Below are 144179 nucleotides of genomic sequence, written 5' to 3' on the forward strand. Positions count from 1 at the left end.
TCTCATGTCTCATGTCTCATGTCTTATGTCTTATGTCTTATGTCTCATGTCTCATGTCTCACTTCTCATGTCTCATGTCTCATGTCTCACGTCTCATGTCTCATTTCTCATGTCTCATGTCTCATGTCTCATGTCTCATGTCTCGTCCTCAGAGCAACAACGTGCAACTTTTCACAAAAAGACTCAGAAGTTATTAAAAACTGAGAGTTTATCTCCAATAATCAGGAGGAAACTTTTAAAATATGAAGATTTGTTACAGCTCTTCTGGTTCAGGAAGCAGGGGATTATGGGTAATATCCACTGATCAGTCTGTCAACACATTGATAGACTTTGTTATTTCTCTTCATGAAAACAACAGCAAAACAGAATGAATCCCCGCGTGTAGGGGGCGCTGTTGCTAAATAAAAGTTACACATTGTTGCTTTAAGGATTTCCCCATAAATGTTATTATTATTGTTTAAAATACTCATCTACTGTTTTTTGTCCAGTTTCATAAAATCTTTCTTTAAGAAGAGTTTTATTACACAACAGTCATATTATTATATTTGATGTTTTAAAGAATTGACCCAACTTTAATTAAAACAGTTCCTCAGCTTTATCTTTAATATGAATTTGAGCGAGTTGAATAGAAATCATTACTGAAGCTTGATTTATATGAAACCACAGCCAGGCTGATCCTCTCCCGTCGGGGGGGATTCACTGGTTCAAGTTAAATCACATTCACCAACAAAGCAAAGACTCACGTGACCGAAGCTTCTTTACAAAGCTTCATAATTCTCCTGATTAGAGTTTTAAGAGAAGTGACTCATTCAGAGACGTGTGGTGTGATGTAAGTTTTTAAATATAATGTTTTTAGAAAGTTTGGAATAAAACTCTTCCTGTAAAAACATGATCAGAACGATAACGCTGATGTTTTGTCTCATGAGTCTGTTGCACTGTGAGATCCATGTCCCCATTTCAACTCATTTCCTTCCATGTCCACCTCCGTCCATTCATCCCTCCGTCCATCCATCCCTCCATCCGTCCTGCAGCTGGGACAGTGCGGCCCCCTGCCCTTCCCCTTGCTCCCCCCCGCTGAGGGTGGTCTTCCTCTGTGTGGAGGAGCGGTGATGGACAGAGGTAAGACAACACCAGCCGTCCACATTCAAGATTCAAGATTCAATATTTTTTATTGTCAAATGAACAGAGATAACATGAAGTAGTCACTGTCAATGAAATGCTTGGGTCACACACTCTCTTTAAGCAATGCTCAAGTATAAAATAGAATAAAAAAGAATAAAATAGAATAACAATGAAATAGAATATCAAAAATTTAAAATAGAAAATAAAATATATACATCTAAATATATATCCTTACAGGTGAATGTTCAATTTGTGCAGTAGTGCAAATATTTAAATATGCTTGTTATGGTGCTGGTGCAAATATGCAAATATTCCAGGGTGCTGGTTTGGTGGAGTTATTGCAGTTCAGGAGTTTAAAAGTCTTATGGCCTGGGGGATGTTGTCTCACACGTCTCACACTCTCACTGTCTCTGCTGCAGGGATTCGTTTCGGTAAAGTTTTATGTTTTTCACCTGCGTTTGTTTGTTAGTTTGCAGGATTTTGCAAAAACTATTCTTTTGAAAGTTGGTGGACAGATGCTTGGATGATTATGTGTTTGCAATCTTTGTGCAGATCCAAATAAACATCTGGATCTAGTGAATTTAATTGTTGGTTTTACAAGGAGACTGTTGGGTGGAAATGACAACTACTGAATTTACAATCACAACTTTATTTAGTTTTTCATCCACTTTTGCTCTTTTGGAATCAGAGACAATCACTTTCTCCATAATTTTCAGGCTCCCTGAGATTAGTCACATTTAAACATTCATATCTTCTACAAATGAATTTATTTCCAAATGAAAAAAGACGTGAAGGACTGGAAATGATTCAAGTTTAGAATATTCACCCGTAACTTGTAGAATATCTCTCGTTCTCGGAATGAATAGAGTGAGTCATCTCTAGTATAAAAACTGTCAAAATTGAGATTCATTATTTAGATTTATTTATTTTGATCTTAATAATTCAGTACAATTGTACTGTTATAAATAAAATCAAACAGAAGCAACAAAAAGGGAAGTCAGGATCACATGGTTTTCCTGTGCAGAAAGAGAGCTATTGTCTCTGTTATCTTTTATTGTTGTTATTACTCTATCATCAATAAATTAAATAATGTATATATATTTAAAATTTAAATAGCACATATATGTAATTTATTTCATCCTGCCTTGTTATAAGATCTAAATGTCAGTTTTCACTTTGTCTTGAATAGTTTTAAACTCAATTTAAGATGCATTCGTTGCTTCAGATTGTTATTTTAGATATAATTTATGAATATTGATAACTGTATATATGTAAGTGACTCTAAATCATCGTCTAACACCATGAAGAAACTTGACTTGACAGTTTGTGGCTGATGTGACTCTCTCTCTGTTTCCATGGCAGCGGCCCCCCCTCCCGTGCCTCACCCCTTCCTGCTCCCATGTTGCCTCCCTAAGCCCATCCCGCCCCCCCGGGCCCTTCACGGCCCCTTCCCCTTCCTCTCTGCCCCCCCACGTCCGGGGGTCCACCTGAGGGAGCTGAGGGCCGCCCCGGGTCTGACCTCCACCCGCCACACGGGCTGGCAGCAGCACAAGGCCCCCCCCCCGAGCTGGGATCTGAGCAGCATCAGCCGGAGTCTGCTCGCCGCAGCGAGGGTGGGGGGGCGACGCCCGGGGGGAGGAGAGGAGGACGAGGAGTGAGAGAGAGTGAAGGAGAGGAAACAAGGGACAGATGGAGAGTGTGCCCTCCTCAAACACACACACACACACACACACACACACACACACACACACACACACACACTCTCTTCTTTGTGTTGTTTTGAGTAGTTGCTTCATCACTTCCTGTGGTTGAATGTACACAAACTTTGTATTTATTGAGTTGGACAATGTTGTGTTTTTTTTAATGGACATGTGGAGACACCCTGCTGCTCCGGGTCTCGAGCCATGGGGGGGCCGGGGGGGCCGGGGGGTCTCACTGGTAAACAATTAACAACGTGGCACTTGTGTTTGAGTAAATAAAGCAGAGCACTCAACGTACATTATTCAGCTGTTTGTCTCGCAACTGCCATCCCCCAACACAAACATACACACACACACAAACACACACACACACACACACACACACACACACACACACACACACACACACACACACACACTCAGAGCTGAATAAATGATGCATCAAACCTCCAGTCTTCTTCTCTGCAGCATCAGGACCAGTCAGTTCCACCCCGAGCCTGCAGGGGGCAGCAGCTGTGACTTCACACAAGGTTTTTTCATAGCTCACTTTCCCGGGAAAGAGTTCTGCGCAGAGATATGGAAAACAATACAGACATACCACTCTGATCGATTTGGTGTTCGATGATCCTGGGACAGTTGGAAAACTTAAATATGGGTTTTAAATATCACAATTTTTGGTTTCTAAGACATTTTTAAAAAAGCGAAGAGGCAGATGTTTTTCAGATGTTGGGGTCAGATTGAGGAGGAAAGTAAATCTTCAGAATGTGTTACTCCATTTCTGTTTTGAGTCGACTGTGAGTTTAGGAACCTGAATAATTTGTGTGTTTGTGTTTATTTTAAATCTGGAGGATTAATTAAATGGACAGAAACGTAGGACAAACATAAACAAGCATCTGTGTCTAATCAGTCACTTTATACATAGATGTGTGTATTGTGAATAATGTAAATAGAATAAAAATCTACTACTACTATACACCTTATTACTTGTTATTTCAATTAATTTTTCTTGCATATGTATGTACTTATGCTGTTACACAACAGCAATATAATAATGTTTTATCAATTGTATCGCTGTTATTATTATGATTAAAACTAGTATGATTATTATTACGATTGTTATGATCATGATTATTATTATCATTATATGATATCTGCTATTTCTACCTTTATGTTTTGTTTTCCATAGATTCTAAGTCTGAGCACGTTCACATATTTGATAATTGAATCTACAGGAAGACAAACTTCTCAGATTTTACCTCCCAAGTGTCTCATCCTCCTTTTCTACGATCTTTGTCCGAGTTGTCATTTTGGCGCCGAATATTCCAACAGTGTATTGCCTGAGCAGCGCGGGACTTTGTGTGTGTGTCCTTGTGTGGGTCCGTGTGTGTTGTGTTGTTATTTCACGTTAAACTCCTGGTTTGCAGCTGAAGTCCGAAGACAACATGCAGCGGAGCATAGCGTGAGTAGCTAACAGGCTAGCAGCTAGCGTTAGCTCTGTGACGTCTGTCTGTGTGTGTGTGTGTCTGTGTGTTGTGTTGTTAGCATGAAGTGAGACACAAGTTGTGTTCGAGGCCTTTTAAACCTCCTACACGGGGTGTTAGCATGCGACGTGTAGCCTGACAGTGAGCTAGCTTTAGCATGAATGGTTGTGTTGATGTTTTGTGAACTCTGGTGAGAGTTAGCTTCCTCCTGTGTAAAGTGATGGGTTCGTTAGCATAGCTTCATTTTAAGCTAACTTCTCATTGAACTGGTTCCACTGGTTTGTGCTTCACTCACTGGTTCTGTTTCATAAGAGTGGAACTGGTTTGTGTGACTGTGCAGACGAGTTAATGTCCATCAGACCCTGAACTGTCATTTAACTTCCGGTTCTCCTCCTCTTCCTCATCTTCCTCCTCCTCTTCTTCCTCTTCCTCCTCCAGATCCTTCTTCCAGCCCAAGGGCAAAGACAAAGATGTTCAGAAGAAGAAATCCGCAGAGAAACCGGTGAAGAAGTGAGACTCATTTACTCTCATTGTTCTCGTCACACATCATCATTTAAACTTATTGTTCTTCAAAAGAGTTTTATTATTACATCATCATGATCTGCAGAGTCAGCTGTTTTTATAACTGATAAACTTTAGGATTAGTTATTTAACACTGTTTGTGGCTGTTGTCATTTCCAAGTTTGATAAAACAAAAAATTATTTGAAACAAAAATCCACCTGTTAGAGTCAGAATGAGATTATCACAGAGTATAAATGATTGAACTCTTAATAAACCATTTGTATTTTAACATAACAACAATTGAGCTTTGCAGATATGGTCGAGATCGTGTTTATTCATATTACCAACATCTAGAGAATCATATCAGTGTATTAGCTAATGTCCGATGACCCTTTTGTCCTGGAATCCTACTGATATTTTGATTTTATTCTTGAATCTCTATTGCTTTGTATAAAAACATTAAGTCCAGTCGTTCTTATGAAAAGATGAAAGGAGATAAATCCACTTTCTCATCTGATGAAATCCTCCTCATCATCTCTCCAAGCTTTTATTTTGAAAGTGTCTCCCAGAACTGGCTTTTCAATAGATCCACTTCACATAATGATCGTTTCATAATTTCCTTGTTGTCATTTTTCCAAATTTCTCGTTCTGTTGTAAAACCTTTTTTTATAAATGAAAGTCTTGTTTTATTATTTGAATTGCACGATGTCTGATATCCCATTGGCTCCTCTCCAGGCCGGTGAAGACCCCCCTCAAGGTGCAGAACGGATCGCCAAAGGACGATTCACCCGTCAAGAAGGTCACCAAGCGCAGCCGTCGGATCCTGGACAGTGACGAAGACGAGGCGGCGCCGGTCGTTAAAGAGCAAGTTGCCGACGAAGGACAAGGAGAAAAGGAAACCCCCAAGAAAACAGAAAAGGTAAAAAAACAAAACAAAGCACCTGAGACTTAATATTCAAAACGCATCAGAGGGAATTCCTCAGATTTCAGCTGCGGCCAAAAAGGAGGAAGTGACATTTTTTATGCTTTTGTGATGCACATTGTGTGAAAGAAACACAGCAGCCGTACTAATATCAAAACTTCATGTCTTAAAACATAATACGCCAGCTTGCAGTAGTTGACCGAAGAGAGGTCAAGCTCCTGATCATTTAAAATAGACAAATCTTTTCATTGTAATTCATAAATTCCAGCACCCAAAGATTCACATATATTAAATATAGTTAAAATTACACTGTACAGACAATAAACATCTAAACTTGATTAGACGTTTATGATAAGTACTTAATGTTGAGTTGTTAAGGCACAAAAACTATTGAAACGATGGAATTGAAAGTTGAAGAAAAGGTGGGGAAGGGTTCCAAGGAAGAACCCAATAAATATTGGTCTCTTTGATATCGAATATGCTAAAATGTTTAAAAATTCTTTAAGACAGAATATTTCTAAAAAAATGGAGTTGTTGAAACCCATATTAAAGTATGATATAGTGTCTTTAAACTCAACAGGTAAATGTGGCACTTGTGTTTAGGGTTGCAAAATTCCGGGAATTTTCAAAGTTGGAAACTTTCCATGGGAATTAACGGGAATTAACAGGAATTAATGGGAATTAACGAGAATAAACTGGAAATGTTGTGGGTAATTTATACTAACTGAATTTACCTTGTCATATACAGACATAAATATAAACATTTTGTTGTGTCATAGGCTGATTTGAGCCCTGAGGAAACTTTGGGCACTTGACTATATGCTTCTGCATCGTTGTGTCATTCTTAACATAGGTCATTGCACAGTATTTGCAAATGTACACAGCCTTTCCTTCTACATTGGATGGGGTGAAATGTCTCCACACATGAGATAGTGCACGTGACATTGTTCTGTAGAATAAGATGAGAAAAAGTTTGTAAAAACACACTGATGCAGTGCCAGAGATATAAATAGTTAGCCAACCAATTGGAATCGTCTGTAAACTTATTTTACAATTGATGGATAAATGGATGGAAATAGTCTAGATGAACAGATGAACAATCCTTAATCATCATGCTAATATATTTTCCCAGTAATATCATTGAAACTTACCTGACTAGTCCTGCAAACTACAGCAGGCTTCAATAGCCCTGCTGTAGAGTGAAGCATGCTGGGAGTTATCTGTGCATGTGATGGAAGAATGCACAGTGGAGGGTTGAAACTCAACGTTCCATACATCTTTAAAATAGAGTTTTGAATGATGTTTTTATTGCTCAGCGTTTAATCTGCGTAGTTTTTTTTTTCTTCAAAATTCCCCAAATTCCCAAGCTAAACTTCCCATGGAAACTTTCCGCCCATTTGCAAACCTAGATGAAACCCATATTAAAGTATGATAAAGTGTCTTTAAACTCAACAGATAAATGTGGCTCTTGTGTTTCATGATATTATGTGAAAGTTAATGAAACATTCTGATGTTCAACAAATGTTCCACAGCCTCTTTGTAAACCTGCACAAGCCGAAGCTAATGAGCAGCTCCAGCTCCTGTAGGCGTCTCGCTGCCTTTTCTTCAACTCACTTCAGGGAAAAACCACCGTGACACAAAGGAATCTGTGAATTCATTCATCAATAAGCTGCATAATGCACAAAGTCCCGATAATCAGCGTCGCCTGTCTCTCACTCACCTGCTGTTTGATAAACACTTCTCTTAACTGCGCCGTTAATTCTGTTTGTAGAACGTCGGCCGTGATTCATTACGTGATAATTGAGGGAAGAGATGCTGACGGATTCATTATGTTTGTCAGCAGGAAACATCCGGCATCGTTTTCACATGGTTTGCGACGATCCAATTATTTTTCATGAGCAGCCTAATATCACTTCACTTGTGCTGCTGCTGCCCGAAGAGCAGCTAATGGTTAAATGGGTAATTAGTCCTTTTGTTGTTTAGAAAGATCCTGACTTGTCTCTGTTATTTTGTAAACTGAGGCAGATCACAGTCAAAGAGGATGTTTAGCATTTGCTTGATAAGTAACTTGATTATCAATTTGCAACTATCACAGTTGTTGGATAATTCTCTGCTGATTATTAATCTTTGGATCAATCATTTTGTCCATAAACCGACAGACAATCGCAGTCAGACACGTTTACAACACATTTCTGGAATATTGAGGCGAGCATATAAACACAGGCATCACATCTTATCATTAAAAGTTCTTAAATCTTGTCTTTGCAAGTTGATATCTTTGTTTGACAGCAAATCCTCATGTAAACATTATATATTTTCATTTTTTCTCCATCAAGAATGACCAATACCTCATTTTTCATAACAATTGCCAATTAGTCTCTTTGGAATTGACAAATCACTGCGGCTGAAGTTATATCTGCAGGTGGTCCTAAGATGTTTGGTGCCTGAGTGTAGATTATATTATATTTGCTATTAAAATGATGAATAAACTAAATAATATCATCGATTAAACCATTTCTAATCATATTTCTGTTAATTTTCCTCCCAAACACAAATATTAGGACGTTATCCCAACTTTAACGAATCCAAATTCCAGTAATGTTCAAATTAATGGAGCTTTGAATGAACCCGATGGAAACCTTGAGACCAGTATATTCATCAACAGCGGCGTTGGGATGAAATAAAAAGTTATTAACAGTTTGTTAATGAGATTGTGTGAAAGTTTACAACGTTGTTTAATTGGATGTTTTCAGAAATGTAATGTCGTGGCCTCGGTTCTCGTGTGTTGGCGTCGTCGGCTTCTCGCCTCTCGTAATGTTCTCCTCACCCGGCCTCACTGAGCGACTCGCTCCATTGAGCAGCTTGTTTCTCCACTGATGGAGGTGTGTGTCATTGTGTGGTGCAGTGTCGTTTCCCCCCCACCACCACACAAACACTTTGCAAACTGCTGAGACATTTTTTCCCCTCACAGGCTTTGTTGAGGTTTCAGTTTTTCCTCCATTTGCTCCCTGACATCCCGTGAGAAAGGTCGTTGTTTTCGCCATAAACCAGAGAATTCTCCTTTTGTTTGTGATTCCCGACAAACTGAATGTTGTTGTGTGAAGACTTCACGTTCAGGATGTGTAACACTAACAGAACACTAGGTCCAAATCGTCCTGTTTCTTCACCTCCAATAAAACCTGATGGGTGATAACTCCAGACGCTAAAGTGTTTCTTCACGCCGCCTCTTTCTTTACAAGGATCATTAACACATCTGCTTTTCCTTAGTTTGATCAATTGTATCGCTGTTATTATTATGATTGTTATGATTATTATTGTATGATATATGCTATTTCTACTTATATATTTTGTTATCCATATATTTTAAGTCTTGCAGCACGTGTACATATTTGATAGTTCAATCTACAGGAAGACAAACGGCTCAGATTTTACCTCCCAAGTGTCTCATCTTCCTTTTCTACGATCTTTCTCCGAGTTGTAATTTGTTGAGGTTTCTGTTTTTCCTCCATTTGCTCCTTGACATTCCGTGAGAAAGGTCGTTGTTTTCGCCATAAACCAAAGAATTCTCCTTTTGTTTGTTATTCCCGACAAACTGAATGTTGTCATTGGCTTTGTGTGAAGACTTCACGTTCAGGATGTGTAACACTAACCGTGCACTAGGTCCAAATCGTCCTGTTTCTTCACCTCCAATATAACCTGATGGGTGATAACTCCAGCTGCTAAAGTGTTTCTTCACGCCGCCTCTTTCTTTACAAGGATCATTAACACATCTGCTTTTCCTTAGTTTGATCAATTGTATCGCTGTTATTATTATGATTGTTAAGATTATTGTATGATATATGCTATTTCTACTTATATATTTTGTTATCCATATATTTTAAGTCTGAGCACGTGTACATATTTGATAGTTGAATCTACAGGGAGACAAACGGCTCAGATTTTACCTCCCAAGTGTCTCATCTTCCTTTTCTACGATCTTTGTCCGAGTTGTCATTTGTTGAGGTTTCTGTTTTTCCTCCATTTGCTCCCTGACATCCCGTGAGAAAGGTCGTTGTTTTCGCCATAAACCAAAGAATTCTCCTTTTGTTTGTGATTCCAGACAAACTGAATGTTGTCATTTGCTTTGTGTGAAGACTTCACGTTCAGGATGTGTAACACTAACCGTGCACTAGGTCCAAATCGTCCTGTTTCTTCACCTCCATTAAAACCTGATGGGTGATAACTCCAGCTGCTTAAGTGTTTCTCTTTCTTTACAAGGATCATTAACACATCTGCTTTTCCTTTTTTTCCCAGAAGGACGATGTGTTCAAGGCAGTCCCCACCCCTCTGTCTCCACCTCCGGCCCCCACCCCTCTGTCTCCGCCTCCAGCGCCGACCACCCCGGCCACCCCTGCCCCCCCGGGCACCCCCGCCTCATCAGCGACCCCGGGGACCCCCCGCACGCCGAACTCCACCTCCCCGTCTGAGATCGTTAAACGCAAGACAGGTCAGTAGCTGATCATATTCATTTTTCCTCCAGAGCTGCAGCGTTTTGAACTTTGACCCCAGCTGAGGATTGATGCTTTTCTCTCCTCCAGCAATTTTACTTGATTGCATCTTAGCAGGAGACTAATGGCTGCAGATACTCATTATTTCCTCCGAGAGGAAATACAAGACATTCATCACAAGCTGAGAGCAAGAGATGCAAAATAGACACTTTCCACTCTCGGCGGGGGGGGTCTGGTCTCAACCTTTTTAGATTGACAACCACTCGACTAGATGATGCTTCTATTATAGCTCTTCCTGATTGTCTGTTTATTTGTCTCAGTTCTTGGTTTGCAGGTTCCGGTAACTGCCTGTTAAAGAAGCAGGAAATATATGTGATGTTTTATTATTTTATATATAAACATCGGCCTCCCTTAAGTGAGAGGAGAGTGAAGGAGAGCTGCTGCTGCTGCTTTGTTTGTGCCGTGCATGTTCATCCATCTATCGTCTCCCGCTGGTCTGAGATCAGGTCAGTGAGGCTGCAGGCGGCGTGAGCGCCTGGTCCATCGGAGGCTCCTCCTCCTCTCCTGCATCAGTCTGGTCAAACGCCCACACATCCGATCTGCCCGTCCGTCTCTCGCTCTCGCTCCATCGTCTTCTTACTCATGAACAACCCCAGAGACACTTAAACTCCTTCACTCCCACTTGGTAGAGAGAGCGATTCCACTGATTTCTGCCGGAGAAACTCAGCAGTTTATTCACATTCTCATTCCAGTCGCCTCTCACTCGGCTGCAAAGTGCCCTCGTGCGCCCGGGAGGTCACGGTCACATGGCGCCAACGGATCGTCCACAAAACACAGGGAGGCAATTCTGAGGTTTCCAAATCAGACGTACCATACATTGAATATGAAATGTGTATCAGAATCAGAATCAGAATCCTTTTTTATTGGCAAGTATATTTGCACATACAGGAAATTGCCTTGGTGTGGTTGGTGCACATAAATAACAATCAGACATGAAACAACAATATATATATATATAAATATATATAAAACAATGTAAAACGAAAAAATATATACAGTGAGAGAGTTATGGGCACGTACAGTGCTAAGGTGCAGAGATTTTCTGGAATAGGCGGTGACTATTAATATTCATTTACAAAGAAATAAGCTGTGTGTGTTGTGTGTAAAAGTAACTCTGGTGACTTGTCAACTGACGTTAAACTAAGTTAACCTCTTAGTAAACTGAACAGTTGCATATATTGGAAATGTTTGAAATTGCCACTGTTCATAAAAACAAAACAACAATATATACAGTAATAACAACAATATATACAGTGTGTCTAACTGCATATAATCCATATGGAATAGAACGGCCACCTGATTAAAAGTTGAGCTTTTCACTTGCTGGATCTTTCACATCACAAATGCAGGGTTTAGAGAATCGAAGCTCAGTTTCCTTGTTCTGCAGAATTGTTTTCATTTGGGATTCACCTCCTTTCTCACTCTGTTTCCTTCCTCCTGCTTTTTTGCAGTGAAGCAAGTAGCTCATTGTCTTTTCATCATCATCCCGTTCTCTTTGTGTTTGCTTTCAGCAGTGGTGCGTTATCACAATCGGATCCCTGGGTCCATCACATTAAAGTAACGCCCTAATTTGGCCAGCAATTGCATTCTTAATGTCCCGGGTTAATTCTTTCATTATGATATCTGAAGGAGAACATCCCCAGTACCTGAGCTGGAACCGTAACGAGCACAAACACACGAGTGGATGTGGAACTGAAACCGAATTACACAGGACATTTCACTGGAGCTCTAAGCTGCTGTGCTGCGTCATGTCTTTGAGGATGGAATTAGTCTTTTCATTAGTAAAGTGTGTATCTGTGATTCTCTTTCTTGCGCTGCCCTACATCTGCAGAGAGCGAGCGAGCTCGGCCTGTTTTCATCTCCACATTCTCTCTCTGTTTGATCATGATTTCAGTCGGGATGCCTCTCACTTCTCTCCCCTTCTAATTTAATGTCTGTTCTGACGTGTGCAGCGAGAAAGATGTTCCCCAAGAGGAAGCTGGATGAGAGCAGGAGCGGCAGCGAGAGCCAGAAAGAGGAGGCGGAGCCAAAGGAGGAGCAGGGTCAGCAGAACAAACGACCTCGCATGGAGCCCGGCGCCGACGCTGCAGGTACGGCTTCACCTCAGGAGTCTGATTGCAGATCACAGCTCTCAGGGGGGGATGCGAAATGTCAAAAAATATTTTGATTTTGCACAAACACATTGGAAACGTGGTCATAAGGGAACAGCTCAAGTATCTGTTCAAATCATGATGATTATACTGTGAATTTTAATTTCTTTCTCGTGCTTTTGTATCCACATTGAAATAAGAACAATATAAAACAATATGTTTACAACTGGACATATTTAGTGGGTTGTATAGTTGTATAGTGGATGAGTCACTTTCCTTTAGTTGAAGCTAACAATGTTTACAGCGCCTGTCTGGTTCAGACGCTCCACAGGGAAAAGTCCATAAGAGTAAAACTAGCAGATTTAACCACCATGAAATAAAGCAGTTGTACAACAGTTTGTCAGACGTTTGACATTTAATCTCACAGAAAAGTTCTCTTCTAAATGCTCATTAGACTTAATTGGAATGTATAACCCTGCGGTCACAATTTAATTAATCAAGATTCATAATTCTGGAGGCAGAAATAAATACTTAAAACCTATTTTTCAGAGCGTATGATGGAACATATGAAGTGTCACTTGTTTCCCAATTAGTTGCATTGAAGGGCAACACAAACTATTGGTGTTTCTTTTATTGACTCGACAGAAAAGCAGCTGCTGAGATATAATGATGAGTCAACGTATTGATCGGGAGAAAATTGGTCTGCGACACTTTGGAGGATTTGTTAAACCTTTACGCTGCTTATTAACTGAAATGCCAAATATCCTTTTGTTCCAGCTTCTTAAACATGAGGATTTGCAGCTTTTCTCTTCGTTAAATTGGTTAAACCGTATATTTGTTCTAGGGCATCTTCTCTCCTAAATGATTATTGTATTTATAGAAAAGAAATAATGATTTGAAGTTGCAGCCCTGATGGGAAATCCTGATGTGTGTTTGTTTGTGTGTGTTTTAATGCGACTTTATGTTGAAATTACAGAATGACTGCAGCAGCATTTCCCCCAGAGTTTTCTCACAGTCTGCATTTCAAAAGTTCATTTTTAAACAACACAGGCTTGTACATAAACACAGCAGACAGGCACAATTGGACCTTTTCTCTTTTCTAAAATTGTTTGGCAAAATACCAGAAGTGTCTGCTGGACTCACCTATCCAGGCTACAAGTCAACGTAATGTGTGGATAAGGAAAATTAAAGTTTCATGTCTTTGTCTCCTGGGACTCCAAGCTTGTCAATAGTAATTTCTCTTTCCTGACTCGTTGAAAGGGAAACCTCTAAAATATAACCTGCGGCATTTATTGAAGAAAACTCTTGCTAAAAACCATCTTCAAAGATTGGTTAACAAAAAACAAAATCTGGGTCACCCTCAGAAAAAACTTGCTGGCATTTATCACTTCAATAACCCCCCCACTCCCCTTTCTGGTTCTCCCTGTGCAGGGGACGCCGATGACCCCATGGAGGAGGGCGCAAAGGAAGAGGACGCCGAGAAGCCAGTGACCGCAGCTAACAGCCGGGATGAAGAGGTGGAGAACAAGAAGAAGAAGAAGAAAGAGGACGGAGAGAAGGCCAAAGAGGAGAGGCGGGCGGACGGGGAGAGCTCGGATGAGAGAGAAAAGAAAGCTGAGGGGGCGGAAAAGAAAAATAAAGCAAAGGAGAAGAGCGATGATGAGAAAGGTCCTGCCACTGCCAAGAAGAAGGAGGTTGAAAAGGACACGAGAGAGGAAGAAGAGAACCCAACAAGTCCAACAGCGAAAGAGCAGAGAGATAAGGAGCCGGCCAAGAAACCCCCCATCAGCAGTTTCTTTGGTGAGGAACGAATTTGCATAGCTCGGCGCTTTGCAGAAAAAAATAGAAAACATGTCTTTTCTTTTATCAATTGGGAAGGATGGCAAATTAGTGCTCCACCCTCACCTTTCTTTCTTCTTTTATTTATCTGTTTTTTTTTTAAATAGCTCCCAGGAAAGTTGTAGTGAAGACGGAGAAAGTGGAGAAGAGTGACGGGGAGAAAAAGACGAGTGCGGAGAGGAAGAGTTCAGCCGAGGAGAGTAAAGACACAAAGAGGTAAAAGAGGGACACAACAATAGAAGTTGCAAACAGTTTGTTCTTTGTTCTGATCCTCGATCCTAAAGTCCGACCTTCAGCACACGTTCAGACTCACTGATTTATTGTGTGTGTTCCCTGGAAAGAGCTGAGAGCTAAGAGCTGTTCATTTAATCAAATCCACAACAGCTCTCTTCAGCTTCAGCCACACTCTCTGTTTAACACTTTTTATTGGTTTTCTTTGGGTACTCAATACAATTATACAATTATAAGCACAAATCTGATGGATATACCCCTACCCACAATACTACCCACAAACCCCCCGGCCAGCCTACCCCATGCAGTAGAAGTACGTAGAATGTATATATATTAGGGCTGGGCAAGTTAACTCGTTTCAATGGAGTTAACTCGAGTTAACTCAAGTGATGAGTTAACTCGATTAATTATTTTATCTCGCATTCACTCAGGTTTGATTATTTATTGTTTTATTGTGAAAGTCAGGCTTTTAATTTGTGAAAGTCTGTTGCTGACTGCTGCAGAACAGGAAAAAAGAAAATAATTGGCGGATAAACAATCGAGTTAACTCATCACTTGAGTTAACTCGATTAAAACGAGTTAACTTGCCCAGCCCTAATATATATATATATAAATATGTATATAGGAATATTAGATTATTACAATACAATTGCATACATCACTGCTGCAAGCAAAGCAGAGAAAAGAAAGAAAGAGGAAAATTAAATTAAAGAGGAAAAAATAAATAAAATAATATAAATCAGTAAATAGGTAAATAAAATTTTAAAAGAAATAAAAATAAAAGAGGGGGAGGGGGGGTTGCCATCTAATCTTCCTCTTGTAGTGGGCTTTGTATGCTCTCATAGTACGACAAGAAGGGGGTCCAGGTTAGCTTCATCCACACTAATATGTTTTTGTTTTAAAACTAAAACGATCCACACAAGAGTGACCATCCGTGTACAGTGTAAACAGGAAGCTGATTGTCTAATGTGCAGCTGTACAGGAAATACCACAAAGAGAGAAAAGCAATGGTGAAAACTAAGATTTCTTTATTCTAGGGACCAAAACTAGACTGATAACCTGCTGGTGAAATGTCTCCATTTTTAGTTTCTCCCAGTATGGATCATTAAAATGTGGTAATGTGGATGAAGACTTCCTGTGGATTTCCAAAGTCACTTGTTGCCTCAGTTAAATTCAGTACTTAATTTTGCATCTGCAGAATATGAATAAATGTTCTGATTTATTCTTCACAACTAGATGGAATAAAGTTCTTTGCTCTCCTTAGTGTGAGGGTCTTCGGTTTCAACCTGCTACTGTGTAAAGCAGCAGACCTGCACACCCTGCGTTATTTGCCAGCATCGATATCATTAAGAACTGTAACAGGGTCAAGGATTTCAGTTTATCTCCATGGAAACACATGAGGTTCTGTCTCGGAGCAGATCTCCTCCCCTCGTGGTCCAGCCCCCCCCCGCTCGGAGACTCGAGATTGTTTGAGTTCAGAGGGCGAACGTTTGGATCCAGATGTTGTTTTCATGTCTGTTCACCCGATGGTTCACGGGTCTTCAGCAGGTTGGAGGTTCATGCTCCACAGCGTCCGATCAGATCCACTGAATAATAGATTCGTCCTCATGGTGCACGTGAGCAGACCCTGACCTTCGACCCCTCTGGAGGACCATGCACTGCTTGTCATGGAGTTAAATGATTAAGTAGGGCTCCTCCAAAGGACTATCTCCTTATTATTATTTAATCACTTTTGATTATTTATCTCCATTGTACTTTGAAGTTAGTCACGAATCATAAATTCTAGCTGTTAGTTGATGAGGAGACAGCAATGATCACTCGGAGCTGGGACTTTATGGTTCCAGTCAACATCAACAATAGATATTCAATAATTTAGTTGTTGGAGTCAGATCCACATGTAGATATTTTTCTTTTAACCCATTTAAACCAGTGCCTGCTGATGTACATCTTCTTAAAGTGCATGTATCTATTATTCGTATTACATCATGCTTTTTAATACACATTCTTCTTTTATTACATGTGAGTAAAGCAGCAGCAGCCGCAGCGTATTACTGCTTTGTCATTTTTTTAGGTCATGTGAACCATTCCATACACAAACTATTTATAGCTCCAGCAGAGAGGGAATGCATTTTTCATCGCTCTAACTATTTATTATTTCATCAGAGCCTCTTGTGTGACAGTGTGGGAGTGATAGACATGGAAGGAGAAAAGGAAAGTTCACTGCTCCTCAATTCAGACGATAATATTTAGGAAAATAACCTCAGTTTGCATGTTGCCTCAGCACAATGCTGCTTCATCTGTGAGTTTCATGCAGGCATAAATGATCATAACATTTCTAACGCTGGAATTCCACTTCTATTTAATTTAAATTGTTTCTCTTCTGTGATGAACTTTGCTGTAGTTCAGCCTCGTCCTCATGTACCCCAGGGCCCTGGAGCCCACAACCACAGCCAACTACTTCAGGCATACAGTAGTCGTACTATGAGCACTTCAAGCTCCCTACCTCACTACTACCAGGCCTTTCAGCAGTAAGCAGCTCTGTCCCCACAAACGTTTCCTTTGTCATGCTCATGGAATTTTCATGAAAAGGGTAAAACATGAGATCAGCATCTTTATTTTAAGATTTTGATTTTGAAGCCACCAGTGAAACTTTTAGCCTCCAAAAGTCTCGGCGCATTTCTACAGTGTCTCATTGTTATGATAATGGTGTGCGTGACTTCCTGTCAACAAAGACGCTCCGAGTCGGCCTCAGCGACTGGAACAGCTGTCACCAGCGCTCAGTTTGACGCTAATTTGCTCTGTCTCCCTTTTGACGTTTCTCCACAGCGAGTCGACTTCGGAACAAACAGACTACGATCCGTCCCGGCCCGGATATCATCCCGTGGACCACGCCTGTTGGAAGCAGGGCCAGAGGTGAGTCCGATTAGCGCTGATTGAATTCCCTCGTTTGTTGATTCCCTGTGGTTGTGGAATTTTGGGAATATCATGGAATTCAATCTGTTCTTCATTCTGTCAGAATATGTGAGGGTGTCAGAAGCTGCAGAATCTTTCAAATCTATTTTTTATTTTCTTGAAATCAAAAATAGATGAGGGAGTGATTCTTGGATCTGACAAGTGTGTGACACAAAACAGTTCATAAAAAAGACTCAAAAGAAACAAATCCTTTATTTTAGAGGCTACATGATCAAAAAAGACCAACTTCTTCCACAGGGAAACGTAAACAAAAGGGCGGTGCACTGGGTAACACGTGTAGAAGGTCCTGTGTTCAAACCATATACTGTTTATAAAGGTAGATCACCTGACTGCTTCTGATCACTTCCTTGTGACTGATGGGTCAGAAACTCCACCTCCTCCAGGTTGGTGGAAGTGACTCAAACAAAGTAAAAACAAAAGCACACATGAAATTTGGTTTGGTTTAATTCTTTATCTGATGCTATTAAAACAGAGGTGAAACGTCTTGATTAACAACTGAGGCTGACTCCTGATTGGTTGATTGCACGTCTTGGCACGATATGGATCCGTGGCTCTACTCAGATTCCAAATGGTGCTAACAGTCCAAGATGGCTGCACCTGTTTACATGATACTTAAAGGGACTCTTACCTTTGTTGCATTTGAGAATTACAGCACATTCAAATCATCCCGCCTTCCTCCAATGCCCCACCCCCTCGTTCCCATCCACGGTGTTTTTTTGAAGAAACTTTATTTACAAGCAGACTTACAATCTACTGCCTCCGCGCACGCACGTGAGTTTTTGTTTACCAAAGCAATGGATTTGGTAAGTTATATACATTTACATTCACATGCCTTGATGACGCGGGCCCGAATGCGCCACAAGAAGCAGACGGAAAACCTGCATGTCCATGCAGCAAACAGACAGGTCTGTCGGCCAATAAGGTCCTTCGGTCCGAAGAATTTTATTGGTTGAAGTTTTCACTAAATATTATGAGAGTGAAATAATTGTTTGTTTTTACTCCTGGTGGGTCTGTCTTGCATTTTAGAGTGTCATTACCTTATTAATACCAATTTAACCTTATCCAAAAAAAGTGTAAAAATGCAACAAAGGTAAGAGTCCCTTTTAAGCTTAATTTTTGTACAGACGCATCATCCATCTTTATTTACAGTCTATTATTCAAACCTGTCAGCCGACCAGGACCTTGTGCTGCAGCTTCCTGCAGTTTAAGTTCATTGGAAACTGTAAATTGGCCACAGGTGTAAATGTTGGCGTGGATCTGTTGTTTCTCTCTGTATGTTTTGCTCTGTGACCTCCAGGCAGCCGGTCCAGGTTGTCCTGCCGCCTCTCGCCCAATGTCAGCAAGGCTATTAAACACATCTGTCAAAATGTCCTCTATTTTACAGAGACAGTCACATTGACAAAAAGCTTTCACACAAACTCATCTGCCCTCCCACCAAACTCATCTCCTGAACAGGAAACATGGAGAACAGAGGAAACGAAATAGAGGCTAGAAAACAATATCTGATTTGCTCCAGAAGAGGCCAGATTGTGTAAATGTTTTTCTAGGGCCCTCAGTATTGTGTGTAATATTCTCACACTGCAGGTCAGTGCCCACTTGATCGAGCCCTCACGTTAAAACATGTTTTCATCCCAGACTAATAAAACGCCCAGGCAGACAGGCAGTGAACGCCAAGACTATTTGTTATGTGACAGACATGCTCCCGTCTCAGGAAGCACAAATAAATTACTCTAAGTGGATTGCGAGTATTTAATAACCTTATTTATTGGCATGAATTTAAGTGTTTTTGTTCTTCCTGTAGAGGAGAATATGATCCTGAGGTAAATGCATCAATCACAGCCCGTCCGTCTGTTTGCCACAGACTTGTTATTTCAACAAGATGTCGCCTGATTGATTATCATGGATTCTGACATTTCTGGTAATTACAAAGCTGGAGGGGGTATCAGTGGGGACGGACTAAATCCAGTCTTTTTCTTTGTCAATATTCATTTTAATATCCCACTTCTGACTGTCAAATAAAGATTAAAAGGCCCAAAGCTGATCCACCCACCGAAGATTTGAGACAGTGACAGGCATCATTAAATTAGTGGCGCGTTTTTTTTTGTGTGTGTCTCTCCCACTTGTGTGTAAAACCAGCCGAAAGAAACTCTGAATAAACTCTGAGCAACTCGGAAGGAATAAAAATTGCATGGCTGCCAAGTGGAGGAAAAAAAAAAAAGTGGAATTTTACATCAAGGCCACAGTGCAAATCAAGCTGCTTATACCAAGTTCAGTCTGGAGTCAACTACTGTACTGTGTCATGGGCTCGGCTTGTTTGGACCTGCTCTGAATACCAGATGGAGATTTCTGCTTCCACACACACTGAGGCATCGTGTCACTCACAGAGAAGTCACCGAATTGACTTTCAAATGTTTAGTTTTTCTATAATTAAATCAATTCCGGCTTCTAGACTTTGCAAACCGACCACGTCTACAAAAACAAACGTCTAAAGCCATTAGATGTTTATTCCAGTGGAGACTCTCCACCCAGTAACGTCTACACTGAGGCTTCTGCAGAAAAGGGATGTCACAGATTACAGTTTTACAGATTACAGCGGACGTTTAACAAGAAAAGTCGTGGGCAGGCTCCGTGTCTGTGCAGCTTTTACTGAGTGAGACCTTTTAACATCAGATTTCACTGCAGACGGCCTCACGCTCCTGCTGCACTGGGAGTTGTGTGTTAAATAACCCAGACTGTGGCGTTTTAATTTATCACAATCTCATTAAAGATCTCCTCATCATGTGATAAGACTGTGTAACTCTGTGAGGTGACTGCTGCAGAGCGTGAATATCAAACCAAGCTTACAAGTCGAGCCATGTTCGGACAGAAAAATCAGAAAATGCAACTGGTCGGAATCTGCCACATACAAAATGTGGCCTGAATCAATACGTCCTTGAATACTGTAAAGCGGAAATCTGGACAAATCCCACAAGTGCTGCTTTTATACAGATACAAGATAACTTATGTCGACCTTATGTTATAGAGATCTACTTTTATTATCGAGCAGGGGCCTGAGAATAGGGCCCAGGCGTCAAGAGGTTAAGTATTCAGAATATTTCAATGCATTTAAATCTTTATCTGAATGTGGCTCTACAGAAAATGTAATTTTTCTGGCTTTTGCTCTAAAGATATCACCCATCAGAAGTCAGTGTGAGGACACAGGTTTCCCACCTCAGCCGCTCTGACCTTTGCCCTCCCTTTTAACATCAGATTTCACTGCAGACGGCCTCACACTCCTGCTGCACTGGGAGTTGTGTGTTAAATAACCCAGACTGTGGCGTTTTAATTTATCACAATCTCATTAAAGATCTCCTCATCATGTGATAAGACTCTGTTAGTCTGTGAGGTGACTGCTGCAGAGCGTGAATATCAAACCAGGCTTACAAGTCCGGCCGTGTTTAGATAGAAAATCAGAAAAAACAACTGGTCAGAATCTTCCACATACAAAATATGGCCTGAGTCGATATGACCTTGAATACTGTAACGCGGAAACCAGGACAAATCCCACAAGTGCTGCTTTTATACAGATACAAGATAACTTATGTCGACCTTATGTTATAGAGATCTACTTTTATTATCGAGCAGGGGCCTGAGAATAGGGCCCAGGCGTCAAGAGGTTAAGTATTCAGAATATTTAAAAGCATTTAAATCTTTATCTGAACGTGGCTCTACAGAAAATGTCATTTTTCTGGCTTTTGTTCTAAAGATATCACACATCAGAAGTCAGTGTGAGGACACAGGTTTCCCACCTCAGCCGCTCTGACCTTTGCCCTCGGTTTTAACATCAGATTTCATTGCAGACGGCCTCACGCTCCTGCTGCACTGGGAGTTGTGTGTTAAATAACCCAGACTGTGGCGTTTTAATTTATCGCAATCTCATTAAAGATCTCCTCATCATGTGATAAGACTGTGTTAGTCTGTGAGGTGACTGCTGCAGAGCGTGAATATCAAACCAGGCTTACAAGTCTGGCCGTGTTCGGATAGAAAATCAGAAAAGGCAACTGGTCGGAATCTGCCTCATACAAAATGTGGCCTGAATCAATATGTCCTTGAATACTGTAAAGCGGAAATCTGGACAAATCCCACAAGTGTGACTATTATACAGATACAAGATAACTTATGTAGACCATATGTTATAGAGATATACTTTTATTATCGAGCAGGTGCCTGAGAATAGGGCCCAGGTGTCAAGAGGTTAAGTATTCAGAATATTTAAAAGCATTTAAATCTTTATCTGAACGTGGCTCTACAGAAAATGTCATTTTTCTGGCTTTTGCTCTAAAGATATCACACATCAGAAGTCAGTGCGAGGACACAGGTTTCCCACCTCAGCCGCTCTGACCTTTGCCCTCCCTTTTAACATCAGATTTCACTGCAGACGGCCTCACGCTCCTGCTGCACTGGGAGTTGTGTGTTAAATAACCCAGACTGTGGCGTTTTAATTTATCACAATCTCATTAAAGATCTCCTCATCATGTGATAAGACTCTGTTACTCTGTGAGGTGACTGCTGCAGAGCGTGAATAACAAACCAGGCTTACAAGTCGAGCCATGTTCGGATAGAAAAATCAGAAAAGGCGACTGGTCGGACTCTGCCACATACAAAATATGGCCTGAATCAATATGTCCTTGAATACTGTAAAGCGGAAATCCGGACAAATCCCACAAGTGTGACTATTATACAGATACAAGATAACTTATGTAGACCTTATGTTATAGAGATATGCTTTTATTATCGAGCAGGGGCCTGAGAATAGGGCCCAGGCGTCAAGAGGTTAAGTATTCAGAATATTTCAATGCATTTAAATCTTTACCTGATAAAATGTCACTTTTCTGGCTTTTGTTCTAAAGATCTCACACATCAGAAGTCAGTGTGAGGACACAGGTTTCCCACCTCAGCCGCTCTGACCTTTGCCCTCCCTGTGGTGGCTCTCGTTGAGTTTTTTAAAAACCCAGAATCAAAGCTCAATCCGCCGTTGCACTAATTGTCGGTGGCTCTGAACAGCCGAGTCAGCTAAACGTTGTGAATGTAAAAACGTGTGTGTGCGATTGCATCGGCTGCTAACTCCATGCTCATCTCTCTCCAGAGTCCCGTACTTGGCTGTGGCTCGAACCTTTGAGAAGATTGAAGAGGACTCTGGCAGGTAAGCGCTCCATATGGAGGAAGAGACGGCTTCTATCCCCACATTGAGGCGAACGCCATTTGGGAGAAAACGATCGCTGAATATTCAAAGCGTCCACATTAACCAAAAGCGGTTTTACAGAAATTACCACTCAGGCTTTCTGCTGGGATTTTACTGGAGTGTGATTAGAGAAATGTCTCTCAGCCAGGAAAAGTGAGGGAGCTGGATTCATTTCCGAGCACGGCCGGGGGGAGATGAAGGAAATTTACAAATTGATCAGTTTCTAGGAATGTTTTAAAAAAATCTTTCGTAACACGTTTTCTCATTTAATTTTAGATTGTTTTTTTTAAATTCACTTATTTTACAACCTTGGACTAAAACTAAATGAAGGGAACCAATACTTAAAATAATTTTTGGATGAATGACATATTGTCAGACCCTTTTTAATAGACCTGGTTAAAAAAAATCTTAAATGGACAGAGTTAAGTTCTTGTGAATGACGATTTTAAATCGATATGCTGCCTCCCAAATTGATTTAAAAAAAAACCAAAAACATATTTATTGGCTTATACCGGGGGGGGTTATATTGGGGGAGCAACATCACCCCAGAGCTGGTTGACCAGCTCTTGTTTTTGCACAAGAATCTAAACATACCCAAGCACTAGCTTTGTATCGCCTACATGCAAACAACAATAGCCTTATTTGTTTATTTCAAAGTTTATATTTTAAGTAAACTTTTATTCTACTATTTAATTTACCTTTTATTTATTGTTAAAAAGTAGCCTAAGTGGCTTACATTTCTTAATCTGTCAGTTTGTGTGGAGTTGACAGGGGCTATACAATAATAGGGCACATTTTTATTTATTTTCTCTATTGGCTGCCCGGCAGTCATTAAGTTAATGTTAATATTTGAAATAAAACTGGTAAAGCTCTAAGTGAATTTGACTGTGTTGTGTTTGAAGGAATGATTCAACATTTTTCCATGGTCCAGTATTTAAAAAAAAAAAGAACCAAAAGAAATCCCAGGAAATCGTAATATCGAATCGCAATACTTACAGAATCGCAATACCCACAGAAATCACAATACATATCGTATCGCCACCTAAGTATCGTGATAGTATCGTATCGGGAGGTCCCTGCTGATTCCCGTCCCTAGGTAGACCTGGTCCTGAACTTCATGGATCGTCTTCTTCACTGACGTCTCTGACTCAGACTCTTCCCAGAGCACGGACGTGAGATCCAGTCCCAAGCGCTCACAGGAGACACATTCAGGACGCGTTTTAATACCTTGTATAAAAGACTGAATTTAGTGCTCTCAGGTTGATATTATTAACATGTCTGAACCGAGCCTTCGCCGCAGGAACCTCGATCATTTCCGATAAAGGATGATTTGAAACCAAAGCCTCTTACGAAAGAATTGAAAACACATTTCTTTTATTTAATCTTTTTCCGGATATTAAATGACAAACCTCTCCCGTTAATGACTGACTGACTGAATTCCTTCCCACCTTCTGCAGGTGATGTATAGAGCTCATCCGCCTCCCGACCCGAGCCTCCGTTTCTGATTAAAACCTCCAGACAAATCTCATTTCCCGCCTCCCAGTATTTACAGAAAGGCTTTAAAATTCATTTAACCCGTCTTCCTTTTTTCTCACCGAATCCCTGTGTCTGCTCCCAGGCTGAGAAACATCGAGACTCTGTCCAACCTGCTCCGCTCGGTGCTGCTGCTCTCTCCAGGTAAATGGTGTTTTATCTTTCCCATAATGCATTCTGATGTAGCTACACGGGCAGCTGGCCGCCAGCCACTCTATCAAGGAGACGCTGATGAAGCCAGGTCGCACATAAAAGTGGGAGAATGAGTCACTTCATTGATGTGTGTTTGTTTGTTGCTGTGTGTGAGTGTGTGTGTGTGTGTGTGTGTGTGTGTACGTACCTGTGAGATTCCAATAGTGTGTTTTTGATTGTGTGTGTCTGAGCTTCAGTCTGGTGCTATTTGTGAATGCATGGGGCCATGTGCTCTACTTGTGTGTTCTTTTTGCTGTGTGTGAGTGTGTGTATTTATGTTTGATGGTGTGTTTCTTTCTGTGCTGGGTGTCCTTAGAGTGTATTTCTTTCACTGTATCTGTGTGTGTGAGTGTGTTTCTGTGTCTGTGCGTCCAGGTTTGTGTTTATGAGTTTGTCTGAGTTTCTGTGGGTGTGTGAGCGAGCAGGCAGGTGGTTTGATGGAGTCTTCAGAGTGTGTGTCTGTACGTCCATGTTTGTGTGTCACAACTGAGCCTGTGTTCCTCCATGAATCCTTTAGTATGTTTGTGTGTCGCTAGTGTGTGTTGTGTCCCGGGTTCTGTCTGTTTTTATGTGTGTGTCTTCTCTTTGTAGGTATGTATTTTTGTGTCGATGTTTTTCAGTTATAATCTGTGCATGCTTATGTGTTGTCTCATAGAGTGTGTGTCTGTACGTCCATGTTTGTGTGTCACAACTGAGCCTGTGTTTCTCCATGAATCCTTTAGTATGTTTGTGTGTCGCTAGTGTGTGTTGTGTCCCGGGTTCTGTCTGTTTTTATGTGTGAGTCTGTGTTTTCCTCTTTGTAGGTTTGTATTTTTGTGTTGATGCTTTTCAGTTATAATCTGTGCATGCGTATGTGTTGTCTCATAGAGTGTGTCTCTGTACGTCCATGTTTGTGTGTCACAACTGAGCCTGTGTTTCTCCATGAATCCTTCAGTATGTTTGTGTGTCGCTAGTGTGTGTTGTGTGTCCCGGGTTCTGTCTGTTTTTATGTGTGAGTCTGTGTTTTCCTCTTTGTAGGTTTGTATTTTTGTGTTGATGCTTTTCAGTTATAATCTGTGCATGCGTATGTGTTGTCTCATAGAGTGTGTGTCTGTATGTCCATGTTTGTGTCACAACTAAGCCTGTGATCCTCCATGAATCCTTTAGTATGTTTGTGTGTCGCTAGTGTGTGTTGTGTCCCGAGTTCTGTCTGTTTTTATGTGTGAGTCTGTGTCTTCCTATTTGTAGGTTTGTATTTTTGTGTTGATGCTTTTCAGTTATAATCTGTGCATGTGTATGTGTTGTCTCATAGAGTGTGTGTCTGTACGTCCATGTTTGTGTGTCACAACTGAGCCTGTGTTTCTCCTTGAATCCTTTAGTATGTTTGTGTGTCGCTAGTGTGTGTTGTGTCCCGGGTTCTGTCTGTTTTTATGTGTGTGTCTGTGTCTTCTCTTTGTAGGTTTGTATTTTTGTGTTGATGTTTTTCAGTTATAATCTGTGCATGCTTATGTGTTGTCTCATAGAGTGTGTGTCTGTACGTCCATGTTTGTGTGTCACAACTGAGCCTGTGTTCCTCCATGAATCCTTTAGTATGTTTGTGTGTCGCTAGTGTGTGTTGTGTCCCGGGTTCTGTCTGTTTTTATGTGTGCGTCTGTGTTTTCCTCTTTGTAGGTTTGTATATTTGTATCGATGTTTTTCAGTTATAATCTGTGCATGCGTATGTGTTGTCTCATAGAGTGTGTGTGTGTTTGTGTGTTAACCTTCTTATTTATGTTGTGTCCCTAGACGACCTGCTGTGCTGTGTGTACCTGTGTTTGAACCAGCTGGGTCCTGCCTACCTGGGAATGGAGCTTGGCATCGGGGAGACAATCCTGATGAAAGCTGTTGCTCAAGCAACCGGTAAAGGGCACACACACACACAACCACACACAACACACACAACCACAAAACAGGCACACAATCATAAGCATGCTGTTGCACCCAAACACTTGCCTAAATACCGCGGCCACCCTCCTCTGCTCATCAGGCAGCCGCTGCTATTTACCGTCTCTCCCTCTCGTTTCCAGGGCGACAATTGGACAAAATTAAAGCCGAGGCGCAGGAGAAGGGAGACTTGGGCCTAGTGGCCGAGAGTTCCCGTAGCAACCAGCGCATGATGTTCCAACCGGCCAGTCTGACAGCAGGGGGCGTGTTCAGGAAATTGAAGGAGATTGCCAGCATGAGCGGGAACTCGGTGAGCCACGGAAAACAACAATTTCATTAGAGGGAAAGCAGGCTTGAGAAAATATTGTTTTCACTCTGTTTGCGTCTCGCTATCGAGGTGAGGGAGGGATAACAAAGAACATGTTAATGTGATTGTGTATTGATCGAGGGATTGTTAGTGTATTTGTCGACATCTGAGGACGGAGGTAATTCCTCAGCCTTTCGAATAAGTCGTCGCCTGACTAGAAAACTTTGAAGCAATTAGTTATTCCTCCCCGCTGCTACTGGGTGTGTGTGTTGTTTTTGTGTTTTTAATACTGCGGGTGGAACATGGGGTTTGTACTCGCTGGTGACCTCAAGTCTTTTTTTGCATTCCGTCTCTTTTCGCTCTTCTTCTGTGAATCTCAATTTCCCACTGGCTGCCTCAGGCCATGAATAAGAAAATCGACATCATCAAAGGCCTCTTTGTGGCGTGCCGCTTCGCCGAGGCCCGCTACATAGTCAGGTAGAATAACACTCACACAACACACACACACACACATATACAGACATACAGACAGGCTCGAGTGTGTGTGTGATCACAGGCACGTATACACATCTGCAAGGAAAGATGCACATACATGTACATGTTGAATGGTCAGGCAGGTTTCCACACTGACCGCTGCTGGTGTTGTGGATTTGATCGACAGGTCCCTGGGTGGGAAGCTGAGGATCGGCCTGGCGGAGCAGAGCGTCCTATCAGCACTCACTCTGGCTGTGTGCTTGACCCCACCTGGACAAGGTAGCCTGGAATTTTTTTAAAAGGATGTGTTTAAAAAGGCATTTCATCTTTAAAAACAGTCAGTCAGTCGCCCGGCGTGTCCGCGGAGCCGGGGTCTGCTTGCTGTTATCGCTCCTCCTGTTCACCCCGGCCATGAAAAGGCTCCTTCCTGAAGTCGTTCAAATGCAAAGCGACAAAGTCCCCGGTTCTTGTTTTCATGAAACACTTCTTTCAGGAGCTTATCTGAATTTAATTTGAGGCTTCCGCTGTCTGAGCTGAACAGTTGTGGAAGTTACCGTAGTGTTTATTACTTTAGGCACAGCCCAGGCAGGAGAACACAAAGGCAAAATGCTCTTTTTAAAAAAAACTGCTTTGGACTTTTCTACCTTCGCCTGCCGAAGCCTCAAATTGGCTTTGTGAATATCTTTTTGTCCCCAGTAGAAACGCTGACATTTAATCAGTTTCCTTGTTAGGAGTGTGCAGACTTCCATGTGTTTAAGGTTCGTCTGTACATGTGGTATGTCTCATTAAAGGAGAGCAAGGTGGGGCGTTAAGTCAAGAGACGGTACGTTTTATTTATAGAAAGGTGTTAAATATTCTTTGGCATTCATTACAACAGCTAACGATGAAATTTCATATAGAGTGAGTCCATCAAACCCAGTTATCCCTCCCATGAGATTGTTGACTGCAAAAGACAAACACAAAGCGGTTTCCTCTGTGTGTGATCGACACGTCTTCTCACCTCCGTGTTGCTGAATTCATCACTCGCAGGACGGAGAGTTTAGACCTTATCTCTCAGCAGCTGCTCTCAGCACGGAGCCGGCCTCCTCTCACCAGCTCCACACACACACCAGAGGGAATAGATTCAGCCCCGACTTATTAGTATTCGCACCTTATTCCCGACTAGAGGTATGCTTTAATAAGAGTCAATTAGACCACAGGCTGGGTGGCGAGATCTGCATTGATCTGTGTGGTCTGGTCTGGAAATGTTGTTCTTAGCTTTTTTTTTTTTTTTAAATCTATTTAATTTGCCATTATCTTTATCAGGCAGGTCAATTTGGAGTAGATTTCTTTGTGGAGCTCAAGTGGATCATTGCAATTAATAATTTAGGGGTCTGTCGTATTTAAATACATCATGATTATTCATGTGAAGCTGCCTTCAAGGTCTTATCTGCAACATTTCACCCACGCTGGATCTGGAGTATAAAGTGTTTATTTCTAGAAAACACCGAGCTGCAGGTAAACACGAGTAATTGAGCCGCTCCAAGTCTCGTATTTCCCCGGCCTTTTGAAGTGCCTCTGAAGTTTTTGTGCAACAACTATCCGCTCGTGCAGATGTTCAGAAAGTAACACGGATCTGTTTGAAATGCATTTTTTTTTTTCTTCCCCTCCTCCCTTGGCAGATTTCCCTCCCGCTGTGATCGATGCCGGGAAGGGGATGAGCGCCGAGAGCAAGAAGGCCTGGATCGAAGAGAAGAGTCTCATCCTCAAACAGACTTATTGGTAACTGAAGCCTAAACAAACTCCTCTGGTTTGACTTTGCAGTGTCTCCCCGGTGTCTCGGCGACGCCTTATCCCCTTTAAGCCGCGTCCCTCATTCTCCCGCACTCATTCTGCTCACTTTCATATTGGACGATATTGATTTCTTTCTTTTCCTCCATCTCTCTCTCTCTTGTTTTTCTCCTCAAACACCCGTCTTTTGTCTCTGACTCACCCGCTGTTCAGCGAGATGCCCAATTACGACATCCTCCTCCCGGTGCTCCTGAAGGAGGGCATAGACCAGCTGCCCAATCACTGCAAGCTCACTCCAGGTAAGCAACCAATCGAGGGGCGGGAAGGGTTATTTAATTCCAAAAAATGGTGACTGCGGTGTGTTTATCGATCCGCTCAGTGGAGGTGAGTCCGTTATTTTATTTCAGTCATTTATCACTGAAAGATAAAAGATACCACTCTGAGGATTAGCTCCCAATTACACTGTTGTCAAGCCATTTGTGATAAGGAGCCCTGGCACCGAGGTGGGAAATTATTACCGGCCGCCATCCGAGCGGCACTAAATTGGGAAACTAAATTGGACGCTGTGGGTCAGTTAGACGGATCTAGCTGCTCTTCTGGCAGCTAAACAGTTGTCGTTCAGGGAGCTTTGTCGCTTCTATAGTGCGTTTGTAGTTAAAGGAGCCGTTGAATTATGTTGGAAAGCACCGGCCGGTTTGGACAGAACACGACTGTCCTGTCAATTCTGGCTTGCTGCTCTGTGAGCTACTGTTTAACCACTTTTGGGGGCGGGTGAGTATTTTTCATTATTTCACTCCCCTGCTGCCGTTGTAGCTTAACTTTGGCGGCGCAGCCCAGGGGGATGTGAGTCAGATTCCTTTCATTTCGGGTCCAAATGAGAATGCAAACAAAACTTAATTTCATCTGTGATTTAGTCGCAGGGAAAAAGAAAGTTGTGGGTGTGATGTTGTGATGTGTCATGTGGGAATGTGTCACTGGAGCTAATTTCACAGCTCCTGGGTTTCTTCCCGAGATCTGCCTCACTCTCGTAACCTGCAGGCCCGTTAAGCGCGAATCCCCCCCCTCCTCTTCCTCCTCTTCCTCCTCTTCACACTCAAGTAGAAAATAAAGAAAACTTCTCCTCGTTCGCTCTCCATTTGTTTTCTCAACTGTTTATAATTCATGAAAAATGCATAACCGCTTCTTTTCATCCTGATTGGTTGGAGTCCCGCTGTTTAAAGCTGTTTTGCTTCACGCCGTCTCGCCACCTTTTCTTCTCTCAGGTGTGCCGCTGAGGCCCATGCTGGCGTGCCCCACAAAGGGCGTTGGCGAGGTGCTGAAGAGGTTTGACGAGGCGGCGTTCACCTGCGAGTACAAGTACGACGGCGAGCGTGCACAGGTGTGTTTTGTGTGTGTGTCTGTCTGTGTGCAATGTGACAGAGTGCAACTGTTTCGGCAGCGAACATATGCCGGCTGAATTTTGTATGCGTATACCTTACGGCTGTGTTCTCTGAGTGTGAGATATTGCTGTTGTGTGACTTTCGCTGTGTGTTCACTTGACTGTGTGCATGCATGCATGGTGTTTCTGCAGTGTGTGAATGTGTGAGTGTGTGTCTGTGTGTGTGTGTGTGTACCTATTCTTTTAAGATAAACAGTAGTGCTGCTTTGCCCTGGGCTTGTAGGCAGAGCAGGCTCCCTCCACCATTGTGAGAGGAGGAAGAGGAGGAGGAGGGGGGGTTGGAGATGTTGAGCAGTGAGGTAAGAGGCTGGAGACGGTGGAGTCGAGACACATTAAGAGACAGAGCGAGATGAAGACACAACGGTGAAACAGTGGAAGTGAGGAAATTGAGAGAGAAACATGTGAAGAGACTGTAATGTAAACTCCCTCCAGCTGTATTGTTAATTTTGGACAGTCATGCCAATAAAGTGTCTTTGAACTGAGCTGAATTGGGAAAGAGAGAGATGAGCAGGAAGAGAGACGGAGAGAGAGAGAGAGAGAGAGAGAGAGAGAGTCAACGTTATGACGTCCTCCTCTTCTCTCTCTCAATTTTCTCCTCTCTCTCTCTCTTTCTCTCTCTCTCTGTCTCTCTCTGGTCTCACTGCAGTGGACTTTACCTCCAACAGCCAGCAGAGGGACTCACGGTACACCACTCACTAAGACCCTCACAATGTGTGTGTCCATGTGCGTGTGTGTAGCAGTGTTTGTCACTGTGTGTGTATCTGCGTCTGTGGCTCAAAATGAATCAAAATATCTGTGTGTATTCATGCAGTGTGCCCTGTCTAATCAATCAAGGAACTTACTGTCTGTGTGTGTATGTATTTAAGTTTACTACTATTATTTATCAGCGATGACACCTATTGATCAGGCTGAAAAAAAAGAACTGGAATCGAGCCAGAGTCGTTAAAAAGGTACAACTTAAAATACAATGAGGCTATTTAGGGCCCTAATGAGAAAATGTGTGTTTAAGACTGGACACTATATTACAGAAAAGCCTTTAAATACAGATGTTAAATACATATTGTTACTACCCTGGTGTCAAGTCCTCTGATGGAGATGTGTAGAGGCAGAGAAGACATGATCTGGAGGTCTGGAGGTCTACAGGTCTGGAGGTCTGCAGGATCAGTGTGTTTTCTGTTCAGTACTGGGAGTTGCCTTGTCCCTGGCTGTGGGATAAGACGCCTTGAATCGGCCTCCATTCTCAAGGATATAATAATAATCCTGCCATGACTCCTTCTAGTCACCTGGACTTGTTATCTGAGGAGGCTGTAGGTTAGGAGGCAGAGAGGGTCGTCCACTGAACAGAATAAGTGACCCTTCACTCTGAAGGGTCACTGGGTCAGATACTGAACCTCTGCCTGTGCTGATGGTGTGTGAATGACTCAGTGGTCCATAAGACTGGAAACGCACCCGTTCACTGTAGATACAGTTCTGCCACAGACTGAAATGATCCTGTTGTACAAGAAATAATGAAGTCGATGAGCTTCAGTTGTTGAACAACTGAAGCTCATCGACTTCATTATTTCATTCACCACAGATCAATTAGAAGCTCAGTCATCTTTTATTAAACATCTCTGCAGAGGATTCAATATTGAGATTCATATATTTCAGCTCAACTGGATTTTTTTTTACTAGGTTTTACCAGACCTTACAGTATATCACTTTAGACCTTCGATTCGGATATGGAGAAATAGTAGATAAGCCCGAGGAACATCCACAAAGGAGGAATCCCTGCAGCACAGACAGACATGCAACAGATACAGATTCAAACTGTATCTCCTGGAAGCATCTGCGGGTTCATTTCCAATCCTCGGCATCACAGCGTTCAGGACACGATGCCGGGAGAGGTCTTGTGGAGTCTGTGCCTTCGGCTGCACCAGGATGAGCTGTATCATTTTAATCAGGTGGTTTTGAAAGGTGGCTGACGATGATGGAAACTGGCACTCAAGACCACATCAGTTCCCCAGTCTGATGTCAGCATATTCCAATGAATTCCACAGGCGTATAATCATTTCCTCAAACCTCCATCGACCAGATAAACACTGACCCGTTTTAAATCTTTGTTCTTCTTTTATTTATCATCTTGCATTATTTATTTCTCTCCCCACAGATTCACATTCTGGAGAGCGGCGAGGTGCGAGTGTTCAGCCGCAACCAGGAAGACAACACCAGCAAATACCCTGATATCATCTCTCGCATTCCCAAGGTAAGAGCAGCTGAACACACAGCTCAGCCCCCGGGAGGCAGGCGAGTCGATGTGAGACCCTGATTGTCACCCGACGGCTTCTACAGTGCGCGAGTAACAACTGCACACGTTTATCTCGCTCACTCAGTCTCTTTTCATTCTCTCTTAACCCACCTCTCATCTGTCTGCTCTCCGTGTGCCCGCTCCTGCTCTCTGCCTCCCATTTGAAAGCCATTTGCTTTTCTCCTCTTGTCCCCTCTTCAGCCGTCAGGGACCCACCGGGAGTCATTCAGTGGTTTCTTTTCCTAGGTTCACTCAGGATGGACATTTTGAATCAACAAGTTGTTTAATTTAAAGCTGCGGGTGAGCAGAGGATCTGCTAGGAGCTGATCACCGGCACCTGAAGCACCTGGCACTTGGCCCGGAGTCATCCAAGCACGCTCGCTGCCTCTCCACCCGCTGAGTGTTTCTCTGCTTTAGTGCAGAGCAGCAGTCACTAATAAAGCTGTATCAGTTCGCTCTCTCCTCTCTCGCCTCTCTCGCCTCCCTCGTTCACGGTGGCTGTTTACAAAGACTCTGTCCAATACACATCCGTCAACGATCAATTATATTAAAGGGAAATTCCCGCCTGGTTTGTACTAATCAGGACAAGTTAGTGAATTAAATAAACACTCAGATCAGTCAAGCAACGTTAGTAATGAGTCCCTTAGCTGGAATTCGTAAAAGACGTGATTTATTGTTTGTAAAAGGAAAACCGAGTCGGCTTCTCCTGCACGGAGGTTTTTTTAGGCCTATTTCAAACACAAGAAAATGAATTTGTTTCTCCAAACAACACCTGACATCTGGCATTTTATTTGGAGGTAAAAGATTGACAAAATGGCTACAACAGAGTTTTTGAGAAACCTGCCTCTTATGATTTTAAAAGTAAAATTTTGAAGAATGCATTTGTGAGTGGGCGCGTTGAAGAAGTTTCAAACATGCGATGAATGCAAATCTGGAAGATAGAAAACCCTCAAAGAGAATGCAAATGTTTTTTATTTGGAGGTAAAAGATTGACAAAATGGCTACAACAGAGTTTTTAAGAAACCTCTTAAAATGATTTAAAAGTTCAATTTTGAAGAATGCATTTATTTTCTGGGGGATCAAATTTTAACATATAAATATTTGATACATCCCATTATGGCATGTGGATATTTCCTGATTTAAGTGGCATTGCAAATATCAACAATCAAATATTGAATTAATAATATAATATATAAATATATATCATATTCCTCTGAGTAGAGCTGCTTCTAGACATCCACTGAAGTCTGGATATTCTCCTGAAATGTTGATCCAGACAGTCTTCAGAGTTTTGGAGCCCTTGTGAGAATACAGCAAGAAAAAAATAATTCACAGCAAGTGAGTGGGCGCGTTGAAGAAGTTTCAAACATGCGATGAATGCAAATCTAGAAGATGAAAAACCCTCAAAGACAATGCAAATGTTTTTTATTTGGAGGTAAAAGATTGACAAAATGGCTACAGCAGAGTTTTTAAGAAACCTGCCTCTTGTGATTTTAAAAATTCAATTTTGTAGAATGCATTTATATTTTGGGGGATCAAACCTTTCACATATAAATATTTGATACATCCATTACTGCATGTGGGTATTTCCTGATTTAAGTGGCATTGCAAATATCAACAATCAAATATTGAATTAAGAATATAATATATATTTAAATATGATATTGTTCTGATTAGAGCTGCATCTAGACATCCACTGAAGTCTGGATATTCTCCTGAAGTGTTGATCCAGACATTCTTCAGAGTTTTGGAGCCCATGTGAGAATACAGCAAGAAAAAATTAATTCACAGCAAGTGAGTGGGCGCGTTGATGAAGTTTCAAACATGCGACGGATGCAAAACTGGAAGATGAAAAAACCCACAAAGGGAATGCAAATATCTCAGCATGACAAAGAGGAACCATGCATACATACATACATACATAGAGATGGTAGAGATCTAGGTACCGACTACAAAACACGGGATTTCCAGAGTGGAATTTATATTTCATGTGCGTCCTCCTGAGTGATCTCCCCCGACGCCGCCATGTGCCTGAACGTTCCGGACATTTCCCTGTTGTTGTTGTGAAGTCTGGTCTTACATGGCTGTGGGCAGCAGGGATCCAATCTCCTCTCAAACCAAAGTCGTGTCTCGGGTTAAACCGGCGAAAACATTAGAGTAGTTGTGACTAAAGAGATGTTTCTGTTTGTAAAAGTCTCTGAGTACTTGTGTGACTCTTGGGTTCAGCTGAACTTCTTTGTTCCTGTTCTTTCTCTCAGAGATCAGGCTTATTTTTAGTGTTTACTCATCACTTGCACAGCTCTGTTGGTTTTTACTGCTGCTGCTGCTGCTGCTGCTACACATTAAAAACTTTCCACAGAAGACGCGCTCCGGTGGCCTTGGCACTGAGCATGAACTGCAATACACCTTTGGCTGTGCCTTCATTTCCTGTCATCTCTCCGCTGTTAACTCAGCAGTAAAAGCACTGAAATGACTCAAATATCATTTTAGAGGCAACAACAGCCAAACAGCAGGATCATTTCGAAAGGGAGTGGGCACCATTGTGTGGAAAACATGTGGAATTATGTGGCACCATTTTCGCCAGATGGGAGGGAAAGTAAAAGGAGCAGCAGACATAAGCTGCAACTTCTGAAACTATTCTTGCCAGACGCCGTGTAAAATATCCAAGTGAGCCTCTGTGAGAAAACATCAAGAGTTTATCTGGAATAGATGTAGAAGATGCTGACGAAGATTTGAGAGTAGAATTTAAACGTGATGTCCTGCGTCCTTCACGTTCTACCTGGACGTCAGCTCTCACCTGAGCATTTTTGTATAGCCCATATTCACAAATCACAATTCGTCTCATAGGGCTTTAACATGGTGAGACATCCTCTGTCCTTAACCCTCAACAAGAGTCAGGACAAACTACTAAAAACCCTTTTAACAGGTGAAAATACGTAGAAACCTCAGAGAGACACATGTAAGGATCTGTCTCTCAGGACGGACACAAGTGCAATAGACAGGGTTCCCGCGGGGTCTTAAAAAGTCTTAAAAGGTCTTACATTTAATAATTGAAATTTTAGGCCTTAAAAAGTCCTAAAAAGGTCTTAAATTTGATTCGGCCAGAGCTGAGAAGTTAGAGGTTTTGTAGTGTAAGATGGGATGTTTAATTTCCTTCTCTGGACATGTTTTATAGAACATCCTTTTATTTCAATTTATTTCAGCATGTTTAATGCATGTTTAAAGCTTGTGTATTGTTATTGTTATGTTGAGTGGGTATAAATTTACTTTGTAAGTAATACTGTGACTCATTTCTTCTTTCATTGTAATTTTCCTTCATACTTTTTGCCAGTATAGATGGAAATAGGTCTTAAATTCTATTCAAAGTGGTCTTAAAAAGGTCTTAAAAAGTCTTAAATGTATCTTGTTAAAACCTGTAGGAACCCTGAATAGATGTCAAGTGTAGGAAAACATCATCAAGATTAAAGTTTTTTAGCAGCATTGATCTGCCATTCCCTCTACGATCAGCCCGCACGATATAGAATCCGGCATACTGGATCCAGCATTGCGACCTCTGACGCGCGATCCACAAATCGTAATCCATGGTGCGGCCACAGAGGCCCTGGATCTGCGGGAGATAAAGCAAAGGGATTCCTGGGAAGGGGGATAGGGATGGAGAAGAGGAAGGAGAAGCTCCCTGTGTCATGTGTAGGGTTGCAAAATTCCGGGAATATTCAAAGTTGGAAACTTTCCATGGGAATATACGGGAATTAACGGGAATTAACTGGAAATGTTGTGGGTAATTTATACTAACTGTATTTACCTTGTCATATACAGACATAAATATAAACATTTTGTTGTGTCATAGGCTGATTTGAGCCCTGAGGAAACTTTGGGCACTTGACTATATGCTTCTGCATCGTTGTGTCATTCTTAACATAGGTCTTTGCACAGTATTTGCAAATGTACACAGCCTTTCCTTCTACATTGGATGGGGTGAAATGTCTCCACACATGAGATAGTGCACGTGGCATTGTTCTCTAAAATAAGATGAGAAAAAAGTTTAAAAAAAACACTAATGCAATGCCAGAGATATAAATAGTTAGCCAAACAATTGGAATCGTCTGTAAACATATTTTACAATTGATGGATAAATGAATGGAAATAGTCTAGATGAACAGATGAACAATCCTCAATCAGCACGCTAATATATTTTCCACAGTAATATCATGGAAACTGACCTGACTAGTCCTGCACACTACAGCAGGCCTCAATAGCCCTGCTGTAGAGTGAAGGATGCTGGGAGTTATCTGTGCATGTGATGGAAGAATGCACAGTGGAGGGTTGAAATTCAACGTGTAGCGTGTGCTGCATTCCATACATCTTTAAAATAGAGTTTTGAATGATGTTTTATTGCTCAGCGTTTAATTTGCGTATTTTTATTTTTTTTTTCAAAATTCCCCAAATTCCCGAGCTTAACTTCCCATGGAAAGTTTCCAGAAAGTTTCCGGAAATTTACCGGAAACTCTCCGCCCCTTTGCAACCCTAGTCATGTGTCATAAATTCCCTCTGCGTCTTAGCGTCATCAGGGGTTTTTGCCTTGTAATCATACAATGATACAGGCCGAACTTGAGGGTACACTGAAGCTCAAGGTCAATTTTCCTCTCGTGAAAGCGTCCGACTCGGACAATCTCCTCCTGAGTTCTTCACATGTGAAAGACGAGCTCTAGAAAATGCACAGACCACATTTTCTAGATGTTTTTCCAGAGTTCACGTTCATTAAACCATGTGTACAGATGGAGTTTCCGATGTGAACTAGCTCCGCCTCCATCACACAATCAAGCTTGAGTAAACTTCCTTTCCCATCACTCTTCCTGTCCAGTGGAAAACCAGCAGCTCCGTCCCAGCAGGACTTGAACGGGTGGTGTTTTTCTCGGAGATTCTCCACCATCTCCGCCTTTAGTTTCTCATCATTTCTCACAACCCTCTCGTTTCTCCCTCACACTGACTCTCATCTGGCTCCCTTTTCTTTTCATATCTATAACAGCTGCATGGTTCTTTTGTCCCTCGCTCTCACCTCATTGCTTCATCTGTCCACTTGTCTCTTTCTCTCATGTCGCCGCGTCTAATCATCCCTCTTTTCTTCTTCATTACATCTTGATGATACCTGGTCGTTCCTTCACTGCTCGCTGCCAGTGTCTCACCTGGACTTCTCTTCTCACTCTTTTACTCATTCTTCTCTCTCTCTCTCTCTCTCTCTCTCTCTCTCTCTCTCTCTCTCTCTCTCTCTCTCTCTCTCTCTCTCTCTCTCTCTCTCTCTCTCTCTCTCTCTCTCTCTCTCTCTCTCTCTCTCCTCTCTCTCCCCCTCCCTCTCTCCCTCTCATCTTTTTCCAGCGCTGTGATTCAGCCTGTCTGCAGTTTCACCTTCTCTTCTGTCTCTGTGCCTCTCGTACTCTTCCCCTCTCACTCCCGACTCTCCCACACTCCCTACATATTCAGTCTTTTTTGTTTTTGCTTTCATTTCCTCTTCATCCCCGTCTCCCTTCTCACTATTTGTCTTTCGCTTCCATCCACATGTCTCTCGCTCTTCTCCCTTTCTCGTCTTTCCCTCGACGCCCGTAACCTGTTTTTCTTGTCTGTCATTTTTCATCTCTCTCCTTGGCTGTCTCTTACCTTTCTCTCCTCCATTATCTCGGCCTTAACTCTGAGCTTTTGGATGGATAAAAACAAACAGAGAGAGAAGTTTGTGCCTAAATTGCTTGTTGTTATAAAGATGAAGCATTTTTCCTGTCTTTATGTAATTCACAATTCTCAATTTAGTAGATTTAATTTACCTGTGCTGTGAAAGTAGCCGGCGTCAGCTGTTTAAATCTCAGATATTGATTTATGACATTAATGTGGCAGAGCATCTATAAGAGATATTGCTTAAAATTAAAATATGCATCCAGTGTCCGACATCATGTTGTCATGGCAGTGCCTGAATGTCCACACACATTCTTATAAACACAATAAACGCACAATGGCAGTGAAACGCCAATGGCAGTGTGAGTTTCACTTCACACTAACACACACTGGCTCCACAGAGGAGATGGTCTGATTAGATTTTACAGCACCTTGCTGCATTATTTTGCATTTTAATGAAGGAAAACTAATTTTCCTGAAGCTATCATAGTCCCGTATTGCTTTAAATTATGAATTAATAGTAATATATTAACACATTAATATTAATTCCGTTGCGTTAATTTGTAAATAATGCATTACTTAGCCTAATGACCTGATGAGGATAACTGGTAATGTTTTATATATCAGGACCATTTCCAAACAACCTCTTCCCTCTAATGTGTTTCCTCCTCTGAGCTCTGATTGGATTTGTCTGATCAGATTTCAGATTTCACTCTGTGGTCGTGTCTCAGTCTGGATCAGCTGGTGAATTCACACATTTAAAGAATCCTCGTTGCTCCCGAATGTCCAGGAAATAAGAGATTAAGACCCACACTCAGGATTTGGTGGCTTAAATAATTAGCAGCCACTCTTGGTCAATGTAATCTGCCCATGAGCTGGATGTGTGTGTTATTTTATCCTGCTCAGGGAAACATCAGCTGCCAAAGCATTTTCCTTAAAGCAGAATTAAGAAAGAAACACAAACTGCAGAACACATCTAGGAATGGATTTGGCTTTTGGCAGAGTGGTGGGCATTCGACCAAGCGGGGGGGGGGGTGTGTTTCACAGTTTGGCAACTGGTCGAGCGGGAGAGACGGCTGCAAACAGACACGGCTACTCGGGAGTAGGGATGAATTTAAGGGAGATGATAGTGTGTTGACTTCCAAAGCTTTTAATTGAGGCTCAGCTGCAGGTCCTGAAACAGCCTGAACACATCGATACGCCTTTTCTTTTTAAAACATCCAAGTTTATCCTCGTACTGAGTTTGAATCTAAGCTTGTCGGACATTTTCATTTAAGTAAATCCAACCATCTTCTCTTTTCTGTTTGCTAGAGCAGGTGTTGCTTATACGCAGATGGGTAAATAACATCATCTGGCTTTTTTCAATCATGAGACGCCCTCGGTCTCTCTCATCTATCGCCGAGTTTAATCCGTTTTTGTAATTCCTCTTCCCTGTCTCCTGACGATTTCCTCTGCAGATGAAGAAGGACTCGGTGGTGTCCTGCGTCCTGGACTCCGAGGCCGTGGCCTGGGACCGGGAGAAGAAGCAGATCCAGCCCTTCCAGGTCCTCACCACTCGGAAAAGAAAGGTATGATGTGGAGAAAGGAATGAAATGTTCATGAAGCTGCAGCAGACAGAGGAGATTGGTTAGGATTAGGGTTGCAAAGGGGCGGAAAGTTTACGGTAAATTTCCGGAAACTTTCCATGGGAAGTTAACCTCTGGTATTTTGGGAATTTTGAAAATAATATCAATGATATTACTGGGGAAAAACATACTAGCATGCTGACTGAGGATTGTTCATCTGTTCATCTAGCCTATTTCCATTCATTTATCCATCAATTCTAAAATATTTTTTACAGACGATTCCAATTGTTTGGCTAACTATTTATATCTCTGGCATTGCATTAGTGTTTTTTTACAAACTTTTTTCTCATCTTATTCTATAGAACAATGCCACGTGCACTCTCTCATGTGTGGAGACATTTCACCCCATCCAATGTAGAAGGAAAAGCTGTGTACAATTGCAAATACTGTGCAAAGACCTATGTTAAGAATGACACAACGATGCAGAAGCATATAGTCAAGTGCCCAAAGTTTCCTCAGGGCTCAAATCAGCCTATGACACAACAAAATGATTAAATTTATGTCTGTATATTACAAGGTAAATAGAGTTGGTATAAATTACCCACAACATTTCCAGTTTATTCCCGTTAATTCCCGTTAATTCCCGTTAATTCCCGTTAATACCCGTATATTCCCGTTAATTCCAGTTAATTCCCATGGAAAGTTTCCAACTTTGAAATTTCCCGGAATTTTGCAACCCTAGTTAGGATGAGACGGGAACAGTCTTAGAGGGGAGGGGAGTGTGTGATTGCAAATGTCAGTGATGTCAGGTGTTGTTTTTTGGAGTTTTGATCAGAATAACGACCTCTTCCCTCCGCACCAATCACATCGGGGGGGGGGGGGGGGGAACCGCCTCATTTACCCGTCTCCTGCATGCACCATGACACCCGAGCAAATTAGGACGGAAGAAACGAGAGTGCAAAATACGGAGCCGATGCTGAGGAGAGTGGGAGAAACTGATTATCCTGAAGATTTCTATTTTGCTGGATACTGTTACAGCCCCTATGAAATCATGATTAGTTATAATGACAGTTTGATGCACAAACTGATTGTGTTGCCCTGCCGGCTATTTGTGTAACAGCATCTCCACCGTTTCCTCCACCACGAGCGTTCCTGTTGAAATGAAACATTTTCAGTTGAGGAGATGGAACCAGATACGGACTAATTAAACACTGTTAATGAGCGGAGGGGAAGTAATGAGGAGGCCAGCGATAAATCAAGGGACAAATCGCTCAAAATTGGAGACTGCTGTGGTTTTTATTGTAATTGCTGCCGGATCGGTTTCCTTCCCCACTGGTCACAGACGTTTTGTAATGTTGTTAGATTGCGATTCCCTTTGTGACGTCAAACCGAGTCTAACTATAACTCGAGAGGAGGTTCATGCATCAAAATGTGTTTCACCACATATAAGTAGTGCTTGTATAGGAAGGTTGGTGTTCCAGCGTTTCCTGGTGTGTTGTTGTTTATTGTTAAAGTGTAAAGAGAGCTCAGGTCAGCAGGAGAGTGGACGAGGAAACTCAGACAGAGAATCTGACACGATACAAACCAGCCGCTGCTTCTGCTTCTGATCCTGAAGCAGCAGCACTAATAATTTATCAATGTCGACCCGTTGTGAAAACACTGAATTCACACAGTTTGTTGTTCACGTTACAGAGTTCTCTTCTCTTATCTCTGCTTCACTATCAGTTTGAGTTAGTGTTAGCCGTCTTCTACCCGGCCCTTAAGTTGTGTTACCACCATGTTTAGATCAGGATAACTTCAAGTTGTAATGACGCCATTTGATTTAGGAGGAAGAGGTTGACCAACAAACGGTAATTTGACCAACAAATAGTCGACACAACTTGCATTTCAATATGACTTCAGTGCAGAAATCATGAAATCTAGAATTGTAGAAAAGGAGAGGAACGAAGAGGAGCAGAATAAACAGGATCAGGTGTTGGAGGGGTGAGAGAAGGAGATGGAGAAAGTAGAAGAGGAGCAGGAAGTTATATTGTGTATGTGTGAGACAACGTGGCGATGCAATGTGTTCAGCAGGCAGAGGGAAGGCGGGGGGGGGGGGCAGACTGACTTTCAAAAACGACCGGGAGGGAAATCAAAGAGCTCTTTGTAACAAGTACCAAGGTTAGACGTAGCGATTTGTGAATAAGATGCGTCAATTTGCATATTTTTGTCGAGGGAGATGGAAACATTAAAATGCATATGTGTGTTGATGTGTGTGTTGATGTGTGTTGATGCTTCCCTGCAGGACGTGGATGCCTCTGAGATCAATGTGCAGGTGTGCGTGTACGCCTTCGACCTCCTCTATCTCAACGGCGAGGTGAGACCCGGTGACGACGAGGAAATGATTACCCAGAGATCTCTGCCTGCACTTCTGTTGTCATTTAAAACTGTTGTGTGTGTGTGTGCGTGCGTGCGTGTTTATTGTTTGTGAGTGCGCTTGCATACTCATCGCCCCGTCGAGATGCCAACAACTTCCCTGAATGCCAATGATGGTGCTACTGGAGGCCCTAATGAGATAATGATTGTAACGCTCATTGTAATTCCAGCAGAGTGTGTCTGAGTGTGTGTCTGAGTGTGTGTGTGTGTGTGTGTGTGTGTGCGTCTGTCTGAGACCGTCTCCGAGTCTGTGTCTGACAGAGAAAGCGCTGCATTTCTTTAAGTGTGTGTGTGTGTTTGTCGGTCTTGGGTGGTAATTGTGCGAGATTGAGTCTTTATGTTTACGTCCAAATAATGCAGCATTTTTAAGCAAACGCTGAACAGCGGGAAAAAAATGTGAATAAGCCGACGTCTCCATCAGTTTGTTCGATTTTCCCAAGTGGGCGACAACAAAATTATGTAATTAAAAGAGCAGCAGTGACTGTTAAGCTCCGCCGTTTATTGCTGCGTCCCACCGTAATATGGCGATTATGTAAAGTCTATGAATTAATTTGTCTCTGTAAGAAAAGATGCTCTGAGTCTTACTCTTTTTATTTATTAGCTCGTGTCCTTCGTTTGTTTACTTCTTTTGCCCACAAACTGGGAATGTTCAGTTCCCAGTGCACTGCGGCTCCTGTCACTGGGAGTTACTTCATGCGATCTCCTCTAAATCCCTCCTGCTGAGGCTCCAACCAACCAGCAGGGGCAGCAGAGGCACCACGTAGGACCCCAAGGTCATGTGCTTGGACGTTTTATGACATGAGAAGAGATTTTACTGCTAAAATTACATTAAAATAACGGCGTCTTATAGCAACATGGTAATTAAGGCAGCTGTATGACATGATGATATGGCTCGGGAGGTAAAGCGGGTTGTCTACTTATCAGAGGTTATCAAAAGGTTGGTGGTTCGATCCCTGGCTCCTCCAGTCCTTTGGTAAAACTCTGAACTTAATCAAGACCTAAAGCCTTAAAATCTCCTTCTTTACTCTGAGAATCGTCACCTTTCAACTTAACTTAAAGGGACTCTCACCTTTGTTGCATTTGAGAATTACAGCACATTCAAATCATCCCGCCTTCCTCCCGGTGTTTTTATTTTTTTGAAGAAACTTTATTTACAAGCAGACTTACAACCTACTGCCTCCGCGCACGCACGTGAGTTTTTGTTTACCAAAGCAATGGATTCGGATTCAGAAGCACCGGTAAGTTATATACATTTACATTCACAAAACAAACCCTCTAGTTGAGGACGCGCCTTGATGACGCCGGCCCGAATGCGCCACAAGAAGCAGACGGAAAACCTGCATGTCCATGCAGCAAACAGACAGGTCTGTCGGCCAATAAGGTCCTTCGGTCCGAAGAATTTTATTGGTTGAAGTTTTCACTAAATATTATGAGAGTGAAATAATTGTTTGTTTTTACTCCTGGTGGGTCTGTCTTGCATTTTAGAGTGTCATTACCTTATTAATACCAATTTAACCTTATCCACAAAAAGTGTAAAAATGCAACAAAGGTAAGAGTCCCTTTAACTTAATAAGTGCTTCCCAGATTTATCATTTCTCTGTTCAGGTGCTTTTCTACCACAACTTAGTGTTGAAAGATTTATAGTTGGTGGTTTTGTGCCAGTTTAATTCATATATTATTTTGGATTAATGCCCCAAGAACAATAGTAGGTAGGAACAGGCTCATAGTGAGCAACTGAGGCCGTGTGTGTGTGTGTGTGTGTGTGTGTGTGTGTGTGTGTGTGTGTGTGTGTGTGTGTGTGTGTGTGTGTGTGTGTGTGTGTGTGTGTGTGTGTGTGTGTGTGTGTGTGTGTGTGTGTGTGTGTGTGTGTGTGTGTGTGTGTGTGTGTGTGTGTGTTGCAGGTCTTGAGACTGTATACATGTGTGTGTACGTGTGGGTGTTTGCATGTGTGTCCAAAGCCGTCATGACTGCATCTGAGTTTATGTTTGTGTGGGTAGCTAGTGGAGATGGTATTTCATCCTTGTCATTGAAACGCTTCAAGCTACGAAGAGGAAATGGTTGTAATAATACAGTTTTTTTTCCATTTGTAATAATGCATGTGTACTTCATGTGTGTGTGTCTGTGTGTGTGTGTCTGTGTGTGTGTGTGCAGTCCCTGGTGCGACAGCCGTTGTGTCGGCGTCGGGCTCTGCTGAAAGAAAGCTTCTCGGAGGTGGAGGGAGAGTTTGTGTTCGCCCGATCCATCGACTCCGACAACACCGACGCCATCGCAGAGTTCCTGGAGCAGTCTGTTCGAGGTGTGTGTCCCTGTGTGTGTTCCCGTGTGCGAGTCGGTGACAGACTCGCACTTGTTTTCCTTCTCGCTGTCTTTTTGTGTCTTGAACTTTGTGTAGCCGTACTAACTGTGCTCTTGTTTCCTCTCCTGCTGTCCCTGTGCAACTTGAAGGTTTTTGTGTGTGGGTGTGTTGCTGCAGTTTCATTTCATTTGTGCCTCCACGTGTAAATTGTGCGAGGGTCGTGTGTGTGTGTGTGTGTGTTGGTTGTGTACTCGTGCTGCTGCCTCTTTGTCAAGCCAGGATGTTGGTTTGAATTTGTGTTTGCGTGAGTGTGTATGTGTCTGCAACAGAGATGGAGCCTGTGAGTTGTGTAATTGAGTTTTCTTGCTTTGTGTTTCCAACTCTGTGTATGAGAGAGAACACAGAAATGCGAATCCCAGTGTGTAGTGTGTGTATGTGAGTCATACGGTTGTGTGCTGCCCTTCTTTGTGTGTAACAGAAGCACACAAAGACCTTTTCGAGTATCTGAGAGATAATCTGTTCATTTCCTTTCTGCACGAGTCACATGGTGTTTTGTGTTTATTAATGTGTGTGTGTGTGTGTGTCTGTGTGTGTGTAGATTCCTGTGAGGGCCTCATGGTGAAGACTCTGGAGAAGGATGCCACCTATGAAATTGCCAAGCGCTCTCATAACTGGCTCAAGGTGTGTGTGTGTTTGTGTGTTAGTTGTGGGACTCAGCACTGTAAAAACAGTTGTTACCCTCATACACTTAATGCACAAATGTGGCAACACAGTTTTATGTATTACACAATTCAAAACACTTTGTTTAGGACACAAAAACATTAAAGTGTAAAGTGACTATAAAGTTCTTTATTTATTTAAGCTTTCCAGGTCATGTTTATTGGAAAAATACAAACAACAGATTCTTTTATTTATTTTTTTAAAGGCCAAAATAAAGTGGCACATTTTAGCAGAAGAAATTAATCTTCATCCAAATTGAACAGAATAAAAAACTGAAAGAACGAGTCCTTGTTAAAGACGAAAAACTTTTTTTTAAGAGAGACATTTTTCACATTGATTAAAAATCTCCGCTTGGGACATTTTCAGCCGACCTGTCTTCAGATTTCTGGAGGACAAGAACATTTTAAAATCTATTAGCTGTTTAGAACTCTGACATGTCCTCCACATTATTAATAAATGACGGATAATTGTGCCCTCGAGCTTTTGATTCATGCAAAGAAAACTGATTCCCTGGTTCAGACTCGTAACTGATGTAGTTAATACTGAGATGCATTTTTCAACTTAATGTCCTGTATGATATATTGTGAAACCTTTGATCATGTCTAGTGTTGCAAAATTCCGGGAATATTCAAAGTTGGAAACTTTCCATGGGAATTAACAGGAATATACAGGAATAAACGGGAATATACGGGAATTAATGGGAATAAACTGGAAATGTTGTGGGTAATTTATACTAACTGTATTTACCTTGTCATATACAGACATAAATATAAACATTTTGTTGTGTCATAGGCTGATTTGAGCCCTGAGGAAACTTTGGGCTCTTGACTATATGCTTCTGCATCGTTGTGTAATTCTTAACATAGGTCTTTGCACAGTATTTGCAAATGTACACAGCCTTTCCTTCTACATTGGATGGGGTGAAATGTCTCCACACATGAGAGAGTGCACGTGGTATTGTTCTGTAGAATAAGATGAGAAAAAAGTTTGTAAAAAAACACTAATGCAATGCCAGAGATATAAATAGTTAGCCAAACAATTGGAATCGTCTGTGAAAATATTTTACAATTGATGGATAAATGAATGTAAATATGCTAGATGAACAGATGAACAATCCTCAATCAGCATGCTAATATATTTTCCACAGTAATATCATGGAAACTGACCTGACTAGTGCTACACACTACAGCAGGCCTCAATAGCGCTGCTGTAGAGTGAAGCATGCTGGGAGTTATCTGTGCATGTGATGGAAGAATGCACAGTGGAGGGTTGAAACTCAACGTTCCATACATCTTTAAAATAGAGTTTGAATGATGTTTTTATTGCTCAGCGTTTAATTTGCTTATTTTTTTATTTTTTTTTAAATTCCCCAAATTCCCGAGCTTAACTTCCCATGGAAAGTTTCCGGAAATTTACCGGAAAGATTTCCGCCCCTTTGCAACCCTAATTGTGAAACCCTTAATCATGGCTCTTACACTTAATGCTGTTCCCCCCCAGCTGAAGAAGGACTACCTGGAGGGAGTGGGCGACACGTGGACCTGTGTGTGATCGGCGCCTACATGGGGAAAGGCAAGAGGACGGGCGCCTACGGGGGCTTCCTGCTGGCGTGCTACGACGAGGAGAACGAGGAGTTCCAGTCCGTGTGCAAGGTGTGTGTGTGTCTGCTACACAGCACTTCTACTAACTCTCTCAAACTTAATTAAAGTTCTCTTCAGGTTTGTTTATTCCTCCTCAGGGTTTCAAGTTGAATGTTTTGATTTGCCGAGTTTATCTTGTGAGGTGCATTTCGAAATTCACATTATACAATCTGTGAAATAATAGAAACCAATCATCTTTTTTAAAGAGCACATCCTTTACTGCAATATAGAAACATTATCAAATGCCTTCTTCAACTTTTGCAAAAAAAATACCTTCACTGTGAGACCCACACGTTTCTGTTTGTGCCGATCATCAAGAGAAAGTTATTATTTATACTTCCATAGACGTTTTTCCGACTGCTTCTCCGAGGCAGTTTTTGAAGTTGTGTCTTAAATTCTTTACTCTCGTTTTCTCAGCCCCCCCGACGCCACCTGGAAGAACCCAGAACAATATTTACTTTTCCATTTTAATTTGAAAACGTGCAAAGTTTCCATTTATCCCCGGATAAAGATGTTCTTTTGACCCAGCTGCATTTTTGTAATAAACAAAGAAGAAAATATAAATGTTCACACTCACAATTTGCGGTTTTACTAGCAGATCTACAATACCTACAAAAAATAAATAACATTTTAAGCGTCCAGCGTCTCGTTGTCCAGGTCACGTTAAAACCACGATAATCGTAGGATTAACTGCAGTAACCTGGATTAGCTTTAGTCGCTGTATCAAACAAACTGGCAACCGTGTGTGTTTGTGTTTGTTGCTGCACCTCGAGCCATTTGTTTGTCAACTTGTTTGTTTCTCGTCTTTGCGATTTTGGATTTCAGATCTTTAGCATTACGGTGCTAAAGAGCGTACTGGGAGTGTGAGCGCTTCCTGTTTGTTGCTTGTTTGCGCTTCGGGCTGTTTTCATGTTGATGCAGCTCTGGGTATTTTGGATGCGATTGTTGTTTTTTGCGTGTGTGTGTGTCATTTTTCCCTACCCTAAAATTGGAGTTGGAGGTAAATCCGTGTGTATACGTGTCTCTGTGTGTGTGTGAGTGTGTGTGTGTGAGTGTGAAAGCATGACAGGGTGCATTTCAGGATAAGTGCTAAACATATATTGGAGCATGCGTGACCGCTGGAATGTGCGTCTGCGATAATGACAGCGTGAACTTCACCACCGAGCGTAAATCCCGTCTCCTGTTAAATCCCTCCACCCCCACTTTTCTCCTCCGTAACTTTTATGTCTTTATCCATGAAAAAAGGGTTTTAGCGAAGCAGCGAGTGCTTCTCTTTTTTTCCCACCTCCTCCTCCTCCACCTCCTCTTCCTCCCAGCACCACCTTCTTCACCCTCACACGCTTCCGCACATTCACACCTGGGAGCTCACTGGCACAACCTGGGCTGTCGGACGCCGAGCGGCTCCACCGCAGCCGACGGAGGTTAAAGCACCCGTGAGATTACCCAGTTTGCATTTCTGGCAGCTCTAGTGCTTCTCTCGTGTTCACACTCGCTTCCTCCATAAATAAAATCTGGTTGTAAAATGTTTTCACACTCGGAGTAGCTGTCCTGGCTCGGTGAGGGGAGGCTCGGTGGGAGTGTGAGCTGCACAACAGAAGACTGCACCGTGTGTGAAGGATATCGGCAGAATAACCCACACGTCTTTTGTCTGCTATTGATTTTCATATTAATCTTTCTCTGCCTGTATCGCTGCGAGCTCCGGAGAGAGAGACTCCATCGGTTTTCAGATGATTCTCGTGAATGAAGCATCTTCGGGACGGATCTGACGAAATCCTTCAGATTTGACACAAACGTCCACGTGGGCTCAACAGTGATCTGATTAGATTTTGCTGGTCAAAGGTTAAGATCACCGGGAGATTCTATAAAAAAAAAACACTTTCCAGCCCATTATTCGACGGCATAGAACAGCAGAAGGGGGGAACTAGGACCATATTTCCTGCGAACTTCACTGGCTGGTGGAGACGTATAACTGCTCGGTGGTAAATCTAGTGTCATAATCCTGGGCATAAAACTTTATGGATTTTACAGACAATGTCATTTGTTTCCTGCGCCCTTAATGACAATGAAAACGGAACAGGGGAAAGACGATGGGAAGGAGAGTGTAGCTGTCATTGTCACGACCGTTAGAGACTTACTGTGTGCTTTCATTTAATATATTATAAATATATTAAGAGATGAGTGTATTTACATCGCGATTTTCTAGTCTTACCAACCACTCCAAGATCTTCTGAGTATTCTTACATTGCTTCCATTCATATCATCGTTTCTATCACACAACACACGTCACTAGAGGGATCAGTCTCTCGCCCAAGGACTGAAATCGAACCAATGACCTTCAGGTGAGTGAATGACCTGATCTCACTGAGCCAGGATGTGGAGCATCAATCCTCTCAGATTAAACAGCATCGGTCTCCACACAGGAGACATGACGTTAGCAGCATGTTAGCTCAGGAGCTGCTCTTGTCTCTGTTGACACAGGATGCTTTCAGGGGCCGTGGGTGGAGGTCGCCTGTGATGCAGCAGCACTCAGAGCCCGCCTCACAATCCCTGGTGTTATTAATCTAAAGTATACGGTAATGAAGTAAAGCAGAAAATACGCTGTGATGGTATTTAAGGGTGTAAAGTAGGGCTGCCACTAACGACTATTTTTCTATCGATTAATCGGACGACTATTTTATCGATTAGTCGATTAATCTAAACGACTAATTTTCCTCCAAAAAAATCAAATTGACCATTTCATTTCAGTTAATTTTATTTTGACAACAACAAACTGTATGTCATCGTATAATGTAGCACAAAACAAAATGTAAACAAAGGCTCAAATATTAAAGTGCAAAACTGTAGGTTTAAACTAGCAACTCCAACGTGATAAAAATAAATAAAAAAGAGGGCATATAAGTTAAGTCAGCAGTGCAACTCAAAAATATATCAAAGTTTCTATTTAACCCCTTATCAAAATAAAATTTTCAGCGTCGACGTAATCGATGACGTCGACGAATCGCGGCAGCCCTAGTGTAAAGTGCAGGTTTATCAACAAACTGATGGAGGAATGTGGCTGAAACTCCTCTGTTGTCCGTCTGGGGAATGCAGCAGTTGTGTGTTGTCATGTGACTCCGTGCTGCATGTCATCTCTCTTTATTTCCGTCACTCGTCAATGTCAGCCGTAAAAAACAAAAGGCAGAAATCCATAAAGAAATAATCTGGTTGTCCTTGACACGGTAAACTTCCCAAACTCCTAAACACAGAGTTTTTTTTGTCACTGTCTTCATTTCCCAAATGTAATTTTTAAACCGTACGTCCCTCAGAAATGTCCTTGAGCGAGACGGCGAGTCCTCAGCTGATCCAGGAACAGCTGCTGCGTGTTGTTGGTTCCTTCTGCTTTAAAGTTTACCACAATCTCTCCTTTAATTCAATAGAGATTATGAGATCAATAGACAGGAAACGGGCTGAGAGAGAGAAGGGGAATGAAAACCGACTGTAAATAGTCCTGTCACACTTGAGACCTGCTGATCAAAGCCCTGAGTGTGATGTCGTCATTCAGCGATAGATTCACCCGGCTCCTTCTGATGTGATATATCCTGAAGTCAAATACACAAAAGATCATGAGTAGCTGCTTGTGTTGAGATGACAATAAACACAAATGTACCCACGGCCATCTACGTGGTGTGTGAAACAAACACTGAGACTTTTAAAACATTTATTTAGGCAGTTTCTCGATTTCACGACACTAAATTCGCAAAACAAGATCTTTTGGGTTTGCTAACAGCCTTAAATACTTAAAACGGTTGAGTGTGGATTGGATAAACACATGCTTAACCAAAGGATGTAAAAGTGTGATTTACTTCTCTACACAAAGGTTTCCTGAAGGCTTCTCTATAGTGTGTGGTTAGTTGGTCCATAGGACGTTCAAATGCTACAGCAGCTGGTTTGGGTGGAGAATTGACCTGTGGAGACGGAGCTGAATACATGAAGGTGCCACAGATGAATGAAACACCTCTGAACCTTCCTATATTGAGCTAATTAATAAAACATAAAGGTTCTCGTGGACACCTGCGATAAAAAACAACACCTTCACAATTCATCTGTGAGCCTGAAAATCCTATATTTGCGTGATATGCCTGCTTTCCTCTCTTTCCTCTGTCTGAGCGTGTCAGCCCATTAGACGATGCCGGTGTCTCGGCGGGTTCGGGTCTTTTGAGAGGTGACACAAAGCTTCAGGCGGAGCAGGCTCTCATAGTGTACAGGGAGGGCGGGGGGGGCGGGTGGTTGCTGTTCTGTGTTCGTCTCCTCGCTGCCAAATGTCTGCCGTCTCACCACCAGGGAATATGTGTTTGTGCGCCTCTCTTATCTCCTTTTTGTGTCTTTTCAGATCGGCACCGGTTTCAAGGATGAAGATCTGGAGCAACATTACAAGTTCTTAAAGGTAAAGTGGCGCAGTGCGTCTGTCACGCTTCAGTAACACAACTCAGTGGGAATCACAACTCTGCACTTGTTTTTGCTAGGAATTGACACCATCATTTGTCAGTCAAAAACCAAAAATTGATAAATCTGCTGCTGTATCTTCATTTCTTTTTTTAAACGGAATCAGATTCAGTTTCATGGTAAACGGAGCTGAAACTCTACAAATACTCGTTCTCTCTCTCTTCAGGTACAAAGCAGAGTTTCAAACTGAAATAAAATGTGTGCAGAGATCCTCCAAAAATACAACTCAACCTTCTGTAGAGTGTCTCTGTCTCCACCCAGGCCTGACAGGTCGCTTGAATTCACCAAATCCACCAAATTACACAAACTCAACGATATCAGTCCCTTAATCTGACTGATTTCAATCAAAATCAGTTAATTATTACCTGGAAAAGTTGTGAAAATGTCAATAAACGCTTAACGATGATAAAAGAAGTGATTAAAAATTCATGGATCTGGAATGAGTTGTTCCAATCCATCCTTCTTCCAGGTTTTGTGGAAATCTGTTCATTGTTTGTTGCGCAATCTTTCTCACAAGCAAACAAGCAGGCGGAGGTGAAAACAGAAACTTTAACGGAATCAGATTCAGTTTCGTGGTAAACGGAGCTGAAATTCTCCAAATACTCGTTCTCTCTCTCTTCAGGTACAAAGCAGAGTTTCAAACTGAAATAAAATGTGTGCAGAGATCCTCCAAAAATACAACTCAACCTTCTGTAGAGGAGCTCTGTCTCGATAGTTCACTTGAATTCACCAAATTACACACACTCAACGATATCAGTCCCTTAATCTGCCTGATTTTCATTAAGATCAGTAAATTATTCCCTGGAAAAATGTTAATAAACCCCTAAGGATGATAAAAGAAGTGATTACAAATTCCTGGATCTGGAATGAGTTGTTCTAATCCATCCTTCCTCCAAGTTTTGTGGAAATCTGTTCATTGTTTGTTGCGTAATCTTACTCACAATCAAACAAGCAGACGGAGGTGAAAACAGAAACTTTAACGGAATCAGATTCAGTTTCGTGGTAAACAGAGCTGAAATTCTCCAAATACTCGTTCTCTCTCTTCAGGTACAAAGCAGAGTTTCAAACTGAAATAAAATGTGTGCAGAGATCCTCCAAAAATACAACTCAACTCCTGTAGAGGAACTCTGTCTCGATAGTTCGCTTGAATTCACCAAATTACACACAGTCAACGATATCAGTCCCTTAATCTGCCTGATTTTCATCAAGATCAGTAAATTAATACCCTGGAGAAATGTTAATAAACGCTTTACGATGATAAAAGAAGTGATTAAAAATTCCTGGATCTGGAATGAGTTGTTCTAATCCATCCTTCCTCCAAGTTTTGTGGAGAATCTGTTCATTGTTTGTTGCGTAATCTTTCTCACAAGCAAACAAGCAGGCGGAGGTGAAAACAGAAACTTTAACGGAATCAGATTCAGTTTCGTGGTAAACGGAGCTGAAATTCTACAAATACTCGTTCTCTCTCTCTTCAGGTACAAAGCAGAGTTTCAAACTGGAATAAAATGTGTGCAGAGATCCTCCAGAAATACAACTCAACCTTCTGTAGAGGAGCTCTGTCTCCACCAAGGCCCGACAGGTCGCTTGAATTCACCAAATCCACCAAATTACACAAACTCAACGATATCAGTCCCTTAAATCTGACTGATTTCAATCAAGAACAGTTAATTATTCCCTGGAAAAAATGTGTGAAATGTCAATTAAGGCTTAACAATGATAAAAGAAGTGATTAAAAAATTCCTGGATCTGGAATGAGTTGTTCCAAACCATCCTTCCTCCAAGTTTTGTGTAAAATCTGTTCATTGTTTGTTGCGTAATCTTTCTCACGAGCAAACAAGCAGACGGAGGTGAAAACAGAAACTTTAACGGAATCAGATTCAGTTTCGTGGTAAACGGAGCTGAAATTCTACAAATACTCGTTCTCTCTCTCTCTTCAGGTACAAAGCAGAGTTTCAAACTGAAATAAAATGTGTGCAGAGATCCTCCAAAAATACACCTCAACTCCTGTAGAGGAGCTCTGTCTCGATAGTTCGCTTGAATTCACCAAATTACACAAACTCAACGATATCAGTCCCTTAAATCTGACTGATTTCAATCATGATCAGTTAATTATTCCCTGGAGAAATGTCAATAAACGCTTTACGATGGTAAAAGAAGTGATTAAAAATTCCTGGATCTGGAAGGAGTTGTTCTAATCCATCCTTCCTCCAAGTTTTGTGGAGAATCTGTTCATTGTTTGTTGCGTAATCTTTCTCACGAGCAAACAAGCAGGCGGAGGTGAAAACAGAAACTTTAACGGAATCAGATTCAGTTTCGTGGTAAACGGAGCTGAAATTCCACAAATACTCGTTCTCTCTCTCTTCAGGTACAAAGCAGAGTTTCAAACTGAAATAAAATGTGTGCAGAGATCCTCCAGAAATAAAACTCAACTCCTGTAGAGGAGCTCTGTCTCGATAGTTCGCTTGAATTCACCAAATCCACCAAATTACACACAGTCAACGATATCAGTCCCTTAAATCTGACTGATTTCAATCAAGATCAGTTAATTATTCCCTGGGGAAATGTTAATAAACGCTTTACGGTGGTAAAAGAAGTGATTAAAAATTCCTGGATCTGGAATGAGTTGTTCTAATCCATCCTTCCTCCAAGTTTTGTGGAGAATCTGTTCATTGTTTGTTGCGTAATCTTTCTCACGAGCAAACAAGCAGGCGGAGCTGAAAACAGAAACTCCTCGGCACAGATAATAAAGCCGTCACTTCTTTGTAAACTTGCCTCCAGGTGCCTTTAACTTGACAAAATAAGAAGTCATAGAGGCCAGCTCGGGTTTTTACAGAAAATGATTTTCCCTTCCACCCAGAGGCTTGTATCCACACACAGTATCTACTGTTATCAACACGCTATACACCACTTACAGGAAAGCACAGAAATATAAATAACGTTGCCTTTAAAATATCTATATTGGCACAGAAACGTATGAATTCAGTCGGTGCTTGTGAAATACGGAGCCCGAGATCATAAACCACCTCAGTTTCACCAATAAAAAGTGCACTTGGAGCAACTGTGCAGCTTCACGCCGACGCTGGGAAATGAATTGCTTTTTCAATTTACTGCTGAAGAGGTTTGTTCCAGAGCAGCAGCAGCGTCGGAGGAAATTGACAACTGCTCCCCGTGAATGATATCTGCTGTTGATTTATTCTTAAATTGTTGCCTGTATTTGTTTTAAGAAGCTGCTTTCACAGACGCAAAGTGCAGAGGCTGTTTAAAAAAAAAACGGACTAATTGTGACTGACTGGTCCAATCTCGTGGTTTCGGGGGATAAAACAAAATCCTCGAAGTTAATTTAAAAAACCCGATTAAGGTTTCGGACTCGCTGGTACAAACTGCTGCTCGCTGCAGAATCCCAGAGAAGCAGTGATTGAGAAGCCGGAGTGAACCTGTGTGTGTTTCCCTCTCCTCACACCAATCCACTGTGGTGCTTTGTAACAAAACCCCCCCCCTCTGAAAGTGATGGATGGTGAACCCAGGCGAGCTGCCGGTGTGGTCGTGTTGCTCTGGCTGCGGCGCCACCGGCTGATGGGACTCCAGGCCGGGAGACGATTGGTTCACGCTCCTCTAGGGGGGGGGGGGTGCTGTGATTTAACAAGGGACACATTGATCCCTTCTCCCCCCCCCCGTCCGTCCTGGTGTTTATTCTGATAAAGTACTGGTGCACTGGAGTTTGGGCCGGTGCAGCTCTCAGAACCCGTTCTCCTCCTTTATCTTCTTCCATTCAAAATCTACACAAGATAATTAAAACATTAAAAAGACGAGTGACTTGTTTGGGCCGAACACAGAAGAAGAGCAGAGCAGTCACAGTTTCCAAATATCTCGAATATTAGCTTGGTGATTACATTATCATAATAAATAACATTACAAATTACAGGGTTCCTACGGTCATGGAAAAACCTGGAAAAGTCATGGAAATGTTTAATGTTTATTTCCAGGCCTGGAACAGTCATGGAAATAAACAATAAAACCCCAAAAGTTTTGGAAAAGTCATGGAAATTTGTTATATTCATATTTTCATGTCGTTCACTTACGCTGAGTTTTAAATAATTCATATGCTTTCAAAGAAATACGTTCAAAATATAAGCAGGCATACTTCGGTTTGTGTCATTTAAGGTATACTGTATGCCTTGGAATAGTCATTGTTAGTTTAAATTAGGGCTGTCAAAATTAACGCGTTAATCTATGAGATTATTGTGCCCGAGATTAATGCGATAAAATATTATAACGCAGTTAGCGCAACTTTGTTTACTTCCGGTGTGCGGAAGAAAATTCAGCTCCTTGAGCGAGCTGCCAGCGTCACCCTCACCGGTGACCACTGGACGTCAGTCAGCACTCAGCAATGACATTTACCTGGGTTCCTTTCCGTCCTCTCATGTGCACTTTTTTTTGTCTTCCTCGAACTGTGTGTGTGTGTGTGTGTGTGTGTGCGCATGTTCGTCTGCGCGGTGCTAACGTTAGCTCCGCGTTAGCGTTAGCTCCAGGGGCTAGCGCTAACCGGGCTGCTAACCGGAGCTATGAGCTGGAGCTAACTGCTCCAGCTCCCACTGCGGGCCTGCACTGGGGCTCTAGCAGCCAGGCTTCGGTCCACCTGACTCTGGTTCAAAACGATATGGTTGCAAGATTGTATCTTCGTCTCCAGCACTCAAAACAGGTCAATCAGAGGAGGGCTGTTTTAGACAGGGTAACAAGGTGCTGTTTTAAATGATCCTTGTGGTATTTTGACCAAAATATGTTTCAGACATTTCATTAAGACCCCAAGGAACCATATCAACTGTGGTAAAATGTGCATACGGTGGGACCTTTGAAGTAGCAGAGATCTTCCTGTTTTCATTTTCATGTTTGTTTGCACTTTAACATGACACAATTTCCAAGGCCACTTGTTATGCTGTTGTGTGTGTTGTTCAATGTTAAAGATGACAGTACCAATGGTGTCTCAAATACACCTCTTTTTTTACCTTTTACTAATCTGGATGTTTCAATGAAGAAAGAAGCAGTGTTATTGTTTCCAAGGACATTGGGAATATTTTCAGCTGGTTTTTTAAAAAAAATTTCCAACAATTTATCATACATGATATTTAACGACCTGGCTGCCACTTTCCAGGTAGGTGTTATAGGCCTGAGCCTCTTTGAAAACACAACATTGTGTAAAATACAGGCTGTCTGAAGTGATTACTCGTTAATTTATAAGATTTAGTCTTAAGAAGAAAAACAAACTTTTAATCGCGATTAATCTAGATTAATGAATTTCAAAATGTGAGATTAATTAGTTTATTTTTTTTAATCTATTGACAGCCCTAGTTTAAATACGACATTTTGTCACTTTTTCACGTACACACCGAGATTTCACAAAATGTTGGGTCATGGAAATTTGGTTAAAAGTTATTGAAAAGTCATGGAAATCCATTGGTCAAAATGTGTATGAATATGAACCCTGTTATTATTAAACAGATGAGTGACTTGTTTTGGCTGAACACAGAAGAAGAGCAGTTCTCTTATATCTCGAATATTAGCTTGGTGATTACATTATCATAATAAATAACAATGACACTAATGAAGCAGCATAAATTCACAAGTCATTCTCATGATAAATGCAGTGTTGTGTTCTTTCCTTTCCGTGTGTGTGTGTCCGTCTTTGTCGGTTCACAATAGTGAGTCACTTCTGTGCCTCTGCACCCACCTGTTGTTTTCCTTTGACTTTTCTCCTCCACTTTAAAAGCCAGCGCTCTGTTATTATTTGCTCTTTGACAAAGAAAATGTGATTTTAGAGTAAAAACCCAAAGACCCTGCAGTTTCTCCTTTTGTTAAACGAGAAGTCAAACTCTTTGTGCTCAGTGACGGCAGCAGCACTTGATTATAATTACTCTCCTTAAATAAGTGGCTTTACATTTGCCCTCGAGATGAATTCATCACCGACAGCTAAGAGCTCGAAATGTATTCTAGTTGACAAATAGTGGCATATAATGCTTTTCATGCAAAAGGTGGTTATAATTATGACTGTATTTAAATTATCATTTCAAACGGTATTCAGCGTGGGATCACGTACCAGATGAATAAAAACGATAGGTGTTCCACAAGTTAGAGCTTAAGCAGAACTGAATTGTTCTATAAGACTCTGCACGCCCACCTGCTCTCTCATTGTAATTCACACTGTGTGAGAGAATCACTTGAATGCCGACAGTAGAAACAGTGAAACTGAGCTGCTGAAGCCTTTCCCGAGATTCACTCAACTCTGACCCAGCTGCGGCCGCGGTCTCGTTAACGCTGCTCGGTTTGAGACTTGTCGTATATTCGTTAGAGTAGATCATTTTGGTGTGTGTTCAAAACATAATGACAGGCTTACGTTTCTGATACCTGCCTTCTGGACTCTCAGAGATTCTCAGAGAGTTCTCCAGATGTTTACCTTAGAAGTTCTCTACCTTTTTGAAATGATCCTTGACTTTGGGAATGACCTCTGACCAGCTGATGGATGGCTGTAGAAGGAATGTTCTTGACCAATGTGTCTTCATGTTCAGACACAAAAACATGTCCCTCTTTAGTCAGAAATCTCATGGGGGACGGAATTTACCTGAAGTCATGGGCGGAACCAAACTCTCTATAAATGTGTGTAAGACCACGGCTGGTCAGATTTCACTATTTGGCCTGGGTGATTTCTCCGAGTTCTAGAGCTCGTCTTGACCCGGGTTACTTTGTGTAATGAACATTATTATACTTGTAAGTACTTCGTCCACGTTCCTTTCCTTCATCATCAACTTCTACAACAAACATCGACATCTCTGCAGACAAGAAATATACCTCAGACCCACGTTTCCTGAGATGGTTGTTTCACGCCGGGAGGAGATGGTCATCATCCTGTGACATGTGACACGCTCACTGAAGGAATGATTGCTCATGCCCTTTATTAAAAGAAGGTGCTATTAAATATCTTAGAAGTTGATGGTTTGCTTTACGGAGCAGGAGCAGCTAAGCAAACACCCGAGGTTATATTCCTGTTTTCACCTGACGAGCTGGACACCAGGTGTGTGAAGGTGTTTCTGGATGGATGGATGGATGGATGGATGGATGGATGGATGGATGGATGGATGGATGGATGGATGGATGGATGGATGGATGGATGGATGGATGGATGGATGGATGGATTGATTGATTGATTGATTGATTGATTGATTGATTGATTGATTGATTGATTGATTGATTGATTGATTGATTGATTGATTGATTGATTGATTGATTGATTGATTGATTGATTGATTGATTGATTGATTGATTGATTACTTTATTCATCCCCGAAGGGAAATTAAGTCGTCATAGCAGCCGGAATATTTGAATACAATAAAATACAATAAAAAATATTGAGGTATAAAGAATGAAAAAAGAAACAAGATAAATAGGTAGATAAGGTGCAGTGGCAAGATGATGGTAATAGTACTGATGATATGATGGTAATGTTATTGTTAGACAGTATATAAAAATAGTACAGTATATATAGTATATAATATAACATAATATATATTTATATATGATGATAATTATACCAATATAATAGCAGTATATGGTAATAATGGCAGCAACAATATATATAATAATAATAGTAAATATAATAATTATAATATGTACACATGTATAAATATGTGTATATAGACTTATATATACAAAGAATATACAGAGAGTATGATATAATATGATATGATATATAGTAGAGGTATAAATATAAGTATTTGACTATACAATAGATAATACAATAGAATGAAACCTTTCATGGTTTGTAAATCACACCTTTGAATACGAGGATGTTCAAACTGTGGAGATGCCCTATTTTTCTTACCTTCTGTACGTGTCCACGGTTTATTTACACTTTTCTCATATTTGATATCGATGGTTAACGAATGTCCCTATATTTTTTACATTTCCTCCAGGATCACATTCTGCCCAAACCTCGTGCCTACTACCGCTTCGACCAATCAGCGGAGCCGGAGGTGTGGCTGGACGCCGTGCAGGTGTGGGAGGTCAAGTGCGCCGACCTGTCGCTGTCGCCCGTCTACAAGGCCGCCATGGGACTGGTCAGTTCACAGACTAATCCACCCCACCCCACCCCACCCACCCTCCCTCTCCTCCTCCATGTGTTCCCACTGATAAATCCAGCCTGTCATGGTCGGGTGCCTGTAATGAAAAGCCACAATTAGTGCTTCTTAATTGAGTTATTAAAAATGTTGTAAAAGATGCCGGATTTAATGAAACAGATACGTATTTATTACCTCGAGGTTTCAGCTGCACGTCGGACACAAACTTCCACCGTGCATGGAAACGTGTTTATTATAACATTATTTAAATCCTTCTAGCGACAAAAATTGCACCAAGACGGACAAATATATACTTTATCTAAAACATTAAATATGAATCATTTGGTTTTGCATGTTTTTTAACCTGCTAGGTTGTAGAATTCAGAATTTAAATCATCCGTTAAACCTTAAATCTTAATTTTATATTTCAAAACGCTCGGATTTGAGACAATATGATGAGATTCTACAACAGCTGAGACCGATCTTCAGTAAAATGAGAAGTACGGACATTAAATATTCTGTAACACCAGGTTCGCTCTGACAGGTCGTTCGTCAAATTATTTTCGGTCTTAAAAATTTATGTTGCCACAACTTTTTCCTTTAACTTATGATGTGAACGACTTTAAAGGACATGATATGGTCTATTAAAGATTTCAGCACTGACACATTATTACTGGTGTGAGACATCAGCCACCGGTCGTATTTCCTCGGGGATGAAGTAACTTCGACCAGAAATTCACAATTAATCACATTTTGTTAATGAATTCAGTTCCTGTCCAGTAGTTTCTCTTCATACTGTATCAGTAGCTCTGGTTTTTATGATCTAAATATTCGTCTTTCCAAGTTGCGCCTGCGTCTTCTACGTGTTTTTCATCCAGAGATATTTCTATTTCTTTTTGTTCTTTCACATAATCAACAACTACTCACTTGTCGTGAATTTCCCAAAAATGTTGGTGCTGTGTTCTCACTTCAACTCACTAGGACATTTCTCGACATTTTACCAGAGAACTCGCTGAAAACTTTTAGAAAATGTGTGAAGCAACTGACTCTGACATTTGTGTTCTCACTTCCAGACACTCTGGAAAGTTTCTGAAAATGTTAAAAAGCAGCTGTAGTTTTCTTTAAGGCAAACCTGTGTAAAAGTTATTTTAGTAAATATCTGATCTTTTATTTTTTAACGGTTATGCGGCTATTAGATATTCAGCAAATAGTTGAAACCTGAGAAAGCCGTGAAACAGAATCACTGAAGGACTTGAACTGAACTGATTCAGAAGCTTCAAAGGCCCGACGCTCAAACACCTCAACACAACTCTGTTAGTTATCATTTTCAGGTCCCAAAGGACAAATCAATGACGTGTGTCTCTGTCGTGTTGACTCGTTCTCCTGCTGCCTGTCCTCAGGTGGATCCGGTGAAGGGCATCTCTCTGCGCTTCCCTCGCTTCCTCCGGATCAGAGACGACAAGAAACCAGAGGACGCCACGTCTGGAGCTCAGGTAAATCACATCAGCTGCTCTGGGAACACGGGTCTGGATTCCAATTTCACTAATTAATTCCTGTTTTCCACCGTTTGGATTCAACTCCTGTAGAAATTTGTTTCTTTTTAGCATCAAATGAACATTCACGTGTCCATTAAAACCATTAAAATAACAAAGATCAATCCACAGCAGATATTTTTTTCTTCTGCTGACATCACATGCTTCTTTACTCGTCAAGGACGTTTCTCGCTGTCTCCGCCGTCGACAGATAAACATCCAGAGGCAACAGACAAAACAAGTAAATGTTAGAAGCTCTGGAGAAAAGACGCTGAGCAGGAATCACACAAACGTCAATATACAGCATTGAGAAAAAGCCTGAGAGCAAATATCAAACTGTATTCAGAGAAACATAAGGTGAAGTGAGCGTGAATGGATGCTCAGCAGTTGTTTCTTTGACCACACAACCCCCCCACATGTGTGTTTGTGTGTGTGTGTCCCTGCACCGCCATCGTTGCTGCCACTGCCAAAAACCCGATGAAGTCTGTAATTATATTATGTCAATAAGTGAACAGATCATTAGGTGAGGGGCAGGAGTTTCTGTAATGTTTAAACACGGCTCAGCTTCCAGGAGCTGGTTGTCTGGCAGCTGCAACACAACCAGTGTGTAGACGCACACATCACACAGTTGTGCGTCCACACGTCAGCTCAGTGTTTGGACCTTGTGTTTTGAAAGCCGTCATATTCACCCACGTTCCGAGCGAGCAGCAGGAATAACTCCCGCCCTTCACCTAATGATCTGTGAACTTATTGACATAATATAATTACAGCCTACATTGGCTTCTTGGCAGCAGCAGCGTGACTGACAGAGCAGACACACACAGGCGTGAAGGCCACAGCAGGTCAGAGAGCTGCTGCTGCACACGTGTGAGGGAAGAGATGTGAAGCAAACCGGTCGGCAGGTACAAGGTCGGACTTCTTATGTAGAGACTATAGAAAAATGTGTTTAGTAAAAGAACGTGACAAGAAAACCTCCCGACAAGTTTATGGAATTAATAGTTTTTGCGTAATCCTGCTGACTAGTGGCAGGAACTTGGACTATGGGCAGAAAAGGTCTCTGGTTCGACTCCACGGAGAAACAACAGAAAGACGAACCTGGATTGATCTGTCCAAAAATCCAAGAGGATTCTCCCTACCCTGTCTAGTGCCCCTGAGCAAGGCACCTTACTCCCCCAACATCTGCTCCCCGGGCGCCGTACATGGCTGCTCACTGCTCTGTGTCCTGCACCAGATGGGTTAAAAGCAGAGGTTAAATTTCCCTACAATTGCATGAGTGTGCTTGTGCATGTCTGTGCATGTGTTTGGGACAAATAAATGTATCTTAATATCTTAATTAATTCTTAAATAAATCCACAAACAGAAGGAAGGAGGCAAAACAACCACCTCCGGGATGTGAAACCATCAGTTCAGTGAAGTACAGAATGAAGTCAGAAGCACATTTTCAAGCATCAGATATGAATTGATGGTGTTGTGAGGCTCACGAGGTCAAACAGCTCGACTCTGAAAACATGTGAGTCGGATCTTGTTACTTTAAGTGTCGTGTGGAGATGATGCATCATCACGGTCACCTCACAAGAGGCGTCCTGTACGAATCAAGGGCGACCAGCACCACAAGGACAGAGTTTCTTTTTTAACACCAGCATTGGGTTATGCTGCGTCCTCTCGATGCACGTCCCAGCACGAAGCTGTGGGAGAGAGGGAGAGTGGGAGAGAGGGAGAGAGGGAGCTGTGGGAGAGTGAGCATCAGCAGCAGCAGCATCGCCTCAGGACTCCAGTGAGGGAGATATATCATCATCCAGCAAACTGTGAGAGTTGTTGTACATTAGAGATGTGCAGGTTAACTGAGCTTCCACCTGAACACACACACACACACACACACACACACACACACATGAACACACACACACAACAACCAGAGCCTGTGTGTCTACACTGAACCTTCTGGTGGTTTCTCTGTGATCACTAATGGACACTGCACTTGTCTCTGAGACCATTTATCAAAAAGAGAAATAAAATTGTTATTTATTCTAAATGTTTCCTGGCTTGTCTCTGACCTGCCTGTGGATCCAGCAGCTCATCATTATTTTATCATAACTCAACCAAACTGAGCTGAATCACGAGTCAGATCACACTGAATATAAAGAACTACCTGTTTAACTGCAGAGGCGGAGTCACGTTCTCTTAAAATAGAAGAAAAGAATCGATTCCTTAAAGATAAATTCAGTATTTATCTCTTTACTCTCAGCTTCTCTGTCTTAATTTATTTATAAAGCTAAAACAATTTAGTGTAATTAGAATAAATATTACAACGACGGCCTCAACAAACATTGATTTTTCATTATCAAATTTCCTGCCAATTAGATTCGGGATAAAACAATTAATTATATGGTTGTTAAAACATTAAGTTAATGTTAAGAACGTCTTCACAAAAAGAAAACATTCATTCTAACTCTTAAGAATATGGAACCAGAAGTATTACCTGATAAATGTTCAACAAAAAAATGTTGAATTAATCAACATTCTCACAATCATTTCTAAAAGTGATTTTAATTTATCAAATGGAAAATAACTCAAATTGAAACAAGCTCCTTCATTAAGAAAAAAGTCAAATAATTTAGTTTTTAGATTTTTCCTTCTGAATTTGAATTTGTTTACAGATAAAATGATTAAATCAAGATCAAAGTCATTAACTGAAGCTAAATTTATTACATGTTAAACCTCCTGATGGGGGGGGGGTAATTAAAAGTTTTTTGTTTTTAACATTAAATTAAGTCAAACTTTCTCTGTTGAGCTGTTGATTTATAGGAATAAACAGTTTGTTTATATTTATCTGAGTTTGTGAATATTTATCTGATATAACATGTCACCATTGGTTTAATTACTATCATATATAAATATATATTATGTTATATTATATACTATATATACTGTACTATTTTTATATACTGTCTAACAATAACATTACCATCATATCATCAGTACTATTACCATCATCTTGCCACTGCACCTTATCTACCTATTTATCTTGTGTTTCTGTTTTTATTCTTTCTACCTCAATATTTTTTATTTTATTCTATTGTATTTTATTTTATTGTATTCAAATATACCGGCTGCTATGACGACTTAATTTCCCTTCGGGGATGAATAAAGTAATCTATCTATCTATCTATCTATCTATCTATCTATCTATCTATCTATCTATCTATCTATCTATCTATCTATCTATCTATCTATCTATCTATCTATCTATCTATCTATCTATCTATCTATCTATCTATCTATCTATCTATCTATCTATCTATCTATCTATCTATCTATCTATCTATCTATCTATCTATCTATCTATCTATCTATCTATCTATCTATCTATCTATCTATCTATCTATCTATCTATCTATCTATCTATCCATCTCAGTAAATTCTTCCCACTCTGAAGCAGTAAAAAACAAATGTTCTGCATATTTGTTTCATAAACAACAAGATATAAATCAGCAGATTGTCTGGGTTCAAATCTGAAAACCTCAACGTCATTAACACCGAGAGATGATTCTTCCATCTCAGTCTAAGTGGCAGTTTGTGTTGAATCACACTTTCTCTGAGACACACTAAAACATCAGAGAAATGCTTTTATCAATCGAACATAAAAATCAATCTCCCAGACACACAGCAGCCATGTTCCTCTGGTTTGTTTCACCTTCCAACTCTTTGTTCGAGGAGCCGTCTCCAGGCGCCACTCAGAAATCTGAAGTCGCACTCGCCAGCATCGAACCTCGAGTCTGGTTCAACAAACCGGGAACCGACACACAAACAACTTCCTGTTTAACAATGGAATCCCGATATCAGACGAGCAGGTTGTTGTTTATCAGCAAACAGGAAACTCTGAGTTTTAATGAGACTGAGAGAATTCAGCTCAACTCTGGATTTTCTCTTTTTCTACCTGAGCCCAAACTTTCTCTCCTCCTTCATTAGATGTGAGCCGCGGCATAATGTGAGTTTTCACCGACTCGAGCATCTGCTGCCGGAGGAATCTCGGGCTTCTGCTCGTTAGAGTCGAGGTCGTAACATCGGCTGCATCCGGTTACACTTTCTCTCAGGTGTTTCCCGCGAGGCTGCACACAGACACACACTCGTCAGAACAACACAAAGTTTCAATTAAAGGAAACTTTTGAGAACATCTCGGGTTCAGAGGATCAGAGCGTCGCCTGGATCCTGAAACAATGGGATGTTTCGGTGCTGGTGCTGAGGAGACTGGCTGGACTCGCTGCTCACACATTATTCATTGTCGGGCCTCCTCACCCCTCCTCACCCCTCCTCACCCCCCCACCGAACCCCGGTGAGCTCCAGTGATCGCAAACCTCCGTCTCCCAGTCGGCAGCTGGGAGTCACCGACTTCAAAGCAGCCCAGGACATGAATAATCAAACTTTTATTTTTAGCTTTTCCTCTTCATGTTACTGACCTTACTTCCTGATCTTCTTCTCTCCCTCTCTCCCTCCCTCTGTCCATCCTGCCCTCCCCCCCCTCTCTCTCTCTCTCTCCTTCCCTTCTGCTCCTTCTCCTGTGCTGCAGATCGCTGATTTGTACAAGAAGCAGCAGCAGATCCAGAACCAGGGAGACAAGGCCGACCCGGAGGATTACTACTGATCATCTCCAGTCATCTGCCGGAGAGAAAAAAAAAATTGATAAATATCGGCAAATCTCAATGTAATTGTAAATATCTTCTTTTCTTGTTGTAATGAAATGAAAATAAAGGTTCCTTCCAGTTTTAAGCTCCCGTCTGTTTGTGTTATCGACGAATCGAAGCTGCTGCTTTTACCGGCTACGATTTTTTTCCGTTACCGAGCCAAAGTTGTGTAAATATCTCGCTTCGTATGGAGCACATCAATTTTAAAAACGCCTCAGATCAACTCACATCTCCCCAGTTATAGATCTCTTATCAAAAATTCACTGTGCAGAAACCGCCCGGGCAAAAACATGAAATGTCTGGAACGCATACCAATCCTTTCACCTGGCCAGAGTTCTGCTGAAGAACTCGAAAGGTGGCGGTGAAAGTGCACGAGGCGCGTGAGGCTCAATAAGAGGGAGGAGCCAAGGAGATCGCCGGCTGCCAGAAACCGTTGGTAGAAGCAGGAAAAGAGGTCGGAGCTGACAGTTGCTCAAACAGCCGGACAAAAGAGAAGCACTCACAGCTTGCATTAGATGATGGAAATCCACTAACTGTCCAGCCTGAATCAATCAGAGGCTGCCGCGGAGGGGAGGGAGGGTGAGGGAGGGGGGGCAGATTGAGAGCCAAGGACGGACGGTTATTAATGGAGGAGCGAGGAGGATTGTGAGTTTCCTCTGCTGCCGAGCGAGAGGACGAGAGTGTTTCTCTGAGTCGAGATGTAACTAGTGTTCTCGTTCTCTGATCTCGAAGAAACTCATTAAGAGCTCGAACAACATCCGAGAATCTCTGAATCCCTTCGATGACGGACGCTGAATGATTGAGTTGTGCAGGTTCAAATCATACGAGGGCGACAGATCTACATGAAAGACCCAAAGAACGTTTTTTTATTAATCTGCAGAGAAACTAACTCTCAGCATTAAAGTGATGCTGTTTACTTATTTCCACAAGGACTCAACACACAGGAGGACGACTGTTATATATTTTAATACCAATGTCGTCTGTATGAATATGAGAATGAGAGAACAAGGACAATCTGAAGTGGTACATGGCTGTTAATATTGAGGTGATGTAATATATAGTAAATGTTGATTTTTCAATCATGAATACTGACGTCTGAAAATACACACTTAAATGTATTTCCTATATTATAACACTCATTCTTGCCAGAAGTTCCTTTTGAGTACTTGATGCTTTATGTACTCATTTCTAGATTTTCCTGGAGTAAAACCAAGCGATCATTGGCCAAAGACGTGATTTGGAGTCTGCGCCTGATTTTATAGCAAAGAATAACTAACGAAAAACACACAGAGAAATTAATCGCTCCCGTAAACCCTCTGAAAAAATGTACTTTTGATTTCGGCCCATCCACTAACATGGAGGATGCAGGGTTCATGATCCATACCGCAGCCAGCCACCAGGGGGCAACCCAGACTATTTGGCTTCACTTTTGGGGACCATCTCTATATCTCTCACTGTCCAGTTATGTCCACAAGGACTCAATACACAGGTGGACGACTGTTATTATATATTTGAAGACCAAAGTCGTATATGTATGAATATGAGAATGAAAGAACAAGGAAATGTTTTGGACAATCTGAAGTGGTACATAGCTGTTAATACTGAGGTGATATAATATATAGTAAATGTTGATTTTCAATCATGAATACTGACGTCTGTAAATACACACTTAAATATATTTCCCATATTATAACACTTATTCTTGCCAGAAGTGCCTTTTGAGTAATTAATGCTTTATGTACTAATTTCTAGATTCTCCTGGATATTGGTCCTGGATATTTTTCTTTCCAGGAGTAAAACAAAAGGATCTTAGGCCGAAGACGTGATTTGGAGTCTGTGCCTGATTTTATAACAAAGAATAACTAAGGAGAAACACACATAGAAATTAATCTCTCCCGTAAACCATCTGGGAAAATGTACTTTTTAATTTCGGCCCATCCCCTAACATGGAGGACATGGGGTTCATGATCCATACCGCAGCCAGCCACCAGGGGGCAATCCAGACTATTTGGCTTCACTCTTGTGGACCGTCTCTATCTCTCACTGTCCAGTATTCAGGTTGATTGCTCTACTTGACATTTAGATGGGGATTCATGGTCCCGAGAGGGTGAACCACCATAGGCTTTGGTGGTTTCCTGACCTTTCCTCTAAAGCCACCGTGAGGCTCACACATGGAATCGCTCAGCAGCCGCTCAGCACTTTGCTATCGGCCACTCTCACACTCATGCCCCCCCCAGGACGAATGTTATCGTTGTGCTGATCCCCCGACTTTCTCCTGCCGGACCACAGAGGAGTCGATATGTTAATTTCGTCTCGTAAAGTTTACGATCAGATCCACCTGCCGAGCGAGTGACGATCCCCATCAGCCTCATCTGGACTTTGTGTAGAAGCTAATTAACAAACGGTCGCTGCAATAAAATCACGGTAAACACACAACAGTACGATATCACTGGGTTGTGAGTGTGTGAGCTGCCGTTAGAATTTAGCCTCTCAGCTCTTAGCCTGGCTGGGAACCCGGGGTCAGCTCTATGTTCCCACATTTTTTTTTTCACTGACAATTTTGAAAATTAGGACCTATGTTCCCACAGACCTATGTTCCCAGATTTATTTTGAAAAATTAGTCCCGATGTTCCCACATTTCTAGATTTTTCTGAAGGTTAGGGTTAGGTTTAGGGTTAGCGTTAAGGTTAGGGTTAGGGTTAGGTTTAGGGTTATGGTTAGGTTTAGGGTTATGGTTAGGTTTAGGTTTAGGGTTAGCGGTGTTGAGCTCAAGAGAGTTTGGAAGCTAGCCAGCTCCTTCAAATCGCCAGCTACGGAATGGTGAACCCTTAACTACCAGGCAGGGGTAGAAATGTGGGAACTGTAGGAACATAGGGCCTAATTTTGTAATGAATATTAGAAATGTGGGAACATAGGGCTGTGGGAACATAGGGCTGTGGGAATATAGAGCTGTGGGAACATAGAGCTGTGGGAACATAGGGCTGTGGGAACATAGAGCTGTGGGAACATAGGGCTGTGGGAACATAGGGCTGTGGGAACATAGAGCTGTGGGAACATAGAGCTGTGGGAACATTGGGCTCTGGGAACATACTCACTCTCCCGGGAACCCTAATCTCGCTCTAATCCTGGGAGGGGGGGTGTATACCAGGTGATCAGTAATGCCTTGCTCCAGAGTTGTGTTGTCTGGCAGTTGTGCGGCTGCAAGGATCCAAACATCTCTCTCTCTCTCCTGCACGGAGCTGGAGTCGGCTGCAGGAGATTTGCATGTGAATCGTTCCCTCGGCTGCGGTGACTCACGCAGCGTGCGACTCGCCGTCGTCTCCGCTTCCACGTTCAGAGCGGTTTGTGTTTCCGATAGTCGTGGGGGGGGCTGCGAGACCACGGTTTGTTTTGCCATCTCTGTGTGCGAGTATGCATACTGCACAGTGGGTGGTTTGCCTATTATTTGTGTGTGTGGGCCGTGTCCTGTGTCTGCTGAAGGGAGCTGGAGAACAAAACCATTGTGGTGGAATAATCATGGAGATTCAGAATCCAGCGTTCGCCCTTTTCATCTGCTGCTGTTTTTATGTACTGTGATTTTTTTTTTACTGGCTGCCACAGCAAGGCTGGTGTTTACCCTGTGTGTGTGTGTGTGTGTGTGTCTGTGTGTGTTTGTGTGTGTGTGTGTTGTGGATAAACGTGCAGCTGGAGCCACTGAGGCAGGTGTGTGTCTGTCTCTTGAAAAGATTCTATTGAAGTTAAAAGGAAGTTTAAGATTCTAACCTGGTTGAGATCCAACCGCCCCAAGTGCTCATGGGTAATTCAAAGGTGTGATCCCATGACAACATGGTCCCTGGTCACATCGGGGATATGAACCTTCACAGACATATTGTTATGAAAACTTAACAATTGAAAAATTCACAGAAAACAAACAAGTTCACAATTAAACTGTAAAATATCAAACCTCAATCGCATTTTTTTGTCATAAGGGTTTAAGAAACAGGGTTCCTACGGTCATGGAAAACCTGGAATAGTCATGGAATTGTAAAACGTGTATTTCCAGGCCTGGAAAAGTCCTGGAAAAAAAAAAATCCCAAAAGTTTTGGAAAAGTCATGGAAATTTGTTATATTCATATTTTTTTCATGTCGTTCATTTACGCTGAGTTTTAAATAACTCACATGCTTTTAAAGAAATACACTCAAAATATAAGCAGACGTACGCTCTCAAAATGAGTTAGTATGAGGCCGTATGCGTAAGGTATACTTGGAATTCTCATTGCTAGTTTAAATACTACATTTTGTCACTTTTTCATGTATAGAACGAGATTTCACAAAATGTTTGGACATGGAAATTTGGTTTAAAGTTGTTGAAAAGTCATGGAAATCCATCGATCAAAATGTGTATGAACCCTGAAGAAAGACACAAATCTTTGTCATTTCTCCTTTTCAATATATATGTATGTGTTATATGTATATTTATGTATATATGTATTTATGTATGTACTGAATTGCTTCCCCCCCCATAAAATCGGTCTCTATTTACATGTGTATCTTACCTCCTCTACATGTGACTCTCATCTTGGACGTCATTAACACACAGAAACAATTTGCTCATGTTACTAAATCTGAATTTCTAATATCACTTGTCAGCTGTTGTGTTAGAAGTTGTCTTGAACGAACCCGGGTGAGGGATGGAAAAAAAACCCTAATGGAAATCAACCAGGCACCAGAGCATGAAATATTGAAAATGCAAATATGTAATGAATTCGGTTCCATATTGTGTGCGTTGTATGATCCGGGCTTTTGTTGTGATTTACTCTGGAGGGTGTAATGCGGCAAACCTCTTTGCCTAATTTGTGTACGTTGGATTGTGTGAGTGAAGGGAAGTGTGAAGCTCTTTGGATCGTTGTGTATCTTTTGTGTTGAGTTCATGCACCTGCACGCCGAGTCGTTTTGTGTTTGTTTCCTTTTGTACGTGATGTGTGAATGTGTTTTCTTTTTTTATCATCTCAGTGTGGGTGCCTGGTTAACTGCCCGTGGTTGTGTGTGTGTGTGTGTGTGTGTGTGTGTGTGTGTGTGTGTGTGTGTTGTTGTGTCATTGATGTTTACTGGGGGGGGCAGCTGGTGCACACATCACGCGCCTGCAGGGCATCGCAGCACAGCAGCCCCCCCCCCCCAGGTCCCAGCCTGTGTTGGAGCAGCTGTGCTGTTAGTTCACATCAAGTCACCCGTTCAGACCCGGTCCCGCCGGGAGGAGGCTGCAGCTCATAGATATATATAAAGACTAGATGTCTCGTCTGCTTTGCCGGCCAACAGAGACCAACGTCCCCACATGGCGGCCATCTTGCTACAGGCAGCTCGCTCACCCATAACATTGTGTTGGTAGTGGTAAATAACCATAACTTGCTCCATTTTCAACCGATTTTTCATCACGTCAGAGATGTAGATATGACACTGCATACTTATGAATAATTATGTTATTTTCTAAAAAAAATGGAATAATGTCTGCAGTGTCATAACTACATCTCTGACATTTATAACAAACCAGACCGTTTAAAAATCGGTTGAAAATTGAGCAAGTTATGGTTATTTACCACTACCAACACAATGTTATGGGTAAGCCAGCCATAGGTATATATAAAGACTAGATGTCTCGTTCGACGGAGCCGGACGTCACCACATGGCGGCCATCTTGCCAGAGGTTGCTCGCTCAACCATAGCATTGTGTTGGTAGTGGTAAATAACCATAACTTGCTCAATTTTCAACCGATTTTTAAACGGTTTGGTTTGTTATAAACGTCAGAGATGTAATTATGACACTGCATAAATTATTCTTAAATTATTCTTTTAGAAAATAACATAATTATTCATAAGTATGCAGTGTCATATCTACATCTCTGACGTTTATAACAAACAAGCCCGTTTAAAAATCGGTTGAAAATTGAGCAAGTTATGGTTATTTACCACTACCAACACAATGTTATGGGTGAGCGAGCCGCCTGTAGCAAGATGGCCGCCATGTGCGAACGTTTGGCTCTGTCGAACGAGACATCTAGTCTTTATGTATATATCTATGGCTGCAGCTACCTGCTCCAAACCTGCTCTGCTACATGTGGAAATGTGATTAAGGGTCGTGTTGGGAAAAGTCTTTTTCTACAGAAGCACCCGGAGCGGAGGTGGAGACGGACGAGAGGAAGAGAGGACGAGAGGACGAGAGGACGAGAGAGAAGCTGAGGACGTCTCCTTCGAGCTGGAGACTCGTCCCCTGAAGCCGGGTTCTGGATTCCCTCTGACGCTCGTGAAGAAGAAGAAGGGGCGTCTATAAAAAAAAACTGCCTGGTTTCACCTTTCTCTGTCCTCTGTTGCCCCCCCCTCAACCCCACCCCTTTCTCCCACATGAGCTATCTGTCTCGGTCACAATACCCCTTTCTCCAGCCGGAGAACAATGCGTTTGTTCTCCTCCGCCTCCTCCCCATCCCTCCATCCTCTTCTATCCCTCCATCCATTTGTCTGGTGCTCTCTGTGACATCTCGGCCATGCCAGGCCATGAGGGAGAGAGGGAGGGAGGGACAGGCCCGGCCATTGTTGCCCGGCCCCACCCACGGAATATCAATAATGTTTTTCTTGAGCAGGAGCGCCGAGCGTTGGCCAGTAACCTTTCGGATTTGATGATGTCAGGCCCCCCCCGTTTTTTTTTTTTTGTGGCCCTTTTATATGATTTCCCTCGTCCCTCGGTCTCCACTCAGGTCCTCAGCACCCGGGTCAGATCTGGTGACTCATCACAGAACCTCATCAGCTCAGTTTAACCAGTTTGTGTGACTGTGCCAACGAATCCAACTGATTACATAAGAAAACACTTAGTTCTCCTGACCCCTCTTTGTTCTGGGGACTGGATCTATAACCAGGTCATAAACCTTTTGTCCTTTGCTTCCTCAACACAAGAGTCAGGATTTCATTTGCTGCTCGTGATCTTTGTCACTAGAAGTTAAAGGTGGAATTTTGTAGCGTTTGCCAAGAGACCTGTTGTTTATTGTAGATGCCAAAACCAATACTTGTTTTAGAACAAACAAGAATATGTGGGGAATAAAAGTCAATGGACTTCCAGCCTTTTGCCGGTAAAGAAGTTCATCTAAGGTCATGTTCAACGTCATGAAAGGAAAACTGAGAAGCTCTCTCACCTCATCTTGCCAAATTGCTCAAGTGTTAAGATTCAATCACGGCCAATCAGAGCCAATAAACCCGTCTTTACTTCAGAGTCATATGACCAGGAAGTGAATGTTGATTCTATCCATCCCATCGCAGACAAGGGCCAGAAGTGAGTAGTCTTTTTTCAGAAAAGGTTCTTAAGAAACTACAGATGACTCTCCTCTATATCAATGGATCCTAGCCCCCCCCCAACCCTGTCGACTAAACTCAAGTGACCGTTAAATCAACTTCTCTTCTCAAACGTCTAATTCAGTTCACGTGTTGGCCCTGTTCATCTCACGTCATGTTCAACGTCATGAAAGGAAAACCTTGGTGCTCTCTCACCTCATCTTACCAAATTCGCAAGATTACTGTAGGAGCCATATTAACCTTTGTTATCTTTCTTCATTAGCCATATGTGTGTGAGTGACACTGTGTCTGTAGATGTTTTTACCCCACCTAAAGGACACCTGAACTGAACCTGAGAGGCGGAGGGTGGAGCCAAGAGGAAAGGCTTATAGAGCCAGCCACGAGAGTATCTGGGCGTGGCTGAGCAAGGAAACACTTTTTTGAGTTTAGTTTTATGTATTTAGTTTGTTTCAAGCAAATTGTAAACCATCTTTTTTCTACAATAAATGGTCAAAGGGACCAACCGGACAAACCTCTACTCCTCATCTTTTATACATGCGTCAGGATCAAACCAAACTCAGCCACCAGTATCAGTTAAATAGAAATTGCTGCTATAATTACTCTGGGGTTTCTTTTCAATCACAACCGATCAGAGCCAATAAAAACCTGTCTTTACTTCAGAGTCATATGACCAGGAAGTGAATGTTGATTGTATCCATCCCATCGCAGACAAGGGTCAGAAGTGAGTCGTGTCTTTGACCAGTGGAATAGATCCGTGCTTTCAACTTCTCTTCTCAAACATCTAACTTAGTTCATGTGTTGGCCCTGTGATACGTTGGCGACCTGTCCAAGATGTATTGGCACCCGTCCCCTCAAAGGAAACGTGTTATATATATGATGGGTGGATGGAAATTACTGAATGACCAGTGACCCCTCGTTGTGATCACTGCTCCAGCTGAACTAACTGTACCTCTTTGTTCTGGGGACTGGATCTATAACCAGGTCATAAACCTTTTGTCCTTTGCTTCCTCAACACGAGAGTCAGGATTTAATCTGCTGCTCAAGGTCTCTGTCACTGGAAGTTAAAGGTGGAATTTTGTAGCGTTTGCCAAGAGACCTGTTGTTTATACGTAGATGCCAAAACCAATTCTTGTTTTACACCAAACCTTCTGAGTATATGTGGGTTTTTTAGATGTGGGGAATAAAAGTCAATGGACTTCCAGCCAATTGCCGGTAAAGAAGTTTATCTAAGGTCATGTTCAACGTCATGAAAGGAAAACTGAGAAGCTCTCTCACCTCATCTTGTCAAATTGCTCAAGTGTTTAGTTTCAATCACGGCCGATCAGAGCCAATAAACCCGTCTTTACTTCAGAGTCATATGACCAGGAAGTGAATGTTGATTGTATCCATCCCATCGCAGACAAGGGTCAGAAGTGAGTAGTGTTTTTGCAGAAACTACAGATGACTCTCCTCTATATCAATGGATCCTAGCCCCCCCCAAACCCTGTCGACTAAACTCAAGTGACCGTTAACTCAACTTCTCTTCTCAAACGTCTAATTTAGGCAGTTGTCCAACGTTCAACGTCATGAAAGGAAAAACTGAGAAGCTCTCTCACCTCATCTTGCCAAATTTGCACGATTACTCTGGGGTTTTGTTGCAATCACAACCGATCAGAGCCAATAAAAACCCGTCTTTACTTCAGACTCATTTGACCAGGAAGTGAATGTTGATTCTATCCATCCCATCGCAGACAAGGGTCAGATGTGAGTAGTGTTTTTGGGGAAAAGGTTTTTAAGAAACTACAGATGACTCTCCTCTATATCAATGGATCCTAGCCCCCCCCCCAACCCTGTCGACTAAACTCAATTGACCGTTAAATCAACTTCTCTTCTCAAACGTCTAATTTAGTTCACGTGTTGGTCCTGTTCATCTCACGTCATGTTCAACGTGATGAAAGGAAAAACTGAGAAGCTCTCTCCCCTCTTCTTGCCAAATTTGTACGATTACTTGGGTGTTTCGATTCAATCACAACCGATCAGAGCCAATGAAAACCTTTCTCTACTTCAGTCATATGACCAGGAAGTGAATGTTGATTGTCTCCGTCCCATCGCAGACAAGGGCACAGACGTGAGTAGTGTTTTTGGGGAAAAGGTTTTTAAGAAACTACAGATGACTCTCCTCTAAATCCGTGGATCATAACTCAATGGACCATTAACTTCATCCATTACTTTTCGTGCTTTTAACTTCTCTGCTCAATCATCTAATTTAGGCAGCTGTCCATGTTGGCCCTGTGATACATTGGCGACCCTGTCCAAGGTGTATTGGCACCAGTCCCCCAAGACCCTCAAAGGTTCAGCTTATATATGATGGATGGATTTTAATGACTGAATGACCAGTGACCCCTCGTTGGGAATCACTGCTTCAGCTGCACTAACTCTATTCAGAAGCTTCTGATTGGTTCTGACTGATCTTCTCTCAGCAGCAGGTTGCTGACCTGCGTCCTATCAGGAACCTAGATGGCAAAAAAACCAACTGCTGTAGTTTTATTTAATTCCGCCCTCAAGCGTTTAACTTCTGATAGTTTTCTGGCCAATTGCTCGCCACGGCTCATTTGCTGCATTTGGTCGTGGATACGTTTCGCTTGATTATCAAACGCCTGCAGCAGAACTGCCAGCCCATCCAGTCGTGTACGAGACCACTTTATGATTGGGTTATGATGGCGCCGGTTGTTTGTTCCCCACTTGTCCGGCTCTCCACTCCTCACCGGATCCTCGCTGGCGTTAGTCGTTAGTCCGATGACCTTTGCGTGAACCAGCCCTCGGTGGCGTGCAGCGCTTTGTCCACATCTTGACCGCCAGGAGCCCTCCAGCGCTCCCGGCTGAGCGGCGCCGGCCATTCACAGACGCCGTCCACATTTAGAAGAAGACATTCCCTCTCTGCACATCTGCCAGCCGGCCCGGTGATCACAGCTGCACTCGACTGTGGCAAACACACTCAACACAGCAGAGGAATTAGACATGGATGGAGTCGACAAGAGCCGCTAACATCTACAAGTCGGGACGCTTTCCCAGACTGTGATTATCTCACAGTCTCTCGACTCCGCGCTCGGCTTTTTTTCTCCTTTCCTTTTTTGTCATCCCATTGGAAATTATTTGTGCGTCAAAGGAAATTACAATATCACAAGAAAATATGCTCAGTACATTTCCACGGGTGTCTAACGACGGAGGCCACTTGTCTCAGACGCTGGAACGAGTGTGATGAGTTACACAAGCAGACACACACACACGGTGGCTGAAGCCGGAGGTGCTTTGTGTGTTCACTCATCTCTAATAACACAGCCTGATGAAGCCCTGTCCACCTGAATAACACTAAACTGCGGCTGCAGGCTCATGTATAACTTAAAAGAAATCTCTAAATGGCTCCACAGATCCAGTTTGCTCCTCTCTGTATAATTCAGCAGCAGATAAACTCTTCCTCTCCTACATTAGTGTGCACTATCCCTGCCAGCCCAAGGAACGGGGGGGGGGGGCTAGCTCTATATGTGATACAGTTTCTTGCTGCCAAGCTCAGCCGCTGCTGCTGCCGCTATCACACGGCGCTGACGAGTTTGGGCGCTCGCCACGTTCTGCACCTGCCAGGCTCATAAAGAATCCCCCTGTCCCCTCCGGAGCCCGAAGGCAGGATCTGCCATAATTGTTAAGGATGTCGCAATTTAGACCTTCAAGCCAAAGCTTAGACAGTCGTTGGCAGATGGTCCATTCTGTTCAGCTGATCCATCAGATGAATGAGCGGCTGCAATCCGTCATAAGTGCCGGGGAATTCATGTCCTGGTCTCGAATGTAAGCAGAAGTTGATCAGCAGCTAAATGTTCTGTCTCGGCCTCAGAACTCCATCGCAGGAGATGCTTTTTATCTCCAGCACCGGGAGAAACCCCCTGGATGAGGAGGCTCGATAAAACCACCGAGTGAAGTGGATGGAGTGGGCCTCCTCGTGGAGCACCTCCTCCTCTCCTCACTCATCAAATACTCTCTCCTGAGGGGGAGAGGAGGAGTCAAATTATGATTGATATGGTTTACACTTCATGTTGAGTGTAAGTGAATCCAGCCTGTGTGTTGGCTGAGGCTGGAGGAGCAACGCACACCAGTAATTTGTGTGTGTTTTCACTTTTACTGAGCCAGTGGCTAAATGATGCATATGTATGACTTGTGACAACATGATGGAATGAGGCCTCGAGAAATCAGGCTCATGCACACGCTGCCTCCCTGTGCACCTCCTTCTCTCGCCCTGTGCACTTCGTTCTCTCGCCCTGTGCACCTCATTTTCTCGCCCTTTGCACCTCCTTCTCTTGCCCTGTGCACCTCCTTCTCTCGCCCTGTGCACCTCCTTTTCTCGCCCTGTGCACCTCCTTCTCTTGCCTTGTGCACCTCATTTTCTCACCCTTTGCACCTCCTTCTCTTGCCCTGTGCACCTCATTTTCTCGCCCTTTGCACCTCCTTCTCTTGCCCTGTGCACCTCCTTCTCTCGCCCTGTGCACCTCCTTTTCTCGCCCTGTGCACCTCCTTCTCTCGCCCTGTGCACCTCCTTCTCTCGCCCTTTGCACCTCCTTCTCTCGCCCTGCACCTCGTTCTCTCGCCCTGCACCTCCTTTTCTCGCCCTGTGAACCTCCTTCTCTCGCCCTGCGCCTGGATCTGCTTCTGCCTCGCGACTCGTCCTGTCCTGATATCAACCCGTCTATATATAGCAGGTCTCCCCCCCTACACTCTCGCTGTCTGTGCTACTGGAAAAAGAGAGGAGTGGGCGCTTCGCTTTCAATACGCAGCTTTGTCCGGGCGCCGGAGGAGCAACCGAGGCGAAGAGGGCGAGGCCGCAGCAGAGGAAGAAAGCGCCATTGACAGGCGGGCGAACACCAGTCGGCCCCTGTCTCCCTCTCTCCCCTTTGTCTCCCAAGTGCTAGACATCAGCAAATGACAGGAATCTGGAGAGAGGGAGGAGAGAGAGAGAGAGAGAGAGAGCCTGAAGAGTCGGGCCTTTGTTCGGGCCGCTCTGGCCTCAGAAAGAGCAGCGGGAGAAGAGAGAGAAAGGGATGGGGATGGAGGAGAGAGAGAGAGGGATGGGGATGGAGGAGAGCGCACTGGGCTGACCTCACTGCAGGATCCCCCTTGCTCCCAGTAAACAGACCCACACTTCCCAGCATGCAACACTCACACATGGAGCAGTGATCCCATGCAGATGCTCATGATTCCCTGTCGCACATGCACACGCTGATTAGCTCCATCACTCCACAGCTGAGGGTGTAATGGAACACATTACATCCATCGTGGTGGCGTGATGATGCAAATTCCCCCCCCAAGTCGCACGTTGTTTACACGATTAACTCAGTGGCTACTGTACAAAGCAGGTGCCTCACGCCAGCATACTTTCACTCCACTTCAAACGATAATGTGTGCAATTTGTTTCAATGAGGGTTGAAATGGAGAGAAAACGGGTGGAGGAGGAGGAGGTGGAGGGGATGGGGAGGGGCGGAGGGGTGGAGAGGAGGAATGGGCCGGGCCCCGGGTCCCGGGTGAGGGGTGTGGTTGGGTATAAACCAGGGCACAGTGGGTTTTGTGTTGTTGTCCAGTTGTGAAGCCGTCTGTCCAGGGATCCTCGCTCGCTCGCTCGGCTCCTCTCTCTCTCTCTCTCTCTTCTCTCTACCTCCACATCTGGGACTCTTCCTCCACCGGGCTCCTGTCACATCTGCACCGGCACCGGTTTCTCCCTGGAGCTCCGTGCACGCCTGACACCATGCTGACGGTTTTGGCGCTGGCGTCGGTCGTCCTCCTGGGAATCGGTAAAACAAATTCTAGATCCTAAAATAAATGTCCTGTTTCATTGTATTTCATAAAGAAGCCGAATCTGAATTTCATCCGTTTCAAAAGTCTGAAATTTCCTCTGCCCTGACGTGAGGTTAAAGGTTAAATTAGAAAACGATGAAGAGGGTTTTTTCCTGTTTTCCTGCAAATTAATGGAGTTGACGACGATAAAAAAAAAGGGTCAGCGGTGAATTAAATGATCTTTAACTGAAGTGTAACATTCCTGCACGCTGCATTAGTATCACACTAAAGCATTTAAATGAATATCTTGGTTATTTGCTCTGTTCATTAGTTCCAGAAGGCCGTTAGGTCACCGGTGGAGAACACACTTTCTCTCCAGGTGTGTTATCCATGGTCCTGCACTCTGCAAAGTTGAAAAGCTCTGATGTTATGATTCTGAACCGAGGGCTCGGCTGAGTCTCTGCTCTCAGACACACGCGCTCGTGTTTTTTCCATTTCCCCTTCTGTCAGATATTTGCGGGTGTTTTTGTCAGGATTTTAATTAAAAATGTCGAGCCTGATTCCATTGACAGGTTCGCCAAACTGCTGGAGGACGGTTCCAGTGAAAGCTCTGAAACTCAAGAACACACGGGGCATTAATTTCAATGTAGCTCAGCAAAACTGTGGCCAGTTCACGGGCTTCAGGTGCCACTGGGCCACAGAGGGGGGGGTTGTTACTGGTTCTTCCGGGTGGCAGGTGTGTGCACGTGGCAGGTGTGTGTGCACGTGGCAGGTGTGTGTGCACGTGGCAGGTGTGTGTGCACGGCTCCCCGGGGCCCTGTGGGTTGTGTGAGATGCCGATTGCAATTTTTTTCCAGGGAAGTCAAATATTGATTTTTGCAGCTCAAACCAAATTAACATCAATCATTAAATATTATTTAAGCGTAAGCGGTGCACATTAAGCCAACGTGATCCATATTGATGGAGAAAATGAAGTTCCCCTCCGGCTTTTACTGATATTGCAGGAATAATGTAAATATTTACCGAGTGCACGTCTGAGTGGATGTCGGCTCTGAAGTGCAAATCTGAGTGTTTGTGATTATAGATCAAGGTGAAAACTAATGAAAAGGTCTCGTCATCACAGTTGGGTTTGAAAAATTCAATATTCATGATTGAAGGAAAACTTTCTGCAATTTGTTCATGGTAGAAAACAGAAAAAAGGAGATTTTCTTTCTGGTTCTCTGTGTATTTCTTCCTCCTCTGTCAGCGTGTAATGTTTTTTTTTTGGGATCTGTGAATTAAACTTCCACCTGGTTTGTGTCTCCCAGTTCCCGAGCAGTCCGAGGCCATCGTGATCTACACCAGCTGGGAGCGCCACGCCCTGCTGGGCTCCGACATCCGGCTCTCCTGCTCCTTCTTCTCCTGGCGCTGGACCTCCGAGGACGTGACCTTCTCCTGGACCTACAGGCCCGACGGCTCCCGGGACAGCATCTCGGTAATACACACAGAAAACACACATTAATATATATCTACTGGTGCACTAACAGGTGTTAAACGTCCACATGTTTGGTGTCATAATGAAGAAACCTGTAAAAAATAAAGGTAAATTTGCGCTTTCAAGATTCAAGATTCAAGATTTTTATTGTCCAATGAACAGAGAGATAACATGAAGTAGTCACTGTCAATGAAATGCTTGGGTCACACACTCTCTTTAAGCAATGCTCAGTAATTTCAACCCAAAAAAATAAAATAGAAATAGTATAAAATAGAATAAAAAAGAATAAAATAGAATAACAATGACATAGAATATCAAAAATTTAAAATAGAAAATAAAATATATACATCTAAATATATATCTTTACAGATGAATGTTCAATTTGTGCAGTAGTAATTTGTGTCAGCTTTTTGGTTTGATTTAAAAATCCACTCCTCTGATTCACTCGCATCGGCCTCATCAGCCTCATCAGCCTCATCAGCCTGGTTCTCATCAGGCAGCTGAAGAGGCTCCGGTCGACCCCCCCGACCCCCCCCGCTCGCTGGTGAAGCCGCTGAAGCGTTCAGCAGCTGATGAGTGAGATATTTAGCCTGAGTCATTAAGTGCAGATGCATCAGGAGCCTCCTCGGGTCCCTCTGCTCCTCAGATGAAATCTCTCCGACTCCGAGTTCATCTTTTTTTATTCCCACTTTCAAGAAGTTGCAAAAAATGTATATTAGAGAAGAAGAAAAGCAACAAACAGAACAGGATTGTTGGCGTGGCAACAACAATGGCTTTTGTTTCTGAGCAAAGGCCCTTTTTGTGTTTTGGAGATCTCCACCTCCGCCGGGCTCGAAGACCAGAAAGCATTCAGTCAGGAAAGGGGGAGTGGCCTAGATTCACCAAAAATGCAATCTGACAAAACAGAAATGATTATTATCTAAGATGTCACCACCTCTGTAACTGCACTGAATCTATTCTAAAAGTTTGCATGAGCAGAAAAAACAAACTTTCTCTGCTCCTCTCCTCCCTCCTCCTCCCCCCTCGCCCACCTCCTGCTCTTTAATTTCACTCCTCCTGCCTCTTATCCTTCTTCCATCTCTCTAATCTCTCCGTATCTCTCCGTTCCTGACTGCGCCTCCCTCTGTCCACCTCCCTTCATCTCCTCCTCCCCGGCCCTTCCTCCTCTGTCCCTCCCCTCCTCTCTCATTATCTCCTCCTCTCACCTCCTCTGCCTCCATCCATCTCCCGCGGTGGCCTCACTTTGAAACCAGATTTCACTCCTCTTTCATGTTTTTTAAATCTTCTGTCACTCATTCCTTCACCCGCCTGAACGGAGACAGTCTCACGTGGCTGTTTCTGTTTTCATGGTGTATTTGTCTGTTTAGATTTCACATTTTATTCCTGATATGTTCGCATCATATCAAAGGTTTTGGTTTGATTCATGAAACCTTCATAAGCAAAGATTAAACCTAAGTTGACCTTGTGGAGGTCTGAACCCCTCGGCCCATTTACACTTCACTTCCAAATCAATTCAAATCGCATTAAAACAATCAATTCTTCAAACTCTAGATTCAATCTGTGATGTTTTTTCTCATTTTAAAAACATTTCTACTGTGTGTAGAATACCTGGGTTATTTTATGATATCAAAATTAATCTTACTTATCTATCCACACAATTCTATCTATGATATACATTTTCTCTGCTCATGTTCCATTGTTGTATTTCGTCCTTTAAAGCACTTTTGTAAGAAAAGTGCCACATGAATAAAGTTGATTAATATTATTCCATATTATAAGATATGTATTAAATATGAACTACCACAGGAAGGTGAATCTACAGTAACACATCCGCTCCTACCTTGTTTACACTTCACTTATTAAAACAATCAATTCTTTGAACTCTAGATTCAATCTGTGATGTTTTCCCATTTTAAAAAAGTTTTTTACTATGCGTATAATTTCAATATAATATATATAACTTAATATAATATAAAACTAATCTTATTTATCCATCCACACAATTCTCTTTATGATATCAATGTTCTCTGCTCATGTTCCAGTCTTGTATTTCATCCTTTAAAGCACTTTTGTAAGAAAGGTGCCATATGAATAAAGTTGATTAATATTATACCATATTATAAGATATGTATTAACACGTCCGCTCTGTCTCTCTCAGATCTTCCACTACACCGGGGGCGCGGCCTACGTGGACAACAAGGGTCCGTTCCGGGACCGGCTGGAGTTCGTGGGGAACCCCGGGCGCCGCGACGGCTCCATCCTGCTGAAGAACCTGGACTACGGAGACAACGGCACCTTCACCTGCGACGCCAAGAACCCCCCCGACATCGTGGGCCGGCCCTCCAACGTGCGCCTGCTGGTCTTTGAAAAAGGTGACGTAAATTAACTTACATCTATGTCTGCTGCACATTTCACTTTCCACCGAGCCCATATGGTGCTTTATGGTGAATGTTTTTGTTTTTTTGTCGGAAGCCAACTGTTCTCAATCGCAGAAACAATAATTTCCAAACTCTTGAACAAATCTCAATTTACGCCGAGCGTCTGACTCGAGCGAGTTCTGAGCTCAGACCTGTTGGAATTCCTCCCATTTCCCCCCCCCGTTAAATGGAAATTAAATCAATTACAATCTCATCTCTCGCTCCCATTTGAGATCGCTATCGTTGCCTCACCTCTTTTCTCCAATTTCTCTTCCTCTTCCTCTTCCTCCCTCATCGTCTTCCAGCTCATCCCATCAGGGACATTACACTGTCCTTACTCTCACCTTAACTCCACCTTATCATCCAATTGGTAGGGCTGGGCAAGTTAACTCGTTTCAATGGAGTTAACTCGAGTGAATCAATTATTGTATCTCGCATTCACTCAGGTTTGATTATTTATTGTTTTATTGTGAAAGTCAGGCTTTTATTTTGTGAAAGTCTGTTGCTGACTGCTGCAGAACAGGAAAAAAGAAAATAATTGGCGGATAAACAATCGAGTTAACTCATCACTTGAGTTAACTCCATTAAAACGAGTTAACTTGCCCAGCCCTACAAATTGGCAATGATTCCTAAGATGTTGATATCAAACCCTTATGGCAAAGAAGTGTAATTGAGGCTTAATACTGTAACTATAACTATGAATTAAAAGAGATATCCAGACTCGAAACCAGACTATGGATTTATCTTGTTTGCACAATTCTTGCATTCAAGGAAGAGTTTTCAAAATGGTCATTAAAACTTGAGCCAAACTTTATTTTCAATATTTAGCATCGTAGAAATTCTGTTTTCCACCTCTTCCTCCTCGTTATCCTCACAGTGTTCTCTGCTCCACCTTCTAACACTCCACCTCTCCTCCTCTCCTCCTCCTCCTCCTCCTCTTCTCCTCCTCCTCCTCTTCTCCTCCTCCACAGTCCCCATCCAGGCTGGCGTGATCACCGGGGCGATCATCGGCTCGGTGCTGGGCCTGCTGGTGCTCATCGTGGTCATCTACTACCTGATGAGGTTCCTGGTCGCTCGCCGTGTCTTCAGCCTCAGCGTCAGGTCAGTGCCCGGCCTGTGGTCGGGGGGGCTGTGCCAGGCCGGTCTGTGCCAGGGACGGGAGCTGAGGCCGGAGCCCATCCCTGGCACCGACTCCTGCGTGGCCAAGAGGACGTAGCTGCAGAGCGACGCCATCTTATGATTTTGGGCTTAGATGTTTGGAATCGGTCGGCTGGAGAGAGACGGAGGATGATTAATCTCATTTAGATTTAATCTCACTTTAATCTAAAAACGCTTCCTGGGTCGTGGGTCCAGAGCGAGAGGGTTCAGAGTGATGGAGCGAAGGTGTGTGAGTGGATGATCCACTCCTTCAGGAAGAGGATGGACCCGTCGCCTTGCTTCTCCCCAGCCGCTGGTAGAAGAGGGGACCTGGGGAGGGAGAGAGGGATTCCACATTCTGACTTTGTCTTTTTCTTTTGTTCCCTTCAGCAAATCTGGCAAGAAAAAGAAGGAGGGATCACAGCAGAGACAGGCAAGTTCCATCTTCCTCCTTCCTCCTCCACCTTCCTCCTCCTCCTCTTCCTCCTTCCTCCATGTCCCCTCTTCCTCCTTCCTCCTCCCTCCTCCCTCCTCCACCTTCCTCCTCCTCCTTCCTCCATGTCCCCTCTTCCACCTTCCTCCTCCCTCCTTCACCTTCCTCCTCCTCCTCCTTCCTTCATGTCCCCTCTTTTTCCTTCCTCCTCAACCTTACTCCTCCTCTTCCTCCTTCCTCCTTCCTCATCCACTTTCCTCCTCCTTCCTCCCCCTCCTTCCTACATGTCCCCTCTTCCTCCTTCCTCTTCCTCCTTCCTCCTCCTCTTTCCTTCATGTCCCCTCTTCCTCCTCCTCCTCCTCCTCCTCCTCCTCCTCCTCCTCCTCCTCCTCCTCCTCCTCCTCCTCCTTATCCTCCATCCACTCCTTCCTCCATGTCCCCTCTTCCTCATCTTCCTCCTCCTCCTCTTCCTCCTTCCTCTTTCCTCCTCCTCCTCCTCCTTCCTCCTTCCTCCTTCCTCCTTCCTCCTTCCTCCTTCCTCATTCCTCCTTCCTCCTTCCTCCTTCCTCCTTCCTCCTTCCTCCTTCCTCCTCCTCCTTCCTCCTCCCTCCTCCCTCCTCCTCCTTCCTTCATGTCCCCTCTTCCTCTTCCTCCTTCCTCCTTCCCCCTCTTCTTCCTTCCTTCATGTTCCCTCCTCCTCCTCCATTCTCCTTCCTCCTCCTCTTCCTCCTTCCTCCTCCTCCTTCCTTCATGTTCCCTCTTCCTCCTCTTCCTCTTCCTCCTCCTCCTCTTCCTCCTCTTCCTCCTCCTCACACACGCCACAACATGTTCACATCCTCTTGATGCCACAGCTTTGCTTCCTGTCACCTTCATGACGACAGATTACAGCGACGTTCAGTGTTTGAATATTTGTTCTGCACAGTGAACGTTGTGTCAGAATGAGTTTTCATCCTTTCTGTTTCGCCGGCGCCACACAATAGCACACATCCAATATGACAGTGCATAACGGCACAGTTCCATAATCGCATTCCCCCCCCCCGATGCCTTTCCAAGCGGCTCCAACATGTCCGCCGTCTCCCTTCTCGCATATCAACAACAATAAAACATGTCGTTCACACTCTGCCCGGCGAGCGCTGGTAGAACGGCGTGCAGGCGGTTAGGATTCCAGCGTCGTCTCCGAGTCGGCGGCGGTGCTTTTTAAAGGCTGTTCTCTCTCTGTGACCCTCACCCCTCCTCCAGCCACCTCGGGGGGGCTGAGCAGCACAGCACTGGTAAACAGCCAGGGGGCAAAAAAAATCAAACCAGTGACTGTGAAATGGCCGCGGCCGGGTCACAGCGCTAATGCTCCCTCAGGATCCAATGGGCCTGTGTTTGGAGGGAAGCTGCTGATTTCACTCACTGGGAGTCAAATGGAAATCACTGGGCCTATTATGGTCTGGGCTGTTATCAGTGGGTTTTTACGCCGCTGCACGCCGAGCGTTCGGGGCGATTCCTCTCTGCTCCGAGTCCTCGTGGGAGCGTGAGCGCCTCGAGTCGAGGATTAATCCGACATGTTGGTGACTTGTATTCTTTTGTGAACACAAGGCACCGAGGGAAGTCGTGTTTGATTACTCTGTGGTGACGTCGGGGGGGTGGTGGTGGGGGGGGGGGTGGATGGTTGCAGGCGTGTATTGTAATCCACTGTACGCGTTGCATGCTGATAACAAATAGAAAAAGGGGTCGAATCAGAATCAGAAGGTATTTTATTGCCAAGTAGGTTAACACCGACCTGGGATCTGCTCTGGTTATTGGTGCAAACAATGAACATAGAAACATAAAAACACAATAAATACAACACACGTACTTTCAATCGATGCTTTGCAAAAGAGTTTATATCTGTAAAATGAAGCATCGTTCATCCTGAAGTAGAGGAAAAGTCAATGTTGTAAAAGGTCAATGAATGCACTTCATTAGTGTTATAGATGTAGGTTACTTACAGATTATCGCGTCAGAGAATAGAATTTCAAATAAGGGTTTGTTATTTGTATTTTTTGATGAGGATCTGAAATTAAATTCCTTAGTGTACAGTATAATAAATGTATATATTTTATTTTAAAAAAAAAAAAAAAAACATACACCACACATAAGAAAAACAACAATAATAATAATAAAAAAACAATATATATTTACTCACAATTTACTTCTTATTTACTCACTTTTTCCAATATTTATACAAGGTAGCATTTATTTAGACATAAACATATCTATATAAAAATAATATAAAAGAAAAAAGATATAAAAAGTGAAGTAAAAAGTGAAATGCAAAAATGCAGAATCAGAAGGTATTTTATTGCAAAGTAGGTTTACACCTACCTGGAATCTGCTCTGGTTATTGGTGCATATAATGAACATAGAAACATAAAAACACAATAAATACACCACACACAAGAAAAACAATAATACTAATAAAAAAACAATATATATTTACTCACTATTTACTTCTTATTTACTCACTTTTTCTAATATTTATACAAGGTGGCATTTATTTAGACATAAACATATCTAGATTAAAGATAAAAGATATAAAAAGTGAAGTAAAAAGTGAAATGCAAAATGAAAAAAGCAAAAAGCAAAAAGCAAAAAGCAAAAAGCAAAAAGCAAAAAGCAAAAAGCAAAAAGCAAGGGAGTCAAGGGATTCCAGTTCAGGGCGGTTATCATCCTGCATGACTGAAAATTAAGGGAAATATAGATTTATACTATTTTAATTAGGTTATGGATTTAATTTGTGGTGTTGCATCACACTGGTCAGTGTTTCACCAGTATTTAAATGATTGATTAAGCTGATAGTCTTTATGCAGTTATAGATACTCGTGGAAATAATTATATGACAGCAGCTCAGTTACGGAATAACTACAGTAAAAAAAAAAGAGTAGAATAGAAATAGAATATAATAGAAGTCAACAAAACACAAGACAAACACATTACAATATTCTAGTACATCCACTAGTGATGTGCATAAGACAAAATTAAAGTAAAAATTTAAGAATTTGGATTTTATCTCAAAATATTTATCCGTGAAAACCAGGAGTCAAGGGATTCCAGTTGAGGGCGGTTTTTATTCCCTGGATCAAAAAGCAGATTTACAACGATAAGCCCAACCCAAAAGTATCAAGAGGTTTGAATATTAAAGGTGTTTCTATGACGATGAGTCATTTAGCCGCAGGTGAACGTTAAAGACGAAGCAGCCTGACCCTAGGGGGCGACCTTTCCTCTCACCTCAGACACTCCCTCTCATTTCCCCGGAGCCTCACTCCCTCACTCCCCCCCCCCCCCCCCCCCCCCCCGTGGCTCTCCTCTGTCGTTTGATTGTCAGGTTGCTCTCGAGCTGCAGTCAGTTGCTCTCGAGCGCCGGCGCTGGGTGACAGTGCATATATGAATAAATAACTTTGCCGCCAAAAAGGACACTGAGATATTTGACAACATTGTCATTTACAGTTACTCTCTCCTGCAAAGTCTCACGTAGCTTCGAGAGGAAAAAGAAACACTCACACACAGATTCCTCCCGAGCTGCAGCACACACTTGCTTTATTCTTAAATTTTTTTTTGTATTTTTCCTCGGAGCAGATTCCCTCTCTTGTAGCTTCGCCACACACACGGCGCCCAGGGGAGTTTAGAGCGAGCTCATAAGTGGTTGTTTGATCAAATCGCTCTTATTAGGATCTGCTGACACCACGAGATTCTGTATCAGCCTCAGAGTCTTCGTTTCTTCCTGTTCACTATGAGGTCTCACTGTGGGTGAGGGAGTGAGGGAGTGAGGGAGGGAGTGAGGGAGGGAGAGAGGGAGTGAGGGAGTGAGGGAGTGAGGGAGTGAGGGAGTGAGGGAGTGAGGGAGTGAGGGAGAGAGGGAGTGAGGGAGTGAGGGAGTGAGGGAGGGAGTGGGTGAGACACAGAGACAAAGGAACCCTGTGGTGTGTGCTACTCCCCATTAGGAGGAGTTGTGGGAGAGAGGAGTTCACCCGACAGCGACACGCTTAAGGAAGCTCCAACACACACAGACACACACACACACACTCACAGACACACACACACACACACACACACACACACACACACACACACACACACACACTCTGTACTGGAATGATAATTGAGTGCACTCGGTATCGATCTGAGCTCAAACACACACACACACACATAAAAACACACACACAGTCCAGGCGTTCTTCTTTCTTTCCCCCTTCACCTCCCTCACTCTCTCCTTCACATTCTTTTTATCCGGTCCCCTGTCTCCCTCCAGTCAGTCGCATCTTCCTCCTCCTCCTCCTCCTCCTCCTCCTCTTCCTCCTCCTCCTCCTCTTCCTCCTCCTCCTCCTCCTCCTCCTCCTCCTCCTCCTCCTCCTCCTCTTCATGCCTTTGACTTCCTCGCTGACCACGAAGCATCTCTCTGTAAATCCTCCCTCTCTCTCTTCCTCTTCCTCTCTCACTCTCCCTTCTCGCTCTGGTTGTCATCCCTCCTCCTCCTCCTCCTCCCTATTACCACCACCACAACATTTCCTCACTCTCTTTCCAGTATCCCCCTCTCCCCCCCCTCTCTCTCTCTCTCTCTCTCTCCCTCTCTCTCCTCTTCTGGGTTCTGATCAGCATTTGGTTCCAGACAGAAAATCTCTTCCTCTCACTCTTCATCTGCTTCTCCATCTCTCTCTCCTCTCGTCCTGTCAGTGTCTCATTTCTCCAGAATGCAGCCGGGGACTCGGCCACTTACCAGCCTATCTACCTCCCCCCCCCCCCTCCCCTCCTGTTCTGCCACTGTACCCACCTTCTCTTTGAAGTGCTCGCGGCTCCTCCTGTAACGAGGCGGGGGGGTTCTGCAGCTGCAGTGTGTTTCCCTTCGTTAGCCGTGGGCCGCGTGATGGTAAACAATGCAGTGATACACGAGAGGAGAAGAAGTATGTAAGTGGGATGAGCGGCCGGATGGCGCCGGTCACATCTGTAACATCTGTAACATCTGTAACATCTGCCTCCATCACTGTCGGGTCCGAGCCGGAGCTGCTCTCGAACGCAGCATCGGTACAGATGATATTGTTTCTAATGTAATCACTGGGGTATTATTAGCCGCAGCTTCAGCAGGAAGCCTCCAGGGGGCGCCGGCCGCGGTCTGAGGGTCAAGATGGACGACGACATGTGCTGGCTATCCAGAAACGAAGCCAGAATGTTCTGGATGCTTCCATCAGGGAGCGTAGGGCCGTCGACCAATCGTGAGCCAGACGCTTTAATGCACAGTGTGAGATCAGTTTTCAGTTTTCAGATACCGCTGAATCCCTATGAATCTGTAGGGAAAGTTTATTTTAAACTTCATCACCCTCAGTGTTGAGCCGGGCCCATGGAGTCCTGGTTCTAAGTGACAGGACCGTGTGGATGATGTCAGAGATGGAAGCAGCGGCGTGACCGAGCAGCGCTGGAAGATGACTTGAAATCATCTTAGAGTTAATTATATTTAACGAGTACTTTGACTTTTTAGTTTGACCCATGTCCCGTTAATTAGAGGAAGCAGGGTTTATCATAGATTTATATAAAGGCTAGATGTCTCGTCTGCGTTGCCGGCCAACGGAGACGAACGTCCACACATGGCGGCCATCTTGCTAGAGGCAGCCCGCTCACCCATAACATTGTGTTGGTAGTGGTAAATAACCATAACTTGCTAAATTTTCAACCAGTTTTTAAACGGTTTGGTTTGTTACAAACGTCAGACATGTAGATATGACACTGCATACTTGTGAATAATTATGTTATTTTCTAAAAAATTTAATAATTTATGCAGTGTCATATCTACATCTCTGACGATTATAACAAACCAAACCGTTTAAAAATCGGTTGATAATTGAGCAAGTTATGGTTATTTAAAAAGTACGTACCACTCTTTATATATATATCTATGGGGTTTACGACCTCTACCGCAGCCAGCCACCAGGGGGTGATGGAGTTGTTTGGCTTCACCTCTGTGCAGCTGTCACGTCGTCCATCTTTTAAATCCAGTCGAGTGTCTCAGCTCCTTCGTGTTTTTATTACATTTTACTACAGTATCACAGACCTGTACTTCAACCTGTGTATTTACAGATATACAGTTCTATAGAATCCATGACACAGGTGGAGTGAGGCGTCGTTAAGCTTCATCAGATCAGGATTCTCCACCTGGGCACTTCAGCAGGTGAACTCTCAGCTTAGTGAAGTGCAGGTTGTTGTTGCCTTGACCCGATCTCCTCTGTGTCCCTTCCCTCCTGATGGATTCGCTGTGCTCAGCTGAAGCCTCACTTCACCTCCTCCTCCTCCTCTTCCTCCTCCTCCTCCTCCTCCTCCTCCTCCTCTTCGTCCTTTGTATAGATTTCTTCCTCAAGATGTTTTTAGACGTTGCACAGACAATATTCAGAATGAGTGGGAGTGAATGGGTGAATTATGTAAGTGTTAGTGTGAGGATGAATGTTTGCAGATGCTTGACGAAGGTCGACAGCCAATCAGTTATCATCCTGCACGATGGAAAATGAGAAGAAATATAGATTTATACTATTTTAATTAGTTTATGGATTTAATTTATGCTGTTGCATCACACTGGTCAGTGTTTCACCAGTATTTAAATGATTGATTAAGCTGATAGTCTTTATGCAATTATAGATACTCATAAATAACAAAATAATGATTACGGAATAAATACAGGTAAATAAAAAGAATAGAATAGAGATCGATTAAATAGAAGACAATAAAACACGAATTAAAATATTACAATTAGTAAAAATGAAAGATTTTGGATCTTAGTTCAAAATATTCATCAGTGAAACATCAGAATTGATCAATTTACATTTAAAACTGAGTTGTGTGAATGTGTGTGTGTGTGTGTGTGTGTGTGTGTGTGTGCGCGCGTGTGTGTGTGTGTGTGTGTGTGTGTGTGTGTTATTGATTATTGTCTCTCAGTTGTCACAGGTGCCACTGGGTCCCATCCTAACGCATGGTTACCTGTTTTGTCACCCCCCCCCTTACAGCTCTGGACTCCGCCCCCCCTCACTTGCTACCCCCTCCCCTAAAAGGACTGTCTCTCTTCCTCCTCACCCGTCTCTGTCTCTCCGTACGTCTCTCTTCTTCTCCTCCTCCTAAATGTGTTTCTTCTCTCCTCTTCACACAGCTCCGCCCATCCTGCTCTAAGCCCATCCTCTCATCCTCTCACCTGTAACTCCTCCCATCTCACCCCTCCATCCCCTCCACACCTCTCTCTCTCTGTCTCCCTCGCGCTCCTTTCCTCCTGAAGTGACTCTCCTCCCCTGTTCTCCCCCCGACCCCCTCTCCCTCCCCCCCCACAGGGCCCTGCTCCTCCCGCCGACCCCTCCAAGGTGAAGGCGGCGGCCTCGGAGAAGAAGAAGCAGGAGTCGCGCAAGGATAAGAAATAGGATACGGGGCGGGGCTGGGGCGTCGCCGGCCTCGTCAGCCGGCTCCTCCAGCCCGGGCGCCGGGCGGCGGCGAGGGCGAAGGCGAAGGCCCGGCCCGAAGCCAGGAAGACAGAGAGGGTCGTCGTCGGAGGGGGGGGGGAGGAGGGTCCGGGCCGGGTGCTGATGACCATCGAGCTGGAGCTGACCCGCAAAAATGGGGAACAGAGGCCCAGCGGCGAGGGAGGGATGGCGAGGTCCACAGGTCCCGGCTTCCTGTCCCGCCTCGCCGACCAGCTCACCTTCAAATAACACGCCCACAGAGAGGCAGGGGGGGGGGGCCGGGGGGGGGGTGGGAAGTCTACTGAGGAGACGGCAAGAGAGAGAGTCAAACCACAAAACCTACTTTACGTCCCACAACGCCAACTCCAGTCCCCGGGTAAATGAGTCACATCCTCTCCTGTCACGGGCCAATGGCTGTGGACGCCGCCGCCGCCGCCACCCGGGGCCGGGATCTGCGATGTGGTGATGATGTCATTCGCCAGCCGTCACCACACCTTCAGATGTCTGCGTTCGATAACAAAGCAAAACCTACCAAAAAAAACGCCGCTCGCCGGGTTTTGCCTTTTCTGGTTCCTCTCGTTCTGACGCTATCCTCCAAAACAAGCCCCTCCCCCCCAGGGACCAGCCGCCAATTTGCCTTTTCTTCCCGACGTGACTTGTCACCTCCCCTTCCACTGATCTCCTTCCTCTTTCCTTTCCTCCTCTCGCTCTCTCTTCTCCTCTCTTCCACTGTGTGACTTTCTTGTTTCATTTAAATTACAGAGGTGATTTCTATGCTAACCGCTCTATCCTGTTTCTCTTCCTTTCTCCCTCACTTCCCCTCTTCCCTCACTTCTCCTCCTTTTCTCTCTCTCCTGTAGATAAAGGTCTGACTTCTCCATGACTGCCTCCGCTCCTCCTCTAGTCTGCTCCTCTAGTCTGCTCCCTCCTCCTTTTCTGCCCGGCCCGACGCAGACCCCATTATTTCCCATTATCTCTCTTCTCCTTCAGCCCAGCGCCGCCTGTGAAAGCGGTTCTTTCTTATATCAGCGGCGACGGTGTCAAATAATTTTTACGGCGCCTCATCAGAGAGACGCCCGCACGCGCTCGTTGGGAAAAATTGTAAAACTTTTGAAGGCCTAACTATGCACATAACTTTCTAAAGAGGAACCCGAAAGACATCCCTCGGTGTTTAGAGTCCCGTGAATCTTCCTCCTCCTTCTTCGTGTTTACGACTCGGTCACACGCTCCTGAGCGGAGGAGCCGTGAGTGCACTCCCCCCCCCCGACTTCAGATGGAGAAAAACACAGAGTGGCAGCGGAGGAGGAGGAGAGAGTGAGAGCAAGAGAGAGAGAGAGGGAGAGAAATATGATTCCTGCTCTCCGCCGGCGCAGAGAGAGGTTCAGGCCCTGGAGCTCGAGGTGATTCAATCCTCTCACATCGGAGCTAATGGAGGTTGGCCCCGGCTAAAGGGGGGGGGGGGGGCTATTTCTGGCCTAGCGTACAAGCTTACTGTAACAGCTGCACATTTTTCAGCCGACAGGGGAGGCGGGGCGGGAAGAGGAGGAGGAGGAGGAGGCGAGGTGGGCAGGAGGTGTTTGTTAGACTCGACGGCCGACGACTGACAACCTGAAATGACGTCACGGCCCCCGGAGGGTGGGCGGAGCCTCTCAGGAGTCGGGCCGAGGGGGCGGGTCTTACCAGGAAGAGGTGCGGCTCCTGTGCTCCCTCAGTTATTTTAAGGTCCAGTTAATCCGCTCACACGTTTCTCCTCCTCAGCCCAGAGCTAATTATTTTTGCGGCGTGCTGGGAAACCAGATATCTCTCTCCAGCATCTCGCTCGCTCGCTCCCTGCCCCCTCCTCCTCCTCCACCTCCTCCTCCTCCTCCTCCTCCTCCGCTCCTCTGTTATTCACTCTTCATCTTGGGATTCATCTCCTCCCACCGAACACGCGTGTTTCGTTTCTCGTCTGTTTGCATCTTCGGCGTCTTCAGCGTCTGTTATCTCCTCCTCTTCCTCCTCCTCCTCTTCCTCCTCCTCCTCCTCCTCTTCCTCCCTCCTCTCTAGTGAATCCTCTCTGCATTATTCCCCAAACAGAAAAGAGGTCTATACAAAAATCCACTCCACTCTTTTTAGTCTCCTCTTATCTGACTCGCAGGCCTACAGCTCAATGCTCTGCTCCTCTCTTCCCTCCTTCCTCACGCCCCCCCCCCCTCCTCTTCTTCCCTCCTTCAAACTCGGTGATGATCATCTGTCGCCCCCCCTCTCCGTCTCGCCGGGTGATCGACGAACGCCCTTTGGCTCGCCCTTCAAAACGCCCCCTGCCAGCCCTCCCTCTCTCCACTGACCCTCTACTGTCTTATTTCTGCTGGTTCGAAAACGCCAAAACGCTCTCTACTGCCACCAACTGGCAGGGGAAGGGAAATACTCGGGCAGAAATCCACCTTTAGAAAATTATAATCTAGCTAGCTCTTCTCCGGTCGCCAAAAACGACGTGTGTTCTATGTATATGTGTGTTTATTTAAAGCGTGTTAAAAAAGAGATTTGATATAAAGCAAGACGTCACCCTAAGTAAAGCAAAGTCGTGTTTTTTCTGAGACGTTTTCTTTCTTTTTTTTGTACACGTGTGCACGAAAGCACATGGAGAACATCTTTAATCAAGGGAAGGGAAAGAAATGTAATTATGTTTCTGACCTTGTGTGTCCTGGACGGTGCTGTGTGGCTCGGTTGATCCCGAGGTGAATTGAAATCCTTCGGTCGGCCTCAGATTCAGATTCAACGTGGCCGGGGAGGGGAAAGGAGGAAGAAACATGGGGATGCTTGAGAGAGCTGTGGAGGAAGAGACTTATCTGGTGTGTTAAGCCAAGCCAATCCATATGTATCACTACAGATAGAGTCTGCTCTTCCCCCCCAGAGCTTTCTTTTAGAGGTGCTCCTTCCCCTCTGCCGAGGATGGATTGCGATCTGCGTGCTTGATATGCCGGGTGGATCGTGTGAGACCTGAATGTTTCTCTAAGATTCATATCAGGAACGGAAGGTGCTAAAAACCCACATCTATAACTGGAGATGTGTTTCCACTAGTCGCTGTTTAACTCTCCAGTCGATTGGATTCGTTTGAATGTTTTCTTCTTTTGCGGCGGAGCCACACAGACACCCGACATGAGACGGCGTTAAACTGCCTTTTAAAAAATGATTTGTTTGTATAGTCACAGTCGCACAATAACATTCCTTTATTTAAAAAAAACGTCGGCGCTTCTTTAGGTTGTTTATTTTGTAGTTTTCTTTTTCTACATTTCTTTTAATGCTTGTGGTAATTCCAGAGCACTAACAACTCTTGATGACTGTGTATAATATGTTGTAAAGAGAACGTAAATAAAAAATTAAAGCCCCGAGCGCAGCTGTTATCAACAGGAGACAAAATAAAAAAACCCAGCTGAAAAACGACTGCAGCCTCATTTCTTTCTGTTCCACTTCCCGAGCTTTGTGTGAATCTGACGCACTTTCATAAGCCGTTCACGAGGAGGAATTCTTTGTAAAATGAGATATCCACCATTTGAAATATCTGAATACCCTGACGGCTGGCATGAAAGTCAAACTCATTATGGAATCGCTCCCGCCTTATTATTACGGGAATACATTTGCATACACAATCGGAATGTTTTAGCGGATGTAATCTGGAGACTCTGAAACGCTGAGCGCTCGCCACCAGGTGCTTTTCTTTCAAATACAAAGGATGTCCAGTTTTGAACATTTAAATTTGAAACGCTTCAACACCCCGAGGGTTCATAATACTTCACCTCATCTTGCACCTTGATGCTCAACTAATAATAATGATCAACTGGAAATGATGCTCAGGCCCCATTTACAACCTTTTAACATTTCAAAGCGTGACATAGTGAGGTGTGATTTTCAGAAAGGCTTAATTTCCCCTAACATAAATGTAGGTGGCGGCTCAGTGAGCACACGTAACCTTTTGAAGAAATACTCCACTTCATATTCACACACAAGGTACAAGCACAGGCATGAGGTTGTTGCCCATGAGCCTTAGCTGCTGCATCTTAATGGCCGAGGGTCCGATGCCATGGATTCCTTTCTGCCAGCATGTGATGCAATGCTCCCAAGTGTCAACAAATCTTCAAATCCCAAATTATATGATTCATTTGAAGACATTGTGTCACAGCTGACCAATGTGTCCTTCAATCCCCGAGCAACGAAGGGTCCAACGAAGACCACCTCCTCTAGTGGGCCGGGTAGATTGCATCCTCCGAAGGATACAGCCATTCTGTAGACTCCTACCTACTAACACACATACCTGAAATAAAGATGGACGACTTCCTCCACGGAGTCTCTGGGGATATACGACCAATCGTGAGTCACTCGTGATGTTTCTTCCTCTTTTTCTTGCATCAAATAACTCATTGAAACCAACCTTGGAAAAACATCTGTTTGATAAGAACTACCTCAAATGACAAAAGCCATTTTTGAGAAAAATGTATTTATCGTTTACTTCGAGTTTACTTTGGTCCCCTAACATGGAGTAGGTAGGATTTATAACCTTTACTGCAGCCAGCCACCAGGTGGTGATAGAGACACTTAAGCTTTTGTCCTTATCGTTATACAGCTAACAATAGTACGTGCTATAACATCTTCTGAAGCAGTTTGTTGAAGTAGGAGTCAGGTATTTGTTGTCTTGCTCTTCACAGCGACACCTATAATGTACAAAAATACAAAAATGCTAATGAGTTTTTTTATATATGAGATCCTGCATTAAGTAGCTGTTTCAACAGTGACCGTGTACATTTCTTAGTGTTGTTTCATGAGCGTTAGAAGCTGGAGGGTGTTTATTTTAAAAACTCTGGACAGATGAGCGAGAGGAGTTGTTTCCTCGGTTTTCAGACTTTACTGCAAAGCTGTTCCTGTACTTACTATTTTTTCCGAGTTGTAAATAACTCCTCGTACCTATAACTTATGAAAACAACTGTCATTCAACATTATCACAGTTTGTTTGCATTTCAAACGTGTAAACTTGCCATTAACAGCTCTTTGTTGCAAACAGATGGTTGCAAGTCATGTGGCGTTCTTTAAACGATAAAAATAGCATGTGTGTCATTTTGCATGATTTGCCTTGTTACTGTTTCAAGTGAAGCTGCTTTCAGATTTCACTGGACTCTGCAGCTCCGAGTTTCCAGCCCCCCCGAGTCGGAAGACGAGCCGGAACGCTCCCTCAAGTCGAAAGGTCACAGGAACCTCATCACCCCTGACCTAGAAATCCAAGATGGCTGCCCTGCATGTCAACAGTAGTAGAAGCTGTAGTTTCTTCTGTCATTAAATTTGTCGTACACATATTACGCTTCTGTCCAGTTACTGTGTGTGGACGTTTTACTACGGGGTTAGTCTGCGTGAAATGACTCTGTGTTGTGCAATAATGGTTAGGAGTGATACCATAAGCTGGTGTGCCTTTAGGCGTTCAATACATTTGGTTATCAAAATAAAATATAAAACATTAATATTTAAAATATTAATATTAAATCATAACTTTAGTTTGTTTAAGTTCTATCGGGGCACCACCCTTCACAGAAGGGAAACGATAGCCAATTTATTGATTAAGATCAGTCTCATTTAGATCTAGTTCAATTAGAAATCTTAATATTTACTTTTAAAGATTATATAATGAACAGTTTAGGTTCATAGAGTTCTTGACAGTGTAACGGTTGGCAAAGTTCACTTATGCAACACTAATGAAAGGACAAGTTTAAAAGAAAACATTTATTATGAACATAATAACGTATCAAAAACACAAGTTACTAACAAAATGTGCTAACTAACAAAGGTGTGTGTGTGAGTGTGTGTGTGTGTGTAAATTAGGGTGCTTTCAGAACGGTTGTTGACCAAAAGTTCACACCTTTTTCAGCATGCTTTCAAAATGGTGGTTTGACCCCCTAAGATAACTTTTTTCTTCAAAAGTGGTTTTACGACATGCAATGGGGTCTGAGCTAATGAGGTAAGGAGATATGCGGTGTCTGTGAAAATGCTAATCAGATAATGGCAGAGTCTGAGTAGAGCCTAGGTCACATTAACTTTCATTTAACTTGTAACACAATATCACCACATATATCAAACTTATAAACACGACACAGAATCAAATAAACAGTCTTTCTTATTCTAGTACAATAATTAAGCCCAGTATGTTACCAGTCCTTGAACAGGGAGAAAGTTGCTGTGTGGTCCGCCGTTCGTCCTGGCTTTGAAGTCTCTGGTTCGTGTGGTCTCTGCTTCCGCGGTTCTGTTGAGCTGTGTGGCTCCGTTGCTTGTTACCTGCAGGATATCGAATCGCTGCTGGGAGCTGGAAGAGCTTGAAGGGCGAGGAGATTTCTTTGAGAAGATGAGCTGGGAGCTCGACCTTTGCCCTCCAGTTGTTGGTAAGAAAAGATTTGAGCTGGAGAAATCCGGTTTCTCCACTCACCGATACAGGAGGAATGGCCGGCAGCCTCCCCCTTCGAAGAGTTGTGGAAGAGACGGCTGTCCGCCTGCTGTCTTCGGTCGGGTTGAGGAAAGAAAAAAATTGGGGGAGACGTTCCCTTATATTGGGCTGATGACCCTCAGGTCATGTGGCCAGAGTGACCAATTGGAGTTGATCCTTGTAGAACTTCGCACCTATGTGTGAAGATGTCCAGAGCAGAAGGAGCCTGTGGCCCCCTGGGAGACTGAGTTCCTTGAATGTCTCAGAACAATGGAACCTGTGGCTTCTTGGGAGATTGAGTTCGCTCCAGCCCATGCGGCGTTCTCAAGACAAAGAACATGTGCTTTCAGATTTTGACTACACATACAGGCTGAAAGAGAGGCCTGCGCTTTGAGCAAAAAAAACATACAAAACTAACAATCGCTAACGTGAACATTGTTCTTCTGCAACTGGAACGCTAATAAAGACAACCAGAGAACAATACTCTAAAATAAATCTAGTAGCATGAGATCTAGAAGAGGAGGCTTGTAAACCTACACATTGACGTATACAGCTCATACAGCATTGAGCAATTTATAAAGCAATTAGAGCAAAAGCATAAAGTCTGCACACAAAATAACTGGAAGCTGGTGAAAAGAAATTTGGTGTCGCTCTGACGCAGGATCAGCATCTGCTGCGTGGGCGCCACGGCAACGACCCGCCGTATGTTCTGAATACGACGGACTTTAAACTAATTGCTAATCTGAATCCGAGTGTGCGAGAAAAACAGGAAAACATCGTGTTAACAGTTCATCTTTGAGGATCAATCAGGACGTGATTAAAATCTGTTTATCACAGGATTTTTATTTGCAGAACATACCTGAGGATTCGTACTGAGGAATCCAAACAGCTGGACGCCCCCCCCCACGCTTCCTGCTTCACTACCGATCCGGAGGGTCCTCGTTATCACGTTTGTTATAAATACCGCACTGTGTGTTATTCAGAGCGCAGAAGATTCATTTGTTGTTGCGTTGACGTCAGTGATTGATGGGCTGTTGTTCTCCTAGGGATAGTGTGTTGGGTAGGGGGGGGGTATATTGAGCAGGTGCAGGTACACACACACAAACACACACACACACACACACACACACCCACATACACCCACAAAGCCCCTGTGTGTGTGAATGAGCCGGGGGGTGTCGTACGGCTCAGGTTACCCTGACAGGAGGGAGCAGGAAGGAGGGGGAATGGGGTATTTGGCGGAGGGGTATGGGGGGTGCCAGGCCCAAAAAAGGGCATCGGGGGGGGGGCGGGGGGGGGGGGGGTCTCAGCTGTCCCCCTGAGCTCCGTACTTCACATTGTGACCCGCCGGCGTCTGCAGGTCCAGCATGGGGAAAGGAGTAAGTCTGCTTTGTTTTTTTTTAAATAAATCAACTTTAATAAACTTATTCTTAATAAATGAACTCATCCCTGTAACTTCCTGTTTGCATGAGGACGACTGACTTCCTGAGTTTTGCTTCTCTAACTCCTGCACACTTGCACACACGGCGCCGTGGACGTGCATCATGGAAATCTACCGAGTCGTTTTCTAAATGTGTCCACGAGTCTCAGAGTTCTTCTGGTTTCTGTTTCCTTCAGTCGAGAGGAGCATCTCTCTCTTTCTCCCTCAACACTTTTTAGATCCGGCTTGTCGTTTATTTGTGTACTTAGGTCATTTTTGTGTGTTTTTATTCCTTCCATTGGGCCCGATTCCATTTACCTTTATGGGAGGACAGGCTGATAATTGTCCCTGCGCACAGCGGGGGGGGAATTGCTATGCCAGACACACTTCAGGCACTCGCTCCCTCTTTGACTCGTTTTGATTACTTTTTTTTTCCCACTGTGTCACTCGCTCGCTCGGCGCTCTCCTCTCACTCTCTTTGTGTGTCCTCCCGTCTCTGACACGCACACGTGCCGCTAAGAGAGAGACTGACAGCAGCAGATGATTTTCCATGATGCACCATTCTTCCATCTGTTCGTGACGCACACACACACTCACTCACTCACTCACTCGCTCGCTCGCACAAATGAGGAACTCGTATCGTGAGAATAAACATTTGCCCCCTCGGTGTTCAGTGAATAGTTTTCCCGATTGTGCCAGGAGAGTGAAATTAAGCAGCCTGCACAAAGTCCATTGTGCTGCTATTGACACATGTAATATGCGGGTATGAATGTAAATGGCTGGGCTCAGCAGGGCCGTGGGGTGGGGTGGGGGGGTTTGGGGATCCTTGGGGCCTGATGTATGGTAATTTCTCTCTCTCTCTCTCTCTCTCTCTCCCTGCAGTGTGGTGCCGAGAACGGAGGGAAGAGGAAGAAGAAGGACCGGGATCTGGACGAGCTGAAGAAGGAAGTGTCCTTTGTAAGAGAAACAATCTGTCGCCGCTGCTGTTGTCCTGCTGAACGATCCCCAAGTTGTGTTACTCCAAAGTCACCAGGTTATAGAACAAGGCCTGTGAATGAGAACAGAGGCCGGTAAACACAACGGCAAAGCAGCTCGAGCTCCAGACGAGTTCCCAGCCAGCCGGTCCTCTCCTCCGATCTGTTCTTCCTCCCTCTGGCTGCTCCTCTTTGTACTCTCCAAAAAGATACTGAATAATTTGTGGGCCACCAGCAGAGTAGAGCAGAGTTTTGTGTGTCTGGTGCAGAGCTGTAGTTCTTTGAGCTGCTGTCAAAACGCAGCCGAGCGCTGCCCGTGAAGGCCGGGTTTCGGTTTTCCTGCAGCTCGCTCTATCCCTGATAAAGAAGCTCGTGTCAATTATCAAGTCGGCCCGTGACTGATTAAAGAGAACAAGTCCCTGGAGACTGTCAACACTTTGGAGCGGTTCTGTGATTAAGCGATCACTCTGCACTCGTGGACTACTTCCTCAGCCTGTGATTTCAAAACTTTCTTTCTTTTTAGTTTCTCTCTTGTTTTTTGTTGTAACCCAGAAATCCTTTTTAACAACTGCCAGACAATGGATGATCAATATTGGGTGTAAGGGGGGGGGTTTATAAACAAAGCTTAACGAGCAAACGGCTGTGTGAACACTGGGGCTCGTCTTTGATCGCGGACAAATGAGCTGCAGCTGCAGAACGCTGTCGTCCACTGGAGGTGAGACAACTGGTGGACGGGTCCCAGTGCTGCTGCTGTGGAATGAGAGAAGCAGCCGTTCATTCTGAGGGACTGACGCCGACTCGACAGCTGACGGCTGAGATTTGGGTTTCTCCTGCACCGAGCTCCATTTTGAAAAACTGAAAACAGAATCTGCAGAGAAGCTCTCAGGCCAGTTAGAGAGGATTAGAATAAAAAATACATAACCAGGCAACACGAGACACACATTAAACATCAGTACGAGATATAAAACTGCTGCTTTTGGGAGGATTTTCCTCTATCAGGTCTAGGGTTGCAAAATTCCGGGAATATTCAAACTTGGAAACTTTCCATGGGAATTAACGGGAATATACGGGAATATACGGTAATATACGGGAATTAACGGGTAAACTGGAAATGTTGTAGGTAGTTTATACTAACTGTATTTACCTTGTCATATACAGACATAAATATAAACATTTTGTTTTGTCATAGGCTGATTTGAGCCCTGAGGAAACTTTGGGAACTTGACTATATGCTTCTGCATCTTTGTGTCATTCTTAACATAGGTCTTTGCACAGTATTTGCAAATGTCCACAGCCTTTCCTTCTACATTGGATGGGGTGAAATGTCTCCACACATGAGAGAGTGCACGTGGCATTGTTCTGTAGAATAAGATGAGAAAAAAGTTTGTAAAAAAACACTAATGCAATGCCAGAGATATAAATAGTTAGCCAAACTATTGGACTCGTCTTTAAAAAATATTTTAGAATTGTTGGATAAATGAATGGAAATAGGCTAGATGAACAGATGAACAATCCTCAATCAGCATGCTAATATATTTTCCCCAGTAATATCATTGAAACTTACCTGACTAGTCCTTCACTCTACAGCAGGCCTCAATAGCCCTGCTGTAGAGTGAAGCATGCTGGGAGTTATCTGTGCATGTGATGGAAGGATGACCAGTGGAGGGTTGAAACTCAACGTTCCATACATCTTTAAAATAGAGTTTTGAATGATGTTTTTATTGCTCAGTGTTTAATTTGCTTATTTATTTTTTTTTCAAAATTCCCGTGCTTAACTTCCCATGGAAAGTTTCCGGAAATTTACCGGAAACTTTCCACCCCTTTGCAACCCTAATCAGGTCACATTTTCACTGTTAGAGAAAAGACGGTTTCCTCAGCAGGGTTTCAGTTCTACTTGTAAATGCAGGCAGAGTGGGCTTCCCTCTTTGACCTCTTTGATATGTCATGATTATATATTTAAAGCCCCTGAATCCACGTGAGGTAGAGAGAATAATGGTTTTTTTCTGCTGGAAGATGGAACTGAATACATCAGTCCTCCCTCCTGCAGCGGTGCTACTCAATCATTATACATAAGTGGTGTGTAAGAGTATAAATGTACTGTGGTAATAGCGAGAGGTACCTGAAAGTAAATGTACTTTTTTTAATATCCCACCGCTGCCCTTGTGATCTGTTCGACCTTTACTGTGGTCACTCATCTCACTTCCCTTTACAGCTGCTTCCAAACGCCTCTGAGTTTCATGATAGGACAGAGAGTGTCCTGCTGTAGAATTCACGATATATCACAGAAGAAGAAGCTTAATAATTCTACTGGCCAGTTAAAATATGATTCTGTTTATTGATCCCGTTCCGCTGAAAAATCTAAAAGCCGTATTTCCTCCCTGCAGGATGACCACAAAATCTCCCTGGACGATCTGGGGAAACGCTATGGAGTGGAGCTCACACGGGTGAGGACGTGCACGCACACAAACACACACATTCCCACGCGCACACTCTCACACACACACAAACACACAACAAAGAGCAGACGGTCCCTTATAGAGATGTTATCTGTACCTGAAAGCAACATCCAGCTCACCTTGAGCCTGCTTCATCTCTAATCCCTCACTCACACACAAACATAAACATTTTCATGCACAAATTCCTCAAATCCCAGAGTCAGGCAGATGCTGATACATCACAAAAGTCTTAATGCGCTCGCTGTGCGCCTGACTTTCACATTGCAGGTGTAGAGAAACTGATTTCTATCTGTGTAATAGTAGCGCTGACGACAACATGGAAGCTGGAGAGCTCAAGGAAACTGTAAAAAACGTCCAGATCTGGTTTATTTCGAGTATGAACGTAGATTTTCAGGCATTAAATTGGAAGAAAAAGTTCAGTGGAGTCAAATCCAGCTCTCGTACGGCCGAGCACTTTAGATGAGAGGAGTCACCCAGTTTATTATACATGTGGTTTTAAATAGGCCAGGCAGGAATACTTGATGTTCTGCAACTGCCGTCAAATTGGCTTTTAAGCCGCAGTGAAAATGGGACTGTTGTGTTGTAATAAGATTCGCAGCACAGACAGAAACACTCTCACTCCTTTTAAAAAAAAATGATTTCTCTCCATTCGCCTCTCCTCCCAGGGCCTGACCCACGCCCAAGCCGTGGAGTATCTGGCCAGGGACGGCCCCAACTCCCTGACCCCCCCGCCCACCACCCCGGAGTGGGTCAAGTTCTGCCGTCAGCTGTTCGGCGGCTTCTCCGTCCTGCTGTGGATCGGCGCCATCCTCTGCTTCCTGGCGTACAGCATCCAGGTCGCCACCGAGGACGAGCCGGTCAACGACAACGTGAGCAACTGATTTGTGGGAAATATGCAAACGTACAAATTATTCATGCAGACGCAGCTACGCAAGGATGGTTCCACTGGTTATATTTATATATACAGTGTGGGTATAAGGGTTCAGGCATATATACAGTCAACTCCAGGGTTTATATTTACAGGTAAAGTATTTAATTATTGAGTTTACTCTAAGTAACTGTAATCAGTCGTACGTAGCACCAGTTGTAGGCCGAAAGGAATTTTTAATGTAGAGTGCTAATCAATTTCTCCAACTACCCTTAATATCTGGAGAAATCAAAAATATAACAATCACTTTCAACCTCAACTGCTCAAAGGAAAAGGAAAGACAACGACAACGACAACGACAACGTGAGAAACTGATTGTGGAAAATACACAAACGATTCATGCAGATGCAGCTATGCAAGAATGGTTCCTCTGGTTATATATATATATATATATATATATATATATATATATATATATATATATATAGATATATATATATATACAATATGGATATAAGGGTACAGGCATATATACAGTAAATTCAAGGGTTCATTATTTCATATTATACAAGGAAATTGTGTTAATCAATTTCTCCAACTACCCTTAATATCTGGAGAAATCCAACATATAACAATCACTGTCAACCTCAACTGCTCAAAGGCAAAGGAAGGTTAAAACCATTTCATCAAATCTTTTGCACTGAGGAGCCAACCTCTCCATTATGGTTCATTAGCAGCCTGTATAATAATTATCTGATGTTAAACAGCTCATTTTGAGATATATTTCATATTAAATATCAACATATATCAACATTCTACTGTACGTCAACCTTATTTTTGGTCTTAACCTTTAAAAACCATGAGACTCAATAAACATTTCCTTATATGACCGGTATTGAAGTCACATGAACAACACGGAGACGAAAGGAAAATGTAGAATTCTTAGGGCCATAAGAATTGATTTAAATCACATCTGAACACCAGCAGTTCATCTTGGTAAAGTGTATAATTTCCGAGCGAGTGACATTATAAGAAGCATCTGACACCGGCCTCAGCTCAGTTCTCCATCCTGCACTTTATGAGCAGCATTAGGACTCATTATGTAATCATCATTCGACACTCTCCAAACCTCCGACGGTATTAAAGCCTTTATGTAATATACAGTAACACACAGATAGACACACGCACGCATGTACTTTAATCCCCCCCCCCCGATTTAATCTCTATATTCAGGGCTGAGCGGCTTCAAAGCCCCGGCCGCCTGCAGCTCCGGCACTTTGAGCCGCTGCCGAACGCACAAAACGTTTAGTGGAGATGAGAATCCAGACGAACTGAACTCTACACCATGTCCTTGTTGTCTTCATTGAGCTTTGTTCTCGTTATTTTAGTTGCATTTATTGAGCTGAGCGATTTTTTGCCCAAGGGAGCATCACTACCTGCTGAAGTGACACAATTTACGGCAATTTACTGTAATTTCTTTAATCTTAAAAGCTTCGAGATTAGTTTGATGGTTCGCTGATCTGGAAAAGAAAGAATGGAGCCTCTCTCTTCACCCTGCGATTCTCTTCTTCGTCTTTTCTCTGCAACGTTGGTGAAATCTCCTGCGAGAAGCTTCAAGTGTCAGAATCCGCTCCAGCAAGTTGAAGAGTAAAGCTGAACTGTAGATCATTTAAAAACACTTAGAAGTTATTAAAAAGCAGCGTTTATCTCCAGCATTCAGGAAACTTTTAAAATATGAAGACTTCTTGACAGTTTGGTGTATTTGTATTATCACGGGTTAGTGGAGTTACGCTGTCAGAGCTCCAGTCAACACATTGAAAGATTTTTGTGATTTTCTCTACACAAAATCACGAGAAAATGGAGCCCAGCAGAATGCATCACCGTGTGTGCCTGCAGGGGGCGCCACTGCCTCTTAAACACTTAGATGGCGTTGCTTTAAAATCCATGTTTATAATCTTTAAATTTCATTCGGAGTGTGTCACCCGTCTGGACAGATGTTACTCTGATAATTCTGCACCACGAGAATATCCTGAAGCGAGAAGAGTCAAAAGAGCTGAAACTTAACGTCTGCAGACAAACAACAACACGTGTAAACAAAGCAGGAAACAGAATAGTAAACGATATTCTGAGGATAGATATGTTTTCCGTTGTTCAGAGGATTTCTTGCCGATATGGTAAATAAAAATATTGAAGTGTGAAATAGCAAAGCAGGCTGTTGTTTTTGTCGGATTTTTATTTTCCACGAGTCCAGGACGTAAACCTTGAGATCGAGAGCCGAACCCGTAACAGCTTTTTCACTGTTAGACGAGAAAATATTCACCAAAAAAATGAAATATCAAGAAACCAGAGATGATGCTTGTTGCTGTCACATAACTGGGAGTCAGGCGGCAGCGTCTCTCGGTGGCTCCGCAGATCAAACTCTCCGCTCTCGGTCTTTCTTGTTTTTTTGCGAGACAGATGTTCCCTTGAATCAAACGTCCACAAAGACAGGAAGAGACACAAGAATTCAGCTGGAGGACGGATCCTCCTTTCAAATCCCGTGGAGACTGAGAGCTTCTGCTGTTTAGTTTTTGGGCTCTTGACTCTCTGCATGTTTGGGGTTGTTGCTTCTTTAAAAAAACAACTGAGACGACACTGACTCTGTCTCCCCCCCGGTGGCTTGGGCTTCTCTCCAGCTGTATCTGGGCGTGGTGCTGTCGGCCGTGGTGATCATCACCGGCTGCTTCTCCTACTTCCAGGAGGCCAAGAGCTCCCGCATCATGGACTCCTTCAAGAAGATGGTGCCCCAGGTGAGTTGATGCGCTCGCTGCTTCTGAATCAATAAGCCGTCCCTCGAGTGGAGCTTACACTCGCACTTGAGTGGAAACCTAATAAGCTTTGCACAAAAGAAGAATAAATGTACGAGCCAACTTCGGATTGTGAGTGTTTGCATAAAAAACTCCTCTCACGTTCTCCACCTCCAGCACTTTGATTGCCTAATTCTTTAATCTATTTAGGCTCTTTTCACTCCCTTCTCGTGCCTCCTCCTCCTTCTCCTCCCTACCTGTCTTCTTTCTCCCTTCTTCCTTCTCCTCTCTCTCTCTCTCTGTCTCCATCTGCCTTTCACATACCTCTACACCCTCTGGCAACTCTTTTTTAATCTCCCTCGTATCTCCTGCTCTGACTAAATCCTCTCTCTGTTCCCAAACTCTCTCCCTCTCTCTCTCTCTCTCTGTCTCTCGCTCTCTCTCTCTCTCCCTCTCCCTCTCTTGTCTCCCGCTTCCTCTCGCTCCATGCCAGCAAGCGCTGGTGATCCGGGAGGGGGAGAAGATGCAGATCAATGCTGAGCTTGTGGTGCAGGGGGACCTGGTGGAGATCAAAGGAGGCGACCGCATCCCAGCTGACCTTCGAGTGATCTCCTCCAGCGGATGCAAGGTAGGGGAGGGGTCCAGGGCTCCGCGTCGGGGGGGCAGGGGGTCTCACTGGGATTACAGGAGTACTACTTTGGTCTTCTATCTGTCTGTCTGTCTGTATGTCTGTATGTCTGTCTCTCTTCCTCATTTCCTTCTGCTTTCCAGTGGTGCCACACACAGGGAAAAAGTTAGTTCACAGATATTATTTTACTTAACTTTTTAATTAGGTGTAAATTCCCTTAAAAGCCACATAAAGTATATTTGTTGTTAAATAGTAGCAGCTCATTTAAATTAATTATACTAAAACAAAGAATACACATTATCTTGATGAGTGTATTTGTATTTTTATCTTCACCAAAGTTTGTAGCGATTCATTTCATTGATGTTATTGAGATTATCAAAATTAGAATGAATTATTAATGTTAATTGAACAATTTTGTCAATATATATATACCCCTGGGACCTGTGACTATACTGGTGATAAAAACAACATTAGATAGAACAAATACTGCATTTTACAATTAAATCAACTTTGTACATTTCTTTTGTTCAAATTCAGTTTTATTTGAAAAGCTCCAGATCCTAATCTTCATTATCACAATGTACTTTACATAGATGGTCAACAACTTTAATCTATAGAGAAACCAACAGTTCCCACAACGAGCAGCACTTTGTCCACTGGAGAGAGAAATCTCCTCATTAACATGAACTGTTATAGTTTATGTATTTCTGTGACATCACAGCTCACCTGTGTGTTTCCTCTTCCTGCTTCTCAAGCTGCTGCTGCAGGTTCTTCACATGAAACCGAATCCCGACATTATCCAACAAACAGACCGGCTGTGTCTAATTGGCTTTATAAATAATGATCACGTCTTAATGACCCATATGCAGTTTTAACGCCGCTCTTTACCCACTTATGCAAAAGGGGGACGGGTGGTATTAAATAGTGAATATTTCTCCCACTAATGTTAAAGGAGATAAATGTCTCTGTGGCTGAGGGAGGCGCATGCTGCTGCGGTGATGAAGCTGTTTAATAAAGTGCACGTCTGAGCAATGATCACAGATTAGCTGAAGATGTTCACAAGGTTCGGCGCCATTTATCAGGAAGTCACCCGCTGCCCCCCCGGCAGGTCAACCGGGCATTATTCAGCCTGAAGTGAGAGTTGGTCACGTGATCGTGGAGAAACCTTCTCAAACCCAATCCTTCACCATCCGAACCTTCGATTTTCTGATTCGCTATTTGCGTTGGTCGACAGAAAAAGTGTTAAAGTGAACCACGATAAAACAAGAGGGAAAGTAAACTCACCCCAGACAATTCAATAATAATAATACTGCATAAAATATACATTAAAATACAGGGATCCTTAATTTTCCAGACAATTGTTCTAATCAAATATTCCAGGAAGTAATGGTGAGAGGTTTTGCTCTATTAATCCTCGCTGAGGAGCATTAGGGGTCGTTGGAGGTCAACCGGGTGGTTCAAGATTTTTAAAATATAATAAATCCCTAATATCAGGAAGGGGTGGGGGGGGACGTGTTGTCTGTCTTTCTACACAGTCTGTGGTCCCACCTGTTTATAATGACATCTATGGCCACTTAGGGCGATATCCCTTTTTATTCCCCTTGGAAACTAAATGTAATAATTTGGTCTCTGGAGCAGAACTCGTTAACCATTACCTATTATATTATATTATTAATATGATTTTAATATTACAAGAGTGACAACAGCAAATGAAGTTTCCTCTTGTTGGCTCTCATTAGCTTGACATGAGTCTCCTGTCACCCCTCCTCCCTCTCTCCTGTTTCTGTCCCTCCCTCCCACTGGATAACACTTGTGTCTCTCCTCCCTCCTCCCTCCCTCCTCCCTCCCTTCTCCCTCCTTGCTCCCTCCCTCCTTGCTCCCTCCCTGCTCTCTCCCTCCCTCCCCCTCTCCCCCTGTGCAGGTGGACAACTCCTCTCTGACGGGCGAGTCCGAGCCCCAGACTCGCTCCCCGGAGTTAACCAACGACAATCCTCTGGAGACCCGCAACGTCTGCTTCTACTCCACCAACTGTGTCGAGGGTCAGTGGCTCCAACATCTGGGATCTTTCCCTCATGACACATCCTGTTTGTTACCTGGAGATTTGACTCAGCACCCAACCATGAATATCACTGCACAATTCATCACACGTTCCGTAAAGATTATTATTGAGTGTTTTCCCTTTGAGATGCAACCAGTGGGGATGGGAGTCGGTGTTTCAGTTGCTATCAATCATTAAACAGCGACGCAGTGAGCATTTCAAATAGCATCTTCATATTAATATCTGCAGCTTTATCAATGTCTCCATCTGAATTTTAACGATAGAATATATAGATATAACTGAATCTAATATATAACCACAGTTGGACTTCTCATAGAGTCAGTTTTGGGTAAATCCAATCATTTGTCAATCAAGGACTGAGCTGGAGTTTGAAGTTTATTACTCGATAACAATCTCAGTATCTTCTGATCATATCACATATTGCATATCTGCATCAAATTACCATTTCTCTGAGTAATTAAAATACTTGTTTTCCCTCGATCTAGATGCATCTTATAAAAACATAGCAGCAAATCTAATCATTTCAGAAATGTATGTAGGTTTTTCCCCTGACGATGAAGATCAGAATCATATTAATATCTGCAGCTTCATCAATGTCTTCATCTCAATTTTAACAAAAGAATATATAGCTTATATAAGCTTCATTAATGTCTCCATCTGATTTTTAACGATAGAATATACATATATAACTGTATCTAATATATTACCACAGTTGGACTCCTCATAGAGTCAGTTTTGGGTAAATCCAATCATTTGTCAATCAAGGACTGAGCCAGAATTTGAAGTTTATTACTCGATAACAATCTCAGCACAAAGTCCATTCAGTATCTTCTGATCATATCACATATTGTATATCTGCATCAAATTACCAAGATCTAGATGCATCTTATAAAAACATAGCAGCAAATTTAATCATTTCAGAAATGTATGTCGTTTTTTCCCCTGAAGATGAAGATCAGAATCATATTAATATCTGCAGCTTCATCAATGTCTTCATCTGAATTTTAACAATAGAATATATATATACATATATAACTAAATCTAATATATTACCACAGTTGGACTCCTCATAGAGTCAGTTTTGGGAAAATCCAATCATTTGTCAATCAAGGACTGAGTTTGAAGTTTATTACTCGATAACAATCTCAGCACAAAGTCCATTCAGTATCTTCCGATCATATCACATATTGTATATCTGCATCAAATAACCATTTCTCTTAGTAATTAAAATACTTGTTTTCCCAAGATCTAGATGCATCTTATAAAAACATAGCAGGAAATTTAATCATTTCAGATATGTATGTAGTTTTTCCCCCTGATGATGAAGATCAGAATCATATTAATATCTGCAGCTTTATCAATGTCTTCATCTGAATTTTAACAAAATAATACATATATATATATATATAACTAAATCTAATATATTGCCACAGTTGGACTCCTCATAGAGTCAGTTTTGGGTAAATCCAATCATTTGTCAATCAAGGACTGAATTTGAAGTTTATTACTCGATAACAATCTCAGCACAAAGTCCATTCAGTATCTTCCGATCATATTACATATTGTATATCTGCATCAAATTATCATTTCTCTAAGTAATTAAAATACTTGTTTTTCCTCGATGTAGATGCATCTTATAAAAACATAGCAGCGAATTTAATCATTTCAGAAATTTATGTAGTTTTTCCCCTGAAGACGAAGATCAGAATCAGTAATAAAAAGGATAAGATAGAGAACAGCAGTTTTCTATCTTAAAGTCTGTTCCTCAACTTTGTTTCCTCTGAGTTGAGGCTGAGTTGAATAATCTGATTTCCAAAAACAAAACCTCTTCCTCTCTTTCTTGCCATGCAGATAGTTTTGTGCTTTTCAATGTTTGTCCCTGATTCCACCACAGTGCAGGTAAATTAAATCATGTTTGCAGTGTTCACAGGATTCACAATGAAATAAAAAAACAACAGGACAATATCCTTCTTCCCCCTAGAAACACTTTAGCTCCTGTTTTCATTAAAACTGCCGAGAAAGTAAAGTCCCTTTTGAAAAACAGCTGATCACAAACTCTGTCTATTACAAACTTTTCTGCTCTTTAGAGATTCAGGATTCTCTCCACACGCACTCGTTCAGTCCAGCATCTGTTCGGCTGCACCTGAGCATCAATCACCAGCCAACACCTGTAATTCATCTCCATCCATCACTGCTCCTCATCCAGCCGTCACCCCCCCACCCATCAACCCTCCTTCCTACTTAGCGAGTACAGCAGTCAACCCCTGCAGAGTCCTCCACGCCGTCTTATCACTCATTTGTCTCTTGACTCAGAAACGCACGCACATCCCAGAGAGCGAGAAGACAGTGGATCCGTTAAACCTTTGATCTTCTGCTTTGAACTCCCCTCATGTCACGATTCAAGAGCATTCTGAAAAACTGACAAAATGGGTGATTAATCATCTGTTTAGCTCAGGAGATATACGTTTTTTTAATGGTTTGTTATTGTTCGTTAGATAGATAGATAGATAGATAGATAGATAGATAGATAGATAGATAGATAGATAGATAGATAGATAGATAGATAGATAGATAGATAGATAGATAGATAGATAGATAGATAGATAGATAGATAGATAGATAGATAGATAGATAGATAGATAGATAGATATATGGATACTTTAGATAGATAGATAGATAGATAGATAGATAGATAGATAGATAGATAGATAGATAGATAGATAGATAGATAGATAGATAGATAGATAGATAGATAGATAGATAGATAGATAGATGGATGGATGGATGGATGGATGGATGGATGGATGGATGGATGGATGGATAGATAGATAGATAGATAGATAGATAGATAGATAGATAGATAGATAGATAGATAGATAGATAGATAGATAGATAGATAGATAGATAGATAGATAGATAGATAGATAGATAGATAGATAGATAGATAGATAGATAGATAGATGGATGGATACTTTAGATAGATAGATAGATAGATAGATAGATAGATAGATAGATAGATAGATAGATAGATAGATAGATAGATAGATAGATAGATAGATAGATAGATAGATAGATAGATAGATACTTTAGATAGATAGCTAAATAGATAGATAGATAGATAGATAGATAGATAGATAGATAGATAGATAGATAGATAGATAGATAGATAGATAGATAGATAGATAGATAGATAGATAGATAGATAGATAGATAGATATTTTAGATAGATAAATAGATATATGGATAGATAGATAGATAGATAGATAGATAGATAGATAGATAGATAGATAGATAGATAGATAGATAGATAGATAGATAGATAGATAGATAGATAGATAGATAGATAGATAGATAGATAGATAGATAGATAGATAGATAGATAGATAGATAGATACTTTAGATATATATATATATATTTGAATACAATAAAATACAATACAATAAAATATTGAGGTAGAAAGAATAAAAACAGAATCACAAGATAAATAGGTAGATAAGGTGCATATTAATTATTATTAATTTATTAATCCCGAGGGAAATTTAGATCATCCAGTAGCTTATACACTGAAACACCTCACTGATATTAATACATAAATCACATACGGAGAAACATATTTACAGATACAGGAATGGAATGCAATGATGTGGTTGTGTCAGTGTCCAGTAGGGAAGTGTTCTTGTGCTGCTGGAGAGGAAAGTACAACAATCTGAATCCTCTCCTCCCTCTCAGGTACGGCCCAGGGCATCGTGATCGGCACCGGGGATCGAACGGTGATGGGCCGCATCGCCACGCTGGCGTCGGAGCTGGAGGTCCGGCAGACGCCCATCAACATCGAGATCGAACACTTCATCCACCTGATCACGGGCGTGGCCGTCTTCCTGGGCGTCAGCTTCTTCATCCTGTCCCTCATCCTGGGCTACAGCTGGCTGGAGGCCGTCATCTTCCTCATCGGCATCATCGTGGCCAACGTGCCCGAAGGCCTGCTGGCTACCGTCACTGTGAGTAGTGTGTGTGTGTGTGTGTGTGCGTGTGTGTGTGTGTGTGTGTTTTTGTGTGTGTGTGTCGTACTTGCGAAAGTTTTGGTTGGTTGGTAGATATATTTAAATACACATTAACATGAATCCAACATATTAGCAGCGAACGGATGAATGGAGGCAGACCACGTTATCCTTCAGTCAGCGACAAATAATAAATAAAACATGAATATATGAAGCCGTGTATTATTTGAATAGCTTAGTATTAAATGCACAATAACAGGGTAGCTATGTTTCTACATGACACTAGGCCCAGTTTAATATAAAACACAATTTTTTACAATATACATAGTAGGGGGTCCCTGCTCCATCTCTCCATCCGTTTGGGGGTCCTTGAACTGAAAAACGTTGAAGACCCCTGGTCTAGAAAACAACGTGCACTTCAGTGAACGATAAACAAGTTCTCCTGCAGCAGGGTCACAACATTCTTCCTGGAATAGAAGGAGAACTAAGCCGTGGGAAAGGTCAACATTCAGCAGCTGCACTCAAACATACAAAAGGTTAAATAGTGTTAATGTTGCAAATGGTAATTTTAGATATTTTATTTAAAGTATTTTGAATTATTTGCTAATTATGAGCGATACTAATGAGTTCTGTAGGATGAGGAGAGTTGGTGGGAGCAGTTTTTGTGTAGAATTAGAAGCTGTTGTGTTTATTTAGTATAATTAGCATCAAGTAAAGACCTTCCTGCAGGGCTGGTAAACAGAGGTGTGACTAATACAGTTGTTAATGCTCTTCTTTAAATGCTTGAGGATTTTTCAGTGTCTCTCTCCTCTAATGCGTTGTTTCAGTTTTTGTGTGAGTATATTTAAAAAAGCTTAAAGTTATTTCTGAAAGAGTCAGGAGCTAAAAACCACTTGTTTCAGACAGAGGCTGAAAAGAGGAGCAGCAGCAGTTGGACGTATCAGGAAAGTGACGTGTTTTCTCGACAGTGGAACATGAAAACCTTCTCAAATAATATCACAAATAAGAATCATGAACCTGAATATAAGTCTAATGTCTCCTTTAAGTAGCTGGAGGAGCTGGAAACACACTTCATTAGACCGTTATTCTCTCCACAGGCTTCAAATTCAAACTATTCACATGTAAAAACCTGTGGAACTGAGCAGATCTGAGCAATTGATTCCTCATTGAGTTTTCATATCGAGCAGCTGCTTTCACTTTTCTCAGCCATTTGATCCATTGTGAGGAGTATTGATCCGTGCCTTCCCTGTCATGGCTCACCTCAACGGAACATCAATGTTTAAGAGTTACGCCCGTGCGTTTCCTAAACTCTGATTCGACCTCAGTGAACATTAAAATGATTCCACCGAGCGCAGGTGATTTACTGCTGGAGGCTGAAGCGGCTCCGATGCTGAGGTGCATCTAACTTTTGTTTCTGCGACAATAAACAAAGCACGCGCTGAGCCGGATGCCAGCTGGCATTTCAAACGCCGTCAGTCGACATTTCACTGGGCACAGAAAATAAATGAACTTCCAGTGGCTGGTTCCTTTAGGTTCTTTTCTCCTTTAAACACCGAGAGAGGAGACGTTGGTGTTCGCTGCATCTGGAACGTGGTCGTCTGGATTTAATGTGGATGTGGATGTGTGTCTCCTGAACATATAGGATGAGTCTATGCATCATGTTTGCCTCTGCCTCTGCACCTGCTGTTAACCAGGCACACACACACACACACACACACACACACACACACACACACACACACACACACACACACACACACACACACACACACACACACACACACACACACACACACACACTATCACATTTGCTGTAAGGCACCTGGACCACGCATGATTTCACATGCACAAACACTTGAACGCACCGGTGCGTACACATGCTCTCTCCCGTTTGTTGACCAACAATCATCCATCCTCTCTCCCCTCCTCTGCCTCCCCATTCTCTCTCTCTCTCTCCCCCCCTCACTCCCCCCCACCTCCCACCATCCCTCCCAGGTGTGTCTGACTCTCACTGCCAAGCGCATGGCCAAGAAGAATTGCCTGGTGAAGAACCTGGAGGCCGTGGAGACGCTGGGCTCCACCTCCACCATCTGCTCCGACAAGACGGGCACGCTGACCCAGAACCGCATGACCGTGTCCCACATGTGGTTCGACAACCAGATCCACGAGGCCGACACCACCGAGGACCAGACAGGTAGGGAGGGGGAGGGAGGGAGGGAGGGAGGGAGGGAGAGGGGAAGAGAGAGGCAGGAGAGGAGAGCAGGGTGGGAAGATGCAGGGACGGAGATATAAAGGGGAGAGTGTGTGGGAACACAGAGGGGGGGGGGTGTGACCATAGATTTATATATAAAGACTCGATGTCTCGTTCGACGGAGCCGGACGTCACCACATGGCGGCCATCTTGCCAGAGGTTGCTCGCTCAGTGGTAAATAACCATAACTTGCTCAATTTTCAACCGATTCTGAAACGGTCTGGTTTGTTATAAACGTCAGAGATGTAGTTACGACACTGCATAAAGTATTACATTTTTTTAGAAAATAACATAATATATTCATAAGTATGCAGTGTCATATCTACATCTCTGATGTTTATAACAAACCAGACCGTTTCAAAATCGGTTGAAAATTGAGCAAGTTATGGTTATTTACCACTACCAACACAATGTTGTGGGTGAGCGAGCTGCCCCGTAGCAAGATGGCCGCCATCTGGTGACGTCCGGCTCCGTCGAACGAGACATCTAGTCTTTATATATATATCTATGGGTGTGACCACCTGCTGAAATTCATCTGCACCGTGTTCCCGCTGCCGGCTGCTGGAGCAATTGGATTCAAGTCTCATGCAAAACGGCAACAAATGAAGCTAGATTTCACAGAAGCTTTTTAAGCAATAACCCAAAGGTTTCAGAGAAAGAACAAAAAATAACCGGTGTGCATACTAACAAGTGTTCAGAAACACACTGAGTCGCCAGCAGTGCTGACAAAGGCCACAAGGCTGCAAGAGAGAGAAACAGAGGATTCATTGTTCAGGAGAACAGACGAGTGGATTCTCAGCAGCTGTCACAGGTTCTGCTGAGATTCGTTGAATTTTAATAAACTCCTCTGTGTGTTTGATGTTGCACGACACCTCATCACGTCCTGTTTGCACATTAAGAGATGTTATGACACTGATTGCTCTGGAGAATCTGAGCTGATATGAATATTTGCACCGGCCGCAGACAGAAAGGTCATCTTCAGTTTTATTGCAGGTGACGAGGGAGGAAATCTCTGCTGCAGGTTTTTATGCTTTTAAGACATTGTGGTTAAATATGAATGTTTTCCAGCCTTAAAAATAAATCTCCTTTGTCAAGATAAAGTGATTTTTCAACTTAATTGACCCTTATTCTGTTATTTAGCTACAATATCCAGTTCTCCTCTGTGAGCCGACAGGGAAGCCAGTCCTATAAATACTGTATGAGCCCGACTTTCAACAGTCTAACCGAGCCTTCTCTCTTATTCTCTCAGGTTTGGGTTTTGACAAGAGCTCTGCTACTTGGACGGCTCTGTCTCGTGTGGCCGGCCTGTGCAACAGAGCGGATTTCAAAGCCGCCCAGGAGCACCTTCCTCTCCAGATGGTATTGACTTCCACCCCACGCTGACACTACAACTGTAACTTTCCTAAACCTTGGCATCGGCTGCTTCCAGTCTCATGAATTATCTCTGCTCGATAATGCATGGGGGTATAATGGGTTTAGTTTAATCCAAGGACATCATGAACAGGCCTTATCGGATTTGTACCAAATAATACATGCACATAATTCATAAGACATGATTTTGCCTCAGTGGTTTGCCGATAGGGTGAAGCTAACAACATGGCCAGGTGAGCTGTCACTCAAAGAGAAAAGGAAGCAGAGGCAGAAGAGATATTCAAATCCTTTACTTACTATGAGGGAAGGCAGCAGTATGATCATGTAAATATCACAGGTGAGATAATAACCAACACTTCTACGGATTCCTCTACTTCCCTCCACAGAATCTGTTCATTAGTAAATTTTGAGGAATCCTGCTGATAAACAGACAAACAAATCACAATTAAAACATTAGATAGAGCAGCTACCTCAGCTGTAAGGACCAAACTGGTCATACTCCTAGATATCAGTTCACTAAATGTGCCTGATTGTTATTTTCATCAAGAACCATTAATTATTCTTTGGGTTTATCAGTGAAAACGTAAAAAGTAGATCTGTCCCTGTGTCGCACCGAAAATCAATATGTTCCTACCTGGACCATGTTCCATCCTTCCACCAAGTTTCATGGAAATCAGTTCTGCAGTTTTTGCAGAATTCAATACAGACATGAGTAAAAACATAACCCCATTGGCTGCTGACCTGTCTTTTAGGATTAATTAATATGGGAATGACAAAAAAAAACCTTTAGAATCAGAATCAGAATGTATTTCATTGCCAAGTAGGTTTACACCTACCTGGAATTTGCTCTGGTTATTGGTGCATACAATGAACATAGAAACATAAAAACACAATTAATACACCACACATAAGAAAAAACAATAAAAAACAGTATATATTTACTCACTATTTACTTCTTATTCACTCACTTTTTCTCATATTTATACAAAGTAACATTTATTTAGACATGAACATATCTATATAAAAATATATAAAAGATATAAAAAGTGAAGTGAAAAGTGAAATGCAAAATCTTATCTTATCATTGAGGTTGACCTGCACCTACAAGAAGCAGGAGCTCAGTTCACATGCTTCAGATTGGACACGTGTGCAGTGTAATTGTTAATATTCTCACCCACATTGCACCAGCAGGGGAAAAACACCCAGTATAAATAATTTGCCAATACCACTTGACACAGGTGCACTGCACACACAACGGGTCACACTCCCTTCCTGCTTCTCACACACAGACACAGACACACTGTGGATAATCCAACACACCCCTGGAAATAACTCCCCTTGCACTGATACACAAACACACACACACACACACACACACACACACACACACACACACACACACACACACACACACACACACACACACACACACACACATACACACACACTGCCGGATGGTAAGTCGATAATATCCCAGTGTTCCTCCAGCCGCTGCTGCACTGACCTGGAGGAATTCTCCGCCCGGCCCCCAGCAACAGGGATTACAGCTTCTTCTCTCCTCCCGGGGGAGCGGACCCTCGAGGTACCGAACCCTCGAGGTGCCCGGACCCTCGAGGTGCCCGGCCCTCCTCCCGGCACTAAGTACCGGTTGTGTCTCCTCACAGCAGTCGCACACAGCCGTCAAGGCCCAGACTCCACCACCGTCACGAGAACAAGTCCCCATCTGCAGCGGCAAAAACACAGAGAAATGGAATTTCCTTGATCTAGTTATTAATTCATGAAAAGGCACAAACAAGGACAAATCTCACCGAGTGTGTGTCCTTGTTTCGCGCCTGTTCATGAATGAGTAAACAGGAACAAAGAGAAATCTCTTGTCTTAGTTTGGTAAAGCGAGCACCAGTTCAGCCTAGATTTCAATAAATTGGCTCCAAGAGCAGGATGAGGTGCAATGATAATTATGGAACCTTTATTGAGGGCGGAGTTAGAAGAGAATTCTCCTCTAAATGCTCCGAGCAGCACCGGGGGGGGGAACTGAAACCCTGATTCAGAAACTTGTCTCCATCTCAGACTGTCCTCACACAACCGGTCCAGATCTCTAACTTTCTAGATGATCAGTTTGTCGATGCAACAGGGACCAGACTGATTACAGATAAACTAATATGTTCTTATGAAAGGAAACAAAAACAAAACCTAGTGTGGATTATAATTATATTATCAGTATATTGATAAAACAGAGGGTGAATAAAAACCACGTGACTTCTTTCTTGTTCAAACGTTTTGCTGGTTCGATCGGCTTATCAACAATAAATGATTATTATTAATATCGGCCGACATTATCCAAGGCAACAGTGGATAACACACACACACACACACACACACACACACTCACACACACATGCCTACGAGCAGCAGCGGTTCAGCTGTCAGGCACAGATGATGTGAGCGAGTCCTGATGGACCGTCTGTCACCGAGCATCTCACAAACAACTTTGTCACACAAGTTGAAGCCAGTAAATGTGAAAAATAACCCCGGATAAATAAAATAAAATAAAAATCGGATCGGCACACGAACTCCACACCAACCGTACGATGTCTCGGTGTCTGCGTGGAAACATGTTCAGATTCATTGACCTTTTCTCAGTGTCAACAGTGAGCCGGTGACATTTACACACCTGAGATGAATCTGATCTTCAAGAGTTGTTTCAACAAAGAATATTGTAAAATGTAAAAGACTATTATTGTTTTTTGTTTGTATATTTTGGTATTTATTTAGGATTTCACTTATTTATTTATATATAAATGTTTCTTTTAAATTAATTAATTTGAAATTTTTGTCCATACCCAAGAAACATCCAGCGTCAGTATATATATATATTTCACTGAACACCACTCAGAATAAATTATGAATTTTTAATTTCTTAAAGCATCACTTCACTTCTTAGCTTCAACCTTAGGAAGCTGTCATTGCTGTTTATTGCCACAGGTAATCATGTAAAGTGCCTTTTACTTCTATTTCCTAAAAGTGCCTTTTGCATAAATCTAAAAATAATCAATACTTATACTTTTCCAGAATCAAAATCTTTTCATCTTCTAAACCGAAGAAAACAACCAGTTTTTTGCTCTTCCATCATTTTTTTATGAACTTGTTCTGGTGTTATTCTAAGTGCTGGTGATGCAGGTGATTCTGAGCTTCCTGCATCACAGTAGAAGAGAAGAAGAGTTCTCTCAGGTGCTGCGTTCATCAATTAAACAACACACAACCTGAGAAGCCTCTCCTCTGCACAGCGGTGTGATAAACACCAGGCAGCCAGGCAGCGGCTCCTTTCTCAATATGCATGTTGTGAATAACTGAGCTAATGTGAGCTGTCTGTGTTTCCCCAGAGGGAAACCGCGGGGGACGCGTCGGAGTCGGCGCTGCTGAAGTGCATCGAGGTTTGCTGCGGGAGTGTTCGTGACATGAGAGCCAGGAACCACAAAGTGGCAGAGATCCCCTTCAACTCCACCAACAAGTACCAGGTATAGTGCACGGGACTGGAGTCACATCGCAGCTTCTTTGTGCCTGAGCCGCAAATCCAGAGACGATTCATAAACTCACTTCATGCTCACTGGTCTTTTTTATACGATCTCACAAAGACAAGTTTTAAAGTTCTTTTGTTTTCGAGGCTGAAGCTGAAGCAATGAACAGTTGGAGGAAAGTGTTTTCTGCACATTAGAGCATTTAATCCTTTTAAAACTATAACAGAAATGATAAATTATCAACCCCAATATGAGAATAGCATGTCTCCCATTGAATTGAATCCTATTAAATTCTTGGTAAGTGTAATTAGGGCCCGAGCACAGACATCAAAGGTGTCTGGTGAGACCCTATTGAAATTGTAAGGATTATTATTTCTTTCTTATTATTCAGGCAAATGAATTGGCTTTTTGAGGGCTTTAACATGCTCAACTTCTTACCAAAATTTCTTGCAGAAAGTTAGAAAGTGGTGAAAATTTACGTATTCTGAAGGAATTTTCAATGGGCGTCGCAAAATGGCTCAACGGTGCCCCCCGAGACCCCCAGAAGGTGTTCCCATTGACCGATCTTCACAAAAATCAATATACAGGTGTATCATGACCAGACAAACAAAAAAGTCTCTAGATGCAATAGGAAAAACAAAACAGGAAGCCTGCTATTTTGTATTTAGTGGCCATTTTGGCCATATTCCACATTTTTTCTTTGATACACTTGTACCAGGGTTTTCATCGAATCAACTTCAAATTGAGATGAGTGTCATCACAAAAAGATGGAGATAAAAACTGACTGACGGATTTTTTTTTAATCACACGGTGTGACCGTGGCGTGGCGTCAAAGTTTGATTACACGCCATGAAAACACGATGTTCTGGCTATTAAAACACGATGTTCTGTACATACATCGACCATGAATCCTTTGATGCTGAGCCGGTCAAATATCATTTCAATTTGTATTTGTAGAATCTATTCATTCTTTTTGTGCAATTCTGTCCATGCTCTTCAAATAGACGATATATTATGACGTCTTTCAAAGAAGCGCGGTTAACACGGTTTGAGCGAGTCATGCATATTCATGTTTAACCTTCTTGCATCCGGGGGAAGCGCAGCCTAAACATCCACGCTCCTTTCTACCCACCGCCTACTTTACATTCACATGGTTTCACACGTTCATGTTTGGAAGCCGCCCAACAAACCACAACCTGAGGACGGCACAGAGACGATGCAGTGTTCACACGTCTCCATCACGTTGGAAATCTACTGTTTGTGGGAAATAGGGAAGTGGTTTCTGTTTCTGCTGTATTGTAAAAACAGGGTTTAGTTAAAAAAGATATAAGGGTATAAGGGAGACGTGTGGAATAGTTGGATTTGGATTGATGGATCAGAACCGGTGCTTCTGGCAGGACTTCATCGTGTGGAGGTCAACAACGACTCTGAGCTAAATTAAAAACTGAGTATTGAAGTCATCACATGGAGCTGCAGCATTTTGCTCAAGGGCACCGCAGCAATTAAGGAAGGGGTGTGTGTGTGTGTGTGTGTGTTTCTCCTTCACTTTCCCAACAGCCAGTCTCTTCCCAGTCCCTCAGGAGATTTGAACCCAGCGTGTGAATAAGGGAGCAGAGATGTTGGAGAAAACAAAGGACTTCCTGTGTGTGTTCTGTGCACCTGTTCCGTGACTTAAAATAGGAACGTCTGCGTTGAGGAGGAGGGAGGAAAGAAAAAAGCAATTTTGCTGCGCTTCTCTCTGAGATTAGATATGCTGTGACTCAGATACAAATTACCTGGGGGAGTGTGACTGTGTGTGTGTGTCTGTGTGTGTGTGTGTCTGTGTGTGTCTGTGTGTGTGTGTGCAATGCAAGCTGGAGGCACCACAGGAATACATGTGAGAGTATGAATGAATGTCCCTTCAACACACAACATATGAATACTTATTGTGCATCAGTCAGTTTCAATAAGAGTCTGAGTCTCTTTCAAAATAAAACTGAATCCCGTTAGCCTCGCCTGACAAAACAAGGGGTAATAAACTACACGTTGCATCATAAATGAAGCTAAACATGTTTTGAAAAAGCACCCTGCTGTTTTCTGTCCTCACCGCTCTTCTCTGTCCTCCTCCTTCCCCCCAGCTCTCGGTCCATGAAGTGGAGGACAATCCCTCCGGTCATATTCTGGTCATGAAGGGAGCGCCGGAGAGAATCTTGGACAGGTGGGTTAATCAATAATGAATCGATTATACGTCTCCCTGGAAACGCAGCTCAGAACTTTCACTCGTTTTTCATTTAACTCGTGACGTAGGGAAGGAAAGGACTTTTCTTAAAGGCTGGAGATATTCTGAAAGTTTTATTTTTTTCATATTGTCAGTTAAAGACAGGATCCTTAAATGGATTGATCCAACCAACAAGCATCATCCGTCTGAACCTCAAGGACAAATCTTAAAAAATTCATTTGTGACCTGAAGGAACTAAAGAGTTTGGGGAAATATCTCCTCCTGTAAAGCGACATAGAGTCTGACCCAGTTGGTTTTCTGGTGAAAAGTAAAATTAAAATTCCGCTGGTTCGTCCTCAAGCTCCTCTTCAGTGTGACTTTGTGAAACAATTAAATCTAACTTAGTTTGGAAGAGTCGTCCTTTTCAAAGTAGTGTTGCAAAGTAGAATTAACCTTTCGGCTTGTATAAATATTTCCATGGACAATTAATGCAGAATAAATTAAAACTTACAGTGCTATTATTTCAAACTATGTTGATTGTATATTAAAAATGTAAAAGCACAAACAAGGATTTCCTTAAAGAGCATATGATTCTTTTATTTCGCCGCGGGTCTTTTTGCTAAACCACTTTTGCTCAGGTTTGGTGTGTTGTGGTTGATTTCAGCCGTTTGTCGACACAGTATTCCAGATATTTTGTGTATTATAAGTATTGTTTGTGAATGATTTTACAGGTGCAGCAGCATTATGATCAACGGGCAGGAGCAAGCGATGGATGACAACTGGAGTGAAGCTTTCCAGAACGCCTACATGGAGCTGGGCGGCCTCGGAGAGAGAGTGCTCGGTACGTGTGGCGGCACCGATCTATCACCGGCTCGTTTGGGAGTGTGTAGTTTGGGGGGAGATGCGGTTGGACACAGCACTTACTTTTTATAATCTCCTCGGTAAACAGGGCAGTTTCCCCCGAATGTCCCCATAAAAGTGTGGAATGTTTTTATTATGACAGCGAATCCAGGGAAAAAGGTTTTAGACGATAGACCCACATGGAGTCAAACCCTAATATTACACGTGTCGCACAAAATGTTGGAGACATTCGTGGGTTGTGAAGAGCTGAGGTTCAACTTCCAGTTTCTCCAAAGTGTTGTGTAGACGACTCTGTAAATGTCACCAGTCACCTGTCGTCTCTCTAAGTGCCAAAGGTTCTAATTATGTGCTATCTTCATTTTGTTAGAGTGGCTGTCACCTTGTTAACAGTAGCAAGTGGAAAGGAACCATATTTGGAGCGAAACTTCTGAAATCATGTTAATTATTAAATCTCACTTATGCCGAGTGTGATGATGATGATGATGATGATGATGATGATGATGATGATGATGATGATGATGATGATGATGATGATGATGGTGGTTGTCGGGTGTTTTGTGAGGAAGAAAAGCTCCGACACCTTTACAACGAGCCTGGTGTTTTTCATCTGCAGCATTTTAATTTGGTTTAGCAGATACACATTTCAAAGGGCGGTGGATTATGAATTAATAAAACTGACTTATTCAATTTGTATTTCAGAGATGCAACCAACAGATCTACATTTAAAATTAAAAAAATGATTTGTATTCATAAGGAGGACAAAGCAAGGTGCCTTTCAGAGCCTTTTTTATTTACCTCATTTTTTTGATAGTGATTTACTTTAAAAAGCAAACATTAGAGCATCCTCGATATTTATTGGATGTTTTGGACCAGAAATTTGTCTTTTTTTTCACAGTTCAAAGAAAAATTGTCAGTTGACATCAAAGATCCTAAACAAGTTTCCTGAACTCCAGCTGCTCTGTGCTCTGAGGTGTCATCTCAGCCGGTTGTGAACGATCACCTCTCTGATCCCTCTCGTCTCGCAGGCTTCTGCCACTTGAATCTGTCTCCGGCTCAGTTCCCTCGAGGCTTCACCTTCGACAGCGACGAGACCAACTTTCCCACCGAGCAGCTCTGCTTCCTGGGTCTCATCTCCATGATTGATCCGCCGCGTGCCGCTGTGCCTGACGCCGTGGGTAAATGCCGCTCTGCTGGTATCAAGGTAATTGGTTCCACCGATTCAACCTTCATTGTAGTTCCTGAAAAGCCTTTTCCTGGGGCTTAATTTAACAGGCTTTTTAGTGAAGGGATTTGCATGTCAAATCCCTTTTCATATCACAAAATGGAGCAGAAATGACAAGCAGCCTCTGCACGGGGCCCGATAGATGCTAATCGATGGATAAACGAAGTTCCTTAGAGGAAGCTGCTGACAACATAGTCAGGGAATGTGCTTTGAAAAGAAGACAAGCTACTCTGAGGTTGTGTTCACACAACAACATTTCAACAGGAGAAATAGGAAATTAAAGAAGACGGCATTTAAGGAGGAACTCGGTCTGTTCCAATATCAGGTTTATGGGAGTAAAATGTAGATTCAGTCGATTTCTTTGGAAACTCCCATAACAAGTTAATGAACTGCAAATACACACAGAGCAGCTGTTTAGTCGGAGAAGTAATAAGCCGGGCTGCAGGTTAAACACCTTTTCAGCAGAGACAAAATTGGGTAATGAGCTGAATGAGGTTATCAAATTAAAATGAATACAAATATGGGGGAAGGGATTTTGCATATTCAGTTGTAGTTGTCTTGTAGGTGCTGTGCTTCCTTTAGTAGAGGCAGAAAACAGGAATGAAAGTAGTTCATAAATATTTAAAAGAAAACGTGACCTGTCTTAGAAAATGTTAAAAACACAATGTTTTCCCAGAGATTTAGTTTTGTGGTATAAACTCTAAACTCTGCCTTGTCTTATTTGTGACATGACGAGGATATGAAGGGAAGCAAATGTTGTTTATTTGAATAAACTCCTGTCCTGTCCGTCAAACTGGAGCTCGCAGCTTGTGTCTGACTTCAAAAAGAAAACACAGATACCATAGTAACAGCGAGCAGGCGTTTACAGTTTAAAATAAATGGGAGAATCACCGTCTGTTGCTTCTCTTGATGACCGCTCATCCAAAAGACTTCACATCCGACGCCGTTCCTTTCTCGTGCTCTCGGCCACACACCCGTCAAGTTTGAAGCCGATCGGGTGAGCGGTTGTTGAGAAAATGGAAACACAGACGGACAGACTGAAAGAGATTCCTCCATTTATATAGCAGGATTTGTACTGTGAAGGTTTATAGAAGATCTGACTTCACACTGTTTCTTCAAAAGTCTAAATCATCATATTATAGGTTTGTTAAATGGTGACTAAAGTGTTACGCAAAATATATATACTATAAGTTGAATTCAAAGTGTAGACTGGGTCAATATAGGATAAGACGTGGGAAGAAATTTGATGTCACAGTACAGCTCAAAACTCTTAACTCTCTGCAAGTTGATTTAAAATAAAGATGAACTCGAGGTTAAACAGGATGAGACAGTGGGTGAGAATTAAACTCTATGCAGACGATGTGATGTTTTCCAGCTGTAAAACCTTCACGTCACAGCTGAGCAGTTTGATAAATGAGAGTCTGAGTGTCTAACTGACCTTAATGGGTTAACGTGAGCACGCACATTTCAGCTGCTTCCTCTGGCATCAGTCCAAAAAGCTTTAGTGCAATATAAAGTGCTCGGAGTTTATTGCTCCTTCACTCAGTCTGTTTATGTCCTGCTGTATATTATAGCGGTGGTGGGGATTTTCAGAAAGGTATATGATTTTTTTTTTTATTGCTTTACTTTTTCATAAAAGGTTTTTAAATTATTTGGCTGAGATGCCGCCTCCTATGAGTGTCTGTATATTAGGCTGTTATACATACATGGTTCTCAAATCCACCCAAAACCCAAATATATTGCTTTAACTTTTAATGAAGGTTTATTCCTTTATCCACGGGAAGAGAGGACAAACCAGTATCCCAGATTTAGATGGTGAAATGAGAAGTGACGTTATTTTTGTCTGCTGCTGTCGGATTTTCTTATATCTGGATTATTACGATAAATTGGACGATGTATTTGGAGAGAGCTCCTTCAGGACACGAAGCAGCTTGCAAGTCACTAAAACTAATCACTGAACATTGAAACTAGTATATTTTCTTGCAGTGGAGATGAAAATATTCCGCCTCAAACCAAGGATGTGACTCGTTGTTAAGCTGTTGTTGTTGAAATATCCAAAAGTTCCCTCAGCCTGTCGCCTACAGTGACCCAAGGCAAATGCAGTCCTTGTTCTCGGCTTTAAACCCATTATTCTCCCTGTTAGACCATCTGTTTTTTTTTCTGGAGGTGAACCGCTAACCCCTAATAGCGCCATTCTCTCTCACTGTAACTACACAACACGTTCGGGGAGATGATTTATAGCTGCTGCGCTGTAGCTCAAGACCGCTGTGACACATGACGCGCGGATGAGCTACAGCGGGGTTAACGTGATAATGGCACGTGATTTATGGGACCTTCTGCCCGTGCTCAGGTGATCATGGTAACCGGGGACCACCCAATCACAGCCAAGGCCATCGCCAAAGGTGTGGGCATCATCTCTGAGGGCACGGAGACAGTTGAAGACATCGCGGCGAGACTGAACATCCCTCTGAGTCAAGTTAACCCCAGGTGTGTGTGTCTGTGTGTGTGTGTGTCAGACTAAGCAATGGGTGCAGGTGTCGAACAATAACTTCTCTGTAAATGTGAGATTGTGGGAAATGTTGAAAACAAGTTTATTTGCGAGCTGGATATGACGATGAAGTCTCAGTTTCTACAAAGAGCGGATCTGACACGTAGCTTCCTGTAAAAAACCATTAACTCTGAGCAATGTGTCCACGGTGATATTCAACTTCTCCTCCTGCTGGAAAAAATAAGCATATTTTCTAAAATGTCAAACTTCTTCCTTTAGACAAAGTGCATGAAAAAGGCTTTGTTTGCATGAAGGTGTGTGTGTGTGGGAGGGAGGGAGAGAGAGAGAGGGAGAGAGAAAGAGGGGAGAAAACAGAAAAAGACAGACTTGAGGAGAAAACAAGAAAATGTCAATGCCCCCCCCTTTGCATAATTGTCCCCGGTGTCACTGAAGTCTTTTTTCCCGGTGGTTCTTTGTGTGCTTGGCAGGGATGCCAAGGCCTGTGTGGTGCACGGGTCCGACCTGAAGGACATGAGCTCCGAGTACCTGGACGACCTGCTGAGGAACCACACGGAGATCGTGTTCGCCCGCACCTCCCCCCAGCAGAAGCTCATCATCGTGGAGGGCTGCCAGAGACAGGTCAATGCACAGGAGTGTGTGTGTCTGTGTGTGTGTTTGGGCCTATTTTGGAAAGTGCACAGCTGAATAGTGAGTGTGTGTGTGTGTGTTTAAACGTCCATGCTTGTTTGTGATAAAGTCTGGATGAATGCTCGAATGTTTCTGTTTGTGTGGAGATGTAGCTGAATAAAGTTGTGTGTGTGTTTGAGTGAGTGCAGGTGTGTGTGTGTGGGTGTGTCTGTGTGTGTTTGGGCCTATTTTGGAAAGTGCACAGCTGAATAGTGAGTGTGTGTGTGTGTGTTTAAACGTATGTGCTTGTTTGTGATAAAGTCTGGATGAATGCTTGAATGTTTCTGTTTGTGTGGAGATGTGGCTGAATAAAGTTGTGTGTGTGTTTGAGTGAGTGCAGGTGTGTGTGGGTGTGTCTGTGTGTGTTTGGGCCTTTTTTTGAAGGTGGACAACTGAATAGTGAGTGTGTGTTTGTGTGTGTTTAAACGTATGTGCTTGTTTGTGTGATAAAGTCTGGATGAATGCTTGAATGTTTCTGTTTGTGTGGAGATGTGGCTGAATAAAGTTGTTTGTGTGAGTGCAGGTGTGTGGGTGTGTGGGTGTGTCTGTGTGTGTTTGGGCCTTTTTTGAAGGTGGACAACTGAATAGTGAGTGTGTGTGTGTGTGTTTAAATGGCCGTGCTTGTTTGTGTGATAAAGTCTGGATGAATGCTCGAATGTTTCTGAGTGCAGGTGTGTTTGTCATATAAAGCTGAATGCAGTTTTCTGTGAATGTGTGCATGTTTGTGTGTGTGTGTGTGTGTGTGTGTGTGTGTGTGAGAGTGAGAGTATTTGAGCATCTTTGGTTGTGCAGGTGGCAAAATAGAAGAATACGAGCATTTGTGCGTATGTGTGCACGTTTAAATGTGTGTACACTCGGTGGATTCCTCTATATGAGAATATGGGTGAATACGAGTGTGTATCAGTGACGTATACGATACAAACTATACGGTCCAGCCTCAAATTAAACCTCATATACGCCTCAAAGTGAGCTCTCGTGCGTGAGCCGCTGAAAACAGGCGTGTGTATGCACTCGCACACTTCCCAATATATTGAGGTCATGCATCAATTCACCCTGACTCTCTCCCCATGTGACTGAATGATTACAACTCAATTCCATTTTTTCATTTAATCTCCCCAGAGCTGCTTTGAAAAGACATTATTAAGACAGAAGGGGGGGGCGGTGAGAGAAGTGGAGAAAGAAAGAGAGAGAGAGAGAGAGAGAGAAGCTTAAATCATGGTAGTTATCGCTCTTTTCTTGACACTTCTTTATTCTCCCGCCCTGGTGGGTGCAGGGGGCGATCGTGGCTGTGACGGGTGACGGCGTGAACGACTCCCCGGCCTTGAAGAAAGCCGACATCGGCGTTGCCATGGGAATCGCCGGCTCTGATGTATCCAAGCAGGCGGCTGACATGATCCTGCTGGACGACAACTTCGCCTCCATCGTGACCGGAGTGGAGGAGGGTGAGTGGAGGAGAGAGAGAGAGAGAGAGAGAATCAGAGACACAGGAGATTTAAAAAAAAAAAGAAATAAACGTCAAAGTTCATTTTTGATGCGGCAGAAGAGACGGGAGAGTATTTTGGAAACCTTCAAATTGAAAATATGATATGAGAAGGATTTGATTTCACATTCAACAATTGAGACTTCTGACTTCGACTAATGTCAAGACAATAATGAAGAGACAAGAGAACAGGAAGTAGATCTTACATATTTGATCTTTTTATGTTTGTCTTGAAAGGACGTTTATGTATTAAACCAAAATGATCAACAAATCAGACACGAGAGAAAAGACCTCCACTCTTGTGAACACGATATCTCCAGAACACCTTTGGGAAATCTCTTAATATTTGGTGCAGACATTGAGTTGCACTCCAAGATGAACTTATTAGATGTTGGTTGTTGTTGAAAGTCAAAGGTTAAAGGTCACAGTGACCTCATATGATTCTGGGGAAACATGTGCTGGTTGCTGGAGGCGTTCAGACACAGTGAAGTGTGTTTCTACTTTATATCTATAAGTCTGGAAAGTTCACTTTACCTCGATTGAGTCTGTAACATGAGGTAAAAGGCAACATTCAAACTATACCACAGAATTATCAAACCGATATATCATCCAATATCTACTCACGTACTGTCTGACTATTAATAATATATCAATATAGACGTATTTCCCAGCTCTGCTTTGAAGTATTCCTCCTTGTCTTCTTCTTCTTCTTCTTTCTTATCGCTGTAGGTCGTCTCATCTTTGACAACCTGAAGAAGTCCATTGCCTACACGCTGACCAGTAACATCCCGGAGATCTCACCCTTCCTCCTCTTCATCATCGCCAGCGTTCCTCTCCCTCTGGGGACAGTGACCATCCTCTGCATCGACCTCGGCACTGACATGGTGAGCAGTGTGGGGGGGGGGGGGAGTGAAGCCTCACCTCCGATAATTAGCCCCTCAGAAACTGCAGCTTTCTACCATTATTATAATCAATACCTTTGACTACGCGTCTGAATAATTACCACATAATGTACTCGGCTGGAAAACCGATTGTTTGAAGGAATAATGCACTGATTGCTGAACACTAATTGCTCACTAGTCTTCTGGCTCTTTGGATATCGGTTTCCAGTGTTTGTATTTAAAGACCTTCAGCTTTTAAAGCTACTTTCAATCTCTCGTGTAATTTTACAGGAAGTCACAAAAACCAAAGATGAGGTTTTATACAATTTAGATGAGACTCACAAGTGAAAACATCAACAGGTTTATTAGGGCCCGAGCACTGACCTGACAGGTGAGGCCCTATTGAAATTGTAAGGATTATTATTATTATTATTATTATTATTATCATTTTTATTATTATTATTCAGGCAAATTAATTGGCTTTTGAGGGCTTTAACATGCTCAAATTCGTACCAAAATTTGCAGAAAGTTAGAAAGTGGTGAAAATTTACGTATTCTGAAGGAATTTTCAATGTGCGTCGCAAAATGGCTCAACGGTGCCCCCCCGAGACCCCCGGAACGTGTTCACATTGACCGATCTTCACAAAAATCGATACACAGGTGTATCATGACCAGACAAACAAAAAAGTATCAAGTGCGATTGGAAAACTGCCACAGGAAGCCTGCTATTTTGCATTTAGTGGCCATTTTGGCCATATTCCACATTTTTACTTTGTTGTACTTGTACCAGGGCTTTCATTTTATAATGAATCTGCCCTTTCACCTAAACCTAACACACTGAACCTTGAAGGATGATAATCACTAGCTTGTTTCATAGCTAATGACAAAGAACAGTTCTCATCAAGGAAAATGGCGATAACACCGGTGTCAGATTTGAGAGCACGAAGGTAAAAAGGTAGTGGAGGAGGGTTGAGTGGAGGAGAGAGAGAGAATCAGAGACACAGGAGATGTAAAAAAAAAAAAAATAAACGTCAAAGTTCATTTTTGATGCAGCAGCAGAGACTGGAGAGTATTTTGGAAATCTTATACTTGAACATGTGATATGAAAAGGATTTGACTTCAGATTTATCATCTGAGACTTCTGACTTTGACTAATGTCAAGACAATAATGAAGAGACAAGAGAACAGGAAGAAGATCTTAAATATTTGATATTTTCTGTGTGTCTTGAAAGGACGTGTGTATTAAACCAAAATGATCAACAAATCAGACACGAGAGAAAAGACCTCTTGCCTATAGATCCCTATAGATCCCTTTCACCTAAACCTAACACACTGAACCTTGAAGGATGATAATCACTAGCTTGTTTCATAGCTAATGACAAAGAACAGTTCTCCTCAAGGAAAATGGCGTTAACACCGGTGTCAGATTTGAGAGCACGAAGGTAAAAAGAACAAAATGTTGGATTTCTAAAGGTTCTCCTTGTCAGTGGGAGAAATCCGTCTTTTGGAAAACTACCGACGTCCATTTGTTGATGTGGAACAAAGACCGTGTGACGCTCACATAGAGATTTTCATTTCGCACCGCTGCCATTTCCAGATGCCAGTCTTTCTCCTCCATTGTATTTCCAGCATCAACAAGAAAAAGAAAGAGTTGCTGGCACGGCACTTGCCTAAGGGGCGTAATCCATCATTACAAAAGAAAGGAAGCACACGATGAAGGTGGCATATTCAAAAAAGGACTTGTTCACTCGTGTTCATCACTTTAAACTTGAATTCTTCCTGCTTCCAGCCACCAGACATTAGCCAAACCGCTTCTCATTCATCCCAAGGAGCCCGAAGGCAAAAGGGTTTTTGGCCGCGTGTATTATTATGGCCTCACGTCCGACTGCCGAGAAGCATTTACAGTCCCCGCGAGGCGACGATAAATGGGAACAGCTTGCTCACATTGTTAATAAAGCAGCTCCACTTATATTTCTCAGGTGAGATAAAAAAAAAATAATAAACCCTCTGTGGTTTTTCGATCAGCAGGACAAATTTGTTCATGTTGACAAATATTCTCTAAACTGTTTGGGATCAGAGGGAAAGTGGCGTCTTTAAAGATGCGATGCTTGAAGTTGAAAAGCACCTAATTTGTGCACCTATTTTGCATATAAAGCCCCCCCCCCCACCCCTGTTCCCTTCAAAGCATGTCTTTAATAACCGCTGGTGGAGAGAACAGCTGGATGTCTGCTTTGAAGAGGAGGACCCCCCAAAATGAAGAATATTGAAATATGTATCGAAAAAAAGTGTGTTGATCGTACAGTACACAAGTGAAAAACCACAAATCTCCCACATCTGCTGGTGAGGTTGTTAACAGCTTGTTAACAGCTTAGTTCATCTCCAGGCTAGCGGCTCCAGGGCTCCGCAGAGAGTCAGCTGTAACAAGCAGCTCTTGGAGTCGGAGATGATTATTTTTAGCCGGCGCTGCCATGTGGAGAAAGATGGCTGCATGCGAAAAAAGATGTTTATCAGGACGAGACGTGGCCGCACTCGAGAACGGCTTCCAGACTAAAATGTGGATATTACACACGTACGCTTTCCGGAGGTGTGAGGAATCATCGCCGGGCGTAGTCACATCCTCTTCCCCCCCGTCAGCTGCTGGGGGGTCAGGGAAGTGTAAAACCTAAACAAACTGGATTTGTCCACCACGGAGCATGTGTTCAGTTTCACGCCGAGCAAGATTCTTCGCCTCAAATCCCTCCGAAGAAATCTCTAAGTCACAGAGATTTCCCGCCCTAAGTCACACATATTGCCCAGTTGCTTACCTGGTAAAACCAGCCAATACAGGATCTTTATTACAGGAACCTTTCTCCCCTCCCCTCCCCTCCCTTTTTTATGAGCGTCTTGAAAATTCACTCTCTCTCTCTCTCCCGGTGTCTCCTCTCCCTTTCTCTCCCTCCATCACTGTCACTGCCTCCCTGTTTCCTCCCTCCTTGCCCTTTCTCCGTCTTTTCTCCTTCCGAGCGCTGATTGAATGCAGTATTATATTAATAGAGCCGTGTCTTGTCCTCCCCGGTGTTTGGCTCTGTCACCGCGGCTTTGTGCCGATGCCACAAAAGACAAATTCCTGCACATTCATCCAACAGGCTGCGTAATGAGTGTGCATATGCCTCTGAGCCTTTCCTGTTCCCTTCCCCCCACCCCCCTCTCTGTTTCTCCCAGGTTCCAGCCATCTCATTGGCCTACGAGACGGCGGAGAGCGACATCATGAAACGCCAGCCGAGGAACCCGGCGACGGACAAGCTGGTCAATGAGCGTCTGATCAGCATGGCCTACGGACAGATAGGTTCGTCCTCTCATGTCTCCTCTCTGCACCACGGCTCTTAAACCTGAATCCCTGCGACTTGTGGTGAAGTTACAGCCGTGATAAACAACTCCGGCATGAAAAGATTAATTATTGACATTTATCAGTCATCTCTCTCCGCCTGGGTAAATGTTTAGGTACCTACAGTTAAGGAGAAGAGATATAGAGGTGAGCACCAGTCGGGAGAGAGGCCCACAATTTTCTAAATAATTGTCCTGACATTTACAGCAAATTGAGAGAAGAGCCTGCTACTATTTTCTTCTTAATCTTTTGCCATGTTGCTCTGGTTTGGAGCTTCACTTTGAATGCTTGCCTTTTTTATCTCTGGTTTTATATGTTTTGGGAATAGTGAAGAATCAAAGGCTGGCCCAATTTCATAGGCTTTTAAAATAGGTCAATATACGACAGGGTTCCATCGGATGACGTGTAATTTAAAGCGGAACACGTTGAAAACACAGAGGCTGCTCTGGCCAAAGTTTTGCAGGTCACATCAAATCAGGTTTTACAAACCAGCGGCTCTGACATCACAGCTCGGAGTCCTAACACCTCTGCAGTGAACTCCGATCCGATCTGATCGAGAGTGACACGCGATAAACGTGACAGTGGAATTAAGAACATTAGATTCGATTAGATATAAGTTTATTGTCATTGCACAGTACAAGTACTTTTACAACGAAATGCAGTTCAGCATCTAACCAGAAGTGCAAAAAAGGCAGTAAAAGTGCAGAGTATTGTGCATATTAAAGTTAAAATGTAAATAAATAAGATCTGTACAGTAAGAAATATATATGGAATATTACAGTATTAAGAGAAATAGTATGATATAAGAATGATGAATACACTATGAGCAGGATAAAAATATATATATATGAATACACTAAAGGCGGGATAAACAGTAGTAAAAAAAGTAACAGTCAGTGCAAATGTACAAATGTTCATCATACGTTTCCACCGGTGAGGACAAGAGCAGACAGTCAAATTTGTTACACTATTGGTTTCAAAATAATGCAGGGTTTTAATTTAACAACGTAATGAATGAGACGAGTAATAAGCCTCTCTTATATCCTACTTGTGGAGGTTTTGTTAATGTGAAGACTTAAGCCCTAAAGTAAGACGTCCATCATGTGGAAAGTGTTACACCCACTCAGACAAAACCCATTTGGAAACATGAAATTAAAACTCACCATCGGCTATTGTGCAGCTGTCTGGAGTCATTTACTTTACGAGATAGGAACATCGTCAAGGGCAGAGGGAGGAAGATGTATTCACCTGGTTCTTCTTTTAATATATGAAGTGACAAAAACCAGGTGCACTGAGGCTCAATATCTAAAGCTACCATCGACTCCTACTGTTCACTTTGCAGGGATATGACTTACACTGTAATCTTATAAAAACTGATCTGTTAGCCACAAATAAATACACATAAAAAGACGAAGACTCGCCAATTTATGGTTCTGTATAGTTTCCCAATACATTCCTTGTTTCTAATCTTTAAGTTATTAGAGAGACAGAGATCCTGAGATAGAGAGTTAACGCTGCCAAGGCCCAACAGTCACAACAGTCACAACAGTCACAAGAAATTGCAAAGACTCATAGTCTGATTTATTTGCAACATACATTATTCATGCGTATATCTGTGAAAAATGTCCAAAAACTAAAAACGCCATATTTCCCAATGTTTGAGAATGTGATCAAACTTTTTCCTGGATCAGTCCCTTTGTCCAGATCCCTGCCAATATTTAACCGGCGCCTTCTTTGCCCGTGTCTCATCCTTCAACCAAGTTCTGTGGAAATCTGTTCAGAGATTTTTGAGTAATCCTGCTGACAAACAACCAAAGAAACCAACACACAAACCAACAGAAGGTTTTTAATTACCTCTTTGCCGGAGGTAATTATAAACGACTGGAACGTTGTCTCGGGTGTAGATGGAGCAGTTCATTCAAGGAAAGTCTTCTGGAAATGAATTTAAAATAAATCCAAAATAGAAGCGCTGTATGAATGTTTGCGTGAATGGGTGAAACGTGAATTGGACTCTGAAGTACCTTGAGTGGTTGACTAGGCTGGAAAACACACAAAATAAATTTAGTGAATTTAACATTTCAGGGTAACTTCATACACAATTACTATGTTATATAATCCCTCCTATAAAATGCAACATTATCTTCAGGTCAGGGAATAGATTGGTGTATCATGGGGCGGTGTGGCCTAGGGGGTAGAGTGGTCGTTCTCCAACAAGAAGGTTGCCGGTTCAATCCCTACTCTTCCCCATATGCATGCCGAAGTGTCCTTGGCAAGATACTGAACCCCTAAATGGGCCCTCATAAAAAATATTAAAATAATGAGTGAACTAACTGTAAGTTGCTTTGGACAAAAGCATCAGCCAAATGACATGTAATGTAATGTAATCATTGATGAATAAACCTTCACATTTCTTGAACCAGGCATGATCCAGGCTCTGGCAGGTTTCTTCACCTACTTTGTGATTTTGGCTGAGAACGGCTTCCTCCCCTGGACCTTAGTGGGCATTCGCATCAGGTGGGACGACCGCGGGGTCAACGACGTGGAGGACACGTACGGCCAGCAGTGGGTAAGGAGTGAGGACAGAGACCAACCAATGAATAGTTCCAACACACGTGCAGGAATAAATACAATGCATGTGTGTTTGTTGAACCGGCAGACTTATGAGCAGAGGAAGATCATTGAATTCACCTGCCACACCAGCTTCTTCATCAGCATCGTGGTCGTCCAGTGGGCGGATCTGGTCATCTGCAAGACCAGGAGGAACTCCCTCTTCCAGCAGGGCATGAAGTAAGTGATCCAGGGGCAGCAGAAGGATTGAGGGATGAAAGGAGGGCAGGAAATAAGTGAGAATTCCTTTAATTAGCCTCAACCTAGATTAGTCCTTTCTTGTTCTGTCTTTGATTTGTTCTCGTTTGTTTTCAGGAACCGGATCCTGATCTTCGGCCTGTTTGTGGAGACGGCTCTCGCTGCCTTCCTCTCCTACTGCCCGGGGATGGACGTGGCCTTGCGCATGTACCCCCTGAAGTACGAGTTGCATATTCACATACACATCCACCTGAGAAACAACCTCTCAAAGGGGGATTCCCTGTTAGCCTGCCACTCTTGACTTTAAAAAGAAGTCTGTGCTCCCCTCAAACACCACCTACTTATCCTTAATATGCCAAAAATTACTGCCATGAATTGAATGATTAGCCCTCTGCCTGTTACTCACTGCTTCTCTATCCATCTCTACTCTTTTCTTCTCCTCCTCCTCCCCCCCAGGGCGATGTGGTGGTTCTGTGCCTTCCCATACAGTCTCCTCATCTTCATTTATGATGAGGTCCGTAAATTAATTCTGAGGAGATCCGCCCCCGGAGGTAAGCAGTTATTAAAGAGAAAGCAAGATTAAAAGGTTTCAACCTTATTTATCTTGTTAATAAGCTTGACAGGGAAAAAAAAAAAAGCCAAGTGATGGGATAGCTCTGCTGCGGTCTGTCAGGAGGAATAAAGATCTGGAAAGAGTAGAGTGTCATCTCACCTCTGCTCTGCTGATCTGACCTGAAGGATCCTTAAAAGATATTTTACAGATTTAAAGGAGCACTAAAGAAATGCATGAAACAAGCTTTAAACTATTTCGAACTGAGATAAAAAAAAAAAGAACTTCAGAAACTGCTGCTAAAAAATATCTGGAGCAATTAAAGATGATTATTGACGACACAGGATGTAAGCTTTAATTACGGGTTTCTTAAAATGGAGCAAGCTGTCGTGAAATCTCTCTCTTTTCTCTCTTTGGGATAAAGTCCACGATTGTAGCAGATTCTGCTCTTTGGCAATTCTGCATAAATTACAAAATCCAGAACTCGCCTGTGAGTTAATCCTACATTCAGCCACATAGGCGGGTTTAGTTCTAACCCTTATCAAAGCAGCTGGAACTCATCAGGCATCAGGCAGCTCCACTCGATGCTGAACAATTCCCCGGAGCTTTCAGAACTGCAGCCTCCGCAACACTTGACTGATGACTGTTTGTCTTCCAGGTTTGATTTCTGACAGAAACGCTTGTCAATGCATTGCTGCCCGACAGTTAGCTTTGGAAATCTGTTCGATAAAATGAAGGGGAAAAAAAACAGCAAGAAAAACGTCCAACAGTAAAAACCACACACCAGTTTCACCCCTGTGATCTAATTTGATATAATGCGACCAAAGCTTTCTTAAAATATCTCGCTCATTAACAGACAAGTGAACACAGTAGATATTTCCAGCCTTTTTTGGATGAAGCCAGAAAAAGAACAATACACAAAAAAACATTAAGTGATTCCTCTTTTGGCCTGGAGGTAAAAAAAAATCTTTAGCAGAGTGCTGCGAGCGAAATGACAAATATTCCGGCATAAATCTTTTTTAACTCCGTCAACTCGTAACCTTGCACCAGGAAACAGATTCTATCTGTCCAACAGCAGCAGTAACGCCAGCAAATGACGAGAAAGGAAATGAAAGCAGGGCTGATGAAGACACTTGAGATTTGCCCCCGAAGATCACACACAAGATACCTACACACAACAATGGCTCGGGATCTGTTCAGCGCCACGGCGTTCCGTCTGATGAGGGGCAGGACACGGGCAGACAAATACAATCTATAGTGACAGTTAATCATTTCTGTTAATCTGTGCGTCACGGGCTGCTGATCAGACTCTTAGAGTTATAAGGGGATTCATTTGGAAATGTACAGAGACAAAGGCGGCGAGATGAATACAAATAGAGCGACACAAAAGGGTATTATGAAAACTGCTCGTCTGTCATTTCGTTCTCTCGTTCTCATATTGTGTTTTTGTCTCTCTCTCTCTCTCTCTCTCTTCCAGGTTGGGTGGAGCGGGAGACGTATTATTAACATTCATACAATGTCCATGTGAGTTGAGTGTGTGTGAGAGTGTGTGGGTGTGTATGCATATGGATGTTTGGGAGGGTAGAGCTGTGTTTGTGGGTGTGTGTGTGTGTGTGTGTGTGAGTGTAAGTGTGTGTCAGTTGTGATCTCACATGGATCAATTCACAAATCTGATTATCATAAAATAAAAAGGAACTGCTGAATATAAGCCGTTTGGTTCTGCCTTGAGTTTTGGTTTTGTTTTCTCAGAAAACATTTCCAGCAGAACTACTTGGTGCCTTGTACACTTCTACCAACGTGATGTTATCATGGTCTGTTTGGCTGTAGGAGTGTCTAATATCATTTATCTTATGAAGTGTACCAAATAAAATATATTCCAAAATATCCCTGACCTCGGATTCATTTATTATTCATTGCATTTCTGTTATTGCTCATTATTACATCCATCAAGGAGGTTTTGTGTTCACCACTGTCCATTTGCTTGTCGGTTGGTTGGTTGGTTGGGAAATGGGCCAAGTGAGATTAAATATAAAGTTTCATTATATTAAATGATGGAGCAAAATAACTGATTTATATCACTGTCTTTTACATTTTACGGATCTTGATGGAAAAACAAATTGAGGAGACTGACATTTATGAGCGTGTGTGTAATCCAAATAAAACTATCCAGATCTAGTGGATTTAAATGTGGTTTCATGAGGAGATTAGTTTTTGTCTTTTATTCAACCGATCATTCTTCTGCAGAGGAGATTATGATTCTATGATCTGCGTTGTTGTGCTGGTTTAGCTTTGAGGCTTGATGGAGTTAAAGGGATTGTTGGCTCTTGGCCGAGGTTTGTGCTCTACTGAGTCATTTCAGTTGCTTTTGACGAAGATTACAATAAACTGTTGGAAAACAGATTAGAATACAAAGGACAACATCTGAAACAAAAAAGAGTATGTTTTACACTGATTACTATCTCTAAAATTAACAATTAAATGCATTTTCAGCATTTAACTCATCTTCCCTGACTTTGACTTTGTTGGTAAATCGACCAGTTGATGCTCAACAGGCTCTGAATGGCCACTACAAATCATATCAAATCAAATCAAATCAAAGTTTATTGTCACATGCACCAAATAACAGCATCATCAGAGCAGTGAAATTGCTAAAATACATCATAATAGTCCAGGCGTATAACATCCGTCGATGCAATCTTATAACATGAATACATCCGTATTTCAGTCAGTTACAAAGTTAGAAGAGAGTTTAGAACAAATTCAATAAAATTTTATGTGTTTATGACCGATTAACAACATACTTTTAAAAAGTAAAGTGGAGATTTCACAGAATTATAGAGGAACCCAACAGTTCCATCCATAGATGGTTCCAACAACAAGAAAAAAGAAGAAGAAGAAGAAGAAGAAGAAGAAGAAGAAGAAGAAGAAGAAGAAGAAGAAGAAGAAGAAGAAGAAGAAGAAGAAGAAGAAGAAGAAGAAGAAGAAGAAGAAGAAGACTGTGGAGAGGAAAAGCTAATTTTGTAGTCAGAAGAAACAGACTCAATTTGGATGGCCACCTGCCTCAACTGGTGGGGGGAGGGGAGAAAAGTGTTGGTGGAAAGGACAGGTGGGTGGAAAAGAGGGGAGGGAAGAGAGAGAGCGGGGGGCAGGAATAGTAACTGTCATATAAAATCTAAAAAAACAAACCAACAAAAATAACAAAGTTGCTTAAACAGGTAAATTAGAAACCATGTTGCTGGTAGTTTGAAAACAAATCTCATTAATCTGAAAGAAAGAAAGATCAAAACGAGGAAAGATAAAAGAAAGAGAGATCAAATGAAAGAGAGAGAAATGAAAGAAAGATAACAGAAAGATAAAAGAAAGAGAGATAGAGAGAAAGAAAGAAAGAAAGAGAGATCAAATGAAAGAGAGAAAGAGAGATAAAATGAAAGACAGATGAAATGAAAAAGAAAAAGAGAGATGGAGATAAGAACAGACAGAACATTAGAATCATAGACCCCCCCCTCTACCCCCCCCCCTCTCTGTGACCTGCTCTGACCTTCTGGAGTCGCGCCCTCATGGAATCGACATGAACGGGGCTGAACAACAACATCCGCTCACGTCACTTCCGCCCACAGGCTGTCAAACATGGCGCTGCTGCTAAGGTCAGTCTGTCTGTGCCTCTCTGTGTCTGTGGTGTTTAGAGTCGTATTTACGTGTTAGCTTAGCATGTTAACACGTGGACAACACCCACAGGTTAGCATGTAGCCCCAGGCGGCTAACACGTGGGTCACATGACGGGTTTTATCCGTGTGTGTGGTAGATATGCAGCTACGTGACGCTAGCTGACATTAGCTAGCATTAGCTAGCATGCTAACGGCGGTCGGGTGTGGACACTAGCTTTGAAAGTGGACTTTGGGTGTAATTGATATTATTGCCGGATTGAAACTGCTCGGTTTGCTTCATTCACTCTTTAAATGTGCGTGATTTGCTGCTGTTATTGTTCTTTATCTCCTAAGAGGGGTTAGCTTGAGTTAGCTTGAGCTAGCTTGAGCTAGCTTGGAGTTAGCCCACAGTGGTGCCTTCAGGGACAGGTTATTAACAGTGTGGAAAGTCAGATACTAGTTGAACTTTGTCCACTTCAAGGACCATGGGTGTGAGTTACAGAAAAGGACAGTGTCCTTCACCTTGTCTTCTTCTTATCACTGCTCCTGGTTTGTTTGTTTCTCCTTTAACTCAAGAGATTCCCCTTCCTTTTCTCATATGTTCGCTATAATAACATTGTTTTCCCAGTGTCGAGCCAAAATGTGATCATACGACAGAAACTCAATTTCTCTCAGTGAAAATCTGATTTTAATGAGTTTAATGAAGATATTTAAATAGGTGAAATTGCCTCAATGGGTTATAATCTAGGGCACGAGTTAAAACATAATGTTTCCTTCATCTTTAAATATAATCCATCTGTAAATCATGGTGATTACAGTCTATCCATATATAAACAAGGGTTTTAGATCCATAACCATATGTCATATAGGCTGTACACATTAGAAACTGTACAGTCTGAAGGTCACGCCCTTTGCTTTTGTGTATATTCCATTTAAATATCTTCATCAGTGAACAAAAGCTTTGGGTACGATAATTACCCAAACTAACAGTGGGAATTCCTTTATAACTATTGCCATTAATAGATTTTTTTATTTATGTAAGTTCAGTACACAGAATAAAAGTAGTAAAGTAAACTCCATGACACTTTTATGACTGGCTGTATATTTAAAAGTCATTTTTATGTCACAGAAATAATTTGGGATCAGTGTCCTTCCTGATAGATGATAATCTAAACATCTGAAGTGCTTAAAACTTTTGATCAGTACAGGATATTTGTTTTATGGTTAATAAATGAGAAGTAGATTGAACATTGTACCTTGTTTAACAAATTATGTCGTCGGAAAAAAGAAGTCTGAGCAAATATTCTCATTGTAAATTCATGACAGATCTTATAATTTAAATAATCCCTTGTTTGTTTTTGTATGATATTTGTATTATTTGTATTTTCTGATGGATTCTTTGGTCACAAAATCCCTAAAGGTACAAGATACTGTGTGTTTGTATGATTTTCCTCAGCAGCGTTTGACCACAGACACACAAACCCTGCTGTTAAATATTAATTTTAAAACTTCTTTCTTCTCTTTTGATTTCAGGGCGTTTGCCCGTCCGGGTGTGTGTCTCGCCAGACCACAGTACAGTGTCATCTGCAGACAGTGAGTTGTGTGTGTGTGTGTGTGAGAGAGAACTATGTCCATCATCATGTACATAAGATGAAAATATACAAACACTAACTCTCTCTCCATTACAGTGTGGCTCCAATGGGAACCACAGCGAAGGAGGAGATGAACAAGTTCTGGGCCAAAAATGCCAAATTAAATCGACCCATGTCTCCACATCTCGCCATCTACCAGTATGTTCCTCATCCCACACACCGCACTGAGTGTTGCCCTGTTGTTGTTCAGAAAACACTCTCGAGTGAAGGATGGAGATGACTCAGTTGTTCAAGTGAAACCATATGCTCCATTTATGTTTTACAATTTCAGCTACATATTTTTCAAAGACAATAAAAGTCTCCTGCAGCACATTATCCGAGTGGAGAATGATGCTGCGGTTCAGATCCTGCAGTCTTTTCAATCTTTTAACGCTTGTAAAACAGCAGGACAAGCTCCCATTACCAGAGATTTGTATGCCTGTGGATACATGTAGTGCAATAAGTACTCTGATGTACTGTCAGGCAGTTATTAGAATGATAAAACCTCGAGAAAAGAAGGTGTGTCTACCTTGCAGTTTCTCACCAGGTTTCCCTTCTGGCTAATTTGATCATTCATCCGTCATCTGGGATTGTTTTTATGGCTGAATTGTGCCCGAGCACTTTGTCTCTGGCACTTTCTCTCCTCACCCAGTGGTTGTTTGTAACGTTTGAGATATAGGGATTTAAATCCATCGCTGCCATCTGTTTTAAAAGAGACAGTACGCTCTGTTAAGTTTCTCTTTCCCTAATTGTGTCCTATAGGACTTTTCTTTTGGGTGTAAAAGTTCTGCAGAAGTTAAAAAACCTAAAGTCTGTGGTAAAGGGAGTTTCTCTCCCCCATGGAAAACAGGCTCCTGAAACAGTCAGTAGCACGCCTTGCAGCTAGTCTAACCCTACCCCCCCCCCCCCCCCCCTTTTAAAGTCAGGACAAATAGATTAGCTGAGGTCGACTTTTTCTACATGCGCTGGAATTAGTCGACCAATCAGAGCAGACTAGGCTTTAGAGAGCTGGCCTTAAAGAGACAGGAGCTACAACCATGTGTGTTTCAGATTGAGGCTGAAAAGAGTTGCAGCGATGGACATGTTTGAGGACAGTGATGTTATTTCTGAATATTAGAGCATGAAAACCTAATAAACGTGTTGTGTGTTTCCTTTGTGTTGCAGATGGTCCGTGCCCATGGTGATGTCGGTCACGTTCAGAGGAACTGGTGTGGGGCTCAGCGGAGGTAACACATCCCTGACTTGATAGTCTCCTTGTGTCGGTTTTGTCTTAAAACAGTTTATTACACTTTAAAAAAAAATCATAAAACATGTGTGAGCCCTTTCTGGTTGTTATTATTCTGTGAAGCCACTCTCTCAGCTTTTGATTGACCCTGCAAATCTCTTCGGGGCATTTTAGTCCATCTCTTATTGATTTCTGCTAAGAGCGTTTACTGGCATTATAAAACACAGGTTGTTCAATACAATTCAACCCTTTGCATGAGAGAACAGAGTCCAGCACCGGACTGCTGATGTGCTGTTGAGCTTTTAGCCGCTGGTCGGGTGCAAAGCTGGAGCCCGTGTTACTGTGACATCGTCCATCAGCAGCGTTGACCTTGATGTGTCACGCTGCAAAAGCTGGATTCAATTCTGCTTTCGTGTCAATGGGTTCAATAAGGGTCAGGGCCCTCCCTCTAACTCACAGCCACTCACAACTTGAACAAAGTGTCACACGTGATTCATCACAGTGTCGGAAAATCAGATTTCTGGGCTGGAAAACGTACTTAATGCAAAAATACGTCTAAAATAAGAAACTTTATAAAGTTAAATTTTATGTTTCAGACCCTCCACATGCAAATTATGAAATGCTTCTCCTGCCATTCTGCTTTTTAAACGGCACAGAATCAGCAACTTTGACCCTGCTGTTCAGAGCAGTAACATGCAGCCAATGAGGAGCCTGTTAAAAGTGTGGTGGTCAG

At 42.8% G+C, this 144179-nt stretch overlaps 4 protein-coding genes across 4 annotated transcripts in view; all 4 read left to right on the plus strand.

The window, feature by feature from the left end:
- The first annotated feature begins 4145 nt into the window (after positions 1–4145).
- Positions 4146–65711, plus strand: lig1 (ligase I, DNA, ATP-dependent). The gene is given in 28 exon segments (XM_061084314.1): positions 4146–4281; positions 4742–4813; positions 5541–5724; positions 10021–10213; positions 12227–12364; positions 13796–14164; positions 14311–14419; positions 17261–17347; positions 22533–22589; positions 24247–24305; positions 26118–26231; positions 26399–26565; positions 26963–27039; positions 27224–27315; positions 28698–28797; positions 29020–29105; positions 30069–30184; positions 32394–32489; positions 39650–39760; positions 42042–42113; positions 44324–44468; positions 45067–45149; positions 46686–46719; positions 46722–46837; positions 51195–51248; positions 59269–59412; positions 60813–60905; positions 65512–65711. Coding segments are annotated over 28 exon segments (3060 nt in total). The 5' UTR covers positions 4146–4264; the 3' UTR covers positions 65587–65711.
- A 12993-nt stretch (positions 65712–78704) lies between these two features.
- On the plus strand, positions 78705–91606 carry mpz (myelin protein zero). The gene is made up of 6 exons (XM_061085027.1): positions 78705–78750; positions 80041–80207; positions 82366–82579; positions 83596–83725; positions 84152–84194; positions 91520–91606. The coding sequence occupies exons 1-6, from the start codon at positions 78705–78707 to the stop codon at positions 91604–91606; spliced, it is 687 nt and encodes a 228-aa protein (XP_060941010.1).
- Positions 91607–99451: 7845 nt separating this feature from the next.
- atp1a2a (ATPase Na+/K+ transporting subunit alpha 2a) lies at positions 99452–138452 on the plus strand. Its single transcript, XM_061084109.1, has 24 exons — positions 99452–99463; positions 100387–100461; positions 102863–102922; positions 103600–103803; positions 106478–106591; positions 107082–107216; positions 109138–109255; positions 113006–113274; positions 115270–115468; positions 116775–116884; positions 120277–120411; positions 122529–122608; positions 123340–123449; positions 124495–124670; positions 127042–127178; positions 127668–127818; positions 129140–129308; positions 130076–130230; positions 133429–133552; positions 136012–136157; positions 136248–136378; positions 136514–136615; positions 136853–136947; positions 138424–138452. The coding sequence occupies exons 1-24, from the start codon at positions 99452–99454 to the stop codon at positions 138450–138452; spliced, it is 3036 nt and encodes a 1011-aa protein (XP_060940092.1).
- A 2097-nt stretch (positions 138453–140549) lies between these two features.
- The window catches only part of sdhc (succinate dehydrogenase complex, subunit C, integral membrane protein), a 4441-nt gene continuing 811 nt past the window's right edge, over positions 140550–144179 (plus strand). Inside the window, exons 1-4 of the mRNA XM_061084321.1 lie at positions 140550–140590; positions 142124–142183; positions 142279–142380; positions 143386–143447. Coding sequence (XP_060940304.1) covers positions 140574–140590; positions 142124–142183; positions 142279–142380; positions 143386–143447 — 241 coding nt within the window. The 5' untranslated portion in view covers positions 140550–140573. The remainder of the gene's footprint in view (positions 140591–142123; positions 142184–142278; positions 142381–143385; positions 143448–144179) is intronic.

The sequence above is a fragment of the Limanda limanda genome, chromosome 13, assembly GCF_963576545.1.
Source record: "Limanda limanda chromosome 13, fLimLim1.1, whole genome shotgun sequence".
NCBI lineage: Eukaryota > Metazoa > Chordata > Actinopteri > Pleuronectiformes > Pleuronectidae > Limanda > Limanda limanda.

Bases quoted from the DNA above. Each gene is read 5' to 3' on its own strand.
- mpz (XM_061085027.1), top strand. From the start codon at position 78,705: ATGCTGACGGTTTTGGCGCTGGCGTCGGTCGTCCTCCTGGGAATCG. The intron at 82,580-83,595 runs GTGACGTAAATT...CCTCCTCCACAG, and splicing joins CCTGCTGGTCTTTGAAAAAG to TCCCCATCCAGGCTGGCGTG. The intron at 84,195-91,519 runs GCAAGTTCCATC...CCCCCCCCACAG, and splicing joins AGGGATCACAGCAGAGACAG to GGCCCTGCTCCTCCCGCCGA.
- atp1a2a (XM_061084109.1), top strand. The intron at 102,923-103,599 runs GTGAGGACGTGC...CTCTCCTCCCAG, and splicing joins ATGGAGTGGAGCTCACACGG to GGCCTGACCCACGCCCAAGC. The intron at 103,804-106,477 runs GTGAGCAACTGA...GCTTCTCTCCAG, and splicing joins ACGAGCCGGTCAACGACAAC to CTGTATCTGGGCGTGGTGCT.